Genomic DNA, 144179 nt, shown 5'->3' on the forward strand with positions numbered 1-144179 from the left:
GCCTCTAACCAGGTGCAACATTTAGAATAAATATTGTAAAATCCTTTAGCAAGATAGATCTAATAGATCTTGTTACTCCTAACAAGGTAAGCTATCAAAAATAGCTAATATGTAGCTCTAACCGAGCATTCTTTATTATTGTAGTAGTGAAGTTGTGGGTGACATCCCCACTTTAGTTTTTCTCTCTAAGCAAGAGTTTCTGCGTAACCAAAATATATGTGTTATGGAGTGAACCATGTATGATTGTTATCTATTTGTTTTAACTTTATTTTATGTTACTGCACTATTCTATTTATGCATAATAGTAAAGTTATTATTCAAGAAAAGTTTTGGAGTACTGATTCACCCCTCCCCTCTTAGTACATTAGCTTTCCATATTGGGCCTAACAATTGGTATCAGAACTCAAATCTTGGAAAAGGGTTTAACTACCTAAAGAGAAAGATCTTATCAATGGAAGGCTACAAACAATCTCGAAGGATTGTGTATCTGCAAGAAGAGCTGGATCATGCTAATCAAGTGATTATAGACATGTAAAGGCAAATGCAAAAATCTCTGAAAGTAAGAAGAAGATTATCTGATGACTTGCGGGATTCTCAAGAGCTAGTGGAACAAATTGAGACATCATCTAAGAATAGTATATTTGAAGAGACTGAAGAAATGATTGGGTTATTGAAAGAAAAGAACAAAGCATTGGTTGATCAGCTAAAAGCAATGAAAAGAGAACATGAACATTTCAGCACACAAATGACTGAAAATCTAGATGCATTAAGGACAGCTGAGGATAAAATAAGAGATCTAGAAAGAGAGAAACAACAACTTGAAGTCTTAGTATCTTATAAGAATGATGAAATCATAAGGTTGACTGGGATTCAACAAAATATGACAGATCAACTAGGTTATGCACATCATGGAGCAATTCTGAAGAATGATGAAAATCAAGCATTGAAATTTGAAGTATCAAGGTTGACCAATGAACTTGAAATAGAGAAGAAATCCAAAGAAACATTGAAGAAGAGTTATGAAGCATCAAAGATGTTGGATGAGCAACTAAATACAAGAAGACCCAATGGAGATGCAGGACTTGGTTACATAGGAAAAGACTCTACCGAGAAAGGAATTCATACTACCGAGAGAGGGGAATCATCAAAGCAAGCTGGAAATAGGAATAACATCAAAAGAAAGAAGCCTATCTGCTACTACTGTGGAAATCAAGGTCACACTGCCAACATGTGCCAAATCAGAAAAGGTAAGCAACTGAATATCACTAAGTCCAATGGTTATTGTTACAATTGCAATAAATATGGTCACACATTTAACCAATGTAGGACAAAGTCTGTTAACAACTATAAGAAGGCAAAATACAAAGGGTCTTGTAGAAACTGCAATAGATATGGACATAGTACTGAGAAGTGTTGGCTTAAGCAAAAGAACTACATGTGGTCTGCACACCGAGCAAACACTAGAGGTTACTGAACTTACATAGATCCTTACCAACAATATGCAGCAGTACAATGGGATTACAATATAAGGATATGGTGTGAATGTTGTGGAAGATATGGACATATTAGTGCCAACTGTTTTATAAGGTTTGGAATGAACAACCGAAGATCATGGAGAAATCCTGGTATGGCATGTTTTCATTGTCACAAAGTTGGACATTTAGCTGGAGATTGCAGAGATCAACCTAGAGGAGACACTGAAGAAATAAAAGAGAAATTAAAGATGATTTGGAAAAAGAAGGAAATCATGTCAAATGAAGAAAGCACCTTACCTACCGAGTTAGGTGCACCTATTCCAAATTAATCAAAAAAGGTATCAAGGGACTGCATTCTCTGAAGGTTAAAATCATAACAGTTCATATTCTATTATGTACTAAATTCAAAATCTGCATAGTTAAGATGCATTAGTAAGTTTGAAATTCTATCAAAAGTACTTTACAAGAAACCTATCAAGTCGGTAAATGAAGGAAATTTGGTTACTTGATTAAAACGAAAAAAGAGAGTAAATCAGTTAAAGGTTAACCGAGCGCATTTAATGTTTTTAACCTAACCCGCACAAAGCTTGATAAGGTATTTTGTGTACTTAAAAGTATTTTCGCGGTCATTTTCATTCACCAAGTTTTCAAAAGAGCAGAGTAGAGCAAATCAAGGTGATCAAACCTCATTCAAAGCGAATTCAAGGTATTTACATCAAATCTCATCGCATTGTTAAGCTAGCTTACCGATCTTATCAAATTGTTATTATCTGCTGAGTGTGAAGCATCTGCCATTTGTAAACCGTCAAACCCTAAGGATAGTTTGCTAAGTTTCTACCTAAAATCTTCAATGGCGCCCAAGATCCAAGATCCCATAGTTGTCAAGAATGTAGAGAAGCCCTCACTGAAATATTCTTTGACTCCTAAAGTTGCCTCCGAACCGGACGACAAAACCACCTTTTCACTCATCCCGAATCGAGTCTTGTTAGTCGAAGATGTGAGATTCTTCACCAAATGTCATGTTGAAGAACTCGGTCATGTTGAAATAAGAGACACCTATGATGAACTATGTACCGATAGTGTATTAAACAGCAAGTATGAACACATCAAAATCAAAGGATTGACTGAAGCCCTAACCTATCCTCGTGTGTTCAAACCCCAGTGGGTCAAGTTTGTTTTGAGAAAAGTTCATGATGATTTCATGTGGCTAGAAGAGCAACCATTTAAAATCACCAAGGAAATCATTCATGTGATCACCGGTTATCCTATCTATGATCATGCATGAGCTCAAAAGATGATATCACAGAAGGAATTAATCAGTTTAACCGAAGTAGAATCTAATTATAGAGGATTGAAACTGAACAATGTCACTGATGCAGAACTTAAGTTTGCCATTAGAGTAATCAGTCACTGTTTCTTCCAATCAGCAAGGGAAAACAGTGTACCCTGTGCAGCAATTGACTTAGCTTATAAAATTGTGAAAAAGGGAATGAAAGTTGACTTATGTGAAGTGTTACTGAAGAACCTATTTGAGAATCTGAACATAATAAGGAAGCCAAAGAAGAACAACTCGACAAATACACTAAAGTTTGGTTCACTTCTTGTATGCATGTTTTTCTACTTTGAAAAATTCTTTCCATCAGTCGGTAAAGTAGTTTGGGAGCTACACCGACCAATCACCCATCAGATTAATGACTTTATCAAGAAACTTGGTGATAATTTCAATGATATAATGGATGATTATTTCAGTAAATTTCAGGAGAAAATGTACAACAGGTACCAGATTCCACCCCAACTATTGGAGAAATATAAAGATGACATATGCTTTGAGGTAGACACTGATTACTGTTATGTGAATGTTGTGGAACCAAGAACTCAATATTTGCCACCTATGGGTTACGAGATTGACTTTGATATCACACAACAACAAATTGATGCATATCTTACATTACCAAGGCATGCTACCAAGATGAGGTATGGAACCTATGAAGAGGTGAAGGGAAAAGTAAAAATGAGCATTGTAGTACCCAAAGCTACAAGAAAAGCAACAAAAATGATAAAGGTTTTAACAGAGAAATTCAGAAAATATTCTTCCTCACACTCGTCAAAGGCACTCTTGCCATCACCGAAGAGGAATCTGAAGCTCAAGAGGCAGCTATAACACTAAGCACCGAATTGCCTAAGGGTAAAGTGTTGAAAAGAAATTAACTGGACACTTCAAAGGCCCTACCGACTCCTCCAACAAAGAGACCTAATACAAGAGCATCAGCAACATCACCGAGTAAGAAACAAAAGAGTGTTACTATTCCCAAGGTAACCAAGACATACAAGAAATCTACTCGAAGACTCATTTTGGCAAAAGAGTCTAGTGATACAGAATCTGAGGATGCAAACAAATTCTAGATTGTCAAGAGCAAGAAGGTAAATATACATAGTGTTGATAACTTCTATGCCAATCTGAAAGAATATGGTGGATTTGGTTCATTTAGATATGTCAAGTATGAAACTAGAAATAATGATGAGAAGAGATAGATTGAAGAAGTTGTCAACTGCACACTTCTAAAGTTCCGGTTAGCTCCATTGGAACTAGTAAAGTCACTTTCAAATGAACTTTACTTACATATTGATAATAGGTGGAAGTATACAATGGACTCAGAGAAACAAATCAGAGAAAGAAGTCTAGTCCATCTATTTCCTGATATGTCTATAGCAGAAATAAAGGACCATTTGACAACCTACAATTCAAAATTTCTTGTCAAACAGAGAGCCTTAAAACTGATGAATGGGCTATATATTGACGTAGAAAATGAGACAAAAGCAAAATGGCAGGAAATCTTCAAAACTAAAGCTACCGGTGAACAATCTATAGTTGAAATCATTAATGTCACCAAGCAAGGTCCTGATGTTACCGAACAAGATCCGGCTGACACTATTCAAATAGATGAAGATGTCATGGATACAAAGGAACCAGAGCAGGAAATGATAGAAGGCACTACATATGCAAAAATTGTATCTAGTGAATCCATTTTAGAACAAGTTCAGCCTTATCCACCGATCAATCCACCTGTCTCTACCGAAGCTCCTCGGGATACAGCACAAGGCACCGAAGGTCACAAGTCTACAACAGGAGAAGATACTACTCTAGAACAAACCTCTCAAGCACCTTCAACCACCAAAAATGTAGCGGCTGAGACACCCAGTACCGAGGCACCAAAAGACACCACGGCAGCTACAGGAACTGACCAAAGTGTTGCCTCTACCGAGCAACCTACTGAGGGTCAGCAAGCCTCTCAAGCTATTGTCTTGGTCCAACCGGCCAAAGGTAAAGAGAAGAAAGTGAAAAAGAATAGTTTCAAAGTTGATTTATCTAAACCAATAGTGTTGCCCAATGTGGATATATCAAAATTAAAGGGGCAAGCACTCATTGATTTTGGTGAACTATGCAAAGCAAAGCTAAATAAGAAAAGCAGATGGCCATACAAAAGAAGAATAAAGTACTTCAGAAGGTGAAGACATTGCTATCAAATATGCTACCTACAGCTACTGTGTCAATCGGTGCAGCCATCCACATTCAACTGGATGAACTCCTTAATCAAATCGAAACATTCGGAGTTGATGCATATGAGTATTTAAGCAAGCTAAAAGACAAGGAGCTTACTACAAAAATGATAGAAGAGGTACAGAAAGCTCTCGCTATTGGCAAAGTCAAACTTGTCAAATTCATTGCTGAGTTGTTTCCTCAACTCAAGCATATTCTTTATTTATTTCAGAAACTTTGTACATTTTCTATATTCATTAACAATATCAAGAATAAAACTGATGCAATTGAGAAAGAGATCACCAATCTCTCAAATAAGTTGACCCCAGAGCCCAATTAAGTTTAGAATTTTTATACCAAGCTTCAACAGCTCATGGCTCAACAGTTGGAACTAAGAAATGAAGAACATAAGATCAGGATGGATATAATGACACTCCAGACATTATTCCTTCCTCATCTTTCATCAGTTCAAGAATAGATTAACCGAGCCACATGCCTAGCTACTACATAAGAGGGAAGCACCCTTGATGGCCTAATATCACTATTGGCTGATATTCAAGCACAAAATTCTTTAATGGAAAGTGTAAAAGATGTCCTCTCTGTCGCACTCACTGATGCCAAGACAAAGTAGAAATCTATTTTTGACCAGTTACCGCCCTCGGATGGAAATTAAGTTTTTGATGTTTGTCAAAAAGGGGGAGTAATATGATAATCTTGAGAGTGATACAATATATTTGGGGAGTGATACAGTTTTGGTGATACAGTTTTGATATAGTATTCGGAGTATTGTATACAGGGGGAGTATATTGAGCAGAGTATGCAGAGTAAGCAGAGCACACAAGCACAAAATAGAGCATGCAAAATCAGAGTTATGTAGAGTATAATGATAAGGGGAGTATATCTGAATATACTATTTCATTAACTATTGTATATACTGTCAAGTATAGTCATTTTGCAAAGTATATAGATTTTTGAGTTGACTTTGAAAGTAGTTTTTGTCAAACATCTCAACTAATGTCAAAAGGGGAGATTGTTACTACTTATCAAGTTGCCATTAGTTTTTATATTCAAAGTCATACTATATACTCTAGTCGGTTAACACTACCGAATCATGCAGTCGGTATACACAGAGAAGTCAGTATGCACAGTCTAGTCAGCTACAGAAGAAAACAGTCACAGAATGTAGTACACACCGAGCTGTCTACTAAGTACATTTTTATAGCGACCGAGCAACAAAGATGACACACTGAGTTGATATACACCGAGTGAAACATGTTACCAGATACATTGAACCTGGACATGCATATGAAAACATGTTACAAGATCGAGGCACATCTAACCGTTATCACATTGGAAATTGTACTAGAAGATTGTGTATGATTTTGAGATCAATCTAACCAATGAAATATTTTTGTATAGTTATTCATTTGAGGAATCTTGTTTGTAAGATCGAAGCAATGAAGTAGATCACCGTCTTAAGAGATCTATTTATACAGCATGAGTTAAGGGTGTATGTATGAAAGTAAGAAGACTGTTACAGAGACACAGAGGTCACCAAGAAGGTTTTCAGAGAACAGAGTAAACAGAAGGGTTTACTGAGTTACTATATGGGTTACCAAGGTATGCTATAAGCAAGGTAATCTATTCTGGGCACATAGAATCTGCTATAACATTTCTAATGTAAAGTTGCAGATATTTGTAATGATTGTAATATTGTGAAGTTGTAAGAGAAACCTTTAACAGGGTAAAAGACTCTAATCAAGTCTATAAATTGTAAAGCCTCTAACTAGGTGCAACATTTAGAATAAATGTTGTAAAATCCTTTAGCAAGGTAGATCTAACAGATCTTGTTACTCCTAACAGGGTAAGCTATCAGAAATAGCTAATATGTAGCTCTAACCGAGCATTCTTTATTATTGCAGTAGTGAAGTTGTTGGTGCCATCCCCACCGCAGTTTTTCTCTCTAACCAAAAGTTTCTGCATAACCAAAATATATGTGTTATGGAGTCAATCATGTATGATTGTTATCTATTTGTTTTAACTTTATTTTATGTTACTGCACTATTCTATTTATGTATAATAGTAAAGTTATTATTCAAGAAAAGTTTTGGAGTATTGATTCACCCATCCCCTCTCAGTAAATTAGCTTTCCATATTGCGCCTAACACAAAACAATGTGTCACATCCATATATGATTCTTCTACTTGTATCTAAAATATTATAAAAAATATTATGATTGGATTGTGGTTACCTAGGGTGGTCAGATAGACACTTGCTTCTTATCTTTTTCCTGAAATTTTAGTACTACTACATTGAAAATTCAATTTTTTGTCATAGATTTTTTTTTTTCCAAAAAACAACTAGTAGCTTAGAAACTATATTCAATTTTCTAAATATTCTATTCTTACATATTTATGAAATAATATTGGCCACTCCAGTGGATGTGTCCTGATGTCAAAGGCCCAACATCCACCTCTCCAACATCTAATATGAATTTTACAATTATTATTCATATCAAGTATAAATATTTGAATTTACTACACCTATAATTTATTTACTAATTAAATAGTTGTGAACTTGACACATGGTCATGTAACTAGGAGTTGAACAGTTGTCAGGTGTAGGGTGATCACACTACCACTAAAATTGTATTGTCAATTTAATAAATTTTAGTTATTTTTATATTTAAAAATAATATATAGAAAATTGAAATTAAATTTATTCAAATTTACCTCTCTAGCAATGTCAAATGTCTAATTTAGCATGTCGTTAAGGAACATCAATTCATCCAATATGGACATACTCTATTGTTGACCACATGTGTCCCAATCATCCTCAAACCCATAATCACAAATAGACCCACTATTTCATTAAAAGTGAGGTAAATGTTGAGACCCGTAATCCTTTCCCTCATCGCCACGCATTAAAGGCCTATTGCGTTGTAAAAGCATCTAAGTGAGTGAGTTGATGGATTGTAGGGTTTCAACCTCAACACTCCCCTTCACAATAGAAGGGATGGAACAATGCTTGATGTTTGGCATAAAAAGGGGTCTCCATTCTTAGTCTTGGACATGATCTGCCCCCTCTTTATCTTATACAAATTGCCCACCTATATCGTAAAACTCTTGCATGTCAAATTGGTTTGAGCTATAGTTAAGGATAAACTTGCAATAGAGTTTCCTCAAAAAAATTGTGTGACCTCATTTTTTTTTTGCATGGAGGATGGCCAAAAACCCATCCACCACATGTTCTAAAAAATATTCTCTATCCCTTGGTGTTTGCACCAATGGATAGGGAACCTCCTACAACTATCATGTAAGGATGCATTAGTTCATGGTTCAATGAACAATGCACACAAATTAGATTTTAATATATTTTTACTTGTTTGTAGCATAATTTTTTGGAATAAATTTTCTCACTTCTTTTGTCATACTTGATCGCATGTTAATTTGTCCACTTGTAGAATTTATGAGCTCAATAGATGATAGATTCTAAAGAAGTCATGATGATAGACTGATGTAAGGTTGTTCCAATAAGATTTCTCAACTTTTCCATTATTGTTTAATGTTATTTCTTACTATTTTCTATTTTTCCTAGAATATTTTCTTCCAGATCTTGAGAAGATCTTGAGAGGATGTTGAAGGAGTTTTCTATGGTTGATCTTCAATAGAGTTTTAATGAGCTAATGAATTAGGGTTTTCATGAGTTTGTGGAGGATTGTGTGTTAGGGGCCTAGCTCAATTAGCAAGAGCTTCCTATAATAGGCATGATGCCTAATCTCCAATATCCCATGTGGTATCAAAGGGTGTATTGCCCAACATCCCTAGTTAGGTCAAAAATTTAACTTGATGCATTGTAGTCTATAGGGGACTACCCAATTCTTGCAATCTAAAAAACTTGGTGTGAGGTTTTTAAATCTTGAAAATTTTAAAAAGTTAAAATAAAAATAATCTATTACTATTTTTAATTTTTTTTACTAAAAAGGCCAATGCATGTACCTCCTTGGCCTCGTGGATATCATGGAAATGGTGTGGTAGATTTTTTATCAAGTAGAAAACTTGTGAATGATTTCCTTGGATTGTTGTTTAGTGGCGGCTACTGAGAGTCTTTTTTCAAATGACATCAACCTCTCCATATTCTTATTTTTATGTTTGGAAAAATGCAAGCATGTTATAAGTTATAACAAGCTCCAATTAGAGGAGTTTGTTGTGATTATTATTCACTAGATTTTTTGTGAATTAGTAAATGAATATTTTCAATAATTGGTGGGGGATTTTCATTGCCTAAAAAATTAAACAAAATAGAATGAAATTATTTTTTCTTTTTAGTTAATTGTTTTTTTTGTAAATTAAGATTTTCAATAATTCATCGGGGTTTTCATTTCCTAAAAACCTAAAAAAATTGAATGAAATTATTTTTTCTTATTATTTAATTAAAGTTTTTACAAAAAACTAATGCACTACCTACCTTCTTTACCTTGTGGACATTGTGATAGCGATTTTATCAAATAGAGAACTCATTCATGCTTTCCTTGGCATGTATTTTATTTCGAGTTGTTGAGAGACCAAGTTAAAATGAGATCAACCTCGATAAATCCTACTTTTTATGTTAGACAAAAGATAAGCACATTATAACACACTCACATGTTATGTCTTCGATGGGACAAAAATTTGTTGTGGCCACTATTTAGTCCTCAATATTTTTTTACTTGACCCTAAATTTGGTTTCTTCTTCCAAAAGAGTGAGAAGAGAATCACCAAAAAATATCCAATGACAAACTAAAGACTACAATTGGGAGTGGGCATGCCATTAGACCCTTTCTAGGTGATCACAAGAGAAATAAGTTTTCTAGAACATTTTTTAGCCAATACAGAAAGAGTGGGGGCAAGAGGATAGCCCTGGCTAATAGATCTAAATAGCCTAAATAAAGAATAATGTTAACCATTGATTGTAAGGGAAGTAGATATATTTGTAAACATCATCTAAACTAAGAAACGAAATTTGGAACCAAACCTAAGCTAGATTATAACATTTCTAAGATGAGGCACCATTTAATATGGTCATAGACCTTCACAAAATAAATTTTAATCAAAATAAATTTTTTGTGAGTGGCAATACCATGCCATACCCTCCCAATCAACAATGATGTCTAAATTTTTTTGGACTTGATAAAACCAATCTAATCATAGGTGAAGGGTGATAGGGATCATATGGCAAGGACATAATCTAAGAGATTTTTCTATGATCATACAGGAGTCATTTAGCAACGTGAACTACTGCTAGTTACAAATTTTTTTATTATCACTAGTTGTAGGTGTGAATTTGATATTGTCTTTGATGTTTTTTATCGATAAAGAAAAAAAATTATGTGAGCTTTCAAGTGGACTTGAAGAAGGTTAGGTCTAACAATGTCCCACATGAGTTTGAACCTTAACTTATCTATGCTAAGAGTTTTGTCAATTTGTGTATATTTTATGGATACTTAACATGTGTATATTAGTCCCAATAATGTTGCTTGTAATGCTCACTATTATCTACTTGACTTGGTGTAGATAAATACAATCCTTTATACCATATGTTTCTTATGTCAATTTACATTTACTTAATTAACAAATTTAATTTCTAATGATTTGGATTTCGATAAAATATCGTGCAATTGAAAAATATATTTACACTAATTTGATTTGGTGTGATAGAATAGAAATGCAAACTAGTTTTGTAGAAGATGTGGTGGAGGTGCACAAATAACTATACATGGGTAATGTAGCTTGGTCCTAAATTGGGCTACACAATGCACCTTGTTCTTGGTAGGGTTTCACCATGTGATCTATTCCTTGAGTGATGCAAATTGGTCCTAAATAGAAGCACAAATGGACTTGCCTCAAGACTAAGGGAAAGAATTTTGTATATTTTGATAGCAAAAGTGCTCTTAGAGAAGAATAGGATATTTTAAATAGACTATGTAGGATATGCAAACACAAATCCAATTGTTATTGAATTGAGATATAACTTAGGTGCCAAAATGTAGCCTTGGATGCTTTTGAATCAAATATGTAACCTTTTTTCTGAATCTATACTTTTGAAGTGATCCATTCTAATGATCTAAGACATTTCTTTGAATATAATTCTATAGTTACATAATTCAAACATTTTTGACACGTGGATAGATAAGATAGTGACTATTTTATGAAAGGTTTTTATCACACAACTTATTTCAAGTTGAAATATGGTTGTGGCAAGTGAATTGGTGGGAGTCAATGTGATCAATAATGACTAGATCCACTAAGTAGTTATGGGTAAGAGTTGATTTGTGTGTCAAATAGATCAAATCTATTTTTATGACTATGTACATAAATTGTCCAAAATAACATAAAATGAAGATATAAAAATAAATATTTATAATAATTTTAAAAGAATATAACAAATTATATAATATAAATATATTTTTTATGTTTTATATTTAAAAAATATTTATAATAATTCTAAATGAATATAAAAAATTATATAATATAAATATATATATTTAAATATAAATTATAACAATTTAATATTTTATATATAGAGAGAGAGGGGGGTGCTAATCAAAGGTTATTATATATTCCATAGCTTGATGTACTTAACAACATTGCAATTGTTATAGGCATGATGATAATCTTTTGTTTGTCATGGAATTGTTTTTATTAATTAATATTGAACTAAGTAGTATCAATTTTGATAAGAATTTTACAGTATCAAGACAACTACATCTAAAATATAAATTTGTTAAGGATTTTAGAGTTTTAAGACGTTTACATTATAATATTAAATTTAGATAAAGAAAAATAAGTAAAGTGATGTTTATTGTATGTAATCTTGTTTTTAAAATTGTTATTATTTTTCTATTTTTTAATTGTTTTTTTTAATGAAAAAATAAATATTTAATTTATTGTAGAAACTTTTGATATTAAGATACATTTATTGTTAAAATATTTTTTTAATTGAATGGGTTATCATTTTAAATATTTGAATAACTTGAGAGAACTTAGTGTTGATTATCAAAAGTATAAAGCTTTTATGATTTGTTGACTATTTTTAATTAGAATTTTAAATTTTATCAAATAGTTTACTTGTTATATGTATGACTTGACTAGCATATTTATATTTTTAAATAAAAATTTATTGAAACTAAAATAAAATATTACAAATATAATTTTATTAAATCACAAAACAAACTATTAAATATACTATTAAAAGGGCTTCGGCACTAGCTCACCCGGTCGTGGATCACAACTTAAGGCGTGGGTATGCTTGATCCAAATTATGGATTCGGATGACAACACCTAAGTGAGAACCTGCAGTATTGTAAATTATGTTACAAGAACAAGAAATCATAGAATTGAAGCAAGCCAAAAAGTAATCTATTTCATTTGAAAACCCAACATATAGAAGTTCATGAGATTCCAAGAGTCAGAAAAACCCTCTTGAGAATCAAAGTCCAACAGTCACATTTATTAATTACATAATAAAATCTGAAAACTATGAAATTTTCAAAAAACTATATGAAATTTTATCCTAACTTCAACTAGACATAACTTTCTGCTCAGGACTCAAAATTAGGAGCCGTTGATCTCGTTGGAAAGGTCTCCAAGATTTGTAGACACAAATTTGCAAGGGCTAAAAATGCCCTTAAGACCTTCAAAAATGCAAATTACTAACATATAGACAAACTAAAGTAAAAAATAATAATATAATTCAAATTTTCTTCTGATCATTACTTCCCCCTTGGAAAGAAATGGGCCCCATTGCATCAACACTTTGAATGAGATGAGGACAACGTTCTTGAAGCTGCTTTTTGGTAAACCACTTTCCTTGTTGAGCAATCTTCCCTACTCGAACCACTTTGCACAAGTAAATTTGTTGTTGTTTGAGTGTTTTCACCATGGTGTCCACAATCTGATCGCATTGGAATGGGGTAGCTACATTTGGATTCAATTATGTAGTGGAGATTGTTTCTGCCACATCTACAACATCTAATAGTGGAGTAAAATATGGCTTCAAGAGTTCCACATTGAAGACTGGATGAAGACCCAGAAATGAAGGTAAATTAAGCTCGAAAGCATTATCACCAACTTGCTTGATGATGGTGTATGGCCCATAATGCAAAGGACGAAGCTACCTATTGGCACCCTACAATCGTTCCTTCTGGATATGCAACCACACCTTGTCTCCGACTTGAAAATTATGAGGAGTACGATGCTCATCATGTCTCTCCTTATACTTCTTATTGGTGTGTTCCAAAATTTCATGAACTTGTTGTTGTAGATGATGAATTCTATCGATGAACTGGGTTGCCTTATCTTCCTCCTTACCAACATGTGGAACCAGATCAGGTTGAATAAGGGGTATGGCAACATCCATGGGTGCAAGTGGTTGATAACCAAGGCAAACCTCAAATGGGTTGTGGCCAGTTGAACTATGAATTGCCCTGTTGTAGCTATGCTAAACATATGGAAGACTTTCATCCCATGTGTGGGGATGTTTTGAGTGGTACATTCGTAGGATGTGTATGATCATCTGATTCACTACCTTTGTTTGGCCATTTGTTTGAGGGTGGAAAGTAGTAGACTAGGAAACCTGTTGTCTCTATCCAAGATAATGGTATTCGGCAGACCAAAATGAACCCAAATGTATTCAAAAAATAGCTTTGTAGTGTCCTCTGCATAAATGGTTTTTTTACATGCCACTATTATTGCCATTTTCGAGAACCTATCTACCACAACATACACACAATCATGGCCTCTTTTGGTGGTAGGAAGAGTAGACATAAAGTCCATAGAAACTAAGTGCCAAGGTTTTTCAGGAACAGGAAGTGGTGAGTACAGCCCAAGTTTACGATTGGCAAGCTTAGCAATAGCACATGCGGTATAGGCTTGAATATATGAAATAACATCATTCCGTAATTTTGGCCAATAGAAATACTTCTGGAGTATAGCAGTAGTCTTACCTATACCAAAGTGATCGGCAACTTTACTATAGTGAGCTTCCCATATCAACTTTTTGTGTTCTGTATTGGGCACACAGATTTGGCCAAGGTGACAAAGCATTCCATCCTACAAATAGAAATCATTCACTTGATGTCCCTTCACTAATTGATTATAAACATCTGCAAATTCAACATCGTTCTCATACAAGCAAGCCCAGGCTTCAGTTTGATGACCACATGAGTTCAAAACCATACTTATTGTTGCAATTGGAGGCCTGCTCAAACAGTCTGCTACTTTGTTAGTACTTCCCTTCTTGTGGCAAATATTGAGGTGAAATTGTTGAAGATATGCTGACCATCGTTGATGTTGATCATTCTGCAACTTCCCTTATGTTTGCAAAAATTGAAGGGGTTTGTGATCTGTGTGGATGACAGTCTCCTTACCCAAAATGTAATTTTTCCACTGCTTACAAGCTTGAACAATAGCATACAGTTCCTTGTCATAAGTAGCATATCGATGCACTGTATCAGAAAAGGTATGACTGTGATATGCAACTGGATGACCATGCTGCATGAGGACTGCCCCTAGAGCATATTCTGATGCATCTGTTTGTATTTCAAATGACTATTGTAGGTCAAGAAGAGATAAAACTGGTGTAGAATATAACCTTCATTTTATCCCCTCGAATGCTTCTTGTTGAGCACTTGTCCATTTAAACTTTTCTTGTGTCCCCCCCCTCAATGACTGATTTAGAGGCCAAGACAGATGGGAAAATCCCAACACAAATCTACGATAAAAGTTTGCCAACTTGAGGAAACTTCGTAACTTTGTGAGATTTCTAGGAGACGACCAGTCCTTAATCACCTGTATCTTCTGTGGATCAACATGGACACCCTCACTGTAAATAACATATCCTAAGTATCTGATACTCTGCATACCAAAGGAGCACTTTTCTTTGTTTGCATAAAGCCCATGTTCTTGTAAGGTTGAGAGAATTTTTTCCACATGTTGCAAATGTTCCTCCCAAGTTTTTTTGAAGATGAGTATGTCATCCAGATATACCACCATGAAGGAATCAGTGAATGGTCTAAGTATATCATTCATCATTCTCATGAATGTCATTGGGGCATTAGTTAGACCAAAAGGCGTCACTAGCCATTCAAACAATCCTTCTTTAGATTTGAACGTTGTCTTCCACACATCTGTTGATTCAATTGGTACTTGATGGTACCCTGATTTCAAATCAATTTTGGTAAAGAATTGGGCCCCTCTAAGCTGGTCCAAGAGGTCATCTATTTGGGGAAGTGGATACCTATTTTTGACTGAAATTTTATTCAAGGTCCTATAGTCAATACAAAGTCTCTAGGTTCCATCCTTTTTCTTTGCTAGAACAATGGGGCTGCCACAGGGTGATGCACTCAGACGAATATGTCCCTTCTCAATCAATTCTTGTATTTGTCTCTTAATCTCATTATTCTCTAATACTGACCTACGGTAGACTGGTTCATTAGGTAATGGAGTTCCTGGTATCAAATCAATAGTATGTCTCACTTGGCTGTGTGTAGGTATCCCAGTTGGTAGCTTAAACAGATTGTCATATTTCATCAAAATTTGATGCATTGATTTTTTCTGCAGTGTTGTGGTGTTTGTGATGGTGTGGGAATTATAAACAGATTTCCTTTCTTCTTCAGAATGAATCATCAATAAAATGAATGTTCTCGTTTTGGCAACTAACCTCTTACATTGCTTGGCACTAATCAAAGAGGTAGTGTATGCAGGGCTTACCTCTGGTATTCGGTATTTCTGCTCACGTAATCTGATGGTCACACTGCGAGGCCTGGACTCATAAACACCATGTCGCTAGTACATATATGGTTGTCCCAACAGAACATCACAAGCATCTAAGGGAGCCACATCCCAAATTACCTCATCTTTGAAAGGCTTTATGGAGTATGAAAGGTGACACTACTGGTGCACCTGGATATCTCTTCCTTGACTAACCCATCCCATTGAATAGGGTTGCGGGTGGGTTGTTATTTTCAGATTCAGTCTCTTCACAATCTCGGCTGATATTAGGTTCTTTTGACTTCCACTATCAACAATAAATTGCAGGGCTTTTCCTCTGACCCACATTTGTGAATGGAACAATCTCTCCTCATCCTCCCGGGGCAATATCCTTGTAGTAGCTACCGTGACATATGGATCAGCCTCAATGACCTGTTCATGATTTCCTTTTGTGCATGTTTCTACCACCTTAGATTTTGCCTTGTCTTTATGCATCTCCATCATTAAGCTTTTGATGGTTCTGCAATCTTTTGTATTATGTGAGGGACTCTTATGGAATTCACACCACATACCGTTTTCTTGTGCCTTCTTCATACTCCATGTCTTTTTTGTGGGTGAATTGGGAGAGGGTTCCTTAGAGGTTTGTTTCCATGTAGTTTTGCCACCTTCACTCTTCCATCTCTTGTTTGTGAAATTATCTCTCCTTCCTTTCTGTTTGAATTTCTCCTCAATTTTGGTAGCAAATTTATATGCACTAGGTAAAGTCTCTATGTTCAAGAATTCCATTTCGGTTTGGATGTACTTGTGGAGTCCACTCTGATATTTCAAAACTCGATGCTTCTCAGAATCTTTGATGCCAAGCTTTGTTGTTAAGGCATGAAACATATTAGTATATTCTTGAACAGTTTGGTCCTTCTTCTGTCGAAGCAATTGCCACCTCATATATTTTTGTTCATATGTATCAATAAGAAAATATTCTTCCTTTATATGCTCCATGAATTCTCCCCATGTGGGTTTTTGATCAAAAATAAAAGTGTTGTCATTTTCTGCTGCCCTGGATGCTAACTTTGCTTCCCACGAATCTTTCACATGGTTTTCAGCTTTGAGGAGAGCGAAAGTTATCTTCTCTTCATCTGAGAACTGAATGATAGAGAAATATCTTTCCAGTTTTGAAACCCAAACATCAACAGCATCTGCATCGATCTTTCCTTGGAATGTGGGTATATCAAAATTCACTTGCACCTTGAATGGTGTATGCCCTCTGAATGGGTTTGCTTGTGACCCACGACTTTCCAGCATTTTCTTGAACTGCTCCATCATTTCTTCACGTTGTTTTGCTAGTGCATCTTCAACTAATGTTTTAATGTGATCGTCTGTCTGCAACTTAGCCATCTGTGATCGTGTGCATCTCAAAGGAAGGTAGTCTGAAGGATTCCTTGTTTCCAAGCCCAATCTTTGATATGTTGATCGCGTGTGATATGACATACAGGAGCGAACTTGCTATGATACCACTAATCTGAATTATGGATTCGGATGACAACACCTGAGTGAGAACCTGTGGTATTGTAAATTATGTTCCAAGAACTAGAAATCATAGAATTGAAGCAAGCCAAAAAGTAATCTATCTCATTCGAAAACCCAACATATAGAAGTTCATGAGATTCCAAGAGTCACAAAAAACCTCTTGAGAATCAAAGTCCAACAGTCACATTTATTCATTACACAATAAAATCTAAAAACTACGAAATTTTCAAAAAAAAAAAAAATGAAATTTTATCCTAACTTAACTAGACATAACTTTTTTCTCGGGACTCAAAATTACGAGTCATTGATCTCGTTGGAAAGGTCTCCAAGAGTTGTAGACACAAACTTGAAATAGCATACGCTAGTTGCACTCTTTCGCCAGTTGCAGGGGCTAAAAATGCCCTTAAGACCTTCAAAAATGCAAATTACTAACATATAGACAAACTAAAGTAAAAAAAAATAATATAATTCAAATTTTCGTCTGATCAATGCTCCCCATGGTCTTGAGTTGGGCGAGGACACCTTCAGATTCCACGATAGTGAATATAAAAAAATATACTATTAAATAATAAAAATAAAAAAATAATCTTTATCTAATGTTTGTTCCTTTTCTATAAAAAAATCAAGATAAAGATTCTTAGCAAATCCCATTAAAAAAATATTAAAATTGCCTTCCAAATTATTAGCAAAATAATAAAATTGAAAAACAAAAAAATTAATCATTCCGTCTATTTTTTTAAGAAATAGAAAGTTGCAATCATGAAGTCATAGTTTTTTTGGTTTTCCTTTTATGTCTGACATCATAATAAAAACTATCAAAATTTATTATAAATAAACATAGAACAATATTTTAATTTATAATAAAAAATATATGATAATATCATTAATAATATTTATTAAAAAAGACATTAATTTAATTTATTTTAAAAATAATATATTATAATTATTTTTAATAAAATTATCATGAATATTTTATAATATGAATTTAAAACCTTGATGATTCTTTTCATTTATTACTAATTACTCATTTTCAGTCGTGTAATAAGGTTGAAAGAGCTTGTACAATAAATCAAAAACCAGATAACGAATATCCTTATCGATTGTGAAGATCAGAAGGCACAGAAATGGCAGCTTTCAAATTTATAGGAAGAAAGCTTTTTTTCTAACTTTAAAGCTATCCTATCCAATTTTTTATTGAAAGCGTATACATGCACAGTTACTTGTATGTAGACATGAATAATCTGCTCATGCATCTCACCATTTGACATCTCAGAAAAGGCCTTCCGCATCTCAGCAGCTTTGCATCAAGTATGTATTTCATTTCGCAATTGCAAATTAATTTATGTGATGCTCGACATTCTCTGCTAATTTTAATGATATAAATTCTCTGGATTGATGGTAATGTCTGTGAATATATATTAGTTAATGCAATTTTTTCATCCATGATGTAATGTTTGTGAATAGATATTAGTTAATAAAAGTTTTTAGGATTGTCTGTGTCAGCCATCACGCTATGCCCACTATACCAATTGAAACCTTCTTTCACAAAGGTTACAGAATTTGGTTTTACACCTGCCAAATGCATTTGATCGAGCCTTTCACAAACTCATTTCAGTTTTCGAAGCCTCCATTTTGGCACAGGTTAGGAAAATGATCACAAAGATTGTTGCGATTGGTCTTGACACCATAGTTAATTTAGCGGCATTAAACAATTTCCTTTCATGGATTTAGTCGGGCCATATCTTTCTTAAAAATAGAGCTAAAGTCCCCTCATGAAACCCTTTCGTAAGTCATATTGTTATGATCTTTTTATGGCTTCATTTTTCCATTTCAACTTAGAATAAGACTTCTTTCACCAACTATATTTAAAATGCTACAGACTAATTTATATCATTGAAAGATTGAGAGTTTGTTCTAATTTTATTCATGATTTTATTAAAAAAAATTATGTCAATTCAATAGTTGGTTCCTTTCATTCTTTTTCTAAGTTGATGGGAAATCTTACTCTTTAACAGATCAGTTCAGAGGTATCATCATGGAACTCTCACCATTATCCTCAACCATTAGTTGAGTTCATCAAGACTTAAGAGCTCTTGTTCAACCAGAAACATTTGATCCTAAGAGAGTTAGATTTGGGATTTATCATCATGAGATGATTCCCCACTCGTCTGAAATCAAGAAAAAAAAATGGAGGCATTATGAACCACATCCAAAGATATGACTGTCGACAATTTGGTGGCAGAGATTCAAAAGGTGAGCCAAGAAATCAAAAATTGATATACAGACAACAGGGATAATCTTCTGAAGAAATCCTAGCAAGGAATTTTACTATGGATTCTTGTTTATGGTAATTGATTGGACAGATTTTGTGTCTGCAGCTATGGACAGAAATGTTGATATTGTACAAGAGTATATAATCATATTTAAACCCACTGAAGATAAACAAGTTCAATTTAAAAAGAGATGGTTCGGATGTACTTTACCTTCCTCAACTTTATCTTTTTGAAGAGACAGAACCAATCTTTTGGAACCTGCTGGCTTTTGCAATGAGGTCAGAAAGCAACATAATTGCTCATTTTATGTTTTTTATGAAATGCATAATCAACTTAAACAGTAAAAATATTGCTCTCCTTAGGAAAAGGAAAGTTATTAGGAGCAAAAGGAGCGATGAAGAACTAGATACAATGTTCAATAATCTTTGTAGTGTAATATGTGAACAATGTGGTCCATTTGAGAAAGTGAAGAATCAGATGAAAGAACATTGTAACAGCCCATTCAACAAGTACGTGGAAGCTTAGGTTAGCGCTCTATTCTTTCATATTGCTTTCATTGGATTCATTATTGGATTTGCTATGCTAGGCTTTTGCAATGAGGTCAGAAAGCAACTTAATTGCTCATTTTATGTTAGGAGCAAAAGGAGCGATGAAGAACTAGATTTGTAGTGTAATATGTGAACAATGTGGATTCATTATTGGATTCGCTATGCTATATTTCTATATATTGAGTCAGAAGATAGGGTTTTTTTAGGTTTTTTTAAAGTTGACCCTTTACTAATAAAGTAAGTGTTGTTTTGTTGGAATCTAATAAAAATTACAGTCTCAATAAAAAAAAAAAAATGGTGAAGATTAATTTTATTTGTGATATAGTTTTTAATTTATTTTAATTTTAAGCATTTTTTATTATTTTTGTAATATATATAGTTATTAATTAGATAAGAAAATACATAATTGAATAGATATATGAAGAGAATAGCAAAAAAAGGAACAATTTGAAGGCACTTTTTTTTGGCTGAATCAATACTTTTGAGTTGTAACAAAATTGTATTAGGATAAGTATGTGATATTATGTAAAATGTATGTCAAAGAATTTCATTAATAAACGAGTTTGAATTTTATTTTATGAGAACTATTGATTGAGATATATCTAATGGTGATTACAATTGAAAAAAAAAAAACCTTGATTAGAGAAGATGACTCAAACAACAAAGAAAAAAATTCTTAAAAATGATTTCCACTAAATAGAGATAAGAGGAAAATAAGTATAAACAATATAAATATTCTTTAAAAGAAGTCAACGAAAAATTTTTTAAAAGATATAAGAGTAAAAATAATGAAGAAAATACATTATAACAAAATAATGCTATCAAATAATAAGTTTTCTAAAATAGGTGAGTTTATCCAATCTGAAAAAATATTGAATAGAAAATAAGTAGTTTAAAAAAAACGACGACAAGGAAAATTAAGAAGAAATACATTTCTATTGCTTATGATTAAGGGCATCACTAAATAAGTAGTACACTAGCATATTATAAATAGAAAAATTAAAATATAATAAATTATTAGATGATGATGGATTTTGATTCGATTATTGTATTTTAATAGCAATTAGATGTAAGAGAAGGAAGCAATTCAAAGTTTAGACTAAAATATGGAAATTTGGTAAATGTATTTCTACCTTTCTTGAACCATGAATCTATGGAAAGGAATTAATATGATATGTAATTATTGATTACAACTATATTGTTTAATCTTTCATGGGCATAATAATGGGAGTTTTTTTACATCTATAATGATGCAACACCATTCTACATTGTGATTGAAATAGTCAACTTACAAGTGACACAATTATCCATGATAAAGTCCAATTACATTCTATATCCAGATTCTTTCTATTAGATAAACGTCATATATAAATTCATTATCCTTGAGATAAACTATATGCCACCTTAGTTGAGATCCATAGGTGCAAACTTGATTTACATCACTTCTATACTTGTAGACCTTAACCTTTTTCCTTGTGAAACTTAAAATTTAATTTTATCCAATGCTAATGACTACTAGTGATTGTGAGCCAGCTTAGTAGATGTTATGTCAATTAGCACATTTAATTGTTGTATTTAAAAACATTCACTCACTTGAAAATATCCTAGGAATTCACTAAGAACATCTAGATCTCAATTTAGAAATGGACTGAAATATGTTCAATGCATAATCTAAGCATATCATTATAGATCTACTACATGTTCTCTTGATATCTTGGATCATTTTTTTTAGATTTATGAAAGCCAATTTATCAAGAAATCTAATTGAAAAAAACTTGATCATTACAAATACAATAAATACACTAAAATATTCCTATTACATCGTTGATCCTTTTATATAAACATACATTAGATATTAGAGTAAACATTTTTTAGACTATAACAGAAGATTTTTATTGATTATTTTCATTCATCAAATTAGCTCCACACTTATGGATTAGTTTCACACATGTAAATCTAATGCAGAGTAGAACATTTCCATATTTTAGATAAAGCCCTAAATTCTAACTATATGAAACAAAAGTTTTAGCATATGTAGACATTTACGGCTTAACTCAATAATGGGTTGTTCATTCCTTCGCAATTCCATTAGTTTCTCTAGTAACTTTAGGATTGTGTTTCATATAACAAAAGAAATCCTTTCTACTAATACGATTATTGGTTCATCTCAACAATTGCCTTTTTCAACTAACTTGGAACAGTTGTACATCACTAGGCATTCCTCCAAATGCAAATGGGAGAATGCATTGCACAGATAAATGTTTATGCTGCAATCCCACAAGAGGAATTCTGCACTCTTGACTGGTAGCACTCAACGGACTTACTCTTACCCAATGTTTGGCTGTTGAGTTTAAAAAAACAGTTAGAAACAATGATTTCCAGTAGAAAGATTATGCACCTAAACAATAGATTAATAATCTGACCACTGTACTTCGCAAATCAATATGCACGAATTGAATGTACCACTGTAGTTCACAAATCAATACGCACGAATTGAATGTACCACTGTAGTTCACAAATCAATATGCACGAATTGAATGTACCACTGTACTTCGCATATCAATATGCACAAATTGAAAATACATTGCCTATAGAATCGCATTGTACCAAGGCATATTTTACATCTAGAGATTTTATTAGGGGAGAAGACCCAGTAGTTGTGCATGCTTTTTTCCGAGGTGTCCAAAACAGCCCAAAAAAAAAGTGGGACCAATAGGCGTGCAAAAGGTGCCGCAATACTTGTGCAGCTGATGTGGCATCACATGATTCGTTGTTTTTTATAACAGGGTATATTTCATTCAATTATTGGTACTCATCCTCAGCAATAACAACTTTGAAGTCAAACCTGTTGGTGCAATGTTGTATAAAAATTGGACATTAAAGAAGCAAGCAAGGGGGCATTAAATCGACAACTTCTATCAGAAGAATTGGAACGTGCTCAACTACTTTCCCCTACTGAATGTAAGATGACAACCTAGAAAATGTTTTCAAACTTTGCTTTCGTACATGGAATAGTTACTGTGCAACTATTTAGAAATCTGTGCCAATTGTATAGAAAAAATATGGAAAACAAATAACACCATATATGCTCCATAAACAACAAATTTACTTCTATTCAATCGCATGTACAAAAATAGAGTTTCCTCTGTAATCAATTGTGGTTTCTTGTGCACCCAGAGCCCAAATATGTCCCTCTAATTTCAGATTTTTTGTACCTATTATTTCAGATATAAACCTGATTAATCCTAAAGCCTTGTCTAAATGCTTAACAGCTATCCATAGCATTTTTCTGTCAGCTGAAGTTATTATTTCACCAATGCTTACATAAGGGATTTCTTCTGTTGCACCATATAGTCCCCCAGCCATATCTACCGTAATGCTTCTGATACTCTGAAATAGGTAAAAGACCAAAAGGGTGAACAGACACTTGGATGTATATCCCAAATTATAAACAAGTTTATGCTCCACATATGATTTTCGATGATGTATCTTTTTAAAATCAAGGTTATTGTCTAGCTGGACGTTCTTAATATGACCAAGACCCTCCTTCATGCCCTCTATTGTTATAACATAAAATTTTAGACTATCAACATCCTTCAAGGCATCTAATATAACCTCGAATGATTCTAAAACATCACCCCATTTAGATTTTGGAGAATGAAAGTTTTTATACGAAGAAAGTTTAGCCCATGAAGCAGATCCTGTTGTGGATAAATTCTGACTTAACAATTGGACGCTTCTTGCACTTGCCTCCTTTGCAGCTAACACTTTATTTGATGGCTTATCAATTGCTCCCAGATCTACATCTAAATTTCTTACTAGCTCTTCCAGGGCTCCCCGCAACATATCATATTGGATGACTTGAGGAGAAATGATTTTTCTAGCTGATCTTCTCTGTGGGACTGAAAGCCCCAAATATTGACAAACGACCTTCAATGAATCAAATGTTTCAGAATCTCTTTCACTTGGTGTAGAGAAGGGCAAGTGCAGACTTCCAGAACTTTTTAATTTCCATGGGTCATATACTTGCAACCTACAACCAATAAATTTTTTTGCGAGGAGCTTAAATTCTTGCATTTCTTTCTTTGCTGAAATATTAAAAACAAATGAATTGTCATCTAATTTGGCCAGCCTGCCATCCGTCAGGTAAAAATATTTTAGCCTTTCTCCCATGCTGCCTAGAGTTGAGCGAATGCACTTGATTTGTTCAGAAAGTTGCAGATCCTCTTCCCTCCCTTTCTGGTGATAGCCATTACCACAATCTAACATAGAAGAAATGTGCAATGCTTGCCCTTGCATTTCATGGTAAGTTCTACAGCACCTATGGCAAGACCAGAAAGCATGTGCACAAGGACTAATGGCTGTCGCATATATAATCCACAACCGGGAGTATGGCCAACCACGTGCAAGAGGAGACATCTAAATTATCTGCAACCATAAACAAATAGCATTTGAGAAGCCAAAAAGATTATCATCTATACAAGAAATGAATCGAGTGCAACTGCAGGATGTGTCAACCATAACTAATAAAAATGAGGAATTCAAGTGAAAACAGAACTTGGACAAAAATGTAAAATGCAGAGTAAGTTTGTACACACAGTCTCTATTTTGAATTTTAACTAAATGTAAAATGTGAATAAACAGCCAATAGATACTGCTATTATGTATATTTTTCCTTTAGTGAATATCCAAAAAAGCGGGATGTCATCCAAAAAAGCGGGATGTCAAAATCCATTTCACAAATTTAAAAACAATTGTCATATTCTTAGTAGTTGTCATACTCCCAAGTTAGACATGGTTTTCTGGTGAAACTAGTATTGTCAACTCTTTGTTATGTTAATGCCAATTTTCAAACTACTATTGAAATCAATTAACCTATTTTAAAAGATACCATTACCCAACATACATCAAGAGATGCTAAAGTTGTGAACAAATACTTGACCTTCCCACTTGTACCCACAAAATTAGTACAATTTCGACATCAAACTGTCCCAAATTCAAACATAAATAAACCAATCACTGGTCCTCATTCAATAATGCTTTAATTCAACTTGATTTCAAATAGTGAATCCAACAACCATTCATTCTTATAACCATACAAATTCTTTAAATAAATTGTTCCCATAGAAGAGAAACTTACTAAGCAAAACGTTGAGCCAAAATAGCTACTATATGAGCACTTGCTTGAGAATGCTCTGAGCGTGTGGAAAAACTGAAATGAAAACAAAAGACAAAAGTTACTCGAAAGCAGATGGAAGCTTAGCTCTCAGGTTATATACTAGAGATAAGCTACAAAATTAGTAACCCATCAGAACCATCTGCCAGTCCCATCTTAATGAAACTATTAAGCAAGATAGAGTTATCCACTCAATCATATATGAACTACAACAAGAATAGGTATACACAAAAGCATTTGAGAGCCACTCTAAGAAAACTTGGAAATGGCTAAAGAAATGTGGTGGGTTGTGACTACTCAGGATAATTGTGAGTCTTCAGAGTGTCATGCTTCTATACTATACCATTCTTTGAGATGATATATTATTTAGAAAAGATCCTTCTAAGAAACTCCTAGGCCAAATGTAGGACTCGAAAAATATTGTAGCCTCTAATAATGGTGACAATCAGAGAATAAACAACAAACATTACTTTTAACTAGCACTACAGAAAAAGAAATAGCAGTAAATAAACCAGCCATAACTTTAAAATAGGAAATAAGACTACAGTCATTACTAGGTGACATTTCCCAACAGCAATCTGTTGCCCCAATACTGTTTTCAACTTATGAATTCTTATATTTAGAAAAATAGGAAATTGCACAAAGAGCACAGAATGATTATTAAGGTGCAGGCTCTATCTTGGCTCATTTATAAATCCATTCCCTCTATGTAGAAACCAAACAGTACTTGACAGTTGTAAATGATCAAAAGATTATTTAAAAAAATTGGAATCCTCGATTGAAATCTTTAATAGAATGATAACAATTATTGTTTGCCAATGAGAGTTCTGCCAATGAGAGTTCTAAAAGCTACTATATTGCATATAGTAGATAGTATTTTTTGCCTATCATTCTTTAACCAAAAAATGGGTTATCAACTTTTAAGTTTTAAACCTTGGTCCCCGAAACCCATCCCTGCGTCCCCCCGTTAGGAAACTCCATGGAACTATGGAAATATATTAGAATAATTATCTGCTGCAATAACAATATATAATTTCATATATGATACTGTTGTGACCATTTCACACATCGCCCCATCGCAAATGGGGACCCCCTCTTTTTGTTTGTTTTTTTGCTCGTTTTCGCTTTCGTTTTTAGGGTTTTGTTAGTTAGTTAGTTGTCTGGATTTAGGGCTAAGCCTTAGGGTTTTAAATATTGCCTTTTCAAGCCAAAATCCAGTCACTTTTGAGAGCTTTTTGAGCTTCTTTTCTAGAATGCAAATTTTAAATGCAATGAATTCGCCAAAATGGTCTAATTTTCAATTGGAATGTTCATGCAGAGCTTAAACTTGTCTAAATGATGACCGTCAATGTGAATTTTTGTCTGATTGAATATTTTGACCAAATTTTGACTTTTTTGAATTTTGATCCTAGGCATTGGAATTGATTTGTTTTCGCCTCGTGAAGTGTTAAAATGTGAAAAATCTTGTTATTTTGGCCTGTAGGAGCAAAATCGCTCCTGTCCCTCAGTGAAGGACGGGAGCTCATTTCCAAATATCTCATTGTCCTTGCAGAGTCCAGACGAAGTTTACGTTTGAAGTGATGGAGAACGACAAGATCTTTCCATTGAATATAAATTGAAGATTTTCATGAGGACAGAAATGCCTCCAGGAGGAAAATCGCTCCTGTCCCTCAGTGAAGGACCGGAGCTACAATTCAAATTTCACCTTGTCCGTGCAAGATTTTGATGACTTAGCAATTGGAGGACGTCCGAAGGAAGATACTTTGCCAAATGAATATAATTTGAGATGCAAAAAATGAAGGAAAATGACCTATATTGACTAAATCGCTCCTGTCCCTCTCCAAGGGACCAGGGCGAGGTACCTTGTAGCTCTCGTCCCTCTCCCAGGGACCAGAGCGATTTCCTCCATTTTGCAAAATCCAGACAAGGGTCAAGGCAAGTTTACGTTCAAAAACGAAGGATAACATGAGATGAATGCATTGAATATAAATTGAAGATTTTTGGGACGTCCATACCAATGCTAAATGCCTAGTTCGCTCCTGTCCCTCAGGAAGGGACCAGAGCGATTTTTGATATAATTGCCTTTTTTTGCAAAATTCCAAACAATGTCAAGGCATGGACGGATCGAGTAAAGAAGGACGAATCCGTTGAATATAAACTTAGCGCATGGCAAAGTGAGATGAAAGCCACAAGGGAAGGATCGCTCCTGTCCCTCTCCAAGGGACCAGGGCGATACAATGGTGAAGATACGTCCCTCCAAAGTTCAAGGTCGTCCCTCCAAGGTTCAAGGCCGATCCAAGCCAGGACGAAAGGTGGCGAGGACATTTCAAGGCATTTCCATCAAGCGCAACGTTGCAAAGGTCATCACATGGAAGGATTTGCACTCTAAAGACCTAGATCGCTCCTGTCCCTCTCCAAGGGACCAAAGCGATATTTACATAATGGCGTAAATTTCAAAAGGCAAACAAGTTTCAAGTTACCAAGAGGGTCGAAAGGACATCATTCCACGCAATGAAGATAATTGCGAGTTGGTACAAACAAGGACAAGCATGTTATGATGAACTTCGCTCCTGTCCCTCAGGAAGGGACTAGAGCGATATTGATATATTAGATTAATCCATGCGAGATTTACGTAAAGACAAAGATACCCAAGGTTACATATGCTCCAGGACATCGTTTGAAGACAATTTGCAAGAGTTTTTAACGTCCAAACATTGCTAATCAAGGTAAAAGTTTCCCATCGCTCCTGTCCTTTGGACAAGGACCAAGGCGATACTATCAAAACACTCACGTTCCTTCAAAGATCAAGGCGAAATGAGGATAGGAAATGCGAAGGACGACATTTGGAGGACATTGCAAAGAGGATCGAAGTTTAAAAGTCGCCAAGATCAAGGAGAAATAATGGATCGCTCCTGTCCCTCTCCAAGGGACAAGGGCGATGGTCCCTTTAATGCATCCAAACACATAATGAAAGCCAATGGAAATAAGCGCAAAGGACACGAGCAATGATATTTCGAAGGTCAAAGATGCAAGGTGAATGTGAAAACATGGAGATCGCTCCTGTCCCTCTCCAAGGGACCAGGGCGATAATGGTCATAGGATGCACTTGCTTGCACGAGGAAGAAATTCAAGTTCGAAGGACCACCAGGTGATCGATTTGGGACGTAGAAATGAAGGGGTTGAATGTTGAAAACGCAAGAATCATGCCAAAGATGGTGAATCGCTCCTGTCCCTCTCCAAGGGACCAGAGCGATGAGGTACGTCCCTCTATTTACATATATTTTTGGCGCCAAATTAAAACAATTCGAATTTGCTTTAAATGCTAAATCAATTTAAAAATTAAGAAATCCACTTTTATTGGCATTTAATATGGCGTTAGACATTTATTAATTATTTTTGCCTTATTTAAAAATCGAAATTTACAATTTAAAAAACGCAAGGCATTAATAGTTAATTATTTAATTAAAAAAAAAAAAAATCGATTTGAGCGCTCATTTAAGGGGGGTCGGCCTTGTCATTTCATTGCAAATCATTTAAAAAAATGATTTTATTTTTTATTAAGTCGGCCTAAGGGGTAAAAGGATGCAAGCGCTATATAAGGGGGGTGGAATTATCATTTTCTACATCATTATTTTACCTTCCTTCATGCGAGTTGACAAGAGGCGAATGTAGTGCGAGTTTCATTCATCCAAGGTGGCGAAGACACTCCAAAGGTGGTGCGAATTGCATTGAAGACCAAGGGTGGCGCGCTTAGACATTCCAAAGGTGGTGCGACTTCAAACCAAAGGTGGCGTAGACATTCCCAAGGTGATGTGAGAGGTGCGAATTGCGTTGAAGATCAAAGGTGGTGCGAATTCGAAGACCACACCAAGAGCGAACTTGAAGATCCATTTGAGACCACGTCCAAGGTGATAATTGAAGATCACATTCTCTCCAGAGGTGGCGAAGTCAAATTTGAGGGGATCATATTGAAGATTATCTTTATACCTCAATTTTGCCTAGACAAATTTTGTTTTTGCATTCTAGAGTTAGCTCTCTATCGAGGTATGGCGATTTAATTATTATTGTTTTACTCATTCATCGTCATATTTCAAATTTTGATTTTTAAATCTCTTAGCTCAATCGTTGTATTTTAGGAAATGATAACTCTAGGGACTTATCATGAGGTTTCCTAAAATCTATCTCTCTTATCTGCGTTATTTATTGCAAAATCTATTTCTTATAATGAAATGTTGTGTAGGTATGGCGACCCCAAAGGCGGGAGCATCCACCAGTCGCTCGGCTCTCATGAAAGAAGATCAGAAGACCGAAGAAGTGGAGACCAAGATCGTGTCCAAGTGGAGCAACATTGGAGATACAAACTTGGGGAACTTTAGCACGAAGAAGTTCCGAGAGGTCCCTTACATCGGCAAGCCATCACCTGTCGCCCGGAGAATAATAGAAAGTGGCATCATTAAGGCAGCCGGTTTTCCTCCAGCCATTCAGTGTCACGAGTTGATGATCGAGTGTGCCCGTCATTACAATCCACAGTCCAAGACAATTGTGTCCAATGAGGGAAACATTTTGGCGTACCTTTCAGAGGAAGCCATAAGTGAAGCCTTCCATCTTCCAGAGCACAGGGACATGATATACAAGAGCATTGAAGGAGCCAGATCAGTGTACGATGATGATCCAGATGCTTGTCTAAGCATAATCAACAAGAACTGGCTACTCAAGAGTCGTCCCCGTCTGAGCAAAGTACCGAACACACCACACAGGATCGATTTCCAAGAGGAGTACAGAGATTTGATCACCATGCTCAACAGAGTTACAGGAGCACCTCATGCCTTCTATTTTGAGAAATGGATGTTTTACTTCATCCAGGTGATTGTTCAAGGAAAGGGTACAATACATTGGGCTAGGATAATTAGCCATTGCTTAGACGTACAGTTGAGAAGACTCAGGGCTACTAAGTCCTTCCACATGAGTTCATATGTCATCTATGCCTTAATCAGGAGCGTTGAGTACGCAGGACTACCTCACAGAGGAGTGATTGGAAGAGGACCCGACGAGGTCAGAGTTTGTGAATCCTATACCTACTTGCATCATCCACCAGGGAAGAATTACAAGTTAATCAATGATACTTTCACGATGAACATCACAAGGACGTTGCAAGGAGGGATTCACAACAGATTATCTCAGGATGCCCAGGAGTTAATCAAGAGGTACGGTGCTTGGTTCATTCAGTTTCCCAAGTTCACTTACATTAGAGTGTATGGATGTCCTTTACCTCCATACATGTTGCCGAGATACCCGACAGACAGGATTGTATTACTTGAAGTAACAAGGCAGTTGGCAGCATATGTGAAGGCATTCAGACACAGACATCAGAATGGAGTTCAGGTACCTATTATTTTGGGTAATTCAGTTGAGGTATGTCCCAATGTCTCAGCCATGGATGATGTAGAGAGGGAGTTAGCCTTGTATCCTTTTTCATCTTTTGCTTGGAGGAATAGTTTTGATCCTCATGGACATTTAGAGGAGACAGTCGGTAGAAGATTTAGACATGAGTACCAGATTGAAGATTTTATGATGAATCTCCTAGATGATCTCGAAGTGAAACGTAAGATACATTCTAGATTGCCTTTGGATTTCATCAGGAAATGTAAGATTTACAGAGTAGCCGACCAAGCTCAGGACAACGGCAGGCACATCCAATCTTCATATGATAGAGAGAGCAAAACAATTAGTTTGAATTGGAATGAGCCCGAGGCCGTGGATTTAGATGAATTGATGGCACCAGTCTTGTCTTGTACTCGCAGATGGGTAGACATTCAACATCAGAAGTTGAGAAAACAAGGCATAGCCATGTCTTTTACTTTGGAAGAAAAGCCAGCCGAAGGTGGAGCCAGTGTTAGTGAAGGCAATCCTAATCCTAGGAATTCAGGTGAAGGTAACCTTCGATGTGCCAGTGAGGGCAATCTCCATTCGAGAGGTTCAAAGAGAAAGGAAAGATCAGAAAAGAAAGAGCCTTCCAAGAAAAAGCAAGGTGCTAACAAAGATCAAACACCAGGTACTTCTTCCAGGCCAGAAGATAGAACAGTTCGAGTGGAAGAATCCATGGAATCGATGGTACAGAATGACAGACAAGAGGAAGAACAGGCGCAGCATGTTTCATCCGATGGATCTCTTCAAGACTATGATTTAGATAATGATAATGAAGTAACATCTCCTCCCAGACAAGAAGAAGTAGTACACAAAGAAATTCAAGTTCAAGAGACAAGATCAAATATCCCAGATTGGTTGAAGGAAAGATTGACTAAGGTGATCGTAATTGAGGACGAGGACAGTGCAATCGATCTAGAGAGCCTTGTTGGACGTTCACATATGACAACAGAGAAGAAGGAGGCTACAAAGATGTCCAAGATGATTCGAGATGAGACTGGATCTAGAAAACTGCAGATAGCTACACCGGCAGCAGACAAATATGAGGGTGAGATCCTAGCAGAGGACTATCATATACAGACTATTGAGTTAGGACCATCTACAGCAGAGCAGACTTTAGATGATGCCACTGACACATTTGAGGCATTGAAGGATAAATTTAGAGAAGAAGTAGAAAGGAATAGAAAGCTTGAGAAAGAGGTCGGTGCATGGAGAACATATTTCAGTCACATCAATGAACCTTTGGGACGTCAGGATCCAGTTAGATCACCATTGCAGGCATTGCCCCTTCAACCAATCAATGAAGCAGAAAGATTCAGGAATATGGTCCAGCGTACATGTAATTGGATGGATAGATCTCACACGGTGGCCATTGAGTTTATTACAAGGATGTCGAAGATCACCCACCAGGCTATCCAAGTTCTTGAGATAATCCACAGATTGATGGCAACAGTAGCTGCATTTGCCCATACCAAGGACGTTGTCATTCCTGTCTTGAAAGTTATAAGACATACATCCAGAAGAATTTTAGCACAAGAGAAGATCTTGGAAGGCGATTCTCACAGTTTGTTTCAGTGGTCAACCTTACTCCATATAAAGAGTGTTCTCTTTGAGGACATCAGTATTAGATGTGGTCAAGTTGAGGAGGTGATCAATCCGATCCAGGACAGAGTATTTGAGGTACTTCGTACCATTCTTGGCAGAAGGATCGAGGTCGAGACAGATGTGGATCTACAAGAATTTGAAGATAGAATCAAGATCATCTTTCGCAAGGACGCAGATGTTACAGATGAGCAGTATGATCAGATGTATGCCACCATGCTCCTAATTGATAGAACTAAGGAACTTGAACCCACTTGGGACACAGCTCTTCTAGATGCATTTGATCAGGTTATCCACTTAGAAGAGAGTATCAAGAATCTTCCCGAGATTCCAAGCACAGAAATCGAAGGAATTGTGACAAAATTCATTGCATATGCTAAGAAAGAGAATTGGAAAGGGAATAAGATTCTAGATGAAAGGTTGTTACAGATGACATGACATCTTATTTCTCATTGGCTGATACCTCCTAGATTTTTGTGCCAAATTTAATATTTGGCTATGTATTTAATGTTGTTCAGTAAAAAGGAGGTCATTTGTAACAAACCCTAATTAGGGTTTAGGTGTCATGATCTTGTCCGTTGATTTACTTTCAATCTGGACCTTTCATTGTAATTGGGGATGCTATTTATACCCCCATTTTTCATTTCATTTGTAATAGAAGAGTCAATAGAAAAAAATAGAGAATAGAGTTGAGAGATTTAGAGTTGTAAGCAATTTTTATTTTGTAGCAAGATTGAGTCTTGAAGAGAGAAGTTCAAGCAATTGTTGTATATGATGACTTGGAAATCAATAAAATATTGAAGTTATGGTGTTTTGTTGCAAGTTTCTTGAGTTATCTTCATGGTTGTTGGATGTACTTGAATCACGCTCAATCAAAGTAGTTTGTTAATTTGAAAGACTAAGTGTGAGATTTGATATTTGGTAGGATTCGCAATCCAAACCACTAGCTTCTTGCTGATTGTAGGAACGCCTTGCGTGGTCGACTGGAAAACGTTTTGAGTCCTTAACCTTCAAGCATTTTCGCATCTAGGATATGTACCTTCGTAGTAGTGTCCTTGGTCTTTGATGCATTGAACACCATTATTACCTTAGAAGATCGCACTAATTTCAGTTGAGTTGTTATCTTATGGCAAAATTGAAATTGGTTGAGTCTTGCCGAATCTCATTCATGCTAAGTCGTTCATAGGATTAGACTAGATTAGATTTACTCAAACCCTGTCCTTTTTCCTTTTTTTTTGAAAGTTCCTTTTAGATTAGTAAAACCTTCGAACTGTTGAATCCGTAAGAAGCCTTGAAGGAAACAGCAAATCACATCATACCACTAAAAAGCTTGTCCACACGTGGAGACCCCACTAAAAGAACCTTGGAGTCCACCTAACTGATCCTTTTTGCAGATCTTCAGCAGTTAGAGACTATTTTCTCAAGAGAGGATAAGATGCCTAATGGTATTTTATTCTGTGTATGATTGTGTACAAAATACACGTCAACAGATACCTACTGGTAATTTGGGATAAAGTGTCAATTATGCCTATAACTAGTCATAGCTGAAATACGGGGGTGTGAAACCTAGTCCAAAGAATCCAAAATAAATGCACCTGAAGTAGTTTAAAGATATATTACATTGCTATATTAAAACAACTGCTCCACATTCTCCTATGGACACATACCTGTTGTGACCATTTCACACATCGCCCCATTTAAAATGGGGACCCCCTCTTTTTGTTCGTTTTTCGCTCGCCTTTCGCTTTGCTTTTTAGGGTTTTGGTAGTTTGTCAGTTGTTTGGATTTAGGGTCAAGCCTTAGGGTTTTCGTTACTGTCTTTTCAGGCCAGAGTCCAGTCAGTCTTGAGAGCTTTTGAGCTTCCTCTTGTAGGATGCAAATTTTGAAATGAAATGAATTCGCCAGAATGGTTTATTTTCAATTGGAATTTTGAGTGCAGAGTCTAAATTTGTCTAAGTGTTGGTGATGAAATTGTGAATTTTGTCCAATTGAGTATTTTTGAGCAAATTTTGAGTTTTTTGATATTTGATCCCGGGCATTGGAAATGATTTGTTTTTGCCTTGTGAAGTGATTAAACCTTTGAAATCATGATATTTTGGCCTGTAGGAGCAAAATCGCTCCTGTCCCTCAGTGAAGGACCGGAGCTCGTTTTCAAAAATCTTACTCTCTGCAGGATCAAGATGATTTTTCGAGTGGACGTGGTAAAGAAAGGCGTGATCTTTCCGTTGAATATAAATTGAAGAATTTCACGAACATGGAAATGCCCCAGGAGTCAAAATCGCTCCTGTCCCTCAGTGAAGGACTGGAGCTTAAAATCAAACATCACCTCGTCCTTGCAGGATTTTAACAACTTGACGATTTGAAGAGGTCTAAAGAAGTGCATTTTACCAGTTGAATATAATTTGAAGGCACAAACATGAAGAAAAGTGGACCAAAATGCAAAATCGTTCCTGTCCCTCAGTCAGGGACCAAGGCGAAGTTCAGTGTAGCTCCCGTCCCTCTCCCAGGGACCAGAGCGAAATTCTTCATAAGGCAAAATTCAGGTAAAAGATCAAGCAAGTTTTAGGTTTGAGGCAAGCAAAGACGGTGTGACGGATTCATTGAAGACAAAATTGAAGATTGCAAGACACCAAATGAACTCCAAATTGGCCTGAGCGCTCCTGTCCCTCAGTCAGGGACCAGAGCGATTTTTGTCTTAGATGAATTTCTTGCCAAGTTTGAATGATTTCCAAGCCAAAGATGAATAAAATGGGGCACAACAAGACTGTTGAAGATAGATTTTGACGTTGGCAAAGTGTGATGGAGCCTACAAGTACAAATTCGCTCTTGTCCCTCAGCCAGGGACCAGGGCGATATGATGGTTATGTTGCCTTTCCTCCAAGTTTAAACCTCTCTAAGTCAAGATGAAAGGTGGCAAGGGCGTTTTGAAGCGTCTCAATGAAGAACGAAGTATCCAAGGTCGCCAGTGTTGAAAGAATTACACCAAAACATCCAGTTCGCTCCTGTCCCTCAAGCAGGGACCAGAGCAAAAGAGTTCAAATGAGGCTAAATTGGGGTTGCTATTCACATTTTGAATGTTTGAAAGGGAGTAAAGGACATCGTTTTGCACTTTGAAGATAATTACAAGTTAGTATGATGAAGATTTTTGCACTAAATACCCTAGTTCGCTCCTGTCCCTCAGGCAGGGACCAGAGCGAAATCTTCACAAAGGCTTAGATTTTGAAGGTTTAACACGTTTCAAGTGTCCAAAGGGGATCAAAAGACTTCATTTTACACGATGAAAGCAATGGCAAGTTGATGAAAGCAAGCATGAGCCCAAGACATTGAAGTTCGCTCCTGTCCCTCAGTTAGGGACCAGAGCGATATTTACTATAGTTGCCAAATCCTTCAAAAATCACGTTAAGTCAAGGTTGTGCGAGGTGGTAAAAGGTCTAAGGTGTCTTAAGAAGGTGATATACGAAGGTTTCAAACGTCAAAAGACTATCAATTGAGCTAAGGGGACAATATCGCTCCTGTCCCTCAGGCAAGGACCAGGGCGATTTTATTAAAACACTCATGTTCCTTCAAAAATCATGGCAATGCAAGGGTACACAAGATCGAGGATGCCATTTGGAAGGCGATGAACAAGAAGCAAAGGTTAAAAGTTAGCAAATTTGAGCTAGAACAAAAGGATCGCTCCTGTCCCTCACCAAGGGACCAGGGCGATAATCCTCCAAACATCGAATATGCCTTGTAGAAGTCAAGTGAAACAAGCGTGGAGTAAAGAAACAATGTTATTACTTGCTATATAATGAAGATTGGAGATCGAACAAGCAAGATCAAGGAGAAAACATCTAGATCGCTCCTGTCCCTCTCCAAGGGACCAGGGCGATAATGGTCATAAGAGGCACTCGTTCACACAAACAAGTTAGTCAAGTTCGAAATTCCTAGCGAAAATGCCGATTTAAACGTAAGGATGGAGATTTCAAACGTCAAAGGCACGATATTCCAGGCTAAAATGGTAGATCGCTCCTGTCCCTCAGTCAGGGACTAGAGCGATAAGGTTTGAATCTTCCCACTTCTCCAATTTCGGGGCTCAAATAATTTTTTTGAATTTATTTAAATGCTAAAAGTCGATAAGTTTAAAATTTCAATTAAAATAGCATTTAAAATTTGCGCTAAAACATTAATTAATTATTTTTGCCTTGTAAAAAATCGAATTTATTAATTAATAAACGATGGCAAATAATTAATTAATTATTAATTTAATTAAAATCAAATAAAGCGCTTGGGTTTATGAAGGTCGGCCTTTTATTTTATTTAAATTTTGCTTTTAATTACCAAGTCGGCCTTAAGGTGAATATGAGGTGAGCGCTTATAAAGGGAGGGTGAAAGTTTCATTTTTACATCGTCATTTATCATCTCTTATATGCGATTTGGAGTATACAAAGAGGAAGCGAATCTCACATGTGATCTTGAAGGAGAAGTGCGAATTGTATTTAGAAGGTGCGAATTTATATCCAAAGGTGGTGCGAAGTATCATCAAAGGAGTGCGAGTTTGATTTAAGGCGAACTTGCCAAAGACATTGAAGAACACATTAAAGACTTGAAGGGTGGCGAATTGATAAAGAGGACATTCCTTATCCTTGAAGATCACGTTGAAGGCTTCTAACGTTAATTTTGCCTAGGCAAATTCCTCATTTTGCATTCTAGTGTTAGCTCTCAAGAGAGGTATGGCGATATGGTTTTATTGTTTAAATTTTGAACGTTGATCGTCATAGCTTAAATTTTGAATTTTGAAATTTTGAATTCCAGTTGCTCAATCGTTTTTTAGGAAATGATAACTCTAGGACTTATCATCAAGTTTCCTAAATTTACTCTCTAATCTATGTTATTCATTGCAAAATCTAGTTCTTATTATGAAATGTTGTGTAGGTATGGCGACCCCGAAGGCGGGAGCATCCACCAGTCGTCCAGCTCTCATGAAGGAAGATCAAAAGACCGAAGAAGTGGAGACCAAGATCGTGTCGAAATGGAGCAACATTGGAGATACCAACTTGGGTAACTTTAGCACGAAGAAGTTTCGAGAGGTCCCTTACATTGGCAAGCCATCACCTGTCGCCCGGAGAATAATCGAGAGTGGCATCATTAAGGCGGCCGGCTTCCCTCCAGCAGTTCAATGCCATGAGTTGATGATCGAGTGTGCTCGTCATTATGATCCTCAGTCCAGAACGATCGTGTCCAATGAAGGAAACACTTTGGCGTACCTTTCAGAGGAAGCTATAAGTGAAGCTTTCCATCTTCCAGAGCACAGGGATATGATATACAAGAGCATAGAAGGAGCCAGGTCAATGTATGAAGATGATCCAGATGCTTGTCTAAGCATAATTAACAAGAACTGGTTACTCAAGAGTCGTCCTCGCCTGAGCAAGATCCCGAACACACCGCATAGGATTGATTTCCAAGAGGAGTACAGAGATTTGATTACAATGCTCAACCGAGTCACAGGAGCCCCTCACGCCTTCTATTTTGAGAAGTGGATGTTCTACTTCATCCAGGTGATAGTTCAGGGAAAGGGAACGATACATTGGGCTAGAATGATTAGCCATTTCTTGGACATACAGTTGAGGAGACTCAAGGCTACCAAGTCCTTCCACATGAGTTCATACGTCATCTATGCCTTGATCAGGAGCTTTGAGTATGTAGGACTACCTCACAGAGGAGTGATTGGAAGAGGACCCGGCGAGGTCAGAGTTTGTGATTCCTATGTCCACTTGCATCATCCGCCTGGGAGCAACTACAAGTTAGTCAATGATACCTTCACGATGAACATCACAAGGACGTTGCAAGGTGGGATTCACAGCAGATTATCTCAGGATGCACAGGAACTAGTGAAGAGGTACGGTGCTTGGTTTATCCAATTTCCGAAGTTTACTTATATTAGAGTGCATGGATGTCCTTCACCTCCATACATGTTGCTGAGGTATCCGACAGACAGAATTGTGTTACTTGAAGTAACAAGACAGTTGGCAGCATATGCGAAGGCATTCAGACACAGACATGGAAATGGAGTTCTGGTACCTATCATTTTGGGCAATTCAGTTGAGGTATGTCCTAATGCTTTAGCCATGGATGACACAGAGAAGGAGTTAGCCTTGTATTCTTTTTCATCCTTTGCTTTGAGAGAAAGCTTTGATCCACATGGATATCTAGAGGAGACAGTCGGTAGGAAGTTTAAGCATGAGTACCAAATAGAAGATTTTATGATGAATCTCTTAGACAATCTTGAAGTGAAAAGAAAGATGCATTCTAGATTGCCTTTGGATTTCATCAAGAAATGCAGGATTTACAGAGTGGCCAACCAAGCACAGGACAGTGGCAGACATATCCAGTCATCCTATGATCGGGAGAGCAAATCAATAAGGTTAGATTGGAATGAGCCCGAGGTCGTGGATCTAGATGCTTTGATGGCTCCAGTCTTGTCTTGTACTCGCAGATGGGTTGACGTACAACATCAAAAGTTGAGAGAGCAAGGCATAGCTATGACTTTCACTTTGGAAGAGAAACCAGCCGAAGGTGGAGCTAGTGTAAGCGAAGGAAATCCTAATCCTAGAAATTCAGGTGAAGGTAACCTTCGATGTGCAAGTGAAGGCAATCTCCATCCAAGAGGTTCGAAGAGGAAAGAAAGACCAGAAAAGAGGGAATCTTCCAAGAAGAAGCAAGGGGCCAATCGAGATCGTTCATCCGGTACATCTTCTAGACCAAAGAAGAGGACACTTCAAGTGGAAGAATCTATGGAGTCTATGGTACAGAATGATAGGCAGGAAGAAGGACAGGCACCGCAAGGGTCACCAGATGGATCTCTCCAAGATTATGAGCTAGATGAAGATAGAGAAGACAACGAAATAACATCTCCTCCCAGAGAAGAAGAAGTAGTGCATAAGGAAATACAGGTTCAGGAGACAAGATCAGCCATCCCAGATTGGTTGAAAGAAAGATTAACCAAGGTGATCGTGATAGAGGACGAGGATAATGTAATTGATTTAGAGAGCCTTGTTGGACGTTCACACGAAGTAACAGAGAAGAGGAAGGCTACCAAAATGTCCAAGATGATTAGAGATGAGACTGGATCCAGAAAACTACAGATAGCTACACCGGCAGTAGACAAATATGAAGGTGAGATCCTAGCAGAGGAATATGATATACAAACATTTGAGCTAGGACCATCCACAGCTGAGCAGACATTAGATGATGCCACTGATTCATTTGAGGCATTGAAAGACAAGCTTAGAGAAGAAATGGAGAAGAATAGAAAGCTTGAGAGAGAGGTCGGTGCATGGAGGACATATTTCAGTCATCTCAATGAACCTTTGGGACGTCAGGATCCAGCTAGATCACCAGTGCAGGCACTTCCCCTTCAATCAATTAATGAGGCAGAAAGATTCAAGAATATGGTCCAGCGTACGAGTACTTGGATGGACAAATCTCATACAGTTGCCGTAGAATTTGTAACAAGGATGATGAAGACTATTCATAGAGCTATCCAGGTTCTTGAGATAATCCACAACTTGATGATAACAGTAGCTGCTTTTGCTCATACCAGAGATGTTATCATTCCTGTCTTGAAAGTAATCAGGCAAACATCAAGGAAGGTCTTAGCACAGGAAAAGATCATGGATGGAGGACCTCACAGTTTGCTTCAGTGGTCAACCTTACTCCACATGAAGAGTGTTCTTTTTGAGGACATCAATACTAGATGTAGCCAAGTTGAGGAGGTGATCAATCCGATCCAGGACAGAGTATTTGAGGTACTACGTACCATTCTTGGCAGGAGGATCGAGGTCGAGACAAATGTGGATATGCAGGAATTGGAGGATAGAATCAAGGTCATCTTTTGCAAGGACACTAATATCACAGACGAGCAATATGATCAGATGTTTGCCACCATGCTCCTGATTGAAAGAACAAAGGAACTTGAACTTACATGGGACGCAGCTCTTCTAGATGCATTTGATCAAGTCATCCACTTGGAAGAAAGTATGAAGAATCTTCCCGAGATTCCAATTGCTGAGATCGAAGGAATCGTATCAAGATTCATTGCATATGCTAAAAAGGAACATTGGAAAGGGAATAAGATTCTCGATGAGAGGTTGTTATAGATGACATGGCACCTTAATTGTCATTGGTTTATGTCTCCTAGGTTTTTGTGCCAAATTTAATATTTGGCTATGCATTTAATATTGTTCAGTAAAAAGGAGGCCATTGGTAACAAACCCTAATTACGGTTTAGGTGTCATGATCTTGACCGTTGATCTACTTTCAATCTGGACCATTCATTGTAATTGGGGATGCTATTTATACCCTCATTTTCATTTCATTTGTAATAGAGAATAGTTAAGAGTTAGATATCAGAGAGTTTGATGTATTAGAGAGATTAGAGTTTAGAAGCAATTTACTTTTGTAGCAAGATTGAGTTTTGAGGAAAGGAATTCAAACAATTGTTGTACATGATGACTTTGAAATCAATGAAATATTGAAGTTATGGTGTTTTGTTGCAACTTTCTTGGTTATCTTCATGGTTGTTCAATTTACTTGAGTCATTCTCAATCAAAGTAGTGTGTTAATTCGAAGGGCAAAGTGTGAGACTTGATCTTTGGTAGGATTCGTAATCCAAACCACTAGCTTCTTGCTGATTGTAAGAACGCCTTGCGTGGTCGACTGGAAAATACCTGAATCACTTAACCTTCAATCATTATTGTATCTTGGATATGTACCTTCGTGGTAGTGTCTTTGATCTTTGATGCGTTGAAAATCATTTCGTTACCTTAGAAGATCGCATCAATTTCAATTGAGTTGTTATTTTATGGCGAAATTGAAGTTGCCAAGTCTTGTCCACATGAAGTCATTCTTAGGGTTAATTTAGATTAGACCTCTTGCAAAACCCTATCCTTTTGTTATTTTTTTTTTCGAAAAGCTTCTTTAGTTTAGTAAGACTTCGGAGTGTAAGGCCCCTTGAGGACACAGCAAATCACATCATACCACTGGAGCTTATCCACACGTAGAGACCCTACTAACTAGAACATTGGAGTCATCCTAACTGATCCTTCTTGCGAAATCTTCAGCAGTTAGAGACTTTATTCAAGAGAGGATAAGATGCCTTTAGGTATTTTATTCTGTGTATGATGGTGTACAAAATACACGTCAACAATACCTCCAACCCAATGATCGCAAGCTCAAGATCAAAGAACTACTTAAAGAAATTGCAATTAGCAAATTTCTACAAGAATTTTAAATAACATAAGTTTAAAACCATTGTTCCATGGGGGCGCATCCCCCCAAAAAAAAACCCGCATCCTGTGTAGGGGGACATTTCTGAGACTCGGGGAATTGGGGGAAATGTCCGCCAACAACACCACCACTTCCACCACCTTCACCACCTCTGCTGGGGGCATTGCCGGGTCACTTGCTATATGGCACATGCCATTACATACTGATTGAAACCTTTCACTTTGTGAAAACTAGTTGGCCTTTCATGGGGCACTCGTAGAGATGTTATATTGCAGATTTTGCTTCAAAGATTTCAATTCACCTCTACTTTTATATCAGCTTATATCAGCACCGCCGTCTCTCCCCTCCCACACCCACTCTGCCACCATTCCCCCGCCGTCTTCTAATTTACCCTTCTCTATGAGGGTGTGGGATCATCTGCTGTTTTTTTTTCCAGTGCGACCCAAATTCTAGTTTTTCAAAATGTTTTATTTTCTAAACATTACCAAAATCTTTTCAGGCAATGTTAAAATAGCTTATTTCTCTTTAAATCATTGTACATATAATTCATTGCAGGTGTAAGTGATGTCTTGTTCTTGTTACTTGTGGATAAAAATTTGTGACACCCTGTTCCTACTAGCTCTTGTTTCGGGATATTTGCTGTAATGCTTTCACAAAATAACATGTAAGACAAAGATATAATTTCCATGGATAAAGACTTCTGTGATGTTCCCAATTTAATGCAAGGTCGGCTACCATTTTTTTAATAAAATAAATTAATAAATAAAATATTACTAAATGAAATTATTAAATATTTTACAATAAATCTTCTGGGCCAACCTATTCCAAAACCGCCCAAGTCGGTTTGTATCTTGGGCCGACATGTACCATAATTATTTAAAAAATTGTTTAATCTTGGAGGCTGACTTAGATGAAATATTGTAGGAGAAGAAGGTCATGAAAAGATTGTTTTGAAGAAAAGCATTAAACGAATGCAATTGTTATTGGGATGTGTTGTGACCATTTCACACATCGCCCCATTGCAAATGGGGACCCCTGCCTTTTGCTTTTTAGGGTTTGTTTTCTAGGTCTTTTAGGGTTTTGTTAGTTAGCCTTTGCATTTTGAGTGTCGCCAAGGGGATCACCTGGATAGCAAGTCCTGCTTGAGTGATGTCCTGATCCTAAAATTTGGCTAAGTCTGGAAAGTCCTAATCCTGAAATTTGGTTAAGTCTAAAAGTCTTGATCCTGAAATTTGACTAAGTCTCGAAACTGAAAAACCTCCAAAAACTAGATTTTGCAATATAGCTCCTGGAGGCCTGAAACCACTCTCAAACATCCTGAAAGTATATATGGAATATAACTTAAAGTATAAGTGACATTTCCTTCTTATACTTAAATGTTATATTCCATAAAAATTATCCTGACAAAGAGTTCAAAAAGTCAAATTTCGCTCCTAACCCTTCCTGAGGGTCCAAAGCGAAAATCGCTCCTGACCCTCAAAGAGGGCCCAGAGCGAAAAATCTTATAGGGGTCATTGCTAGCCTTATTTGGTCAATTTGAGATGTCAAAGGTATGTTCAAGGATAGAATGAGCATAATGAAGTATCCAGACTTGATTGAAGATGATAAATTGAAGGAGTTTTGCCCAGGAAAGGTAAAATCGCTCCTGACCCTCAGAGAGGGTCCAGAGCGATTTTCTTTGTGTGCACATTTTTGGACCTTTCTTGGACATGAATTTTTATTCATAGCAAGGAACAAGATGACATCTTCCTTGGCAAAGTGATTTTGAGATGAAAAGTGAAGCATTTTGGTCCAGGTAGCAAAAATCGCTCCTGACCCTCAGAGAGGGTCCAGAGCGAGATTTTCAAATATGCATTATTCTTACAAGATCAAAGTATGTTTTATGATTGGAAGGATGAAGGAAAGCATGTTCTATCCGTTGAATATAATTTGGAGGATCAACACAACATGAAATCAACCCAAAATCAAAAAATCGTTCCTGACCCTTAGAGAGGGCCCACAGCGAAAAATCGCTCCTGACCCTCAGAGAGGGTCCACAGCGAGAAACCTAATATGGGAACTTTTCATCCAAGTTTGAGGAAAGCTAAGGTTAGGCATGGGTTTGAAATGATGTTTGAAAAGTCTTGAAGTGAAAAGAAATCGTTGAGAATCAAAATTTTGAAGGCAATTATAAAAATCGCTCCGGACCCTCAGAGAGCCCATAGCAATTTTCCAAGTTTCTCTCCTTTGTTTGAAGAATTGAGATAAACTCTTACTTGGACGGGAGGAGAACGTGATATGTTATGCCTTGGAGGTGATTTGAAGATTAAAAGATAAAGGAATTTGCCTAAAACCAAAAAGTCGCTCCTGACCCTCAGTGAGGGTCCACAGCGAGATTTTCAAAAAATGTATGTTTTCTTCAAAATGGTGCTAAGGTAAGGTTAGGATAAGGAGAAGAAACCTCCAAAAACATGATGAATATTATTTTGCCTTTGAAACTTGATGATTTTGGTCAGAAAATGAAAAATTGCTCCTGACCCTCAGAGAGGGCCCATAGCGAAAAATCGCTCCTGACCCTCAGAGAGGGCCCATAGCGATATTGTTGAAAATCCTCATTTTACCTTGCAACAACAAAGCGAATTTGGTTGGAGTGGATTAAGGAAGGACATTGCCAAATGATGAATATAGTTTTAATGAAAAATGATGAGGAATCAGGCCTAATTTGCAAAAATCGCTCCTGACCCTCAGAGAGGGCCCAGAGCGAAAAACCTCAAAAACACTTCTTTTCCCCAAAATTTGACAAGGTTAAGTTTGCAAGTGAATGAGGGGGCCTAGTTAAAATGTCTTGAAGAGATTTTTGAACGTTGAAAACGCTAATCTTGAGCAAAAAATAAAAAGTTGCTCCTGACCCTTGCTGAGGGTCCAAGGTGAGATTGCCTTGAGGACATTTTTTCCTCCAAAATTGTTGATGAATTAACTCTACAATGCAAGGAAATGGATTTTGGGAGTAACATTAAAGGGTCAACAATCAAGTTGAGGTGGATTCAAGGCTAAAATTGAAAAATCGCTCCTGACCCTCAGAGAGGGTCTAGGGTGAAATCATCATGGAGTTTCATCAAGCCTTGTTTTAAAAATTCATACTCTCCAAATTGCATTAGATCACCAAAACTGCTAATTTTGAGGCATTTGGGAAATTCGCATTAAATTAAAGGCATTTTAATTTAATAAATTAATTTTGTACCTTGAAATAATCAAAATAAGCATCTTAGAGGTATTAAAATTAGTTTAAAAAATAAAAGATTACAAATAAAGCGCTCAAGGCACTATTTTGCGTTCATTTTGCCAAATCGGCCCCCTTTTTGGAATTTTATTTATCTTTTACGTCCTTTTATTAGCCAAGTCGGCCTAGAGGAAGCAAGGGGTGAGCGCTCTACATATTGGGGGAGTTTGTTTCACATTTCAAATCATTCATTCATCCTTTTTCAAGTGCAAAGTTGAAGTGCGAATTGGAGGAGCGAAATATAGCATGTTGGAGGCGAAATTCTACTAATTAAGGAGCAATTTGAGGAGCGAAATCTAGCTTGCTTGGAGCGAATTTCTTTCAAGTGTTGAAGACTAGAAGGAAGAGGAGTTTATTCTTTTCCAAGCTAAAGGAGGCGCAATTCGTTCAAGAGAGGGCTTTGATCTACACTTTGCCTAGCCAAATTCATCTATTTTTACATCATTTCTTAGAGTTTAATACTCAAGAGGAGGTATGGCGAAACTACCCTAGCATTTTTGTCCAAGGTTTGATTCTTAGACATTTTTTCTAGAAAAGTCTAAGCATTGCATGGTTAATTAGGAAATGATAACTCTAGATTTATCATGAAGTTTCCTAATTAAAATCTTAAATCTTCCTTTTAAGTTTAATTTCTACACTTCAAGATATAATACTAATTTTGAAATGTTGTGTAGGTATCAAGATGGCGACTCCTAGGGCAGGAGCATCTACAAGTCGGCAGGTTCTCATCAAAGAAGATCCTGTCCATGACAAAGATGATCTCCTCTAGCTCAGTATCATCAAAGAAGATCAAGCAAGGATAAGGGCGACCTCCTCCAGTCTTGCATCGACAAGGACGGCCTTCCTCAAACAAACATCATCAAGAATAACCTTCTCCAATCCCGCATTCCAAGGCGAGGTACATCAATCATCCTGCACATCAAAGACAGAATAAGTCAGAGCAAGGGTTCGTTGAAGAAGCAGATAGTTCCAGATGAATTAATTAAAGCTAGCTTCTCAACATCACCAAATTGGATATCTACCAAGTTCCAAGTGTTAGATAAGGTGGCATCCCAGTCATCACTTCTCCAATCGGATTGGTCCACCTCAACATGTCCAGATTCAATGTACCTAACTCATGGAAGGTGGCACAAACTTCGATGTACCTACCCCAGCTATCCATTGGTCGAATTTTCCAAAGAAGACATGTGTCCTAAAGATATAATTTTATCATTGGTCAAGCATTAAATGTTATGTAATGGTTGTAACAAACCCTAATTAGGGTTTTCATTGTAGAATCTCGGCCATTGATCTCAAATTGATCTTAGCCATCGAATTGTATTAAGGGCACTATATAAGCCCCAGCTCTTCATTTGTAAAGGCCGATAGAATAAGAATAATAGAAAGGAGTTAGTGAATAGAGAGTAGTTAGAAGGTGATTAGTCAGTTAATAGTATAGCAATTAGAGTAGAGTAGAGAGAGAAGGCAAAGATTGTTGCCAAGATGTTGTTGTAAAAGACTTGTAAAACTTCATTGAAGAAATGGTGAAATTTATGGGTCGATTCGACAATTTGCATGGTCTCTATACTTCTCATATTTGATTTCATGTTATTAGATGAGTGGAAGAAATGTGCTTGATTGATGGTGAAATTCGTAATCCATACTACTAGCAGTTTGTTGATTGCAGACTTGCCTTGTGTAGTCAACTGGAATCATTCAGCTTAAGCTTAACTTCAATTGTCGCTTCTTCATTGATATGCATCAGTCTGATGGTGTCTATGCCTACAACGATGATTTGAACATCATAAAGCTTTCCTTCGAAGATCGCACTAACCTTGTGGAGATGGTCCTGGGATGTCAAAACAAGACTTAGTTAGAATTTCATCAAAGATCATTCATTGCTCTTACATTCTTAGTGTTAGGATTAGATCCTTTCCTTGCCCTCATCCTTTTTCCTTTTTTTTCAAATCTAAGCTAGTAAAATCCTGTGTTCCAACAATATTCAAAGCAAATCGGACGTTTAGGTCGACAAGTGTAAGTCCCCTTGTGATTCCAGCAAATCACATCATACCACAGAGAGCTTATCCACACGTAGAGATCCTACAACAAAGAACCTTGAAGTCATCCCGATTGATCCTTTCCACGACATCTTCAGCATTCGGAGACTTTATTCAAGAGAGGATAAGGTACCCTTTAGGTATTTTATTCTGTGTTTGATAGTGTACAAAATACACGTCAACAGGATGGAAACCTCAGTAGCCCATCAGGAATCAGGATCAGGCATGGTGCTAACCTTGCATGATCATTTTTTGCCACAGCAATCACCAATACACAGCTTGTTCACTTAGACACAAACTTGAGTTATCAGTGATAAGGAGGTGATTGATCAGCCTGGAGTCAAGGGACATTGCTGTAGGAAGATGCAATAAAGTTGTTTCCCTTTGCTTTTGATTTCGATAGAGCAAAGTCCAGTTTAGGCATCCAAGGAAGAGCTAGGAGAGCCTGTGGAATTCCAGATGCAAAAGACTTCACATTGCAGATCAGAACAATGCCAGACTGAATTGGAGTGCAGTCTGTCTACCTGGTATAGTCTCCCCACCACAGGTTTGGACTGTGAACAAACATTTATATATTGTAATAGGTGTGGATTGTATACACTGGAAATACTTGTTTCATTTGAATAATCCAGTCTGAAATTATGATTGCAGAAAACTGTTTGTACCTGTTAAGTATTATAATCTATTCATGAAGTTGAATTTTTTGAAGGATTGCAACTTTTTCTGTTCTGGTTATTTTTCTGTCTAAATTCTGTGAGAAATGCCAGGAACACTAGGCAAATAGAAACAACAAATGAGATACACAATGCAAAGAAACATAGATGATTGATGCAATAGTGAGGATAATGAATGTGTAGGAGAGAGGTACATATATAGGCGAGATGTCCTACTTGTTGATGTGTTGATTAGGCACATGCAACTCAGAATAAAATACCAAAGTATTTATCCTCTTGAACAAAATCGTTTGGATGCTGAAGATTTGCTTAAGGTTCACCCAAAAAAGACTCCAAGGTTCTGTATGTAGGGTCACTATGTGTGGATAAGCCTAGTTGGTGGTTGTGATTGCTGTTTCATCTAGGGGCATTTATGGTTCGAAAAGATTCAACAATTGATTGGCGAATGATATGCAATGAGGTTGTTTCCTAAGGCTACTAAATAATTATCAAAAAAAGGCAAAAGATGAGGGTTTAGAGGGATTTCTAAGCTACTCTAGCATGAATGGATGAGGAGATGACACAAGTGAAACTCAACTAGTCATAGCATCACCATACATGAACAACTCAACTAGAACTAGTGCAATCTTCTAAGAATGTTTGAAGATTTTCAAATCACTGCTAACCATAAACACCATCAGTTGAATGCATATCAATGATCGAGCAATAATTGAACTTAAAAAACTTGTAGCGTCCTAAAATTGCGACACTTGCAATTTCGACTGCATTTGGGTCTTCACGATGGCGACGCAACACGGAACCTGAATGGAGACCCCGAAACTTGTCCATGACACCAAAAACTGCATTTTCTTGCACCCTGGCCTGAACCTCCTTTGCACCCTGCTGTCCCGGGAGGTGGGACCAGAGCGCCCAGCGCCCTGGTCCCTGGCCCTATTTTGGGCCCGGTCTCCTATGGGACTTCGGGTCTTTTTGCTTGCAAATTGGAAAATATCATTTCCTGGTCGGCCTAAGGTTGGGAAAATCAGTCTATCAGCCCTAATTGACAAGTATATAAACTACATCTTCCTCTCTCATTTGGGAGGATGGGAAAAAAGGTAGAAACGATACTCAAACATTCAAGCATTCAAGCATTCCTTCAAGTAATTGATCATTCCAAGTCTCCATTCAAGGCTAAGTGTTGCATTCAAGACAAGGATTCAACCATTGAAGAGGAGATCACTTACTACATACTACTACAACATACAACATACAACAACATCTATACCTTCGCACATAAGGATACAAACATCCTCTCAACAAGGTATTAGTACTTGTTTTACATTACAGACATTTACATTTACAGCATTTCTCATTTCTTGGTTAATTCCAAAACCGGGGTTTGACCTAAGGGCAAACCCCTAATCCCTAACCCCCCAATTGTCTTCGCTTTTCTGTGTGTAGGTTGCAGGTACGCGGCTGAAATTGAAGATCTGGAATCCTTGTGTAGAGACGAACAGATCCCCCTTCGTTTCGCGGATTTTTCGGAGGACCGTGTGCACGCCGGGCGCCATCGTCCCGTCAACTTTTGCTCAAATTTGCAGGACAGCGCCGTATCGACATTTTACTGCTAATTCCAAGTCCGCAGCTTCATCCTATATCCCTATCTCAGTTTATAAGTGAATCTTTCTCACTTTCTATGCATTCCTAGCTTAATTCTTCTATCAACATTCTTTACAAAAGAGGGTAGCCTTGCTGTCTTGACCCTTGAAACTCATTTAGAATCCAATCTTGCATTGTGTGGGATTGGATCTTGTGGGTTTCAACCCCTCTTTTGAATGTAAAGTCTTCCCCAAGTGAAAACCGTCAACCCTAGCGACCTCCCTTCTCTCTCCTTGGAGTTGGAAGAGGGGAGAGCAACTAGGGTTCGATCATTTTCCGCTTTACAAAACTTTATATTTCAGTTGACCACACAAGGCTTGCTTACAATCAACAAGAAAGCTAGTGGTAGAGATCAGAGTCCCAGACTCGCTGTGAGTTCGTCGAGTTGGCGAGTCAAGCCAAGCTCAGCGAGTTTTGCTAACACAGGACTCGGACTCTACAAGTTTTGACCGTAACTCGGCTGACTCGCAAGTCAGGTGAGTTATGGCAAAACTCACCGAGTCCGAGCTCCAAGACTCGGCCACGACAGGTCAATGTTTTGACTTGCAAAAAACAAAAAAACATGAAGTTGTTTGACAAGTTGGTCTCTCCGTCAAGATTCATATATGGAATATAACATTTAAGTATAAGAAGGATACTTTAAGTTATATTCCATATATATTGTCAGGATGTTTGAGAGTGGTTTCGGACCTCCATGAGTTATAATGCAAAATCTAGTTTTTGGAGGATCCTTCAAATTTCCAGACTTAGTCAAATTTCAGGCCATTTCAGGATGAGGATGACATTCCAGACTTTTAAGGCGAGTTCACTCCGACCTTGATGTAAGGGACGGGACCTAGGAGGACACTATGCATTCAACCAAGGTTTGATTTAGCAACTTGAAGCGTGACCGGATAGTACACAAAAACCCTAGGAATGATCTAAATAACCCCTAATCACTCAACTAACCTAACCTCCTTCACTCCACCTTGAGGAGATCCACCTGACTTGATGACCTTTGAGAAACTCAATCCCTTTAATGCAAAGGCTAAGACACTAAAACGACCAACAACAAATCTAAAAGAGCTAACCCTAGAATGCAAAAAGTGGGGGTCTTCATTTGCAATGGGACAATGTGTGAGTACCTCACAATAGGGATGTTTCTTAAAATTTTGAAAAAAGGGGGGTGAGTTGGGGATATTTCCTACTTGTCCCCACATCCCAAAAAATCCCCCAATTGGGAACAAGGTTATTTTTAGCAAGGGACATGTCTCTGAGGAGCATATTTTCAAACCCTTCTGGCCTCACAATTCCCCCTTCCATCCAACATATATATAGCCTAAAAACTAAGAGGTCCAAGAAAGACCAAGGTCAACTATAGTCCCAAGGTAAAACCTAAGTTCAACAAGCACACTATTTAATGCTACCATACACAAGCACTCCTTATAGTTTCCAAGTGAAGATGTTCATGATGTCTCATGTTGGTACTCCTAGAATTTCAATTTGGCCAAAGAAAATACTAAACAGAAGCCCCAAACAAGTAGATACTCTACCAGCATGCCTTTCATGGCATAATAAGCTAGCACACATTATAATTGGGCTTTATTCAATAATGGGTGCATGAAACAAGTTTTAAATCGTTAAAAATCTCTTAATTTCAAGGGTTTTTTTATTTTGTCGAGTCATAGCCGAGTCACGAGTCGAGTCGGCCTTGCCGAGTCCGAGTCTGGGAGCTTTGGTATGGATATCTAGTTTCACAATATATCAAAGGCAACATTCCATAATGAAATCTAATACTAAAACTATCATCCAAATATTTAGCTTTGGGAAGATAGAAGAACCATGCAATGAGCTTCAAGGATTAAGGAAAACACCATAACTTGAATGTTTCATTGACCCAATGGCCAAATAACAACAATTCTTCAAATCATTCTCTTGCCACTATTACTCTCTCTTCTATTTTATCAAAATCACTATCAATTCACTATTAGCTATTACTATCAACTATTAACCTTTACAAATGAAATGAGTGGAGCTTATATAGAATTTCCCAAATACAATGAAGGGCCAAGATCAAATATAGATCAAGGGCCAAGATCTTGCCACCTAAACCATAACTAGGGTTTGACATAAATAAAAACCCTATATGGATAATTATCACCATGAATCAACCAATGAGAAAATAACATATGCTGACACAGAAACCGATGAAGCATCCTCCAACAAGAACGTGACATGCCAAATGAGATCATAACAAACTTTCTTCTAAAATTTTGTTTCCTTTCTCTTTCTCCTTTCTAGCATATTCAATGAATCTAGACGTTGTGCTTTCAATTTCAGAAATCAGAATCTCAGGTAGATTCTTCATACTTTTCTCTAGGTGGATTACCTCATTAAAGGCTGCAAGAAGTGCGACCTCCCATCCATGATCAAGTTCTTTTGTCTTAGCAATATGAAACATAATGGTATGCATAAGATCTAATTGTTGTTCTATGATCAGTCCATTTTCTCCTTGAAAGAGAACCTTTATCCTGCCTTCTAGTTCCTGAATGTCCACATCTGTTTCAGTTTCCGCCCTCTTGTCAAGAATAACACATATCACTTCAATTATCTTGTTGTGAATAGGATAGACGGTATCTTCAACTTGATTACATCTATTACTCACATCTTCGAAGAGGAGTTTCTTTATTTGAAGGTTGACCACTATAACAGATTAGGAGTTGATTTCTTTCTAATTATTACTTCTTGTGTCAGCATTTGTCTAGGTGCTTTCCTTATGGCTTGCAAAACTTGCATGGTGACATCCTTAGTATGGGCGAAAGCATCAACTGTCACCATAAGGTTATGAACTATCTCAAGAACTCGAAAGGCTCTACCAAGTATTTTCATCATATTCCTTACAAACTCATTAGCCATTGTGAAGGATTTGCTAATCCATGCCTTCAGAAGTTGTGCTAAATTTCTCATTTTCTCCATTTGATCAACTAATTCTACAAGAAGCAAGGGAGGTGGTGTGGCTGCTGGACTTTGATGTCTCAAAGGCTGCTGAAATTGTTGAACATAGCTCCTCCATGCTCATACTTCCTTTTCTAATCTTTTGTTCTTCTCTATTTCGTCCTTTAGCTTTTCATTTATTGCCTTCATTAATTCAATTGCTTCTTCCATGGCTTGCTCGGAAGTGAGTGGTCCCAAGTCGAATGTCTCCAAATCATACTCTTCTGCCACGATCTCATCCTCATATTTATCTAAGGCGGGAGTGGTAATCTCTATCTTCCTGGAGCCTCCATCATCTCTTATTATTCTAAACATCTTTCGAGCTTTCTTTCTCTCGATGACTTCCTGAGATCCATTTAGAAGACTTTCTAAATCAAATGCTTGTTCTTCTTCTTCCTCTATCACTTCTTTGGTGAGTCTTTCTTTGAGCCATTCAGGAACAGAGGATCTTCCTTCTTTTACTTGTACTTTTTCAGGTAGAGGTTCATTCCTAGGAAGGGAAGTTACTTCATTATCTCCTTCTTGTTCTTCATCATCACAAATCTAGATATGAAAGGATGGATGTGATGATTCCTGAGGCACTCTTTCTTGATCTTGCCTATCATTCATGTCATTCTGAATTGTAGACTCCATTGATTCATTAACTTCGTGGACCATGCCTTCATTCATTCTTTGATCTCCGCCTTGATTTTCTTTCTCATGTATAGAGGAAGCGCTAGGAGGTTGATCAGAAGTCATCTTATGTTTCTTCCTGGAAGTCTCCTTTCCTTAATCATTCTTTCTCTTTGATCTTTTTGAGTGTTAAGTGTCCTCACTTACACTTGCTCTTTCTTCTTCTTCTGTTCTTGTCTCCAAATTGAATGTCATCGTTACATCTTGCTCCTTCAATTTCTGATGTTGAATATCTACCCATCTTCGTGTGCAATTCAAAACTGGATTCATCAATTCTCTTAAATTTGTGACTTCCTTTTCATCCCAATTTATCTTAATTCCTTTATCTTCTTTCTCATAGGTAGATTGGATGTATCTTCCGCTATCTTGTGCTTTATCAGCCACTCTATAGATCTTGCATTTCTTGATGAGATCAAGGGGCATCCGAGAGTGCATTTTCTTCTTTATCTCAAAATCATCTTGTGCATTCATCCAAAAATCTTCTACTTGAAACACATGCCTATGCTTTCTTCCAGCCATTTCTTCTACATTACCATGAGGATCAAAGTTATCTCTAAAAGCAAATGGTGTAGACAAATAGAGAGATAACTCTAGCTCAACACTTTCAGCTATTTGAAGTGAAGGGCAAACTTCTACTGAATTCCCAGATGTGATTGAATTAGTGATGATAGCTCCATGTTTGTACCTCAAGGATTTGGTACATGCTAACAATTGTCTTGCCACCTCAAGAAGTACTATCCTGTCCATAGGAAAATGTGGCAACATATAAGGAGGAGAAGGACAGCCTTGGATCCTTATATACGTGAATTTGGGAAATTGAATAAACCACACCCCATATTGTTTGACTAGGTCTTGTGCATCTTGAGACAACCTTTGATGAATCCCGCCTTGTAGAGTCTTGGCGATGTGCATCATGAAAGTATCATTGACCAACCTATAATGTTGCTTAGGTGGATGGTGCAATATCTCATAAGAATCACAAACCCTTATTTCTTTGGGCCCTCTTCCAACTCGACATCTGTGGTAGCCCCGCATATTCATAACTCCTTGCTAGAGAATATATGATATATGAGCTCAATTGAAATGACTTGGTCGGAATCAACCTTCTCAATTGTACATCTAGGCAATTACTAATGATCCTTGCCCAATTGATCATTCATTTCCCTTGAATGATTATTTAAATGAAATAGAACATCCACTTGTCAAAGCAAAAGGTTTGAGGAGCTCCTACAACTCGACCAAGCAAGGTGATCAAATCTCTAAACTCTTCTTGAAAATCAATTCGGTGTGGCCCATTAGGAATCTTGTTAAGACAGGGTCTACTCTTTTGCAACCAATCCCTATTGATAATCAATGGGCATGCATCAAGGTCATCTTCATAAATCGATTTCGCTCCTTCAAGGCTTCTATAGATCCCGCTCTCTATTATCCTCTTTGTTATAGGTGATGGTTTGCCAATGTATGGTGCCTCATGAAACTTCTTCACATTGAAGTTGCCAAGGTTCATATCTCCAATGTTGCTCCATCGGGATGTGATCTTGTTCTCCAAGTGATCGCTCCTTTGACCTTCCTTGATGAGAGCTTGCCTTAAAGACGATCCACTTGCCTTACGTGCTGTCATGATTTACCTATCAGAGGCGATCAAGTTAGTGTTTTGATTAATGCATTGAGGCCAATCTACTTGAATATGAATTGAAACTTGCGTCTCAAATATAAATTCAATTGCTGATATGCACCCTATCTGGAATGAATTCCAAGTTCTTGCTCTTAATCAGACCTGAATTTTGATTTTAAATGCAGTCCTCACCTGTGACTTGATGATTTTGAACCAAGGACTAACACTAGCTAATGAATGCAATCCTGAAAGCTAAAGATAAATCTGGACTGATTAAGGATGAATTCGTTATATGACAGTCTCCCTTGCTGAACAAATGATGAACCTCACCCTTCAATCTGCCAGACTACGACTTTGTTGCTGTCTCTTCCTTGACAAGTTCGCCTTGCTAATGGCTTACTTTGCTGTCTTGAATTCAAAGTTTGCTGATTGCTAAAGAAATTCGCTCAAATTGCTGATCAAATTCGCTGATGATAGAAGACAAATGTTTTGATTTGATTTTGAAATGGTCTTGTGAATGCCTTTATATATGCAATTTAGAATTAGAGACATGTCTTTCAAGTAATCGGCCGACTTTGTAAAAATAAAATGATAAATAACAAATAGCTTCCTTTATGATGGTCGACTTCCTACCTTGAACTTCTCTTTATTGGAATTTGAAATTTTGAATAGATTTTTTTGCAGCCAAACTTTTGTTTCATGTGATTTCGCTTGGGAATTTGGTCAAGGTTCAATATGAGGTTTTCGCTCCTATACCATCCTAAGGACAGGACTCATAATCTAATTTTCACTCCTTGTCTGTCCTAGGGACAAGACCTATATGAAGTTCGCTGGCCGGCCTCTTTAAAGGTGCATTCTTATCAACTTCATTTATTTGGTGATCAAAATCAAGACAAAGGGTTCGCTCTACGTCCTTTCTAAGGACAAGCCCTATAACAAATGAATTCACTCCATAACCGGGCCTTGGACAAAACACATCACACATTTCGCTCTGTGTCCTTTCGAAGGACAAGACCTATTTGAACAATCGCTCATCATCCTTGCTAAGGACAGGACTCATAATGTAATTTTCGCTCCCTAACCTTGATGAGGACAAGACCTATAATCAAATTCGCTTAGTGACAGTCCTAAGGACAGGTTCAAGATATAAATTCGCTCTAAGTCGTTTCTAAGGGCAAGGTCAAGACTATAAACATTCTCGCCCAATGTCCTTTGGAAGGACAGCCTTCAAAAGATGATTCGCTCTATGTCCCTTCTAAGGACAAGCCTTATAATTTGAAAATTTGATCCTTGACTTTAAGAAGGACAGGTCCTAAAACTTAGTTCGATCCAAGATCTCTCTAAGGAAAAAACTTATAGATGAATCTAGTTCATGCTAATGCAATATTTAATGAAGAAGCTTGCTCATCATTCCCAAGGAGAATTTCGCTCTATGACCATCCCAGGGATAGGACCTAAAACAAGCTTCGCTCTAAGACCCTTCCAAGAACAAGTTCAAAAGTTCTAAAAGTAAGACTAGGCATGACAAATTCGCTCCACAACACCTTCTAGGTTTGATCAACCATCATCAATGAGAATAATTTCGCTCAATGTCCCTTCCAAGGACAAGACCTATATACCATTTTCAGTCAAGGACCAAGGTAAGGACATGAATCAAGTTCGCTCAAGGACCAAGGCAAGGACATGAAACAAGTTCGCTCGAGGACCAAGGTAAGGACGAGGCACAAATAAGGTTTTCTCTCTCTGTCCTTTCTAAGGACAAGACACTTAAAATGAAATCCACTCTTAGTCTAAGGTAAGGACATAGCTTGTTCTGAGACACCCACTTGAGCTCGCTCTATGATCAGTAATGAGAAAACATCAAACATATCACAACTCGTTCCATGATTTTGATGAGGATTTCGCTCTAAGACCGACCTAAGGATAAGGTTCAAAGTGCAGCTCACTCACCATCCCTTCCAAGGACAAGGTCATGATAGACAAAATTTGCTCACTAACCTTTCTAAGGACAGGACTCTTATGACCATGAAACTCACCATCATCTAAAGTTTTCAAACTTCTCCATGTAAAGGCATCAATCAATTCGTCCTCCCAAGAATGCCTATGTAGGAAATTCACTCTATGACCTTCGGAGGGACGAGACCTAAAAGACAAATTTCAGTGCAATGACGACTTTCCTCATCTTACTTATCTTGACTCGATCTATGTTAAACCCTTCATTTTGACTTACTTCACCCACTGGAAAAGATAAAGAGAGAGAGAGAGAGAGAGAGAAATTACCCCTAAAACCTAAAAAAAGAGGGGTCCCCATTTTGATGGGGCGATGTGTGATATGGTCACAACACTACCTACCACCCTACCTAACAAGCCACCTATGTAGCCATCTACGCAAGATTTACACATACCAATACCCTACCTTAAGACTAGCTTAGGTGAGGTAAAAAGTGGGTCCCGGCATCAAAGCCTAATAAGGTAAAGTACCCATGTACAATGCTTAAGTACAATGCACCTCATAAAGAAGAGGAGAAAACCATGTGGGAAAAAACTCCTCCCCTAAACAAGAGAAAATAAGATCTCTGATGTATGATAAGTTCAAAACCCCATATGAGGAAAAAATTCTTCCCATAAAAGAGGAGAGAATACTGCTCAAGGATCTCTAAGCCAATGCTAAAATGTGACAAATACTAATATGATGAATCAGGTACCATAGTGGATTCAAGTACAGTAACCATGGATGTATGGTGTTGTCCATCAAAGAGACAACTCGGCCAATAAGAATCAAGTACATTTGTAGAAGATGTCAACATGAATGATGACTGAGTCAAATCTACAAAAATTGTCACTATAGAAGCAAATGTAGGCAAAGACAAATCAGGAGGATCTGGAGGTGCCCTCAAATCATCTGAAGAAGATAAATCAACTCCATAAGAGCTATCAGAAAAAGAGGATATGAATGTCCTCAATGGCATCCTGCGAGTCGGCAATGTGGGACTCTACAAACAAGGATGCAATGTCTGATAGAAATATGTCCCAATGAGCTATCTCAGGAAAATGATGAAAATCTTGCTACATAGAATCACTGGAAGTTGTCAAAGAAGCATCACTGAACTTGGAAGTAGCAACAATAGATGAAGTGTCCTCAACTAGAGGAGATGAAATGTCCTCAACTGGAAGAGATGAAGTGTCCTCAACTATGGAAACAATAGTGTGCAAAGGAACATTGTCTGACAACTGATCACTATCTGAGGTGTTAATGTTTTGTAGCTTCAGTCAAATTATTCTAACTAATGAAATCAAATACTTAATTGGCCTATCGGCCTTAAGCATTTGACATTTGTCCTCCACAAGACATAATCAGATTATTTGTTTTATGTGCCTATTAAGATTACTTGCATTAATTGTTAATCTATGAAACATGATTTTGAATTAATCATATGTATTTAATAATGTATATTTATATATTATTAAATACATACATATAATTAAATTGATTATATTAATTATAATTTAATCATGTGTAAATCGATATTGAGTATCGATCAGATTATATATTTAAAGTAAATCATAATTGATAAAGTGTATCAATGATAAAGCAAATCAAAATCGATAATAATTATCGATTAACCAATATATATCGCTATTGTGAATCGGCATATTTGATGACAGCCGAAACTATGAGACATGCTCAAATGTCTCTACGTAGACATGCTCCATGCCTCTACGTAAGCATGCCTCCTCTTTCTATATAGAGAGGTGGTCGATCGGTACTTGTGGATATACATAAAACATTAAGTGTTGATACAAGCATCTACAGCCACTTTCACTACAACGATATACATACTGGTAATTCGATAAGCATTATATCGATTACTTCGTTGTTCTAAACAGCACATACAAAGAGATCGAATTTGATATAAATCGATCATTGTGAACAGCAATTCATATTGAAAGTAAATCGATATTCTTAGAGATTGATAATACAATAAATAAGAATTGGAGATTATATTCTAAAATTAAAATTTCAAATACCCTATTCAAATCTGATAAATCTTCAACATGAGGATGTGTGTTGCACAAGCCGGGGTAGTAGGTGCCTCAATGAAGGGAACATTAGGATCTCCAAACAACTGTTGGATGATGGACCTGTTGATGTGTGTTTTATGCACATAACATTACAGAATAAAATACCAAGGTAATTTACCCTCTCTTGAACAAAATCACCTCAGATGCTAAGGATAAGATCAACTAAAATGATTCCAAGGTTTCTACATGTCAGGTCTTGACGAGTGGGTAACTCAATGGTCGATGTGAATTGTTGTGTTCACTTGGGGACTTACGCAAATGTTAGGATTATCTTCTTCAATCATGAAGATGTGGAATGTGTACTGACAACTTAGGATTTATCAATGAAGCTTTGGATTTGATTCTTACGAAAAAAAAGGCAAAAGGAATAGGGTTCAGGAAATCTATTCTAAGCCTAGGAATGTAGGATATGATGAACAAATCTAGTGGAATCAAACTAGGCAAGGTCTCACAAACTTAGTGCAATCGTCTAAGGTATACTTAAAAAATTTTAGACTATCACCATCAAACATTGACACCATCCAAGTTGATGCTTGTCAAGGGACGCGTACTAGTTGAAGTTAAGCTTACTCAAATTTCCAGTTGACCACACAAGGTGCACTTACCAACGGCAAGAGGCTAGTGGTGTGGATTAAGGATTCCACACAAATATATTCAACAAATCTTTCACTCAATCTAACATACATGAAAATAAATTCTAATCTAACTTGGAGGAATTGAGAACCATGAATTCAAAGACAACACTTGAAGAGCAAAATCACCAACAATTGAACAATGATTATGATTCAAATAACTACAGCATATACCAACAATTCTACAAAAACTCTCCCTTACAAATGAGAGACAAGGAGGTATATATAGAGTCTCTTACAAAATGGATGGCTAAGATTGATCCAAGATCAACGGCCAAGATCATGCCAACAAAACCCTAGAATTGCCCTAATTAGGGTTTACATAAAAAATGGCACCACCAACATATGGCCCAATAAAAAGATACCTAGTCATCAATAGGGAATCTTCTAGAAGATTCCAACCTACATCTCTCTCTCTCTCCTAGCATACTCCAAGATTCTAGCCAATACTGAATCTAACTCCTCCATGGAAATGCTAAGCAAGGTATCCTATTGTAAATCAATCACGTCCAGTGAATCCAAGCAAGCATCCAAAGTGTTCTCCCAATTTGGCATGAGCTTCTGCGAACTATGAACATGAATCAACAAAGAGACCAATTTGTCTGTCTGACTCTTCTTCAAAGAGTCCAACTGGCAAAAATACATAAATTTCATCTTGTCTCTTAATTCGGTTAAGTGTAAACCACTAGCATCACTAACATCAACACTTAATAACTCCTCAATTGAGGCAAGGATCTTCATCTAAATGTCTTGAATCAATCCTTCCATCTCCATAAAGCTCAACTGGACGTTCTCATAAGTTGATCTCTTCACAACCAATGAACAATACCAACCATGAAAATCATATCTGTCTCCACTGTGCACAATGTTCACGCTGACCAAGGTTGAATTAGGAATCTTCTTCAAAGCTTGGAGGCATGTAATAGTCTTCTCTTGAATAGGCCGGAATTTTTCCCAAACTCCCTCCAAATACTGGATTCTAAACACGAGCCCTGTTGTCCTATCATATGCCTGGACAAACTGAGTAAGGAAATCATCCGCCTATTTTCTTGCACTCTCAATCCACTTTTCCACCTCTGAGAGTATATCTCTGGCTGCCTCATAGTGTGAATGCATTCCATGGTCAACTACAATAGGGGAAATAAGGGTGGGATTCCCACGCCTTATCCCTACAATATACTTTCTAAGTCTGATATTCTCCTCTCTGTACTTTTCTTTCTTTGCAATTTCTCTGTCTAACCTTGCGTCGATCGCCTTGAGGTTATCACCAACCTCCTGAAACTCTTGCTCTCTTGATGTACGGCCAAGGGCAACTGAAGTGATTTGGAAATCCATAGGAGTAGCAATGTCTGTTGTCATGCCTGCAACGAGAACAACAACCTATGCAATCTGCATTCCTATCTCATCTCTAACTATGTGCGACAAAATCTCAACTCTCTTGGGTTCCTTCTCCTTAGCACTCCTAGCTAGGTAATCATCAATGTTATCAATAGGTTGTACCTCTATCATTTTCATACTTTTCTCCATACTTTTCATCAGCCAATCAGGAATAGCGGCCATCTCCATACCATCATCGAGACAGATTTCTTGATCAAGTCCTCTCAATGTTGAGATAACATCATCATCATCAGGACTATTCCTGGTCAGATCATATATCTCATTTCCCAAACTAACTTCCAAAAGGACAGTAGGGGATCCCGGCTGATCATCATTCTCATTTGGAGGTGCAAATGTCGATGTGGCATGTAACTCCTGAATATTCTTTGGTAGTATCACTGTGTTGGAACATTGTTGGGCTTCCTTATTCTGCTATGTTATTTCAATCACCTTAATCGATGAGACACTGAGAGGTGGTGAAGGAATGACAAGTGGAGGAATGATAGTCTTTTGTTTCTTCTTCTTCACCTCCTCAATCTTCTTCCCTCTGGCCTTCACTCCTCGCATGTTCTTCGTTCTATTGGGAGCTTGACTCTCTTCGTCTACATGAATCCTGACATCACTGATAGTCCTCTGATCATCTTCGGAAGCAGATTCTTCTAGCTTCATCTTTTCATAAGTGAAGGGAAGACCCATATCAACTAACTTATTCATCTGAATATCTACCCATGCACGAGAGACACTCAAGACCTCTCTCATCAATACATTCAGGTCAATCTCTTTTGATTCTGACCAATTAGGCAATAAGATTGCCTTCTTCATTCATTCTCATATTGTGGATGCGTATGATCCCTGATCAAGAATGAGGAAAAGTCCACACTTCCTCATTAAATCCACTGACATTCTGGACCACATTCATCTCTTCACTGCTTGCTCATCCATCAAGTCGGCCCAATAATCTTCTATGTCTACCTTGTGGATGAACTTCTCTCCCATGATCCTTCCAACTTTCTTATCTGGATCAAATATTTCTCTTTTCTTGAAGGTTGCAAATCGATAGAATGCAAGTTCCTCCCTCACAATGCTGGCGGCTAAGGCAAACTGGCAAACCTTTGATGTCTTCCCAACTGAAACAGGGAATGTCATGCCTGTCCTATGCTTCTCTCTTTGAATGGCATCAAACTCTAGAAGTTGTCTCACGACTTCCAACAAGATCGTTCTGTCGGAAGGATACCTAGGAAACCTGTAGGGTTCGGATTCCAACCCATGAATCCTGAGGTACATGAAAGTGGGAAACTGAATATACCACAATCAATATTTCTCTATTAGCTCTATTGCCTCCTTGGACAATCTTCTATGGATTCCGCCTTGCAACATTTGCGTGATGTACATGGTGAATATGTCATTCACTCTCTTATAGTCTTCAATTCTATACATGTTCAGTTGGGGGTAGCACTCATGACTCCTGAAATGTCCTTGCCCATTCTCGACTTCACCTCTGCATATCAATCATTTGTATGAAACGAACCGTGCAAGCAGGTATACCAAGTAGGAAGTCATGGCAAATGACTTGGACCACTCTACATTCCTCAACTGAACGTCCAGATTATCACTTATAATCTTAGACCAATTTATCAATGTCCCTCTAAGACAATCCTAGATGAAATAGAACATCCATCCATCGAATATTGCACCCTATGGCATCCCCATCACTCTATTGAGCAGGAATACTAAGTCATTATACTCCTCTTTGAAGTTTGTGCACATGAGTGTCTTGGAAGCCTTGGAATGATGAAGCCTAGGCTCAATCATCCACTCCTTGTTTATCATATTCTTACATGCATCCACCTTCTTCATGTATCGTTCTTTATATTCATCCTTGGTCGCATCCTTCATATCTGCTACGCGCGGAATCCTGAACACCTCAGCAATAGCATCCTCAACGAGGTAGGCAATAACAACGCCCTTAGGAGTTTTGATAATTCGCGAGCGAGGATCATAACATCGTGCACACTCCAGGATAAGTTCACTGCATTGTATGGACTGTAGAAATCCAGCGGCATGAAAAATACCACTCTTCATAATGTTTACATATGCTGGGGAAGGAAATTGGTTTCTGACTTTGAACATCCGTTGTCGCATCAAGTTCCGGTTCAGGAAATGCATGTTTGTATCCGTAATCTCCTTCCATCTGGATGATATCTTGGGCTCTGGATAGAATCCAGTCTCCAATATCTTCTGTAGTTCTTTCCTTTCCTTAAATCCGGACTTCAACATCACACCTATATGAAGCTTGAAGTTAGAACTTAGGAAAATAAATAAAGTTCTTGACTTTCTAAAGATTTTAAGCTAATTAGAGCATGAAGTAAGGAAAATAGTCCACGCTCTCGGTAGATCTTAACAATTAGATTAAAAATGTGACAATGTTAGGGTATGAAAACCCTCTATGAAATTCATTAATACCTCCTTATACTTAGAAATTGTGTAAACTAAAGTGCAAAGGAGTATACCGGATCAACGATGACTAAGGAAAGGTGTGAAAGGTTGTGTTTTCACACAAAATATGTCTGAGGAAACCTTCCGCAATCAACAATGGAGGTCAACAAAATCTGAAGATAACCTGAAAAATTAAACTTTTAAAACATGTTGCAATCACCTAAATATGCATAAATTGATGAGAATCAATCTTCCAAGGCAAACATAAGAAAATATGAGCATGTATGTAGGGCTGGCAATGAAAACTTAGTCTAGAGACAAATCTGGAAATGAAGTTTTCAGACTTACCAGCACCCTTAGGAATGATAAAATACTCAGAAATAAACTCCGGAATGAAGCAAAAATGCTTCCCAAGTGAAATCGTAAGGTAGGTAGTGGCTGTAAAAATTTATTTTCTGAGGACAGCCCCCTACAATGGAGTTTCAGACCTGCAACAATGGAAGATAACTCTAAAAATTGATTGAAAATGCCTCCAATCAGCCCCTTGGATAAAATCGCTTAAGGCACAAAATAGCTGGGAACAAGGCATAAGTCTGAAAATTGATTTTCCAGCCAGCTATGGAGGTCAAACTCAGATCTGCAACATATCAGCAAGTAGGGAGTGATGGCAGCCACCAAGTGTGAAGGGAATTCACCAAAATAATGGCACAAACACTTGCCAAATCAAAATCGTAATTTCCAGCTATGGCGCCATCCTTGGAAATCTGAAAAATGTCTTCAATGCACCTCCAATCTGCCAACAATCTGCAACTCAAATCTGGAACAGCAAGCAATAATGGTGGAAAATTGCCAAAGCTCATCAGACACCAAAAATCACCACCTTCCACAAAATCATTATTTTCATCAAAAATGGCGAACTTCACCAAAATAGAAAATCTGAAAATATGGAGGTAATAAAACCTCAATGGCAGCAATGGAGAGGATTGCCAAACTGGGAAAAATGGAGGCCTTCACTTCAACACTTCGCCAAAATTCGCCAATAAGAGAGAAAAATCGCCAAACATGGAGACACCTGGCAAACTTAATAATAAAATATTGTTGGAGACTCCTCTCTTATACTTGTTTTTGCCTTTCATTTTTACCACACAAGCAATGTGGGATAAAACACTTGCTTATATACTTGTTTGGTAAAACTAACTTTCTTCTAGGAGGGTAAAAACATTAAATTCTCATTGCAAGTTATTTAATTTATTTTTTAAAATTTTAAATAATCGTCAGTCATCATTTAAAAACAATTAAAATGGGGCTCATTTATTAAATATTTCAATTTAAGTCAAAATTGAGCCTCTGGGGAAAATCGATATAGGTAGGGATTAAAAAATCCCATTAAAATCATTTAAAATGCAAAAAAATTCCCCACAAGGGAAAATCGGTATTAGTATGGATAAAAATCCATGCTAAAGTCCATCAAAATTTGCATAAAATGGGCCAGGGGAAAATTGATATGGGCATGGAAAAAGAATCCACACTCCAATTTCACTTCATTTGCAAAAACACTCCTTGGTGGAAAAACGACCTCAATCTGGATGAAAATCCACACTCAAAATTCATCATATTGCTCTCAGTGGAAAATCGACTTGGGTATGGACTGAGAGTCTACACAAAATCCGCGTTAACCTGTCACAAATACTTGGTGGAAAATCGACCCAGGCATGGAATCCTCTTCAACTTCATCTCCATTCTTGTCCGCACTACAATCTGCACTCTCAGTGGATAAATGAAGGCAGTGAGGACAAAATCCTGACACTTAGTCAAATTTGATGCTTCCAGGGGAAAACAACCCAAGCATGGATAAACAGTGGTGGAAAATCATAGCCAAAATGGATTTCAGGGGAAACCCATCTGTAGTCTGGATTTTGAGTGGGGGAAAAGCATGGGTAGTCAAGAATATGAGGGGAAAAGCACCTCTAGCATGGAATTTTGACCTTTTAACCCTTAGAACATGGATTTCCCTTAGGAATTTGACATTTTAACCCCTCAAAATCACTAGAAAACTTTAAAAATTGATAAAACTCAACTAGACTTGGGCGAATTTTCCAAAAATTTGAGCGAAACACAAGGAAATTTGTCGAGATAAAGTGCGAAATCAACTTGAATAATATCTTAGGAGCGAGAAAACAACTCCAAAAGGTTTGAAAATACCTTGGCACTTTAAAATCACTGATGTGCGTGTTTAAAACACATTAACGCTCAAGAAGGTCAACACTTGGACAAAAATTAGGATCATTAAAATGCCAATGTTTGCAACTTGATCCTATAACCTCAAAAACCCTAAACGGCACTAGGCATGATCAAAACTCCGAGACTCGGGCACAAGAAACACAAAATTGCCCACTAAGCAGCCAAAACCCTAACCTAACAAATGCAGGAAGCAAGAAAAGAGGGGATCCTTGTTAGCGATGGGGCGATGTGTAAAAAGGTCACAACAAGACCAAGCAATGACAGGGCACGGCATTCTGTGTGCTCTATATGAAGAATATATCCCTTGTAAACTGTGATGCCTATGAGTCCATACACTTTACCATTTTTGTTAAACCACTTGTTATTCTGATATCTGTCATGAGGTTCAAGAACAAGTCCAGGGAGATAAGGTAGTAGACTACGCTCACAGCAATGATTCAAGATTCCTTGTTTCCAAGACCAATAGTTCTCTGAATTAAGCCTGACAACAGAAAGATAAAATTGTTGTTTTGACATGAGTGATTCAAGATTCCTTGTTTCCAAGACCAATAGTTCTTTGAATTAAGCCTGACAACAGAAGGATGAAATTGTTGTTTTGACATGATTAACACACGCCCGGCCCCTGCCACCCCCACTCCCCCCAAAGGGAAATTTTATTTACATTCATGATTGCACGCATGATCCCCATGATATCTCAATTAGTCTAAAACTGAAGAAATGTAAGAAGTGTGGAAGCATACAGGATACAAAACACAATACAACCCAGTGGCAAGGGCTATCATTACAACTGAAGGTACCAGACATAATCACTCACCATTAGAGGGCTGTTTCCAGCACTTCCACTACACAAGGCCCTTTATTGAAGGGCAACAAAGTGATATCAGCAACTATTTACCCAAGAGTTCTACAAGCACAAGTTTGAATTAGGGTCACAAATCCTTGCACAGCAGCATCAAGTCAGATCACATTGAATGCTCATTTTGGTGCAGGCAGTTATGCGATCAGGTTTGAGGGTTAACATGACTCAAACCCTAGCTTGGGTGTTAAGCATATTCTTCTAGGCAGAGCTAAACAACCTACAGTTAGTCGGGACTCGGGGGTACAGAGACCTGCTGACATTCCACTCCAATCATCTGTGTGCATAAAGGCAGCAATATAGAAAGACAATCTGGGAATTGTTCAGGCATTGTAACTGCTGCAAGAATTGAACAGCAGCAAATAATTGATCTGTCAGAGGGCTAGCGCCCAGTTTGTCTTCCCTAAAACTCAGTCATTAAATGCAACAGTGCTTGAGTGTCTTGTTGATTTATATTGTTCCAAATTAGTAATCTCTTACAGATCTGTGATTAATTGGATTTCAAGCTCAACAGTAGATTGACAACTGTATCTTGATTGAATCTGGACAAACCCAAGGGTTATTCCAGTGTCAACATTGTATCATTTTTACAGCAGACTGTGTGATCAGAATTCTCTGTATTTGCTCATAATTTTTAGCTAACCTGCAAACCTCAGAGGAACATTTAGCGGTATCACAGCCTTTGTTTCTGCAAACCTGTGGGTGTCTAATGCAGAATTATGTAGAAAAGTGACCATAAAATCAGGTACCAACGAAGGGAAAGGAGGAAAGAAAAAGGCATGGGTGAGAGAATTGAAGGAATCAACCTCCAGTAGGTCATTAGAAATGAAAACAAAGAGCTGGCCAGAGAATTACAATCCTCCATAATCGTCTATGGCAGAGATGGTGATGACATTGAGGGAAATGAATCAACGAACAAGTGCTAGGAGGTCTAATTCCAATGGTGTTGAAGGAAGTCACTCTACCAATAATGTAGTTTTAGTCATTCCTCCAGTCAAGACATTCAGATCCAAATTCTTACAAAAAGGAGACAACCCACTTGAAGGAAGCAGCAAGTACCACCTAAATTGGATGATAAGATGGCAAGATATCATGCTGATATAGTGCTCTAAATCCAGCCATCGATCATGATATGATATTCATGGAGTACTATGACATGAAGAAAGAACTGGAAATAGGATAAGTTAAGAAGAGCTGCCTTGTAGAACATCCAACCGGGAAAAATTACAATACCTACTTTTTGATAGATCAGGAAGTTGTTCAGACAGAGCATGGTTGCAAAAATTATATATCTACTTCTCTTTGAACCCCATGTTTGAAAAAGAAGCCATCAAGTTTGCCACCTTGCATCTCAGAGGTGTAGTCCATGAGTGGTGGTACCATGGCACAGTGACCCAAGTACATGAATCAATCATTACCTAAGAAGAGTTCAACCAAAGATTGAGGGAGCCTTACAAGGACAAAGAGTGAGTTTTGATCGATACTGGGGCCACCCAATTTCATTGATGAAGGATCGGTGGCCAAGATAAGTTTGAGGACAGAAGATTTTGAAGGTTTTAATGTTACAATGGCAGACAAGTATGCTACTTCATGCAACAGAAGAATTCAGCAATTGGAGTTGACTAGGAGGACAAAAGATGTGAGTTGACTTCTACGTGACTGGCATTGGTGAGACAAAGTTGGTTTTGATAGTTGCAATGGTTGCACTCTCTTGGTGAATACAAATAGAATTATCAAACCTTGGAGTTGAAGTTTGAAATCTAATGGGAAGGAGGCAGTTCTTTGTGGCCTTTCTAATGGGGGTCTTATGGTGGTTTCAGCCAAAAAGATGGAGAGAGTTTTTTTGGAGAGACCTAGAGGCTTGTGCAGCAAAATACTTGATAACAGATACAAGTCCATCCAAGGATGGAAGGTCCTGCCATGTCAATATTTAGTCCATCTTGGATAAACTTAGCGAGGTGTTCAATGAAATTCCTCTCGGTTTACCACTGGATAGGGGCTTTCAATATGTGATTGAGCTTGAGGAAGGAGTAAAACCCATCATTACTACTTGTTGACACCCTACAAGATACAATAAGGGTATTGAGAAGGCAATTAATGAGGTATTGGTATTGGATATTGAGAAGGCTCTTCTTTTGCTGGCCGACCTAAGCAAGAAGAGATTAATACCAAATGTGAGCATGCCCTATGAAGGCCGACTTGCCTTATTACCCAAGGGCTGTGTGAGACTTGAAATAAATTCAATCAAAAATAAATTAAACGAGGAAGGCGGACCTCCTCCTCCTTGAGTTGATGACAATTCATACAAATAGGAAAGAAAAGGACATTCATCAAACCATTCATGCAAATTCAAATTATTATTGATTTTAACAGCAGCACAGAAGAGCAGATCAACTTTAGGAGGGTGTTCTCAACTACCATCAGCAACAAGGAATTCACAGCCTACCAAGCGTGAAAATTCAGAACTGAAAGAGGCCAAATTTAATTGAATTTCAAACAGATCTGGGTGTTATTTTCACTATTTTCATTAATTTACAGACCTGAAGGCTTCATTTTCCATACTCTTTATGCACTTTCCAGATTTCAAGTAATGTCATATTCAGATCTGAAACAGGAATTCTACGTTCAAAATACCATTTCCAGATTTAGGAGGGTGTGAAGAAATTTGGTGAAGTTTGTTATCAATGATTTTATTAAGTAATGATCCTCATGAATATTGCTAAGCTATGAGTTAACAACTTCTTTATCACAATTTTTCTTGCATTTCATTCATAGGCATGATTTAAACCTTTCTTCTTTTATGTGATGCAAGGCAGGTATGGATGAGGAATAATGAGCAAAGAAGGACACGTATCCAAATTGTTATAATAATCTCATCGGTCAAGAGGGAATTAATTGTAACTAACCCTAATTAAGGGTTTTATTGTTAAATCTTGACCATTGATTTGAGAATCAATCAAAGGCATTCATTTGTAATGGAAGAGCTACATAAGCCATAGCCTTCTTCTTTGTAAAGGTTAATAGTTGATTAATAGACAATAGACAGTTGATAGTTAGAAATAGAGTAGGAGGAGGAAAGAAGAAATTGTTGCCAAGACTATGTTGAAATCAATACTTAAGTTTCATTGAAGTTCTGGTGGTTCTTTGTGTTGTGTTCTACATTTTGCATGGTTTCTTGTTACTTCACAAGGTTAATTGAAGTTCATTGATCTTGATTGAGAAATGTGATGATATGCGATGAACTCCTTAGTTCATACTTTTAGTGGTTTGTTGATTGTAAGCTGCAATGTAAAGTTAGCCTGAACCTTGTTATTGTGGCTAAGTTTGATTGTGGATATTTGTTCAAGTTGTGTCAGCATTGGGTATTTGTATGAATATTTGCAATAATGAAAATCATTCACTACCTTAAGAGATAGGAGATCGCATCAATTTTGTGTAGTTGTTGTTATCATAATGAAACAAAGCTTGGTTTGAAGGACTTTGTCTATCAAAGCATTATCCATTGTTATCATTGTCCTTAGGATTAGAATAGATTTCTCTAAACCCTTTATCCCTTTTGAACTTTCATTGTTTGAGAGAAGTTAGTTTGCAAATTCCAGTTGCAATTCATAAACGTAAGTCCCCCTGGATTACCATCATATCACATCATTCCATTGAGACTATCCGAATCACAAAGTCAAGACCTGACTAAAGAAACATTGGAGTCAACTTGTTTGATTACACACTCTAGCATTTGAGAAGTCTTTATTAAAGAGAGGATAGAATACTTAGTATTTTATTCTGTGTTCGAAGTGCATAAAAAACAGATCAACAGGACTCTAGGCTAGGCATCTTTGTTGTGCATTGTGGATCCTTGTTGACTGATATGTTGCCATCTCCTCTAGTTTAGGAGGCTTTCCTGCTAAAGTGTTAACGTTACACATTATCAAGCATTTTATTCATTCTAATTTCTGATGATTGAGTATTTAATCTCCACAAATGCCCCTAGGTAATTCGCATTCTCCTTTTCCTTTGTTCCTCTCCTCTTATTATTGATACCTATTTAGTTCTGTTAAAGCCCACTTCCTTGTCTAATAAGCAGTTTCTAATTACATCCTCCTCATTCATGACCTTTTGGAGGAACCCTGATCTCTTTGTGCTTAATCTGATTTGATTTATGAACCCTTCTAGATCAAAGGTCCTCATAACTTCTAGCACCATCCTATAAGATTGCAAAATGAGGTATATCTGTTCTGGGCCCTCCTTGTTTGTGATAGTAAAGTCAAAAAAATTAATAGAAAAAAGAAAGAATGATTACCTCCTGATTTCTCATTTCTCAAATGAATTTTGTCTGACTCATTTAGTTGCCACATGACTTCTAAATATGCTAACCTTTTAGGTACATGTGTTGGCAAAATATGAGGACTTATTGGACAGCCTGTAATGTCCCTTTTTATTAAATGCCCTTATTTAGCCATAAATCACAACTTCCAAATGAACAATAGCAGGGTTAGAGATATCTTTCATCTAATTGAGACCCTGCAAGACAGGTTAGAAACCATTTACAACAATAATTCATAAAACAGAACTTATTAATTAGGAATCATTACAGCATATAACAAAAATATCAATTTAAACATAAGATATCTTATGTTTGGGGAAGCTCAACCATAGGAGCTAGGATAAGACGACTCGATAAGGTGCCTTAGAGATCCTCTACAGTAGGCCCAAGACCGGATATACCATCCCTCTTGGCCTCATGTGGCCCGTCCCATCCATATGAGGTGGTTTACCTAGTGATGTGTCCTATAACCATTCCCCTTCATCTTGCCATCCATTTCCCATTTCCTATGATTGGACTTCTTGGTATACTAATTCACCATGATAGAGGGATGAGGAGTATTCACAATAGGGTGGCCTGGAAGTCCATCCCTTCTAAGCCCAAAGGCAGTACCCCTTGTACCCCCTTGGCCTCATTGGAACATTCGGTCACCACCATGAGGTGGCATACCGAGAAGAGTACCCCATCATCGTTCCCCTCCTTGTAATCCCTCGTTATCCCTACCATGATTGAAAACCAGAATATATATAGAACATCCTATATTATGTCACCTATTCTATATATCTATATATTATACAGTCATAAGCAACAGCACAATATGAATCAGCAATTAATGGATAGAAGTAATATTCATTATGCCATATTAGACAGTCATTAACAGCAATGCATCATTAACCAGCAGCAGGCAGATATAAATAGTAATCATTTTGCTATGTATAGGGAACTTATACAATTAACCACAGTATATGTTTGAACTGCTGTATACTCAACTTATTATTAATGCCTAGTCTGATCTGGTTGATCATGCCTTGAATGCATGGGTGTTGTCTTCTTATACTCCTCCATTGGGGTTTGCGAGTTATAACCTTCCTTCAAAGTGGTGGCCATTGGAATGGGATGTGTTCCTTTGCTACCAACCGTATGTCTCTTCATGATTTAATCACTCTTCTTAATGCATTATTGTTTATTCCAACTAATCCCCCATTTCATCCTAGAGGACATTGCTTCTAGAAGGGAAGAGGATCGATTCCTTCAAATAAATATTATTTACTATATATCAAATCTTATCATATCTGCCCTGCAATATTTCCAACTGCTGAGGATAGGAGATTGTAGCATGTTCTACGATTAGTGAAATTGAAATGTCTTACTTGTGTAAGATAATTTCATATTACGGTTAGGATTTCTTTAAATTTTTGGTCTAGTATCATCGTGGGGACATGACACAAGCATATACTTTGATTGTAGTATCATTAGCGTGGAGATACCAATCACCCCAATTATGCTAGATGCCCAAATCAGGTATTCTATCCTTTGGCCTCAGGAGATCCATTATCTCATTGTGCAACCTAATTTTGTAATATCCCCATTTTAACACCATCTTATTCTGCAAGTGTTGGCCAATTTTTAGGATTTCCCGTAGGTTCTAAGGTGTGCAGGAAGTGTTCCAATGTTTTTAATGAGCTCTATTCTCAATTTCAGTTGGTTTCAACAAAATTGCTAATTAGTAACTTCTTGTATGCACAGATTCTTTTGAATTTTTCTAGATTTGTTCTCTTTGGTCCTTAGAGAAAACTTCTATTTATAGTAAGTGCTTGCATGGCACCGATCTTTCAAGGTTTTTCTGGGTTTGCTCTCTTTGGTTCTCGAAGAGCACTACTATTTATAGTAAGTGCTTGCATGGCACCAATCTTTCTAGGTTTTTTTGGGTTTGTTCTCTTTGGTCCTAGAAGAACACTCTTATTTATTGTAAATGCTTGCATGACATCGATTTTTTAGGTTTTTCCTGGGTTTGTTCTTTTTGGTTCTCAAAGAACATTGCTATTTATAATATGTTCTTGTGTTGCATCAGTTATCATCTTCCCGCTTCAGTTGGTTTTGGCATGTTCGACTCTCTATTTCTAGTGTCTTGGCAAAATCTCGTAAGGTGATTGGAACTATTTTAAAATATTACACTTTTAAGTATTAAAGTAGCATTTTATTATTAATTTAAGTGTTAAATATTTTGTAAAGTAAATGTCCCCAAGTTGAACGCCTAGTCTGTGGGGACTAGATTTGTTTTAAAAAAGATGTTATGGGGGACCTTTCAAGGGAAATTAAATATTTCAAATTTTAATGTGCTAATTTTCCTTCCAAAATCTATAAATTGGAGTTTGAACTCTCATTTCTTCATACAGAGTTAGGACACAATAGAATGTTGTTGGAATGAATAGAGGAATTTCTTCTGGGTGTTGTTGAGGACAAAATCCCTCTTCAATCTGCTGGTTTCGGTGGTGAAAGATCCACCCTGCTGGATTTCGTATTTTCATTCAGGAAATACATTGAGTTTCACACAGTTTGCTGATTTGGGTCTTCAGAAAGATGAAATATTTTTATGGGTTTTTTATGTTTGTTTGGACCCATATGTATGATAAATCTTCTGCAGTGCTTATGGCATTGTTCTTTGGTGTGCTTGCTTTTCATTTACAGGGTTATTTTGCTGGTCAAACCCTTGTTTTCAAGCTGGTCCATACACCTAAAATTTTAATGCCCTAGTTGGTGGGTTGATCCCATGTTTATGGAGATCGCTTCAAATGATTCTACCATGTCAGGTGACCACTTCCCATTAGAATTTGTGAGGGTTTCAGTTAAGTTCAGATCTACTTTCCGTTGTGGATATTTTGGGCTCCATTGGTGAGGGTTTCATGCATAGCCGTCTTGTTGGGGTGTTAAAATCAGAATTGATAGTGTGGCTGTTGTAATTTCAGACCTGCACAAACTTATTTTTGACTTTTCTAGGAGTGACAAATCAGTTGGAGACTTGACTCCCATGTTGGTGATTGTATGGTTATTGCTTTTGGAGTGTTTGGAAGTTTATTGCTGGAGATTTCAAGCTGTAGTTAAGGGTATCCATGCGAGTTTCAAACCCGTTTCTTCCTACTCAGTGGTTCAGACCTTAACGAGCTGTTTATGTAGCTTATATGAGGTATTTCATGTGCTTGTGTATGTCTATTTCAATAATATGTAACGATTATATGACTGCAAATGACATTTCAATTGGAAAGCAGATGTAATCAGCACTTGCAATATTCAAATGACATAATATTGATTACAGCAGTGACATGTTACATAAATGTTGTTTACATACTTGGGAAAATTTCGAAAAAAAAGACCTGGGGCAAATATTACAAATTTCATCCTCTCCCATAAAACCCAAAACTCTCCTGATTAAATACTCCTCAAAGACCTCATAATTTGAAGTGTTACAGTGCATATCCCATATCCAGGTCCATTATTGGAGAGGGAGAGGAGAACTTGCATTATCAACAGTCTTAACTTGCAGAGCTTTATCCCTAATTGGCTTTCCTCTGTATAAAAACAAGTGGCAGAGTAAAGAATACCGTCTGGAATTAATCATGTTGTCATTTGCTTTTATCTCCACCAACTGCTTCTGAATACTATTAGCAATAAATGTGGCAAAAGCAAATTCATTGTTTACCAATGATTCTGAATATCTGCCATCATATACATCAAAGGAATTTGCATTTGTGCTCTTGCATCCATTCCCAATACTTGGCACAAGGTGTGATAAGTCTTGATGAAACCATCTTCAAATTGGTCAATATTGAAAGGTTCTTTTTCTTGTTGAGAAATTCTCACAGCTTTATTATCAAACCCCCTCAACCTATGCTTAGGGAGCCATCCAACTCTATAATTGTATCTGTCTCTCACATATTGTTCATTGAAGAAATCAAAATCAATGGCTCCATTAGCAGCCAAATTTAGACACAAGACCTCAGAAATGAAAGCTTTGTCAATACTTATCAGTTCCCCACCATTTCCAGCCCTAACAATTATGCCCTGCTCATCATAACTTTATGCCACAGCTCTGACAAAGTCTACATCTATAAACACATTTGGTATCATAACCTTCGCTAAATCCAAATCCCAAGCATTTGAAATCGGGCTGCATGATCCTATTTTCTTGTATCAATACTCAAAAAGTTTCCACCCAGTGACAAGAATGTTTGCATCTCTCCATTCTCTACAATTATCTAGCAGTTTGTCAGACATGATTCCTGACCCTTGAGCTGTCATGCCCCCACCATAAAACATCCTCACACCCATCCTTAAAAGAAAATAAAAAATAATAAATGAATTCAAATATACGCTAATGCTCAGAAAATTGTCTTATTAATAAGACTTCACAATTTTCTCTAATATTGAAGCCTGGTAGCTAGAAAGAGGAATTAATAATACTATTCCCCTTGATCGGCGATCTATTAATCTTTAACAAATCCTTCAACTACAGCGATCAAATGAAAGGGCATCAGTCTCAAATAAAGAGCAGCGATTAATGAAGAGGCATATCTTTTCTAAGGGATGGGATTCTTAGGAATAAAGGTGACTCTCCATCCACTCTTGAGGATAGATAAGGAAGACCCCCAATTGAAGGAAAAGCATCAAATCAGATCATGTTTCAGATATATGCATAAACATCATACAGGGAAAGCAGCCTTTGATTTAAGCAAGTATTTGATATGAAAGTATAGTCATATCTATTGTCTATTATATGTCTTAAGAGTATTGGATTTATTTATTAATTTGAATTATCAAATCCATCTAAATTCTTAGAGTTAATAAACTAACCAATGTATCTTCCTACAAGCAATCATACATGAGGTTGTGTTGTGACCTATTTCACACATCGCGCCATCCCAAATGGGGACCCCCTGTTTTTTCTTTTTAGGGCTTGCTTTGGCGTCGCAACTACAGTAAGGAGTTAAGAGTTTTTAAGAAATCATCCCAAGCCAAATGGAGAATTCATGGTCAGATCAATGTTTGAGTATTGTCATAGTGCTTAGAAGGTTTGAAGGACGAAGATCGCAATTGCTTTGGGTTATTTCTAACAACTTTCTATTTTTAAAAACATTTCTACTTTTTTGCTTTTTTTTTGGTTTTTTGAAAGTGGCATTTGGGTTTTGTTCCTTGAGTCATTTTATTATTACCCATGTTGTCGGAATTTGAAAATTACCCCCTGTTTTTGCTTTTTAGGGTCTTGCTTTGGCATCACAACTACAGTGAGGAGTTAGAGTTTTTGAAAAATCATCCCGAGCCAAATGAAGAATTCATGGTCAGATCAGTGTTTGAGCATTGTCAAAGTGCTTAGAAGGTTTGAAGGATGAGGATCGCAATTGCTTTGGGTTATTTCTAACAACTTTCTATTTTTTTTTTTTATTCTGCTTTTTCGCTTTTTTTTGCTTTTTTGAAAGTGGCATTTGTGTTTTGTTCCTCGAGTCAATTTATTATTACCCATGTTGTAGGAATTTGAAAATCTCATCTCTAGATATAAAAAGTGGGGCTTCAAAAAAATTTCTTTCTATTGAGATTAGGATTTTGTTCTTTAGGTCATTTCAGTCCTGCCCATGTCTTCAGATTCGAAAAATTTTGCCTCTTAAGTATAAAAAGCAAGGGTTTGTTTTCTTTGCTCTTCTTCCAAGATTAGGGTTTTGATCAACATGCCAAATTATTACTACCCATGTTCTCAAAATTGAAAAATTGTCTCTAAGGGTAAAAAGAAAAATACAAACCCTAATTAGGGTTTCGTTCCAGATAAACTGCTAATCAAGTATAAAGGTAACATTGGGAGATGGCACATTAAAAATTTCGTCTAAGCTGAAGAAGTGAAAATGGCAGATGAACAGTCAAGTCTACCCAACAATGTCAAGCCCGGAAGATATCCAAGCATGATCAAGGTTAACCAAGGCATAAGGAAGTTGTCCAAGCAAAAATGTTTGACACTTGGTAAACTCCTACCAATGGTTAATTAACTCTTGGCAAGAGTTAGTTAAACTCCTACTAGAGGTCAAGCAAAATCAAGCTGAAAATAAACCAAGGCATGGAAGTGTAAAGAAAGTTGGAAAATAAATTTGTCACATAAAAAATTTTAACTATTTTCAAGAGAAAATTCCACAATTAGAAATTTTTCAAAAGTAAAAAGTTTCAAGAAATTCAAGAATTTTGGAAAGTTCTAGAAGACTCCTTGATAAGGATGAAATTTCGAGAGGAAAATAAACTTTCCATTTTGGAAAGACTTAAAACAAAAAAATAATTAAATAATTAAAAAAAAAAAAAAAACTTCTAGTTAAAAAATCCTAAATTCTATATATTTTCAACCATTCACTTTCACAATTCATTATTCAGGTTGAGAATTTGGAGAGCAATTGAGAAGAAGTTTTTTGAATTTTTGAACAGAAATTTTCAAGAATAAAATTCTTCAAGTGTTGAAATCAAGAAATTAGGTGCTTTTTTCTATTTTAAGGCAGAATTTCAGAGTTGAAAGTAAATTTCAGTCATTCAAAGATTCAATCCGACTAAATTTTCTTACCTTTCTGTCTTATTTCTCTCAATTTTGTCAATTTCTTAACCAAATCCTTCACTTTCAATCCGCTTTTTGGCAGAAACTTAACCTTTTGACAGGCTGAAAGTGAAATTTTCAAAAAAGAGGTTTAAAAATCAGAATTAAAATCTGAAAATAATATGGAATTTTCATGTGTTTTTGCAGGTTAAGGCAGACAAAGGTTGAAGTTCGCCTTGTTTAGAAGCATGGAAGGTCAAAATTCATGGTATAAAGGACATTTGCCGAGAGGCATGGCAAACAAAGCATGAAGTCCGCGCCCAAGCATACATGGCACATTCAAGAATGGTAGGACATCCATGAAGTCCACCAGGGACAAATGGCTGCTAAACATGGCATGACTTCTTCCAAGTCCGCCCAAAGCATGAGAAAATGAAGCTGTCCAAGCTTCTTCCGAGTCTGCCTAGGCAAGTATGGTATGACTACTTCCAAGTCCGCCTTGGCTAGACACACATCAAGTATGCCCTTGGACTGTCTCAACCTTCATGGACTCTGCCATGTCCAAGAAGACTCAAACTCCGCCATGTCCAGGAAGACTCAAACTCCGCCCAACCAAGATAAGAAGATGGCAGATGAAGCACAAAGTCCGCAAAGGTTAAGATGTCAAAAGTGGAAGCATGTCCAAGATTCCTTGAACTCTGCCTAGGCACATAAGGAAACATGTCCAAGCTACTCCAAACTCTGCCCTATCCAAGCATGTGCCAAGTCTGCCTTGGCAAGGAAACCATCAAGTCACCAAGCATAAGAAGAATGTCCAAGATATGAGAAAGTTCGCCCTAACACAAGGAAGATACACGCATGAAGTCCGCCTTGGACTAATGGCTAATGAATATCAAAGTCCACATTGGTCAATTGAAAGGTGGCAAGAACTCCTCAAAGTCCGTCTAGGACTAGACATGGTTGGAATAAAGCAAATCACATCTTCAAGTTCGCCTGGACATGGAAGATTAAAACAAGTTGGAGATGGCAAAGACTATCCAAAGTTCGCCTAAGCATGAAAAATGTGCCAAACACATGCCAAGTCCGCCTTGGCAAAGCATACTCCAATTCACCCAAGAAGATGATAGAAAATTAAAACAAAGAGAAAAGTTGACAAGATAAGAAGTTCGCCCTCTCCCTAGCATGTCGAGGAAAGCTTCAAGTCAAACCATGGCATGTGTGGATAGCCAAATATGATGACAAGTCCACCTAGAAAGCAAGAAATTTTAAAATGAATAAGGCATTAACCTTCAAAAAAATTCTAGGCATAAATGGAATATGTGAAGATACCTAAGCGAGACATGAGGATTCACCCAAGACCTAGCCATGAAGAAGATCAACTTGCCATGGCAAAAGAAAATTAGCTAGACAAAAACAAATTTGAGAAAAATTGCACATGAAATCAAGAGTCAATAAACGAGTGTGTTCGAAAATAAAAGTTTGACACATAAAAAATGGCTGTATGGAATTTTCCACAACCAAAAGAATTAAATTTTGATTAAGTGTTGGAAGAGAGACAGGAAGAAAGAAGAAGAACAGAGAAGAAAATCAAAAAAGGAGATGAATAAAATTCTTGTACAAAGGTGGAATTTGTTCTATTTAGCACAAGCCAGATCCAGAATTGAAGGCAGAACCATAGACAAAGTTCATTCAGGCATAGAAATGACGAAAATCTTGGCTAGGTGTTGAAGGATCCACATGAAGATGTCACAAAATGAAATTGACTAGCCAAAATTTGGCCAAGTATGGGAGGCACTTCACAGAGAAGTTCCCATTTCCTTCATTGTAGCGAGGGCACAAGGGAATTCTTCTCCAAATTCAAGGCACTTGAAAGAGTTTCCAAGAATCAAGAAAGAAAGTCTTCAGACTTGGCAAAATATAAAAAGAAATTCCAGACTTCTTGAAGGATTTCATCTCTTGAAGAGTCAAAGACAAACTCCCAATCAAGATCAAATGGTGGCAAGAAGAGTATTCCAGACAAATTTCCAGACTTAGGCAATATTTCGGCACAAATTGGAGAAGGCACACTTCACAATGCAACAACCTTTTATTTTACTATTGGTTTATATTTAGCAAGAAGGACAAGTGTCCTCAAGTGTAATTTTCTCATCAATCAAAGGGTAGTTAGTTGTAACAAACCCTAATTAGGGTTTTATTTTGTAATCTCGACCATTGATTCAAATTCCAATCCTGGCCATTGAATTGTAATTGGGGAGCCTATAAATTGAGCTCAACCCCTCATTTGTTAATTATGGGAGTATGTTGCAAAACATGTTGAGATAAGCAATTGTTGCTTAGGATTATTTCCCTTATTTTGGAGTCTGCATGCTTCTTATCCCTCATCCTAGTTTAGATTTTATTTCATGTATGTTAGATGAATGAAGGATTTGATAGTTTAGATTGGTGAAACCTTTTGCTCATACTTTTGTTGGATGGATGATTTTCATTGAATGTATAAAGTTAGCCTAAGATTTTGATGTGGATGCTTAACTTCTACTTTGAGTAATATTGTTCAATTGTTTGTATTATTCACAAGTGTGAAAATCTTGAGCACAACCTTAGAAGATTGCACATGCTTTGTGCAGTTGTCCTAAGTGTGGCGAAACAAAGTGTTGTTATTAGTTTCACCCAGTCTTTACAGTCTCCTGAATTCTTAGGAATAGATTAGAATTTTTAAACCTTATCTCCTTTTCAGTTTTCTTTAAGTCCACGATCCAAGTCCTAGATGATAGAGCTTCATTGTCTAAACCTCCATTGTGAATTGAACACGCCAAGCGTAAGTCCCTTTGTGTATTACCAGCATATCACAACCCCCATTGAGCTTATCTGCATGTCAAGGCCTGACAAAAGAAACCCTAGAATTGCCAAATGATATTAGCATAAGCGGTGATTTTTCAAGAGAGGATAGAGTGTCTTTGTATATTTTATTCTAATGTTTGGTAGATGATAAAACAGACCCCAACAAGTTGGTAAGGAAACATGTTAGGGAGAGGCAACAAACTAGTCCCGGCAATGTAAGCAAACCACCCCAAGTTGGATAGACTGGAGCTCTTGCCAATTGTGGACCAAGGAGTCGAATTGTCTTGGTTGGATGTTTTGCACCCTTGGGCTTAGTTGTGGCAAACAGTTTCAAGGTGCCCTATCATGCCTTACCCTACAATCCCTAGTAGGCTTGATTGTTGGCAGTGAAACTATAGAATAGATGTAATGTCCCCAAATTGGGGTATACCTGACTTTGCTTAAAGTAACAATTCCACAACATAATTTGCTTAACAAATAGTATTCTATACTTAAATCATATAATATCTATTAAACTTTCTAAAGTAATTAAGCAATTCATATCACATACTTAAATATATAGTTTCATTTCTAATAATCAACAATAGGAGGGATTAGTGAGGAATGTTGAAATATCCCTAGTTATTCCAAAAAATTGAACAAACAACTTGCAAAGTTTTTGATTAAGGGAAAAGTAGGTTTTGAGGGGACCCGAAACCCCGAACAACAGGTTTTAAGGGGAACTGAAACTCCTTTGATGAACCAGCATCTAGAATCCAACAAGAATGAGCTGATCCGAAGATATACAATGAATCCATACAGCCAACCAACAGCGAAACGCCAACCACAGGACAGCAAAGAACATAACATATCAAGCTGGTCCACAACAAAGAAACAAGACTCTGAGGGTTTTTGACTAGCACCCACAACCACATAAGAGGGTTTTAAATAGGCTCCCTCAACTTGAAAGACACTGAAGGTTTTGACTGGCACCCACAACCATACAGGAGGGTTTTAACCAGAATCTCACAACCTAATAAAAGGGTTTTAACCAAAACCAGATAAAAGGGTTTTAACAAGCTAACTAACAGAGGAGGGTTTTTACTGGCTCCCTTAACCAGGATGAAACTCAAAGCCATCAAAATGAAGCTAAGAGTGATAACCATAAACTGAAAGAACAGAGCTTCATACCCCAAACCAAAAACCAGCATCTCCAAGCAGTTGGCCACAACCCACATCTCCACCTCTATACGAGAAAAGGACCAAAGGCAAGAAAGCTTCAGGAGACCATCAAACAACCTTTCATACTCCAACAAGTTCCATCTGTTAGCATTCATCCAGCAACTCTTCACCTCTATAGAAGAATGACCCACCTCAATAGGGCAAGCTGAGAGGAACCAACAGACACAACCCAAGCAAACAGTGAGCCACATGAAGAACATGAGTGCAATATAGCACCACCTCCCCTCAAGGGGATCACCAACCCATCTAGAGGCCACAAACAAAATAGCCCCCCTAAAAGAGAGCCTCACCCAGAACAGAACTGTCAACAAGAGCTTAAGATAGGCAACTGCAACTTTGCTGACAAGGAAATATCCTTCACCACAAATCCAAAGCTTCAGAAGAAAAAAGGATCCTCCCAAATCCCACACAGTCTCCCCATTCCAAGGAAAAAACAAGGTTCAAAGCTCCTGCAGAAAAGAGGCAACCCACGGAAGGCCCACACCACACCAGCAACAGAGACTGACCACGGAGGGAATCCAGAAGAGGAAAACGTGGGGAACCCAGAACAGAAGAGGCGACCAAAATCTGTCCAAGCACAAAACCCAGACACCACCATAGCAACATAGGGCAAAAAGACTCCAAGCCTTGGGAACCCAACCGCATTAGCCACCAAGGCCCGATCCGCCCCCAAAACACCGTCATCAATGTGGGGCAGAGAACCGCTCACCAAGGCTAGAGACCCATGAAGGGTATCCGCAATGAAGCCCAACGGACCTTGCAAGGAGAGGGGCCACCGAGCGTCCAAACGTGCAGCAGGACCATACAGTGGGCGGCCATGGGAATCTCCTTTCTCACCATCATCATCGTCATCGTCTGCCTCTCTAGCATCGCAATCACCAGTGGAAACCCTACCTCCTCTGCTGCTCCTGCCCAGCATCGCTTAAATTTGAAATGTTGCGGATTAAAAAACTACCCACAAAGTTGCAGCATACAATTTGCATGTAATTGATTTCAATTAAACCAACAAATTACAGTGAAAATCATTAAATTTCAGGCTAACACAAAATTTACTAAAATTTAGATATGAATATAATCTCAAATCTTTATGGGAGCAACATCAACAAAATCCAATTGTAGCCACAGAACTTGCGGTCCAATTGGAACCCAGTAAATGAAACCTAAAGCACAAAGTAAGCCACCTGAATGATAACTCCAACTGACAATGGATTTTCGTCCACTGCCTCCAAGCTCGAGGGTTTGCATCCTCAAACCTACTGAAAACTAGAGCTTCCCAGAAACTCTCCAAGAGAAACAATTTTCAAAACATAAACCAAGCATGCCAAAATGAGCCTCTCCAAGTTAGTAAATAGCTCAACCCAGTGACTCTTCGTTTGCCCACTGCCTGTCTCTTGGAATTCCCTTCTATTAACTAAGTGACTTTACTTTATAATTTGATGTTGACATAAAAAGTCACTTTAATCTGCATTAATAAATAGTTAAATAAGTTGTCTTTTGAATTATTATGTTTTGACAACTTAAACTTAATTATTTAAATGGATTTCCTAATGTCCCAAAAAAAGGGACATTACAATCCTCCCTCCTGAAAGATTGCTTGTCCTCAAGCAATCATGAATCTGCATACCAATACTAGGATCCCAAACCATCCTCAAGAACACTGGTCTACGAATCCACTACACCACAATGATTAAAACATCTACATACTGTTGTGACGTATTCACACATCGCCCCATTGCAAATGGGGACCCCTGCTTTTCGCTTTCTTGGGTTTGTTTTCTAGGTCTTTTAGGGTTTTGTCCATTAGCCTTTGCAAGATGAGTGTTGTCGAGGTGATCGTTGGATTACAGGCTTTGCTTGAGCCAGGGTGAGTCCACAGGGCCCCAGAATTAGGGTTTCTTTGAGAGTCTTCCTTAAGGCCTGGTTTTGCTCTCGTTGCTAATTGTGTCTTGCTTTGTGAGTGGGTATCATTCTTGAAGGTCCGAGCTAGGTCGAGTTGGTGAGTGATGAAGTCTGAAATGTCATCCTGATCTTCAAATGCCCTGAAATTTGGCTAAGTCTGGAATGTCCTGATCCTGAAATTTGCCTAAGTCTGGAATGTCCTGATCCTGAAATTTGACTAAGTTTGGAAAACTGAAGAATCCTCCAAAAACTAGATTTTGCAATATAACTCCTGGAGGTCCAAAACCACTCTCAAACATCCTAAAAGTATATATGGAATCTTCTTTCTTATACTTAAATGTTATATTCCATAAAATGATCCTGACGGAGAGTCCAAAATGTCAAATTTCGCTCCTGACCCTTCCAAAGGGTCCAAAGCGAATTTCACTCCTAACCCTTCCAAAGGGTCCAAAGCGAAATTCTCCACAAGACATTCTACTTTGACCAAAACCTAGAACTAACGCATTCCCAGGCTTGAATGAAGGCAAAAGCACTTGTTGAATGAAGAAATGCAAAAAAAATGAAGTCAAGATCATGGCCTAGGGTGAATTTCGCTCCTGACCCTTCCAAAGGGTCCAGAGCGAAATTCTTATTTCCTCTATTTTTCTCCTTAGCTTGACCAAGTTTGTAGACTTTTGAGGCATAATTGAGAAGGTTTGATGCAACTTTGCCTTGGAGAGGAGATTTTAGACCTTGGGATGATGGATTCTAGCCTGGGAGAGGAATTTCGCTCCTGACCCTTCCAAAGGGTCCAGACTGAAAATCCTTACAACTCTCATTTTCCTTCCTTGTTTTGGATGGGCATTGGTTTATTAGGCTTTGTGTGTGAGTCTTGATGTGTTCTTGCCTTGAGAAGTGTTTTGAAAAGTGAGGATCTTGTCCAAAAATAGGAATTTCGCTCCTGACCCTTCCAAAGGGTCCAGAGCGAAATTCTTCATAAGCCTCATTTGCTCCCTTGTTTTGGATACCAACCTTGTTCCATGGGCGAATTTGGGAAGGAAATAACATGTCTCTACCTTTTGAGGTGATGGAATGTAGAAATGTGAAGGATTTTGGCCAAGATTAGAAATTTTGCTCCTGACCCTTCCAAAGGGTCCAGAGCGAAATTCACTATAATCCTCATTTGCTACCTTGAATGGGCTTAAAACCTAGTTCCTCAAGTGGAAAACAATCTATATTTGCCTCCAGGAGAAGATTGAAGTTTGAAAAATGAGCAATTAAAGCCTAAATCAAGATTTTCGCTCTTGACCCTTCCAAAGGGTCTAGAGAGAAAATCAACCTAAGACTCATTTCTGGCTTTATTTGACCAAATTTTGATTTGCAAGGCATTTTGAAGGGAAGAGTAGACATGTTTGGACGTTGGAAATGTTTGAAAGCTTTGAAAAAATGAAGGATTCTAGCCAAGAAGGTGAATTTCGCTCCTAACCCTTCCAAAGAGTCCAGAGCGAAATTCCTTGCAAGCCTATTCTTTTGACCTTGTTTTGGCTTAAGACCTTATCCCTTGGGTGAAGGATGATGTTTAGTTACCTCTTAAGGTGATTTTGAGTTGGAAAAAGGAAGAATCAAGCCCAAATCATGATTTTCGCTCCTGACCCTTCCAAAGGGTCCAGAGCGAAAATCCTCCTAGACCTCATTTCCTTCCCTATTTGACCAAATTGTGATGTCTAAAGCATGTTGAAAGGGGAAATGGACATGATCTTGCCTTTGAGAGTGTTTGGAAGTTGTGAAAATGAAGGATTTTAGCCAGGATAGGAAATTTCGCTCCTAACCCTTCCAAAGGGTCCAACGCGAAATTCCTTATAAGCCTACTTTTTAACCTTTCTTGGACATGAAACCTTGTTCCTAGGGCAATGAAGGATGAGATTGTACCTTGCAAAGAAGTTTCAAGTTGAAAGAGAATGAGATTTTCGCTCCTGACCCTTCCAAAGGGTCCAGAGCGAATTTTCTCAAAACCTCTCTTTGCTATCAATTTTTTGCTAGATCAAGTGTGGGCTAAGGTAAATTCAAGGAGATGTTGCCCCAAAGAGTGACTTTAAGTTGCTAGAAACCATGAAAGATGAAGGAATTGAGCCTAAAAATGATTTTCGCTCCTGACCCTTCCAAAGGGTCCAGAGCGAAAATCCTAAAAACCATCTTTTCTTCCAAAATTTGAGCAAAGTCAAACCTGGACAAGGGTGAGAGAAGTCATTTGGATTGCCTTAGAGTGAATTTTGGTCGCCAAGAATGATTGCCTTAGAGTGAATTTTGGTCACCAAGAATGCAAATTTTGAAGCCAAATGAGAATTTCGCTCCTGACCCTTCCAAAGGGTCCAGAGCGAAATTCTTAAGATCACCCTTTTTCCTTGCAAATCAAGTCAAGATTTTGGTTTTTATGACCTGGAGAGGAGTGAGGCAAGGTGTTCTAAGTCTTGGAGGTGATTTGAAGTTGAAAGGATGGCGAAATAGCCCTAAAACAAGATTTTCGTTCTAGACCCTTCCAAAGGGTCCAGAGCTAAAATCCTAAAATCTACCTATTCCTTTCAAATTTATGCTAAGCTATGCCTAGACCAAGGTAAAAGATGCCCTTAAGTCGATGGTTGTCTCCACGAGTAATGATTTTAGGCCAGAAGAGGAAATTCGCTCCTGACCCTTCCAAAGGGTCTAGGGCGAAAATCCTTCAATCACCTATTTTGCCTTGCAAAATCAAGATAAACTTGGCTTAGATAGGAGTGAGGCGATGTGTCCTTGGTCTTGAAGGTGGATTGGAGTTGAAAAGATGAGGAAATAAGCCTAAAATAAGATTTTCGCTCCTGACCCTTCCAAAGGGTCCAGAGCGAAAATCCTAAAAACCATCTTATCCTCCAAATTTTGTGCTAAGTCAAGCCTAGACTAGGGTGAGAAAAGCTATTTGGAATGCCGTGGAAAGATGTTTGACCTTCAAAATGTGAATTTTGAACTAAAGTTGGAATTTCGCTCCTGACCCTTCCAAAGGGTCCAGGGCGAAATTCTTATAGGGTCTGTTCCTGGAGAAAATTTTGGGCAAAGTTCATGTTAATATCTTTTTGTTGATGATTTAAGTTGAAAATGCTATGCTGAAATGAATTTATCATGTGTCCTTAATCATCTTTTGGTTTGTTTTGGCAGATGAAAGAAGACCAGGCAGGATAAGGACGACCTTCTCCAGCCCAGCATCAACAAGAACGACCTTCTCCAGCCCAGCCTCATCAAGGACGACCTCTTCCAGTCCAACATTTGAAGGAAAGACAAGGTGGCATCCCAGTCATCACTCCTCCAGACGGATTGGTCCACTTCAGCATGTCCAGATTCAATGTACCTGACTCATCAAAGATGGCACTAACTTCGATGTACCTACTCGGCTATCCATTGGTCGAATATTCCAAAGAAGACGTGTCCAAATAATGCAATTATTTCATTGGCCAGAATTGAGTTTGTTGTAACAAACCCTAATTAGGGTTTTCATTGTAAAATCTCGGCCATTGATCTCAAGTTGATCTGAGCGATCGAATTGTATTGAGAGCACTATATAAGCCATGGCTCCTCATTTGTAAACGCTAATAGTTAGTCAGGAGTTAGAAGGTGAATAGTTAGAAATAGTGAATAGGTCAGTTAATAGTATAGCAATTAGAGTAGAATAGAAAGATAAGGCAAAGATTGTTGCCGAGATGTTGTAAAAGGCTTGTAAAACTTCATTGAAGAAATGGTGAAATCTATGGGTCGATTCAACAATTTGCATGGTCTCTATACTTCTCAGATTTGATTTCATGTTATTAGATGAGTGGAAGAAATGTGTTTGATTGATGGTGAAATTTGTATATCCATACTACTAGCAGTTTGTTGATTGCAGACTTGCCTTGTGTAGTCAACTGGAATCATTCAGCTTAAGCTTAACTTCAATTGTCGCTTCTTTACTGATATGCATCAACCTGATGGTGTTTATGCTTATAGCGATGATCTGAACATCATAAAGCTTTCCTCCGAAGATCGCACTAACCTTGTGGAGATGGTCCTGGGATGTCAAAACAAGACTTAGTTAGAATTTCACCAAAGGTTATTCATTGCTCCTACATTCTTAGTGTCAAAATTAGATCCTTTCCTCGCCCTCATCCTTTTCCTTTTTTTTTCAAAGTCTAGGCTAGTGAAATCTTGTGATTCCAGCAAATCAGACGTTCAGGTCATCAAGTGTAAGTCCCCTTGTGATTCTAGCAAAATCACATCATACCACAAAGAGCTTATCCACGAGTAGAGATCCTACATAACAGGAACCTTGAAGCTTCTCCGATTGATCCTTCTGTGATATCTTCAGCATTCGGGAGCTTTATTCAAGAGAGGATAAGGTACCTTTAGGTATTTTATTCTGTGTTTGGTCGTGTACAAAATACACATCAACACATACCCATGGTGAAGTAGCATATCTTGGTCCACAAGAGTCAATGCACCGAACATGTCACTATCTGGATCCCATATCAATCTATAGAACCTGCAAATCTCGCTACCATAACTCTGATCAGCAACATAAATGATTTCAAACATGTCTCTGAACCAATGCCAATCAAAGGAAAACATCCCACACTCCATCTCTATCCAAAGGAAGCACCCCTCAACACTCCCAAACCACTGAATCAATGATGTATTCAATGTAAAATCAGAAAATGCTACATGAACCCAACTAGAACAGCCACCCGTCCATAAGAAATCATAGAGTATGAAGTCGCCTAGCAACAAATAATCTGCTGCCCTATTAAGAGAAATAGATGACAGTCTCAAGAATGAGGTGTCTATGCCTACACCGCCTAACACCGGTAACTCTTCAAAGTCTGGTTCACTACAAGTGTCATCAATTAAATCAACTTCTTCACCCATGGATCGATCATCAACAAAAGAATTTTCAGAACTAGAAAAATTCTGCTTACCATCATCATCATGTGAAAAATTTGTCACCTCATGATGGTGTAAAGAAGTATTATTGCTGTGACAAAATTCAGAATTACTACCATACCTTTGTGTCATATCTTCATCCCTTTCAAACACCCCTTCACTGAAAATTTTGTGGCCAATACCTGCATTATGGGTACCAACACTTGTAAACCCCTGTTCATTATTGTTCCCATGAGTAAAAGCTGCAAACTCGTGTGATTGCAAAGGTAAACCTTTGCTGTCCCAAATCAGAAATCTAGGCTCCTCTATACTTTCATTGAGATCATCACAATTTCCCCAATCTTGACTTGTTGCATGTCCATCCCAAGTGAACAAAGGTGGTGGTGAATTAAATGCATCTTCTTCAAATGAAGTTAGAAGGCTGAAAGGTATTTCGTTGTGGAATTCTACAATTCTTTCATCAACATTTTGGATGTCTCTAGTATGTGAATTGCTAGGATCGTTGTCTCTCATTTCTTCGTTTAAGAGTTCATCAATCCCAACTACAATTTGTTTGATCTCCATTTCCCTAGTATCAACTTCTTGTTCTTTGGTTGTAGTTATAATAGACTTCTGATTTGTGTAGAGAGAAATGGATCATGCTTAGCTGGTAACAAAGACATCAATCTCACTTTCCTTGTCTTCCACAAATTTGATAGCAAGATCTCTATCCATTAAGAGCTGCAAGTAGTGTGATTTCATCTTTTCAAGTGCCTTTTTTATTATGTGTAATTGCGTACTAGTGACTCGACATGAAATTTCTTTTTGCCTCTCATCAATTTGAGTTTTCCACATAAGATCTTCAATATATTTGTGAGAATCATCTGCCCTTGTTAATACTTGCATAACTTTTTCCTTTGTAACTAAAAATCTGTCCTTCAAATCTTGCAATGATAAAGGCTTAAGTTCAAATTCATCTAAGGGACATGGGTTGTCACACAATAAATTGTCTTATTTGTTCACAATTGTGGAAGCATTATCACTATCGCACTTAATAGATTCTCTTAATGATATTGTTGGTGTCTATTTTATCATCTACCAAACATTAGAATAGGATACCCGAAGTTATTCTATCCTCTCCTGAAAAATCACTACTGATTCCAAGGTCTATATGTGCGAACAAGTGATTTTAGTGGAATAGCTTCTTCGGTAGTTGTTGACGTGTATTTTATACACAATCATACACAGAATAAAATACCAATAGGCATCTTATCCTCTCTTGAGAAAATAGTCTCTAACTGCTGAAGATCTGCAAAAAGGATCAGTTAGGTGGACTCCAAGGTTCTTTTAGTGGGGTCTCCACGTGTGGACAAGCTTTTTAGTGGTATGATGTGATTTGCTGTTTCCTCCAAGGCGTCTTACGGATTCCAAAGGCTCGAAGATTCTACTAAACTAAAAAGGAACTTTCAAAAATAGCAAAAGGACAGGGTTTAAGGAAGTCTAATCTAGCCTAACCCTATGAACGACTTAGCATGAATGAGATTTGGCAAGACTCAACCAACTTCAATTTTGCCATAAGATAACAACTCAATTGAAATTAGTGCGATCTTCTAAGGTAATAATGATGTTCAATGCATCAAAGACCAAGGACACTACTACAAAGGTACATATCCTAGATACGAAAATGCTTGAAGGTTAAGGACTCAAAATGTTCTCCAGTCGACCACGCAAGGCGTTCCTACAATCAGCAAGAAGCTAGTGGTTTGGATTGCGAATCCCACCAAATATCAAATCTCACACTTAGTCTTTCAAATTAACAAACTACTTTGATTGAGCGTGATTCAGGTACATCCAACAACCATGAAGATAACTTAAGAAATTTGCAACAAAACACCATAACTTCAATATTTTATTGATTTCCAAGTCATCATATACAACAATTGCTTGAATTTCTCTCTTCAAGACTCAATCTTGCTACAAAATAAAAATTGCTTCTAACTCTAATCTCTCTATTTCACTCTTATCTGACTATTCGACTACTAACTATTATCAAATGAAATGAAAAATGGGGGTATAAATAGCATCCCCAGTTACAATGAAAGGTCCAGATTGAAAGTAAATCAACGGACAAGATCATGACACCTAAACCCTAATTAGGGTTTGTTCCAAATGACCTCCTTTTTACTGAACAATATTAAATACATAGCCAAATATTAAATTTGGCACAAAAATCTAGGAGGTATCAACCAATGAGAAATAAGATGTCATGTCATCTGTAACAACCTTTCATCTAGAATCTTATTCCCTTTCCAATTTTCTTTCTTAGCATATGCAATGAATTTTGTCACGATTCCTTCGATTTCTGTGATTGGAATCTCGGGAAGATTCTTGATACTCTCTTCTAAGTGGATGACCTGATCGAATGCATCTAGAAGAGCTGCGTCCCAAGTAGGTTCAAGTTCCTTTGTTCTATCAATCAGGAGCATGGTGGCATACATCTGATCATACTGCTCATCTGTAACATCTGCGTCCTTGCGAAAGATGATCTTGATTCTATCCTCAAATTCCTAGATATCCACATCTGTCTCGACCTCGATCCTTCTGCCAAGAATGGTACGAAGTACCTCAAATACTCTGTCCTGGATCGGATTGATCACCTCCTCAACTTGACCACATCTAACACTAATGTCCTCGAAGAGAACACTCTTTATATGGAGTAAGGTTGACCACTGAAACAAACTGTGAGAATCACCTTCCAAGATCCTCTCCTGCGCTAAAATTCTTCTGGATGTGTGTCTTATTACTTTCAAGACAAGGATGACAACGTCCTTGGTATGGGCAAATGCAGCTACTGTTGCCATCAATCTGTGGATTATCTCAAGAACTTGGATAGCCTGATGAATGATCTTCGACATCTTTGTAACAAACTCTATGGCCATTGTATGAGATCTATCCATCCACCTACATGTACGCTGGACCAGGTTCCTGAATCTTTCTGCTTCATTGATCGATTGAAGGGGCAATGCCTGCACTGGTGACCTAACTGGATCCTGACGTCCCAAAGGTTCATTGATGTGACTGAAATATGTCCTCCATGCACCGACCTCTCTCTCAAGCTTTCTATTCTTTTCCACTTCTTCTCTAAGCTTGTCCTTCAATGCCTCAAATGTGTCGGTAGCATCATCCATTGTCTGCTCTGCAGTGGATGGTCCTAACTCAATAGTTTGTATATGATAGTCTTCTGCTAGGATCTCACCCTCATATTTATCTGCTGCCGGTGTAGCTATCTGCAGTTTTCTGGATCCAGTCTCATCTCGAATCATCTTGGACATCTTTGTAGCCTTCTTCTTCTCTGTTATCACATGTGAACGTCCAACAAGGCTCTCTAAATCAATTGCACTGTCCTCGTCCTCTACGACGATCACCTTGGTCAATCTTTCCTTCAACCAATCTGGAATATTTGATCTTGTCTCTTGAACTTGAATTTCTTTATGTACTATTTCTTCTTGTCTGAGAGGAGATGTCATTTCATTATCATTATCTAAATCATAGTCTTGAAGAGATCCATCTGATGAAACATGTTGTGCCTGTCCTTCCTCCTGTCTGTCATTCTGTACCATCGACTCCATGGACTCTTCCACTCGAACTGTTCTATTCTCTGGTCTAGAAGAAGTACTTGGTGCTTGATCTTTGTCGGCACCTTGCTTTTTCTTGGAAGGTTCTTTCTTATCTGATCTTTCCTTTCTCTTCGAACCTCTCGAATGGAGATTGCCCTCACTGGCACATCGAAGGTTACCTTCACCTGAATTCCTAGGATTAGGATTGCCTTCACTAACACTGGCTCCACCTTCGGCTGGTTTCTCTTCCAAAGTAAAAGACATAGCTATGCCTTGTTCTCTCAACTTCTGATGCTGAACGTCTACCCATCTGCGAGTACAAGACAAGACTGGTGCCATCAAATCATCTAAATCCACGACCTCGGGCTCATTCCAATTCAAACTTATTGTTTTGCTTTCTCTATCATATGAAGATTGGATGTGCCTGCCGTTGTCCTGAGCTTGGTCGGCCACTCTGTAAATCCTACATTTCCTGATGAAATCCAAAGGCAATCTAGAATGTATCTTTCGTTTCACTTCAAGATCATCTAGGAGGTTCATCATAAAATCTTCAATTTGGTGCTCATGTCTAAATCTTCTACCGACCGTCTCCTCTAAATGTCCATATGGATCAAAGCTCTCTCTCCAAGCAAAAGATGAAAAAGAGTACAAGGCTAACTCCTTCTCTGCGTCATCCATGGCTAAGACATTAGGACATACCTCAATTGAATTACCCAAAATAATAGGTACCTGAACTCCATTCTGATGTCTGTGTCTGAATGCCTTCACATAAGCTGCCAACTGCCTTGTTACTTCAAGTAACACAATTCTGTCTGTCGGATACCTCGGCAACATGTATGGGGGTACAGGACATCCATGCACTCTAATGTAAGTGAACTTGGGAAACTGAATGAACCAAGCACCATACCTCTTGATGAACTCCTGGGCATCCTGAGATAATCTGTTGTGAATCCCTCCTTGCAACGTCCTTGTGATGTTCATCGTGAAAGTATCGTTGACTAACTTGTAGTTCTTCCCTGGCGGATGATGCAAGTAGGTATAGGATTCACAAGCTCTGACTTCGCCGGGTCCTCTTCCAATCACTCCTCTGTGAGGTAGTCCTGCGTACTCAACGCTCCTGATTAAGGCATAGATGACATATGAACTCATGTGGAAGGACTTAGTAGCCCTGAGTCTCCTCAACTGTACGTCTAAGCAATGGCTAATTATTCTAGCCCAATGTATTGTACCCTTTCCTTGAACAATCACCTGGATGAAGTAAAACATCCATTTCTCAAAATAGAAGGCATGAGGTGCTCCTGTAACTCTGTTGAGCATGGTAATCAAATTTCTGTACTCCTCCTGGAAATCAATCCTATGCGGTGTGTTCGGTACTTTGCTCAGACGGGGACGACTCTTAAGTAGCCAGTTCTTGTTGATTATGCTTAGGCAAGCATCTGGATCATCATCGTACACTGACCTGGCTCCTTTAATGCTCTTGTATATTATGTCCCTGTGCTCTGGAAGATGGAAAGCTTCACTTATGGCTTCCTCTGAAAGGTACGCCAAAGTGTTTCCCTCATTGGACACAATTGTCCTGGACTGTGGATTGTAGTGACGGGCACACTCGATCATCAACTCGTGGCACTGAATAGCTGGAGGAAAACCGGCCGCCTTAATGATGCCACTCTCTATTATTCTCCGGGCGACAGGTGATGGCTTGCCGATGTAAGGGACCTCTCGGAACTTCTTCATGCTAAAGTTCCCCAAGTTGGTATCTCCAATGTTGCTCCACTTCGACACGATCTTGGTCTCCACCTCTTCGGTCTTCTGATCTTCTTTCATGAGAGCTGAGCGGCTGGTGGATGCTCCCGCCTTTGGGGTCGCCATACCTACACAACATTTCATTATAAGAACTTGATTTTGCAATAAATAGCGTAAATAAGAGAGAGAAGTTTTTAGGAAACGTCATGATAAGTCTCTAGAGTTATCATTTCCTAAAAAACAACGATTGAGCTAAGAGATTCAAAATTCAAAATTTCAAAATTTGAAATACGACGATGAATGAATAAAGCAATAATAATTAAAATCGCCATACCTCGATAGAGAGCTAACTCTAAAATGCAAAAAGGAAAAGATCGCCTAGGGAAAATTGGAGGAGTAAAATAGTCTTCAATGTGGTCTCCTCAAAATCGACTTCGCCACCTTTGGATTTCAATGTGATCTTCAAGTATCGCCTTTGGCCTTGTCTTAAATGGATCTTCAAATTCGCCCTTGACAAGAGTCCTCAAGTTCGCACCACCCTTGATGTATAAAGCGCCACCCTTGGATGAATGAAATTCGCACCACCTTTGGTCCTTAACGCAATTCACACTCCACACTTGATGATATACTTCGCATCACCTTCGCTTCTCCTCAAGATCGTATGAAGAAAGGTAAAAATGATTATGTGAAAATGAAAATTTCCACTCCCCTTATATAGCGCTCACACCTTTTCATCCCCTAGGCCGACTTGATAAATAAAACCATTTTTAAAAATGATTTTAAATGATTTGCAATAAAATAACAAGGCCGACTTGCTTAATTGAGCGCTCTAAATTCGATTTTATATTAATTAATTAATTAATTATTAATGCCTTGCGTTTGCAAATTTCGATTTTTTAATAAAGGCAAAAATAATTAATAAAAGATAACGCCATATTAAATGCTAAATAAAAATGAATTTTCAATTTTTTAATCGATTTAGCATTTAAGGAAATTTAAATTTGTTTATTTGGCGCCAAAATTGGAAGACAAAGGGACGTACCTCATCGCTCTGGTCCCTTGGAGAGGGACAGGAGCGATCCATGACTTTGGTCTCGATTTTTGCATTTCTTACGTCCAACTCCTTCATCTCCACGTTGAAAATCGATCATCTCGATGGTCTTTCAAATTTGATTGCCTTGTGTGCGCATATGGGTGTCTTTTAAGTGCATATCGCCCTGGTCCTTGTCCAAAGGACAGGAGCGATCTTCTTGTTTCCACGTCCATCTTGCATCTTTTAACTTCGATCTTTTATTGTTGGCGAATAACATCCTTTGTTCGTGTCTTTTGCGCTTATTCTATCTGCTCGCATGAAGTTTTGGGTGTATTAAAGGGATCATCGCCCTTGTCCCTTGGAGAGGGACAGGAGCGATCCATGTTTTCTCCTTGACCTTGTCAACTTTGCACTTTGATCTTCGTTGTGATGTCCTTCAAACGTCGTCCTTCACCTTACCTAACCTCGCTTTGCTTTGATCTTGAAGGAACGTAAGTGTTTTGATAAGATCGCCCTGGTCCTTGTCCAAAGGACAGGAGCGATGGGAGCTTTTCACCTTGATTGGCAATGTTTGGACGTTGAAAAACTCTTGCATTTATCTTCAAACGATGCCTTGGACCATGCATTACCTTATGAAATCTTGTTCTTACGTAAATCTTGCACAAAATGACCAATGCATCTAACATCGCCCTGGTCCCTTGGAGAGGGACAGGAGCGATCTATGTCCTAGGATGTGAATTTCATCATTGTGACGACCTTTTAATGTTTGTGCTTGCTAAAGACGCCTTGAAATGTCCCTCGCCACCTTGTCTTGACTTGTATCGACCTTGAACTTGCATAGGAAGTAACATCACCATTGTATCGCCCTGGTCCCTTGGAGAGGGACAGGAGCGATCCTCCTTTTGTAGCCTTTATCTCACTTTGTCAGGTTCCAAGTCTATATTCAACGGATTCGTCTTTCTTCACTCCATTCGTTCATGCCTTGACATCATCTGTAACTTTGCAAGAAAATCATTTATATCAAAAATCGCTCTGGTCCCTTCCTGAGGGACAGGAGCGAACTAGACATTTAGGACCTTTGTGGACGTCCAAAAAATCTTCAATTTGTATTCAATGCGTCCATCTCATGTTTTCCCTTGTTTTTGAACGTAAACTTGCCTTGACATTTGCCTGGATTCTGTCTAATGAAGGAAATCGCTCTGGTCCCTGGGAGAGGGACGGGAGCTACAAGGTACCTCGCCCTGGTCCCTTGGAGAGGGACAGGAGCGATTTGGTCAATATAGGTCATTCTCCTTCGTTTTTGCATCTCAAATTATATTCATTTGGCAAAGCATCTTCCTTTGGACGTCCTCAAATCATCAAGTCTTCGAAATCTTGCAAGCACAAGGCGAAATTTGAATTTGTAGCTCCGGTCCTTCACTGAGGGACAGGAGCGATTTTCCTCCTGGAGGCATTTCTGTGCTCATGAAAATCTTCAATTTATATTCAATGGAAAGATATCGCCGTTCTCCATCACTTCCAACTTTAAATTTGTCTGGACTTTGCAGGGATGATGAAATATTTGAAAATGAGCTCCCGTCCTTCACTGAGGGACAGGAGCGATTTTGCTCCTACAGGCCAAAATAACATGATTTTTCACATTTTAACACTTCACAAGGCGAAAACAAATCATTAGAGATGCCTAGGATCAAAAATTAAAAATGTCAAAATTTGGTCAAAAATATTCAATTGGACAAAAATTCACATTTCATCTTCAACACTTAGACAAATTTAAGCTCTGCATTCAAAATTCCAATTGAAAATAGACCATTCTGGCGAATTCATTGCATTCAAAATTTGCATCCTAGAAAAGGAAGCTCGAAAACTCTCAAAAACGACTGGATTTTGGCTTGAAAAGACAAAATTTAAAACCCTAAGGCTTGACCCTAAATCCAGACGACTAACTAACTAACAAAATCCTAAAAACGAAAGCGAAAACGAGCGAAAAACAAGCAAAAAGAGGGGGTCCCCATTTGCGATGGGGCAATGTGTGAAATGGTCACAACAGTAGTGTATGCTGAAAATCTCAAGGGGGACTTACATTAACAAATGTCTATGAACTGTTGGGCTTAAATGGATTTAGCAATTTTGGGCTCTTTCTTTTTTGGGGATTTTCTAGGGATTTAGACTTTCAAAAGAAAAGGAAAAAGGGATAGGGTTTGAGAAGGCTAATCTAATCCTACGAACTCTGGAGACGGTATCGATTGGGTGCTCTCGAGAAACCAAACCTTACTTCGCCACACTAGGGGCAACTACACAAAGCCGATGCAATCTTCGATGGATTGTGCTTATGATTAAGATGTTGGGATGCACAGAGGATGGGCTCAGACTAACTTTGCACGATGAAATGGAAATCATCCATTCACCAAAAGTATGAGCGGAGATACACCATCAATTGACACTTATCAAATCCTTCATTCAAATTAACAACAATGAAAGCAAATCTAAATTAACTTTAACTAAGTGTTGAGGAAATTGAAACCATCCAAATCATTCTAACAATAGGGATTACAAAGCAAGCGCACATGCAATATATTATTTGGAAATGACCTTACGCAACAATACATCAAAAACCTCACACCCTCCAAATGAGAGGAGGTAGCCTTATATAGTTTTTCAGAAATAAACGAACAACCGAGATCAAACAGTGATCAAGAGCCCAGATTGAAAGCTACAAACCCTAATTAGGGTTTCCCAAAACTGACTACCCTCGACCAATGAAAAAATTACATTTGGGACACTTGTCCTTCTTGCTAAATATGAACCATCAATGAAAATAGAAGGTTGTTGCATTGTGAAGTGTGCCCTTCTAGAAGCTTCTGGATAAGTCAGGTTCATTGAACCTGGACATGCTAACTTGGAGCAATCTGATTGGTCAAAAGATGACGAGGCGCCACCTCAACATGTTGGATGTCTTCCTTGAATTCTCCAATTTGTGTCAAGAAATTGTCTTAGTATGGAAATTTGATTCCTTATTGTCGCCATTTGATTTTGCTTGGGAGCTTGTCTTTTTCAATTCCTTCCGGAGATGAAATCCTTCAAGAAGTTGGAAGTTTATTTAACTTTTCCATATTTTCACCAAGTCTAAGAACTTTTCTTTCTTAATACCTTGAGATTCTTTCAAGTGCCTCGAATTTGGAGAAGAAATCTCTTCACGAAGTATTTCTCATACTTAGCCAAATTTTGGCCCTCTCTATGCTCGGACGAACCTTGCTCGTGGTCCCGTCTTCAATTCTGAATTTGGCTTGAAACTCCATTTGTGTTTTATGTGACGATCCTGCCTTCAGCTGCCAATTTATGTTGTGTGGGAGGAGGGTAAAAGCTCTAGATAACCTCTTGCAAATATAAAATGATGGGATCAAGTTGTTCAGACATTCCCTGTGATCATGCCATCCTTGATACCCTGAAATTTGGAGAAGGATTTCTCCATGCCTTTATCATAATTGGGGAAATTGGAATTTTCTCTATGAAACATTTGCATTACTTAGCCAAATTTTTGGCCATCTTCACGCCCAAATGAACCTTTGCCCGTGAACTTGTCCTCAATCTTTCGTTTGGCTTGAAACTCCAGCTGTGATCTCTATGATGACCCCGCTTCTATTTCCTCCTACGACCTGTAAAACCAAAGGAAAATAAGTTAGAAATCTATCTTGTATTAAAGAAAATCGAGGCTGCGAACGGCTAAGTGTTTGGAGATTTTATTTCATTTTCATACTTAGCCATAAAAAATGGATTTTCACATGTAAACTCTCCGATCCTAAGGATAATCGCAATCCAACACCAAGTGCTATAACTTCAAAACTCTCTTACTTAGTCAACAAAATGATTATTCCCACTAAAAACTTGAACAAGTCCACAAAAATCATCTCCAACGGATTTTGAAAACTCAGAGAATGTAATAAATCTGTACTTAACCAACTTCACCTTCGATGGGGAGAGAAGAAAAAGACAAGAAGACAGAAAGATCTTTAGAAAAACTCAGAAAATCCAAATGATCTGCCTCCTATTAGCTGGTTATACTTCAAAATCTGCAGATCCTTTGACAAGAAGCTCACCCAACTGCAAGCAATATCAAGATTTTCTCCAAATGAACTCCAATCTGCAAACACTTCACTATGCTCTCCTTAAGAATTTCGAAGAATTTCGAACTTCTTGGTGTAAAAATGAAGTTACAAATGAAGTATTTGTAAATGAAGTTGAATTCCCAATTAGAAAGATGCAAACTCCTCCAACTCATGTTTCTAAATCTAACTCAAACCTTTGGGAAAGTGTTGTCATCTTCTCTAGTTCGAAAATCCTTTACTTATGCAAGTTTCTAAATTGCTTTTAGTTTATTAATTCGAACTAGGCTCATAAAATAGTATCTTCCTAAAAGTTTCTAATCTAGAACTCAGTATGAAAATCCTTTTGATATCTTCTTTCCGATTTTAATTTTGAGTTTCCATTTTGACTTTTCAACTCAATGATCTTTGAAAATCTCTTTTTCCAACTTTCTAATTTGATTAGGAGTTCAATTTTTGGGAAGATTTGATGACATCACTCACATTCTTTTTGACTTTATTTGACTTCCAAGAGTAGGGCGGAGTTTTGAAGCACCTCCATCATCTTGCTTGGGTGGAGTTTAGGAAGGACATGGCTATCTTCATCAAACATGGCGAACTTTTGATGACCTTCAACATGGGCGGCCTTTGATGCTACCTCAACACATGGCGGAGTTTTGAACATTCTCCTAGGGCGGACTTTGGAAGGTCTTCCTTTACCTTGATCATGGTTGGGCGGACTTTTGACTACCTCTACATGGCGGACTTTGGACATTCCCCATGATAGGGCAGACTTTTGGGCTTACTCTTCAAGGCGGAGTTTAGGAAGTCTTCAACCAGCATGGCGGACTTTTGGTCTACCTCTATGGCGGACTTTGGAGGATGGCATGACTATCTTCATCATCAAGTTTTGGGCGGAGTTTGGGAGGCCTTAAGAGATGTACACACCATCATGAGCGGACTTTAAACATCCCTCCAATATGGCGGAGTTTGGAGAGGCCTCTCCTTGGGTGGACTTTGATTCCCCTTCCATCTTGGGCAGAGTTTTATCACCTCTCCACCAAGCATGGTGTACATTGGAAGGCCTTCATCCCATCCTCTTCATGGCGGAGTTTTGAATGACCTCCATCATGGCAGACTTTCATGAGACATCAAGGAGGGCGGACTTTTGAAAGCATGACTACCAAGGCAGAGTTTTAGACTAGCTCCTCAAGGCAGACTTTAGGCATCTCTCAACATAGGGCGGAGTTTAGAGCTCTCTCTTCAAGGCAGACTTTAGGAGGCTCTCAAGAGGGCGGACTATATATGAAATATAACATTTAAGTATAAGTGGTATTATATTTCATATATATTGTCAGGATGTTTGAGAGTGGTTTCAAACCTCCAAGAGTTATAATGCAAAATCTAGTTTTTGGAGGATTCTTCAATTTTCCAGACTTAGTCAAATTTCAAGATCAGGATGATATTCCAGACAGCCAAATTTCAAGACATTTGAGGATGACATTCCAGACTTAGATGATTTTTCGAGCTGATTACCCTTTGAATGTGCCATGACCCCTTAAAATATAGGAACTCAGCTTTTTGGGTCAAAACTTGAAAATTTTGGATCGCAGTCGAAGCAAGTCAGTGGTATCAGTGCAAACCCCAGGTCCCCATTCTAAAAAAGCAAAAAGCAGACATCCCTAAAAAACAGGTAAACCTTTCTAAAAATAGCCATATCGAGGATTGGGCCCAAAATGCCAAAAACGAAACTTCCTAAAAAATAGGAAAAAGCAAAAAAAGCAAACTTTCTAAAAATAGAAAGTCGTTAAATTCATCCAAATCAATTGTGATCTTTGTCCTTTGGCCTTTCTAAGCACTCTGACGGTATCCTGACTCTGGAATCACTTGGTTTGCAAAAACTAACTTTCAATCCTTAGGACTTGAACTATTCAAAACCGAGCAAGGCTTGACAAAACTAAAGCGGAAGGCCACGGGACACTAACAAAAACCCTAGAAAGCACGAAAAGAGAGGGTCCCCATTTGCAAAGGGGCGATGTGTGAAAAAGGTCACAATAGATACCATGCACTCTTCATGTAGTAATGGAACAGCATTGTGATTATATATATATTCACCAAAGTAGTTTTTCTCTTCACTAGTTTTATCAATAGGGGTCTTCAAATCATCAATAAAGAGTTCAAAATACTCCTCACCTATAGCAATTGATTCTTCCTCCATATCATGAACCTTAGCTGATTGGAAACCATTTTCCTTTTTACTATCACCATCCACAATAACTGGTGCATTCAAGGCTGTAGTTTCAGCTCGCTCCTCATGAGTCATGCCATCTCTTTCCTCTACATCCTTTCCCTCATCACCATTTGGCTGCTAAAAAAAAAATTCCTTCATTAGTTTCACAAATATGATCAGGTGGCCAAGCCTTCTGACATCTGAAACAAATCTTCTCTCTTCTCATTTGGTTCCTGCTCTTTTTTGGAGATCCTGAAACCTGTAAACCCAAGGAGATTAGTTCCTTTTCAGTCATCTCTCCCCTAAACCTTTCAATTTTCTGCTCAATCAACCCTTTGGCTAACTTATAAGCACAAGGAGATACTACTAATTCCTCTCTCCAAATAGCTAACAAATCTAATTGCAACTGCCTGCAGATTTTGTCGTCCTCATCTAGAATCATGGACAATATGTCAAGCATATTTGTCTTCACCTTATCTAAATGGATTTTCCTGATCTCAGCAATGAAACAATTGAACATTTGAAGAATCAACTCTTCACATTGGAGATCCAACATAAGGTTGAATGATCTTGTCCTTGCCATAATTTCTAAAATTTTAGCCCTCTTCCTGAAAGTAGGGGCTTTGACATTATATAACCCATGCAGACTCTCCACAATCAGCTGTAGAACCTCTTTCATTGTAACATCATCGTAAGGTTCTAGAGGATAATCCTCATGATCTCAAATAAGCAAGAAGCAACCCCCAACTTAATCTCATCATCTGGATGCCTTAACCACCTGTGTTGTTTCAAGGTAGTTATTATAGGAGACAGCTAACTGTATCAAATCATTGGATGACTGCTCCACAATAATCAAACATTCTTCTACCCTTTTAGGAGTATTCAAGACCTCATTCCTTGATGGAAAATGCTCACTGAGCTTGTTGCCTGCTAAGAAGAGCAATCTTGCTAGTTGTTTAGTGTCTTCAGTTGCCATGGTTCGAACTGAAAATCAAAACTTTGAATCTTTTTCCAATACTTTAACAAGACTTTGTCCCAAATGAGCACTGAAATAAACAACACACTAATGTCCAACTCTTTTTGCTCCTCAATTCTGTGTGCTAATAAAATTCCATCTCTGCCTGACTGCTAGTTTTTTTTACAACACAAATTGATGGATTTCACAAAGGAACTGAAACTGAGTTTTCAGTAATTTTGCTGATACCTGGTGCATTTGGTTTTACACAATGCACATTCATACATTCCAGTATATGAACACATAAATTTATTTAACAGCTAGAACACAGATTGGAGTACAGAACCACCACAAATTCTTTAATTTCACTATTACCAAACTACCTTCTTTCCAAAACATACGTCATTAGATCTCAAATCATCATCATTTTCAATACAATAATGATTCCAAAGACGACAGAATTGATAGTTTAGAACCTGGCTAGTAATGCGGGTAATTTTGCCAGTCTCTCTGCTGGAAACCACGACCCTGCTATCAATATGTTACTCCACAATCAAGCTCAGCAAATCGAGCTCCACTTCAAATGATATTAACACTCCGTGGATAGGCAGACTTCTTGATGTAGTTTAATTGGTACGCCCAGTCATAGGTAATTCCATGCATTCAACCTGAACTGACCACACCCAGCTATTTATGTATCCCACACACAAGCTGAATGGTGTTTTTGTCTCCCAACCAAATATGAGATTTACACCCAGCAGAGTTTCGCATCCAGTCACAAATGAATGCTACTGATGGATATAGTTTCCATGCCCAGTAGCAAGTATTCCACGAAAAGAACACAACACATGACCCAATCAACAGTGTGGACTCCAGCTTGGGGTCTCTATGCTCAGATAATTTGCAGAAGACTAAATTACGTCCAGCACCACAATTGAGTCGTTTCAGTCAAGAGGAATCTTCAGTGTTATACATCAAATGTTGTGCCTTATAACTTTCAAATTCCTTCTGTGTGTTTGGCTGTAGAAGCCGTCACGGTTGGTAATGAGTTTCTCTGCCCAGTCAACTCAGTCGAACCCTCACAGTAGATAAATTTGTCTTTAAGACCCTGTGAACTAACTCTGTTGGAAGAATATCGATTGCTATAGGAAATTTATGATGTTCAATGGCAAGTGAAGTTGTTCTTATCAGTTACCCTGTACTGCGTTTTTTCCATGAACTTGACCTGCACATTTCCAGAAATCCCTATCTTCCCAATCTCTGCAATTTTGTTTATAGATTTCCCGACCCAGTCTGAGTATATATGAACAGCTGTGATTAATCTGTCCGCTGTAGACGTCACCAGTCCAGTCAACTGGTAACCTAGCAGTGTAAAATATTCCAGATATTCTCCTCTTCCCACGACCCACTCCCAGATTGAAACAGCAGCTTACCAAAATACTGATGGCACTTGTAAATGACTGAATACTTCAAACTCGAGCCAATAACCAACTGTCATACCTGAGCTCAGAGAGATGCGTATTAGATGGTGGTCGTGTAGTACAGATGGTCGATGTTTAACCCTGAAAGTAGTCGTTCTAAAGTTCTCTGTTGTATCTATATGCTACGACCCCTGCTAGGCGTCTTCCTACTGCCTTCTAACTTCAGACTTATGTCGCCCAACACTAGGAACCCCTGTGATTCCTACAGTTGAGCCTTCACTATTCCCATTCAATAGCCAATAGAAACAGATGAATTCATATTCTCCATCGATATAAAATCTTATTCAAACAAACATTTGCCACGATTTCAAACATTAAAATCCTAGATTGTTGCTATGCTCATCAAGATACAACTGTGGCAATGCATCAAGGGATTGAGAAATGCCACACAAGGAATTCATGCCATATCAAACCCGACATCCTTGTATACTCAACACAACAATGAAAGATACAGTCAGCAATGCTCAGCTAGCCGTCTCCACTGATGGTCTACCCCAATATCTTTCCAGGATTAAAAAATCACAATCACGGCTTAAAACTTTTTTCACAGTAATATTACATGCACCACTATAGAAAAATTGCTCCGATTCTCCAACAATGATTTACCTGCAAACAAATGAGAGTCCTCATTTGAAACTAATGAACTTTCAAATACCACGTCTGAGCGGCTCTTGCTAACAAAAAAACTACCATACGTAGCACTATGATTGACTTAGAGTCCAAACCGCCCACCATTTATTCCCACTTCACGGAGAAATTGAATCGATTTCCACCAAATGCTAGAAATCTTCAGCCTTGTCACCTCTTACCGGCTACCAAATATTGTCCTTCTGTTGGAAAATGGTGAGTCACCATAGCAACCCAACTAAAAAAAAGATTTCACAAACTGATAATACTAATGAAGCCAAGTCTGAAAGGATGAAGTGGCTAAATAGACATTCTCCGCCAGAGATTGAAGTCCATTTTCAGCTATAAAATTCCCGTCTCCTCCTCCCGTCAACAGAAATCTTGATCACCACAAAATCCTGAAGCATTTCATGCCAAATTCGATTTTGGTATATCTGCCGCTGGAGCTACATCAGTCTTATTTCTTCAAGCCAAAAAACAATGAGCAGAAATATTTTTTAAAGAGCTCCACATGTCGAAACTCACTACTATGGCTAGCAAGTGAAAATATTTTCCAACAATGATTCCCCGAACTTCATTATTCTTTCACAACCTGGATGATGGTCGACTTTCAGACATATGCTATCGAGAAGATCATATACAAAGATTTCTTCTGCCCAACTAAAGAAAAGAATAAACCCGACGGAAATCTTTTATTTCTACTATTTGTTGTGGATCCCCTTAATTGATCTCCAAACAATAAATTTACCCCACAATGCACATTGAATAAAATATTAATTTTCCAATCAGATATAAATTACCTCTGTTATGCCAACATTCTCCAAACTCTAAAATATGTCTTCAAAAGCATAGAACACTTATCAAATCCAAAGCATGCACTTTTCTATTTCTCAAAAATCTAACAGGCTGGTAGGAAAAACCGGCTCTGATACCACTAAAATATCCCCATAGGGATATTTATTCCAGAAAATTGATAAGACTACCAGCAAAGGTACAGCATACAATTTGCATGTAATTGATTTCAATTAAACCAACAAATTAAAGTGAAAATCATTAAATTCTGAGGTAACACAAAATTTACTAAAATTTAGATATGAATATAATCTCAAATCTTTATTGGTGCAACATCAGCAAAATCCAATTGTAGCCACAGAACTTACAGTCCAATTGGAACCCACTAAAAGAAACCTAAAGCACAAAGTGAGCCACCTGAATGATAACTCCAACTAACAATGGGTTTTCGTCCACTGCCTCCAAGCTCAAGGGTTTGTGTCCTCAAACCTGCTCAAAACTAGAGCTTCCCAGAAACTCTCCAAGAAAAACAATTTTCAAAACATAAACCAAGCATGCCAAAATGAGCCTCTCCAAGTTAATAAATAGCTCAACCCAGGGACTCTTCGTTTGCCCACTGCTTGTCTCTTGGAATTACCGTCTATTAATTTAGTGACTTTACTTTATAATTTGATGTTGACATAAAAAGTCACTTTAATCTGCATTAATAAATAATTAAATAAGTTGTCTTTTAAATTATTATGTTTTCACAACTTAAACTTAATTATTTAAATGGATTTCCTAATGTCCCAAAAAAGGGACATTACAAATGCACAATAGGGTGCCCGGAACATATAATGCCCCTTGGCCCACAAGTGGCAAGAGCTCTCATCCATCCAACATAGGGTGGCCTAGTTAAAAGGGAAACCCGCCTTTGTGCTCCCTACTCACATCTCCTTACTAACCCATACATGATTGCCTCTATTCTTTAGTTCACTTCTAACAACCAACAATTGTAGAGATTGGAGGGGAAAGCACAATAGAGTGCCCAGAAAATTCACCGCAACTAAGCCCGAGGACGCGATATAACACCACTTGGCTCACAAGTGGCAAGAATACTTGTCCATCCAACATTGGGTGGCCTACAGAGAAGGCAAGCCCGTCTCTACCCTCCCTACTTGTGTTTCCTCACTAACCTCTACATGATTGTTTGTAGGAGAATAAGTAGATTCAATAAATAAATAAAGAATCTAGATTGATTAGCACTTCTCATCATTAACCATACCAAAATACATAAGAAATTATATGTTAAACAACATCATCATAATGCATACCACAATACTAGCTAGAACACAATATTCTGAAATGCAGATTTGCTTATCCAAAAACTGATCCTCTTCAATTATAATCTTTCCTATACTTCTGCTCTATATCTGTTCTAGATTTGCTCTAGAGTGTTCACATTCATATGATTCTCATCATCTTTCTTTTAAAATATTTCTGCTCAGATCTTCTTGTAAGACTGCCCTGAATCAACTTGTAAATCTGCCCATATTTTGAATGATTCCCTTTTCTTTTCTCATTTCCTTCCATGCCCCTCTTCAAATGAGGCTTTGAATCCTTTTATATCCCTGACATTGGAAGGGTCACATCTCTTTTGAAGATACACCCCTCTTCTCGCTGCCCCTTGTTACTAATGATAAATCCACAATTAAAGAAAGTACCAACTTATTTATTATTCTGCCATGGTCGACCCCCTACATCCCAGTCACTTAATATTAATTATTAATCCAGGGTCAGCCTCCCCCATCCAAGAATCTTAATATGAATTATTAATTCTTGGTCAACCCTTTGCCTGGATCAGCCTTTTGCAAGGAAAATACTATTACGTGCATAAGTTTTATTTATATGTGGCTGGACAGGGCATCGCTTCCCTCGCTGGGACTACTAGTTTAAAATGCTGCAACCTAGATCTATGACTGGGGCATGACAATAGATCCAAATAGGTGATGTTAATCATAATTTCATTATGTTAACTGTTTTAGAATGCTATTTGTAAATAAATCCTATTGTTGGAATTGTTACTTTTGGGCAAAAATCAGGCATACCCCAATGGGGGACATTACAAGAGCTTTCTCTTTTGGAGGAGCCTGGGAGTTGAGCTATGAGAGAGCTAGATTGCCTCGTTGTTTAAGTTCCAAGAGTTAGGGTCTCTAAATATAGGTAGGTTTAACAATTACAGGTTTTTTCACACCTTTCCCTACTTAAAATTACAGTTATACAAACCCTAAGGAAGCAAGAACACAAATTCAAAAACAATTTTACCGATTATGGCTTGAAAAACAAACTCAATTGTTTATCGGACAAAAACCCTAGTTTGCTATTGAGATCACAAAACAACTTGAACTTGCTCAAATTCTTCACATGATGCAAAATGATATTTTACTTATTAAATGAACATCCTTAGTCAAGGTGAAATATCATTTTTATTTGCTTCTATAAAAAGTAGGGTTCTTTAGTCAAAAAATGTGACTGCTGTAATATATGACAGTCATATGAAATGACAATGCCTAACATTCATAAATTACTTGGTCATGGAAATTTAAACATGTTAAGAATTCTAAATAAATAAATTAATGTCATGTAGACTTGGTTTTGGAGTCACAATCAGTGACCAATTCAGCATATGGCACTTGAACATGTAAAAGAAAGCTATCAAATATCAAACTTTTCCAACTTGTTCCAATGCCATAAGCATAACTCAAATTCTAAGCCAACTTCCAGCTAACGAGTGTTCATCTTATTGGTATGATTGAGACCAGAACTATAATATCAAATCATAAGTGATTGTTCACAATAATTTGTATTTCATGGATGTTTTTACAAAGTGGTCTGTTTCTGTTAATGATTCTAGACTTCTAAGAGATTCACCCTTTTATAGAATGTGCAAAGGTGGAGAGAGATCAAATGGCCATCTTATCTGTCTTGGTTCATTAAACATAACAGAGCACATTATTGATGTGGTGGAAATTCAGTGTCATCATGTTTAATCATGCTTTGCAATGGAGCTCTAAGAAGTAGTTGAATGAAATTCAGCTTTGAGTTGTCATCAATGCACTTTTTTTGTGTGTGAATTTGGAAGGCTAAAGAAGATATAGGAATTCTGGAATCTAGAGTGTGGCACCCAAATTTAGAAAAGCTACCAAAATACATTCTTGTTTGTTGCATATTGCATAATCTGATGATCAACATCCCTAGAAGAAAACACTGATATAAGGGAGATGATGTTATTGAGAATGAAATAATATGTCAAACAATGAGGTGGTTGATCCAGCTGAGACATTTGCTTGACCAGCATATCTCAATATTATGGTCATGTAAGAAAGAAAACATATACTTCATTCTGGAATTATTTGAAGACAAACATTTGATCAAAATTTATTATCTTTGAATTTAATGACAGACCATATCTCTAATGTTGCTGCTCTAACTACATAGCAACACGAGCAGTTATTTTTCTGCTCTAAATTGTGACTTTAATGCCTGTAGCTCAACCAGTTATACTACAGTCTGACAGGAAAGAAAAGAAAAATTTATCTAGTATACAACAAGAAACAATTTTGATATGATACAAGTATTGAAAACTAGTAGTGAAGCCTTGAGTTATACTACTAGATTAATTCAGTTATATCATAGTACAATATTATACAGGTTGGTTTCCAGAAACAGGGCATGGCAAGTAATATTTATATCATGTGGCATGTATATGGGTGTTACAAATGACAAAAGACACCACAGACTCTTTGCATAGAATAAACCTTTAAAATCTGGAACCGTTATATACAAATCCATATTTTCTAGACCACTCTTCATATGGTGGCAAGTTGCCCAGATTTGAAAGGGCACCATCCCTGCCTTGAACGAACTTGTCATATAAAATCTGCAACACACAGATGATCATACATCTTGAAGTGTACCGTCTACTTTTCATTGTTTGTTTTTCCTATGCTTTTTTAAATTTTGAAATGCTTAATTTCCCTTTCTCACATTCACTGAAATCTACTACAATCATGCTTAACATAAGCCTAGTATTTGGCGTAAATTGTTTGGTTGCGCTCTGCAATTCAACTTCAGAACTTGATAGCATATTCTCAAAAACTTGTTTGGGGACAAGAACTAGTTGCCATCAAGTGTCAAAACAGACAGGTTTAATCGGCATGCACCTTCCAGTGTCTCTCACAAATCACCTGTTCAATATATACTTGGTCTTATTCACATGCAACCACTGTTTCATTGATTCTCAATTTATAGGACTGAGCATCATCCATATACTATTATTACACATCAAAGATGGGAAAGGTAGAAGAATGCCAGAGGTCAAGCTTAAAAACGCAATAGTTTTGTGTAATAATTGGGCAAAATCTTTTATTTTGTATGGTAGAAAAATAAAACAAAATACATCCTGCTAAGCCCCCTTGAAGTAGTCCTGCAGATTTGCATTTTTAGCATGTATCGTGGTTACCCTATTCTGTGATTTCTATTTGCAACTGAAATTCATGGTTGTTATGTCATCATTATAAGAAACACCCTTACAAGATGCATATTTCAATAATTATTATTAATGCACAAAATTTAGCAAATCTTTTACCTTGAATCTGAAAATTGTCTTCAGATTGCCATAATCTAGTCTTAATAAACGTTAACAGCTAAAATAGTGTTAACAAATTACTGGTGTACTTTGCGTTGAAAATGAATAGTTAATGTAATGAGAGAAACTTTCCAACAAGACTAATTTGAATATTGCATATCTATTCCTATTCATTGTTCTAATAGTGAGAGATGTTCTTGCTGATTTATAATATAGTATTTTATCCAGTGGTTTACTGTTTTGCACTATTACTCTTGCTACCTCTCTGTAGAACATGAGACTTCTGAAAAAAGTTTGATTGTGTTTTAATGTTGAACACATTCATCAAACAGGGATGTATGGCATTGCAGATTTTAAAGTATTCAGTTTCCCGTATCTTTCTCAACTATAACTTCTCAGCACATGCTGCTCAAAGTAACAATAGAAACTATGGAACAACCTGATTGGAAAAGGCTCCTAAATTTTTCCAGAGGAAACCCTAAGAAATTCATAGAAACCCCCTCTATCGGATCAAAGCCACACACGGAATTTAGGTAATGCACAGGGAAGATAGATTGTAAGTAGTATATTAATATCGAGAATAGAAATGGGGATGAAAACTGCAAGTCACACCAAAGAAATTAAAAAAGCAACAGAGAGATGACAGAAAGGGGTGATAGTATGCAGAAATCGTGTGCAACAATATTTAGAATCGATCACAGAATGAAAAATACTGCACAAATTTCTCCAAAAATATTTACAAATTCACTGCGACTATGCAAATCTACGGTTATTAATAAATATTGTAGTACAAAAGAAAGTTCCGTCACACAAATTGGGTACGATAATAAATATTGTTGATCAGGAAATGTGAGTCAAGCTTTGTGTCGAGGCTACCGTACAGTTTTCTTCAAAAACTTCACAAATTCATCATGACTGTGAACATCTAATATTAATAAAATAATGGTAAACAATAAAGTTATAAGAATGCGATACCTGTAGAATAAAACACGGCTCAAAAGACAATGCACAAGAACAAGATAAGCCGCCACAGAATGTGAACAGACGCATTACTTATCTGTATGCATATTATCCTGCACAAACCAAAATTGCATTTGTGGTATATTACCTGTATAGAAGAAAAATCAAAAGGACGGATGTTGTTATTCCTAGTAACATATTGCAGCAAATATGTTTTGTCCTAAACATTACAGAGCCCTACAGATAATTGAACGTTAACAGTAATTTTGTTTTCCAAAAAAGACAGGGGAAAGCTATGTACCAAAGCCAAACTTATCCCTGTGACCAGCGTAGAGAAATCAGCATTTGGGGTTCCTCAGTCAGCCCTGAAAACTGCGTTCGCGCAACTCGTACCACAGGAATATCACAGTTGTAGCCTTATTAGCCGCTCCTGCAAAAGGGCAACTCGCTCAGAAAGAAGCATATTTTTCAGAATAACCGCGAATGATCAGCTTAATTTGAAGGGTTATGTTGTCTTGAACTCTTACATTTTATTCTGTTTTAAATTTGTTTGAGATATCTATATCAACCTTAGGGGAGGAGTCAATAGTTTGGCACCATTTTATTGGTAATATAGTTGAAGGTTATATGCATAAAGGTCTAAAAGTGAATATTAGTTTCGTCAAGATATTATCAATGTAAAGAATTAAAATTTCTTAATAATTTTTTATAGTTTTTAATTAATTTTTATTTTAAATGATTATTAAAATATCATCTTTTTTTAGGTATCAATTCATATTTATTCATATGTACTTCAATAATCATGTGTTTACATCCACCAAAAATATTGCACAATTTTTTTAATACATATTTTTCTTAACGTCAATTTTTTTAAAAAAAATTCTTCAAATTAATCTTCAATGGTTAACTACATATGCACAAGTAGACAACTATTGGTACATGTGAAATATTTTACTAGATTTTTAATTCTCATGTATTGGTTATTTGTAAAAATACTATCAGGGATTTAGGCGTGCAAACATGGGCAACTATTAAGCTCTCTCCCCTATCCACTATAAATATATCATTTATAAAAAAATAAGGTTCTCATTTTAAACAAGTGTAATATCCCTTGGTAATCAGACCCTGTTTTGTTGATTTGAGCTCCAAGGAATATTGTCAAACACTTGGCTTGCAATGTCTTTACTTGCAGTTGTAGTTCCTTCTTTCAATGTTTTGGTTTGTTTTGATGAATGTTTGTAATATATTGACAATGTTTGTTACTACAATTTAATGCAACAAAATAGGAGATATTGCAATATTACATAGGGAATACAAAGTTGAAAATTCCATATTTTTATATCTGCTTGGGTACCTAGTATTTTCACAAAATATCGACAACCTAGTTCATACAATATCTCCTATTATCTAAATCAACAATACCCAGAAAATTTAGGAGTTGCAATTCATGAACTTACATGTAAGATATGCCTTGAAACCCTCTACCATACATGGTTCCAGAATGAAGTATAAAGTTTGTTGCAGTCATACAGTAGAAAGAATATCATCAAACCCTATCCAATATATGGTAGCAATTAAATCATCAAACCCTTGAATTTTTATGTAGATTATCACTTTGAATCTTCACACTAATGATTCCCACATGCCAACGAAGAAGGCACAACCAGCAATGAAGAAATTTAATAATGCTTATCTTCAATAACTTCATATTTGCTCTACATACCCTTGAAATACTTTGAGATAATTAACTCAAATTTGCATAAACTCCATTGATGCTCAGATGTGCCCTCCGTATGAAGCCACCAACATAATCGAAGAGAGGCTACATTCTCCAAGATTGAAATTACAGTGAAACCCTACGTTTCTTCTTCAAAGCCAAAGCTTGTTCAGAATAGACAGATGTTGAAATGATTTGAGAATGAATGAAATGAAATTCAAATCCCCTTTTATAATGTTTAATTTGCATTTGTCTCCATCTTCTTTAATTTACTTTAATTTCATTTCTTTTTTCCCTTATTTTGATGCACAACTTAAAATAAAAAGTATACTTTATTAAACACTTATATCTCCCCTTTAAATAATACTTTAGCACTTGTTATAAAGTATACTTTTAAAACATTTAAATCTCCCTTTTAAATAAAGTCCACTTAATTTATTAATGATATGCACTTAATAATTAATTATTATTAAAGTATAACTTTAATAATAATTATAACATTAGAACTTCATCATTAATCATTATTTCTCAATTTCGGATGAACCTAGGAGTTAACCAATATATCCACTATGCATCCAATCGCCTTACTAAATATAGTAAGGGTCCCTCTCCAACAACCATTGACTTAATATAAATGGTAAGTCCCTCAAAATGGAACTAGAAACCTCTGAATAACCTACCCTTAGAATATGCCAACAATCTAGAGAGGAAAACACCGCCATCTACCACCTGAAGAGCTCCATAACACCCAAATTAGACCCTCCAATACACCATACTAGCCTTCGAGGGTCAAATGATAGGCTAATCCTTTGAACTCTAATGCTCACAAAAATGGGTACATCACAACAAGTATTGTTGATATATGAATAAATACTTTTTTTATGTGTATAACTACTAGAGTGATAATATATGTGCATTGGAGTGTTTAATATTAATAGTTTGTCCTATCATAAATATAAAAGGTGAGCATAATGCATTTTATCATGAAATTTAAAGAAATGTATAAAAGTTTTATGGTCATTTAAAGTTGAATATTAGTTGTATTTGAAATAATTATGTTTTATTTCTATAACAACAAATAACTATTAGAGATAACAAGACTTATGGTTACCAAAAAGGTCTTCAAATCGTTTAGATTGCATATATGCTACATTTTAAATAAAACTACAATACTATTCTAACCAAAACTAAATTAAGTCTTTGTTTATTTTTTAGGGATACCACGATTAAGTATTGATTGAATCTTTAAAAAGTTTATTTTAAAATACTTCTTGCTATATATATTAATGTGGCAAGTTGTGTGATAAGTCACATTTCCAAACCTTAATTGTAGATAGAATAGAGGTCATTTCACATTTCTAAATTAAAACAAACGTCTTATGATATTTCATGTAAACATTGCATGCTCGTGAAATTAGTCTCCACAACTATGACCCCTCTCCCTTAGATCAATTTTGCAGCTAATCGACATTATGCGTAGAAATTAGAATTTAATTATTATTTTTAATTTGTATTATAATGGTAAAAAAAATTATATTAGTTGTTTTTTATCGATGTTTGTGCTCAAATTTAATTTGATCATATTTCTATGTATTCATATCCAAACCAACCCCAATCTTGGTATCTAATCCACGAAATGACCCCATAACTTTTAAAATAAAATTTTGATTTGGGCTCAAGTTGAGTCATTCCCAACTAGTTACAATGAACCAACTCAAGTGTGAAATATGTTAACTTGTGTTTTATGGTGATGAATTTGTAGAGCTTCACCCTATGTTTTTCTTTCATTTGAATCAAGTAATAATTTGTTATTTCAAGTTGATTCAAAAGACCTAGCCTATCAATTTCGAGAAGCAAATGTGTCATGTTTCGGCCTTTTGCGATATTGGGAGGCCACATGGTGATATTTCACAATATTTAAACCTTGTGAATCCTAATAGATATAAAACATTGTGTCATTAGGTAGGGCACCCAAATTAGTAGTCGGTGAGGCTTGTGGTCTTTTCAAAAGCTACTATCAAAGCATGGTAAATGGATCCACATGTTGTCATGGCACAACCAAATGAAATGAAAAAAAACAACACATTCCAAATTTTGTGCTAGGGGAAGCATGCCCATAGTCATTATAGCTAGCTTCGTACACCCATAGATCCTAAGGGTACATATGATTTCGATGATTTTCTTGGTTGTCTTTGTATGTGACTTAACTACTTATAGCTATTGCTCTGGATTCCAAAGAGTAATGATGCACATTGTGGGATCTGGTATGCACGTGAGGGTCAAAAAGTACACATTTCAAAGTGTGACCAGATACCTACATAAAGATGCCCCAATAATTGTGCACTTAAAATTACCAATACTTATGCACAAATGCCGAATAGTTGTGCACAAATGGATCAATTATGGTCCAAAACTACTAAAAAGTTGGTGATTGTTAGTACATGTAAAATTTATTAATGGTCTTTTAGTTCTCATTTTTAAGGTTTATTTAATGTTAGTAATTGGGGGGTTGGGTGCACAAGAAGTGAACAATTTTTGGATCTATAATGACTATTGGTGCTCTTCCCCTATTGATAAAAAGCTAGTTCATCATAGGTGGGTTCAACTAAAATATAAAGATGAAAATATAAGAATCCCCCGTGAGATAAGTGTCATTACAGTGCACCTTCATAAAAATGGAAACATTCAAAGATAAAACTATTGCACAAATGGTCATCAACAATAATTCAACAAGCAGGTGGGTCTAGTCTCTTACTGGAAGGAATGTAAATGAAAGGGCTACATGGCATCACCACACACCATTTAAGATAAAGGAATTTGACACTTTTCTTTGATGTACTATTGATTATTGATGATGATTCATTAAATAATGGATTATATTCTCAGGAAAGATGTATCAAAGAAACCTGGCCATCAATTCGCACAAGAAGATATCTAATGACTCAAACATTAGGGATATTGTCAAAATAAGGAAAACATTACATCAGCAGTTAAGGATTGTTGAGTCAACAAGCAAGTGTCATCCTTGCATTCCTCAAAGATGCAACAATAAAATTGTAATCTTCAATACACAACCAACAAAAAATTAATAAATCATCTCATACAAAATAAAAATCCCATGCATCTAAAAGATCGAGCATTTCACTTTTTATATGATGTTAACTAAAGACTTTATGAGAGAACAACAACTCATGCAACTTTTCTAGTGTCAAGTAGAGATGACTAACTTATTATATAAAAGAATATGTGAAATCTTTTAAATAGAGTAGATTTACCTATATCATGATTGGGAGATACATTTAACAAAAGATTAACCACATTACCTATGCATGTCTACATACAACACATGATATCATGCTTCCATTCTTTTACACCACCTTACTCATCTTATTATGTCGACAAGGGTTCTTCAGCCACCACATAAGGGTTCAAAGAACCCACGTACATTTTTATCTTCCAATTTAAATTTTGCAGTTGTTTACCTGTTTAAATGCCCATCCAAACAAAATGTAACGGTTCTGCAAACCGCACGGTGCAAACCACTCTCGACCATTATATTTTGCATGGCAACATAATGGCTGAGTGGTGAACGAGGAGACTCTAAACATATTTAATCCAACTATATAAAGGATGGAGAGGTCTACTCTAAGCAAGTTGGAATGAGTCAAAGAAGCTATGGTAGCTGGTTGGCCTTGTTATTTTCACTTCCATTCATTGACACTCACTTGAATTAATCACACAGGCCCTTGCTGGTCTTATCAATGATCTTAAATTAGCTAATGTTTCTCTCATCCTCTAAACCCATGCTTCAAAAGCCATCACTTAACAGATCTTTTGCTCAACCCATGCCTTGAACACGTAACCTTACCATTCACACTTGTAACACTATTTTTCTCAAGAAGAAAATGTTGGTGCTGATAGCAGTGATATCTTCCTCATTGTGTAGGTGTTGATGCATGTTTCTTTCATATTTTATTTCAGAGCCTCTTTCATGTTTTTACTTTCTTTTATTTCTTAACATTCTTTCATATTTTACTTTATTTGAAATCCTGGTTTGTTCCATCAATATCGATGCTTGAGGTTTTGATCTTTATTTTTGTTTCTTTCTGTGCATAGATGATGGAAATTCTTTGTTTTGGATTTTGGGTCTTTAACAAATTGATAATGTTCTTTTCACTACAATTTAGATCATCGATTCTTAATGTTGTTGGTGGCTGGTTTGATATATAAGTGCTAAGAGTCGGATCAAACATGGTAGATAGATCAGAAAATTATGTAACTACTTGTAGAATGCATGCGAGTAGATTTATTCCCACAATCAAGCTTACAATCATAGTAGGAGGAACCACCATTGAAAGGATGGCTCATTGGGGAAACTTGAAGTATTTTAAGGTTTTATAAGAAATGATTTATTTCCTCTAAATATATTAGTTATAGCTTTCTCTATTAGCTTACCAGGTTAGACGAGATTATCTGAGATCAAGATTACGAGATTATCAGAGATAAGATTCCTTATTATTCTGGTTGTATATTTTGTTGAAAGCAAGCAACAAAATTATAGATTTATATATCTCTTAGTAAATCAAAGCAATTACTTGTTTATAATATTGGGTCCAAGATCAATATGGAAACTTATTTTTAACAATTGTTTCAATTGCCGAAAAGAGGCAATGTATATCAATCTTTCAAGAAGATTGCTTTCCTTTGCATAAGGTGTTCTGGTAAGACAATATTAGCTGAACATGTTATTTCTATTTTAATTTCAGAGTTAATTTTTTCTTTATTCTGAGCCTATAGAAGCACAAACAAAGATGCTTACTTTGAAGATTCCCTAATGATACGATCTCTCATTTTGCCATATTTTTATGTAAATAATATTTTCTCTTGGAAAATATTTTTAGCTTCATGTTCTATTTATTTTAATGTAATGAAAGAATAATGTCATTTTTTTTCCTGCATGTGCACTAGCAAGATGATTATGTTTGTAGTGATAGGATCTCAATCACCATATTTAGATATCATGAAGTAATAGTAGGTTTCGAGATAAAAGACATTTCAATTAAGGTAGCATGGACAAACATTAGGTATCTCTCATCATCATATTTTGATATTATGAAGTAATAATAGGATTTCAAGACAAAAATACATTTTAAGAAAGGTATTATGTACAAACATTAAACTCTAATAAACATTTTGAAAATGATATCTTTCAACATCTTTTACATAAATTTCTTTGTATATAAATATGCTAGGAATTATTTACTTCCTTTTTTCATTTACTTAAATCATTTTTTTAAATTTTCTTGACAATATTTTAATTTACTAATAGTTATTTTATTTTATCTTTAAATTATTTTATTTTACCTTTAATTATTTTATTTAAATGGTTAGCTTTTATTTGACGTCTCTAGACATAATTAATAATTTATTGTACTTCAAATGTTATTCAAGATAATTTGTGTATATTCTCCATACAAAACAATATATGATCAAAAACACAAAATCTGTAAAGCATAATGGATTTTTATGCCATTTTTATTGGTTTGATCCTCTTAATCCGCCTTCTCAATACCGCGAAAATGCAAAAAAATCACTGAAAAACAATTGCGTTATGCAAATTTGTGTTTTTTGTTGGGTGCTATCATGGGGGCTTCACTGGCTAGGCAATATTATATCATGTGCATTCATACTTGGGGATTTAATATCCAAAAAATGAGGATACAATATATTGCCTATCAGTGAAAATAGGGGGGGTTTTAATTCGGGCTATGAAAAAATGCAATATCTAGTGAAAATAGGAAGACTTTTAATTTGGGCTATGTATTGGGAGGGGGTGAGAAAAAAGGAGTTTAGGGCAATATTTTTTGAAAATAGGGGGAATTCTTTAGTATGTCATGAATGCATATGATATAACCCAGGTTCACTAAGTGAAGCCCCTATGGGTACTATTTTGTATGGAGACGATACCATAAAACCTCATGTATTGCAATTATACCTAAATAATAGTAAAAACAATTTAATAATTTGCAAGAATAACACATTCTATCTAATTACTATATTGCAAATGTTTAATGAGAAATATGGAAGGAACAAAATGGGTGAATTTTTTAGGACAAATAAATGTCTCTTTTTCTTTCCAAAACAAGGTCGAAGTAGCTATTGTAAAAGGAACTATATGGGAAATCTGGAAGGAATGAAATAGGCAAAGTTTTGAGGATGAAGAAATGTATCTTTTTTCTCTCCAAAACAAGATCGAAGAAGCTATTGTAGAGATCATAAACTATATTCCATGATTTCAAACTTAGTATCTCATGGGAAGTTTACAGAATGGGATGATATTGTGACCTTTTCACACATCGCCCCATTGCAAATGGGGACCCCCTCTTTCATGCTTTCTACTTTTGTTAGTTTAGGGTTTTGGTAGTCAGGTGGCAAATTTTGAGCTTCCGTGCTTGAGTCTCCTTTGATATGGTCATGTCCAGAGGCATTCAATGTGCAAGCAATGTTTACATTTTGTGTTTTGAAGAAAATAGGATCAAAGTGTTTAAAATGTTTCAAAATTTCAAAGTGATCCTAAAATTTCTAAGTTTTGAGATTGCAACTAGCCTTTAAAATGTGAGTGAAATGTGTTTTAAATGTTGCAAATTGGTGTGAATTTTGTGCTAGAGCATCAAAAGTCCCTATTGGAGTTATTTTTCCATTCCTAGGAGGTATAATAAGTCAAGAATGCACAAAGTCCCGATGGACTCCTGTTTTCCATCCCTCAAATCTAGTTAAAATGTTAAAAGTCCCGATGGAAATAAAATTTCTAGTACACAAAATGATGAAATTTGATAAGTTTGGGCCTTTACAATGTGAAAATCATCACACTCCTGATGGAAGACGTTTTTCCCCCATGAAATTAAGGCATAAAAGTGAAAAGTGTTGATGGGAGGCATTTTTCCATTGAACAATAAAGGTGAAAATGGACTTTGTCTTGATAGAGAATGATTTTCCAATCCATTTTTCAGCAAAAGAAGTTGATTTAATGATGAAAATGGTCCCAGTCTCAATGAGGTGCATTTTCCCTCTCATGGATTGAATTTACAAGTGATTTTTGGGAAAGTCCTGATGCATCAGGAATGTCCACTAAAGGAAAATGAGTTGTCTCGATGGAGGTCATTTTTCCATCAGGCCTACAAGAATGAAAATGCGAAAGGAAGTGAGTCTCGATGACCCACATTTTTCCACCAGGAGGTAAAATGAATAAGTTTGAGTACAAATTGAGTGTCCTAATGGGGTTTGATTTTCCACTGGAGGGGAAATGAGTGAAATGTAGTGAAATTTGGATAGATTTGTGTGTCCTGATGGAGGTCAATTTTCCACTAAGGACAAAATGAAGGAAAATGACTAAGTTTACATGTCCAGATAGGGTTTGAATTTCCCCTAGAGAGTGTTGTGATGAATTTTAACAAGATTTTGATGGGGATTTGAGTTTCGATAAAGGGAAAGATTTAAACACAGGGGTATTTGATATGAAAATGATCAAATTATGTGTCTAGATGATGGCAAATTTTCCCCTAGAGTGGATTTGTAAAGGGGTAAATTTAATGAAAATAATGTGTCCCAATTTGGTTCAATTTTCCCTAAGAGGCTGGAGATTACATTCAAGTAATTTTTTTTAAGGTGAATGTGTCCCCATTGACATTGATTTTCCCCTACATGTGCATTTACTAATCAAACAAGGTAAAAATGATGCTAAGTGTTGAAATCCCAAAGTATATGGCCTTTCCACTTGGCTGATGAAGGAATATTTTTATCCCACATTGGGTGTGTGGTGACTTTACAAGATAAAAACATGAATAAAAGGCATAGTCCATGTTAGGACAATTAGTGAACAACTGAGGGGGGGTGAATAAGTTGTTAGCATATTATGTCAATCAAACCACTTTTTAACCTTTAACCGGAGCACATAAACATTGAAAACCGGAATAGCAGAAATAGATATCGGTAAGCAATAAAACTTAAGAATGAAACAAAGAATTAACACAATGCAACCATACCACATAACACCATGATTTGTGTGTGGAAAACTCGGTAAAGGGAAAAAACATGGTGGGAAGCCTACCATGTAGTCAAATGATACTTCTGCAGAAAGAATGTGATATAAAAAGGGGCCTACACATGCAGGAAGGCACATTGCCTAGAGCGTACTACTCATTACAAAAGAGTCTCACTGACTACAAAGAGGTTATAACCACCTCAAGATAATTGGACAACAATCCAGAAGAATGAACTGTCAGAGATAACATCTACCATGCCTGATTACAGTCTCGATTAAGCTCAATATCAGAGGCCTTTGACCTCTTATTTAAACCTAATTTGATCACCTATGATTGACCATATCTCCTTCACATATGATATTGCATTCCACGACCATGACACACGATCTACAATGAGATCTTACATCAATTTATACAAACCCTAAGGCCTAAACCAGTTAGGTCGGCCACCTAAAAGATATTACAACAAGATCATTACATACATCCATATCACAATGATATGCCATGTCGGCTTGAGACCAAAAAAACAATAACCAATCCATAAAAGATCCCGGTAATGTGTAGAGAACATGTTAACATGATACCGATTCATAACCTAGATAGGTACCAAACTTAATTTGGGTCCACCGCCCCAAAGTGATGTCTCCAATCAGTTGAGGCACGATCAGGGATCACCTTCTACATCTTGAATTCCATCCAGAAGCTGCACCAACACCACTTAGCATTTTGTCAAGGTTTCTTAGTGAAAGCTTTGTCGGTTAAACCTTAAACCCTTACCGGTAACACAAGATCTTCTATCGGTAACCAAAATTTGTCTATCGGTAACCAACCATAACAGCTAGTGTTGACATCAATGAAAAAACATTAATGCAACATATAATCAATTCATCCATATTGCCAACAATCTCCCCCTTTGGCATTGATGGCAATACTAGATGTGAAAAACATCTAAGTACTGAGAAATGCCAAACAAGTCTCCCCCTGTGGAAGACAACCAACAATCTCCTGAATATCAATAACTCCCCCCCTATGATTAATATCTCTGTAAAGTTTTAAATTTATTTTTCACATCACTATCTCTCCCCCTTTGATATCAATGCGAGAAATCTGACAAAAATATCAAAGAAAGAATATAAGCCTCTAAATCTCAAAGCTGACTACTCCCCCTAAGAAGTAGCACCACTACATCAACCCGGAGAAAAGGATAAAGCTTATGATGCATACCGAACTGAAGGTATGCTCAAACAATTAAGTTTCTATCGAAGGGGCGGATACCCCTAACCTATCTCTCAAACACTCAAACGATTCCTTAGATAGCGGTTTAGTAAATATGTCTGCAATCTATTCTTTAGTGATCACATAAACCAGTTTGACTTCCTTTTCTTCCACCTTGTCCTTCATAAAGTTATATTTTATTGATATGTGCTTAATCTTAGAGTGAAATATTGGATTCTTAGACATGTCAATAGCTACAGAGTTATCACAATAGATAACTACCAATTCACTACAATTTACCTTGATATCCTTCAACATTTGCTTCATCCACAAGACTTGAGTGCAATTAGTTTCTGCTGCAACATATTCAACTTCTGTAGTAGATAAAGAAACGCATGACTGTTTTTTGTTGATCCATGAAACCAATTTCTTTTCGAGAAAGAAAGCTCCACCAGAAGTGCTCTTCCTGTCATCAGTATCTCCTGCCCAATCTGAATCTGTATATGCACATAAATTGAAATTAGCATCTCTAGAATACCATAAGCCATATTCTGTTGTTCCTTACAAATACTGGAATATCCTCTTTACTGCACATTCATGATTTTCTTTACAATTATTTTGATATCTTGAAACAATACTTACTGCATTCATAATATACACATACACATACATATGTATGCATGCATGCATGTATGTATGTATGTCTATATGTATGTATGTATAAACATACATTCAACAATGAGAGAGAGAGAGAGGGAGAGAGATTATTAAAAAATACATAGAATTTAATGAGTAGAAAGAGAATCATATTTTTTTATATTTGATGTATATATGTCAGATTTTTTATGTTTGGATGTATGTTTCTTAAATAAAAATAATATATTATATAAATGGTATTTTTATATGTGTTTATATGTTTACATATGAAAAAGTATGACTGTGTATAAACTCATAAGAAATAGATAAACAAAAAAAAGATATGATGTTACTATGAATTTTAAATACAAATATACATAGAAATAAACAAACCAACAAACATACCAAAAAAAACACCAACATACATACATATAGCCAGCACACACATAATGACAACCACACAAATGAAAAAGAAGAAAGATATAAAATAAGAATGAAAGATATACAAACATAAAGTTATAAAATTGAAGAAGGATAGATGAGTAAAATAAATGAAAGGAAAAAGAGAGGGGACAAATAAGAGATAAATTGTTAGAGAAATGTTCGAATTGATAGTAAACCTCATAGCACCCAAGAATAACCTGCAACCAAAACATCTATCACATATAGAGACAGAAAGTACTATTATTATATTAGTATGTGGAAACCCCACCAGATTTGTGTGATGTCTCACGGTGCCAATTTATTTGGTTCGTTGTATAATAGTTTTCCCATTCTACATTTGGAGACCATCTTGCATACCCAATCAGAAGACAACAGATATTGCTTCCGTAATTTTGGCTTTCAAAATACATTAAGAGAAAAGTATCTAAATAAAGGCAATTCATGGTGAACAACGTTGACAGCTTTCCTAGACATTTATCGAGGCGAATTTCCAGCTCATAGAAATGGACGCCCATTGTAATCTACAGACATGTAAATGATTTTTGCTGTTGTACAATGTTGTCAATAATAGTTTTAAATTATATTGATAATTTTTTTTTTTCATAAAGTATTTTGGTATAGTAATTGGTCATTATTACAATTTATTATCAATTGTTTTAGAAAATATGACAACGTAATAAGACGCGGAATTTTTAGTCAATAGTTTTCTCAAATAAACATAATAATTAATTAAATATTTTTTTATTACAATAATCTTGTCAAAGATATATATTTATTAATTTGTAGGTATTGATAATTGATAATATTAAATGTGAGATATCTGTATAGAAATAAAATATTTTCATTAATTGAAGATGAAATAAAAAATAAGAAGATTTTAATTTAATATATTTTTAGAAGAGGAATATTAATGTTAAATAGGAATTGGGAGGATGAGTTGTGTAGAAATATTTTATAATTTAAATTTAAAATTGGGATTTATTGTTTTATTTAAAAAAATAAAAATTAAGTTATCATTAATTCTAATTTCTTTTTTTAAATATTATTATAGTTTGTGTTTGACATTAGATCTTAAATTTGAATGAATAAATCGAAATAAAACTGAACCTCCTTACATATTATAAACAATTTGAACAACTCTATTTAGTCTTATGTACCCCTTTACATATTAAAAGGAATTTGAACAAACTTTATTTAGCCTACCAACAAATTATTAGACAGTTGACTTAAATACAAAATGACAATTTGCAAGTAACCCATAAAAGGTCCCACACAAAATCCACAATCCATGTGCAATATTGTTAGTTGATTCTTTATTATAAGTTTAAAAATTTATTCCCAACAATTTAGAAATACATAGAGAATTAAACTTAATTTTCAATAGGTCCAAATATATTCAATTATCTAAATGATTTTGAAATCTTACTACATCCAAATTGTCAAACACTATCTTTGATTTGGTTTAAAAAGCATCAAATGCATTTAAGTTAAATCAAAATTAATAAGCCTCCCTTAGTTTTACCTGATTCATGAATATAGAAAATCCTTTGTCCTACAATAATTTAATGTTAATATATTTCGTTTGAAAATTCACTTTGTTCCAAATTTACAATATAGGGAAAAAGGTTACTGATTGCAATTAAAGATATTATAACATTGAATTATTTTAATTAATTATAAAATCCAATTTAATGAGATTTTTAAAATTTTTTGTTGATTTATGAAATTAGAAAATGTTATGAAAATAGAAAGAGGATGATCGATAGAGAGGGAGAGAGGTGAGAAACCTGGAGCGAGGGAGGAGGAGGAGCCAAAGAGAGAGGTCTAGGGTGAGAGGGATGGAGAGAGACTAGAGAGAAATAGAGACCTAATAGAGAAGGGGGAGAGAGAGATACCCAGGGGAGAGAAATTTAGAGATAGAAAAAAATATTATATCAAGCATATATACATGGTATTTAATATATATTATATATTAATATCATTTATTATATATCATATTATATCATATTGTACATTATAGACTAACAAAATAATATCAAAATATTTCATTAACATGAAAATTAGTTATAAAAAAGAAAGTTAAATAACCAATGTCCTAAATGGATATCTTTTTTCTTTGACAAAAAAAATTGCAGCCTTGGGATTGCTTTTGGATTTGGCTTGGCCATGCCAAACTTGGCAAGTGAACACAAATTACCCTTTCCTTTTCTAAAAGACAATTGTGATTATATTTTATAATTTAAATAGTTGTTGTGAGTGTTGTACGTAATCACCCATAGATTTAGGGAAAAAAAGTCCAACAATGTAGAATATATATAAAATATTCTTAATATGTTTCAATGCATTACTAATTTTTACTTAAGTGTATTCAATTGTAGTGCTTATTACAAAAGGCATGAAATTACACTAAGTCCTTCATGAACATTGTAGTCTTAGGTTTCAACATTTCCTTTAAGATTTGTATCATCCAATATATTAATTATAATAATCAACATAACTATTGTGCCTTGTCAATGCAAATGCTTGTTTATTATGCTATGAAACCTTGAGAAGAGAGGTGGTCCAAAAAAAATCATGATTAAGATTCTATATTATGGTTGATCTATATTTACACAATAAATGATGAATGCTTATAAAATAAAAAATAAAAAATCAACCCTATGTAAGGATCACATTAGATTTCACAAATGTCCTCATCCTATGTTATGAGACAACAAGACCTACAAATAAAAAAAGCATTCTCAAGTTTAAATCAAATATAGTAATTTAAAAAGGATCTAATAATTACTTAATGATTGTGAGGTGCTTACCTATTTACTCTAACACTGTCCCCTAAAAAATACAACTTAGGGTGAAGCTAAAAACTTAATGATCAACGATGGGTTCTGATTACAACATTTGATGAGGTACCCAAGTACAAACAATCAAATATCTCATAATTAAAATAGAAAAGAAAGAAAAAACTTTATAGAAAAAACACTCTTTAAAGGAAAGAAAATGAATAAATGTGTATAAGTGACAAGGTGTAGGATCAAAAAATTTATCACATGGAAACATTGTGATTTTGAATATCATTCTCTATTTGAAGCAAGTGTCACGAACCCTATTTTTCCATAATTATTTAATTAGGAAAATAATGTGAAATGAAAATAGAACTAATAATGAAATAAGAAAGGATATCGAATGTACTGATATGATTTATGTACAATTGAATGATCAGTAATAATTTTTATTGTAAATTGGGATCATCATTGCTAATGAGCGATTGAGTGCAAAGTGAATGCAGGAATAGGTGAACAATGATGAAGGCGAGAACATGGTTCAGGTAGAGTTGCCTTAGCTCTTGTATTTTGTTAGGATAGATGGAATGTTTCACACACCACATTAGGATTTATAATTTGCATCTTGAAAGTGTGGATGATTTAAATGATCTTATTGAGTGTTTGTTCAAACTGAAATGATGAAATTTTGAATGAATAGTAGATTGATTGAAATGTTTATATAGGTTAATAAACATAAGTTGTCTAAGTAATTGTGAAATAGTATGTTTTATGGTTAAAAGAGATAAATGTGTAGATGATTCGAAAAAGAATATCGACCCTAGGTTTTTAGGTCTTTCTTGTTCAGATAAGTATAAATGTATGAAAATTGTACTTACAAGTTTAATCTTGTAAAAATGAATAATAGTCCAATATATACATATGAGAAATTTATTCAATTATGTACATATATCAATAACCTATTATCGTGAAGTTTGACTTCGTCAAATTTCTTTTGTCGATTCATTCGAAATTTGTCTAAATAATAATAATCTCATCTATTTGTAAAAATTGAATAATGTATCATATTTATGGAATTAAAAATCCGATATATATATATTTCCTTATCAAAGAAAGGGTTAATTAAAAACAATGTCTAATGTTTTATATTAATAAACAAAAAAGAGTCATTATAAATAAATTATAAAATAAACCATATTATATATTCCTTTATTAAACATGTTAATAAAACATACCGTATTGTAATATATATTAAACATATTAATGAAAGGTGGCGGTTTATAAAGGAGGTCGACCATTTAAAACAAATGCAAGAGCCACCTTGGTTGGTGTTTTAACAAACTCCCTCCACCCACGGTGGCCGACTTGGTCAGTGTAGACTCCTCCACCATGATAGCCATATTGGACGTAGAACCCCCTCCACCCTCGATGATTGCTAGCAAAGTTTTAAATGCAAGGTAGTCTTCCTCCACACATGGTAGTCTCCTCCATCCTCGATGGCTACTAACAGAGCTTTAAACATAGGTTAACGTGGAGGCAAGGTTGTTTAGAAGACATAGTTTAAGGAGAGACCACCGCTTACCACCACTTCCACTATGAAACATAAAGCAACGTGTAAACCAATCTCCATGTTGCATAAAACCCTCCTCGCAAATGCTAAAACAAACTCCATGTTGCAGGTCAAATGTGGTGGGAGGTAAATTAAGTAAGAGGTAAATTAAGTAAGTTGTTTTAAAAAGGATACACGTCGATTACCATTTCTCCTCCCTTTTTATTATGCTACAAACCATGACCTGGTCCTATTAAAGGATACTCCACGTACAGATAGAAAACAGTTTATAACCTAGAGGATAGCAGAAAACTTAGTAGCAAATTTGAATAAATAGACGTAGGCACACTCTCACATTTAGAATATTTTCTCACATGAGATTAGAAGAGCAAATTTCTTGAAGGGAGAGTAAGAATAGCTCGATACAGAGTAAGAATAGCTCGATACAGAGTTAGAATAGATTGATAGAGAGTAAGAATAGTTTGATAGAAGGGAGATGGAAGGGGAAAAAGAAGAAGATGCAATCGAGGATTAGAGAATGGGATGAAGAAGAGAAAAGTAGTGAGATTTAGAATAGTTTTCAATCGAATCGTAAAAGATCAATCATGATCATCTCAGATTTAGAGTCGAATTTCAGAGTAAAGTTTAGAAATAAAAGATAGAAAGGAAGGATAGAGTTAATGGAGGAATCAATAGATGGAGAGCATCAAAGAGGTTGTGCACCATCTTGAAAGAAAGAAGGCAAATGTGAAGAAGGAAGCAAATCCATCACCTCAAGCTGGTAACAAGAGCATAAGGAGGTAGGATCTACCTTAATTCTTTGGTCATTATGCAAGGATAGTAAGTGAGTCGTGAAGTTATATAATGTTTATTAGAATGAAGTTTGATTGAGTCAAGCCATGATTAGAACAAAATCGTTTGAACTCGCTTTTGAATAGTCTTATGGAGAAATGTATGATGAGGTATATATGATAAAATAGCTAAGAACACGTATGGAAGATGTTAAAAAGTAGTAGGAATTGCATATAGGTTGCTTTACATACTCTCTAAAGGATGATCTAGTTTTAGACCTATGCAATATACTAATGGAAGAGTTAGAATCGAAAAAGGAATCGTTGTTGATTGTTCAAAAATTACGTTCATGTAAATAGAGATACAATGGTGAAATAATTTCTCAAAGGTTGTAGATAAACTTAGTAAAACTCTCATAAATGAGATTATCCAATCCTCTAAGAATAAGTAAGAGGTTAGAGAGAGAAACTATGAGATTGAACCACAAAGAAGATAAAATAATAAGATAACGACTTATTAAATAATGAAGTTATTTTGATATCAAAGGAAAGACTTACACTTTGGAATTTTGCATGAAAAGTAAAGATGGTTATCAAGTGCCTCATTTGAAAAGCCTTATAGATAGGCATTTTATGAACTTGTATCATATTAGATTGTCGTTATGGAAAATTAGTGAAGTCTGTGTGTTAAGTTTACAATCATGAAAGGTCATGTATTAGTATTAAACTAAATATGAGGTTTTGAGAAAAGCGGTAAATGAACCATGACACTTGGAAAGATAGAGAGAGTTTAGATGAGATAAACTTAGAATTCTAAACGGTAAGAAATGGAATGCATGTTAATGAGTATGCTATGTTTTGATAATTGAATAAAAGAATGTGTACTCATTTTATTCAATTTTATATGTAAGATACATACATGTGTTACACCTTCTTAATAATTTTAATCTTGTCTTTAAATTGCTTGAAAGATAGAAGGGAAAGATTGTCTTCTTTTAGATGTATATTTGATTATCCATAAAAGATTGTTTCCTGTCAGATAGGATTGGATTTAAATTAAAGATTTATTTCTATTAAAACAAAAGATTGTCTTCTTAGCATAGTATTTTTATCCTGCAAGAAATAGGAAGCTAGAAATAAAAGGCGAAATATTGTCTTCTGTATGAATTTATGTGAACAAAGCTAGATAGACTTGTGCTTCTGGAAAGTTACCTTCTAAGATGGGTGCCGAATGTGGATTATAGAGAGTATAGTTGCTTTTCCAACTATCTATTTTTGCTATGCATGGCATTATACTCGGTCGAGTAATCAAATTGAATTAGCCATTGAAATAATGGAATTCTTTTATTTTATCCTCTCTACCATATCCTAGATTGATAATGAATGCTTGTTTCTTAAAAGAATTCAAAAAATGAAAATGCTTGAATCATCTAGGCACGCACCAGATTCCATCTTGCCTTTCGAATTACTTTTGCTAAGCAATTCGTGCAGCGTCAGGTATTCTTGATTGACCAAGAATTCCGGGGAAGCGTAAGCTTCAAGGTTGGGCGGAAAAAGTGCCTGAATCTTGTTCTCGTCTCCATGCTAAAGATTGCATTGGCGACAGCTTGGGTTGCAGATCAACGGACGCATCTCACCCTTTACTTTGTATTATTTTTTTATTGAACTTACAGCAACTTGAAATGCATAAGTATTGTATGATTGAAATACAACTTTTATCGATTTATTGAATAAAGAATATTATCTTTTATAGAAATTTCGTGTATTACGATCTAAATGGAATGATCAAATGAAGCTATGGATGGAAAAATGGAATGAAATAGATTTATTAACTGATTTATAAGTTTATTTAAGAATAAAGAGTATTTCGGCTATTATTTGAAGTTAGCTCGATTTACGTCTTTACAGCAAGAAAGATTTGACTATATATTTTGAAAACATCACATGGATTTAGTCTTGATTTTGAATCTCAATTTTTTTTTCTCGGCATTTATTTTGTGTTAAATGAAAATAGTGATGAATTTATAAATAGTTTAGACATGAATTCATAAGTTTTTTTGTTTAAGACAAAATAAATGTCAAAACAAAAAAAGATTCAAATCAAGACTACATCCATGTAATGTTTTCAAAATATGTAAGCATATCTTTTTTGTTTCCAATAAGACAAGAAATTATCAAGTCTATTATCAAAAAATTGATATTGAAAGTCACAGTGGTTCCATGTGATTTTCTTTCTTGTAAATAGTGTTTTTTTTTATGTTTTTTTTTTCTGTCTCCTATTAGAACAAAGTATCATTATATTGTATCCTTCGAGTTATTTGTCATATTTAAGCAAAGTAACAGGGTCTGGTCAATTTGTTTAATTCAAAACAAGGAAAGCCTACATTGAACGAAAAATGAATGACATTTTCATCAAACCATGTTCCAGCAAACTAAATATCATTTATATCAAAAAGAAGACATATCTCCCTGCATATAGTAGTGTGCCCACAATGATTACAAAATAAAACACAATAAGCTTCATTTACTTATTGCTCATGTTCTCTTCAAATTTATGGTCCCAAATGGATTTCTAGCTATCTTGTTGAAGTTCGTTTCGTTCATTATTTAAATAATTGTTAATTATTTTTTATTTTTGCTTTTTCCTAGTGAGTTCATGAGCTAATTTTGTGCTGAATATATATATAGTAAGTTGTTTTTCCTTTTTTTTTTGTGATTTCATAAGCTAATTTTAAGGGTTATAGTGTTAAATATATACAAGATTATTTGAGTTTCAACAAGAAGATGAAAATGTGTAGATTTTTCAGCTGGATATGTTTTAAGGCATTGATAAAGTTTAGATAACATGGTGTTTAAGAATGCATTAAAAGAAACATAATTATGTTAATGAAAGAGGACAAAAAAAGCCAAAAAATTCCAGCAACTAATAGATATCAAGATGTCAAACCAAGAATGTATCTAATTCTCATTTTTACAAAATGCAGCACCTCAGCATATTAAAAAAAATATTAAAAATCAATTACATATTTAAAATAAATAAATCTAAAATAAAATTTGTCATATATATAATTTTGAATTTGAATTTATATTTACGATTTCAATTGTACAAATTATAATAAAATTTTACTCTATAAAAAAATTGCAAATGGCTAACACCTTTTTTTAAAGATTTTTTAAAAAATAAAAAACTTAATACTGTAAAATCTATTCAAACAAGAACAAATGTACTGAAATTTCTTAACAGCTCGTTTTCAAAACAAAATTGTAGAAAATGAAAAAAAACTCAAAAAAAACACTAAAATATTCAAACTAATCATTTTTGTATTAAGTATCATAGAATCACAAAGCTCATTTTTTGCTCATTCAAGCATCCACGTTACAAACTTATTTTTCAAAACACAATTGTAGAAAATGAAAAAAAACACTAAAATATTCAAACTAATCATTTTTGTATTAAGTATCATAGAATCACAAAGCTCATTTTTTGCTCATTCAAGCATCCACGTTACAAACTTATTTTTCAAAACAAAATTGTAGAAAATGAAAAAAAACACAAAAATATTCAAACTAATCATTTTTGTATAAGTATCATAGAGTCCCAACTTAAAATTCTACACAAAGGTGTCCCTCATGAGAGTTGAACTTGGATCTCCATATCAAGAAGTCAATGCTTTAACCAACTAAGCTCAACCCCTTAGACAAACTCGTCATTTTTTAAAACATCCCATTTAAAAAATTTTAAAAAAGAATCTAAAGTTTGGATAAGTCCTTAGGCAGAGTGAAATAAAAGATGGTTTTTCACTCTACACTAAATAAAATATTTCATTCAAATAAAAATGCAGTAAAGCATGGCATCTGAAATGTGAATTAAGCCAACCTAGAATCAAAGCCAAACACAGATGACAAGCTGATCACTTATTATAGTATTTATACAAAAGATGTTCATTTTTTTTAAGATTACCGCTTTAACAATCACCGCGATCAGCATGCCTAACGCGACGATCAGCGTGCCGAACGCCGTCTTACCACTGTGATTTGTGAAATATGTATGAACATTGTGGAACCATTGGTTCAAGGGGTAATTGCAGTGTTCATCTAGCTGGTTAATCACATCCCTACATTGCCCACCGCTACTAGTGTCACCCGGACATAGTCTGGAAATTGTTTCGGAAATTGGTGTGTCACACCCCAGAATGATTCCATTGTCTATGAAAAGATGTTCGTTATTCACATTTACTATGTACTTTATTAGAAACGTTAAATCATACATTAATTTGTCTTGACCTCTTAACCGTGCAAAATTTATCAAATTCTTGTGGAGTGGTTCTGTGGTGACATTTCGCAAGAATTTTGGAAGAAAAAGAGTAGATTGTATCCATCCCTTTTCAAACCGAACCGGTTTGTTCCTCGCTCGAAACTTTATGTTATAAGTCTGTAAACTCTTCAAATGATTTTGGCACATTATAGGACTCGTCATTCCAGCTTGTGTGTAGCGAGTGGGACTTGGGGATAGAAAATGTTCAATGCATTTGTTTAACAAATGCAAAAGACGATAACATTGTTCTTCTTCCTCCACCGCTTGAAGTTTGCTTCTCAAGAAATTAATAATTATCTGCGTTGGCGAAACTCCAAACGGAAGAAGAGTTTGAAATGGAGAGCAACTTGCCAGGCGTTCAGCAATGTAATTGACTGCTTCTTCCTTGGTTCCATACTTCAACTCCAGTATTTTTAATAAAAGAAAAAGTGGAATCTGGTTCTCAAACATGAAAATCTCAGCATTCATGATCTTCAACCATAGACAATCATCGGGTCGGTAACCATCACCTGGTTTCCAACTATCTCTGAAGATCTGTATGAAAAAGCACGCATCCATAGCGAAACATTTAGCCTGATCACGTTCATCGACATCTTTAAACTATTCACTGCTGTCCTCGTAGCAATCTTTGATTCTTCTCAGCAAATCCCTAACGTCTTGAATTAAACTTTCCATATCCCCATTAGCTATCCATGTCACAGTATCGGTTAATGCATGTTGCTTCATTTTCTGCACTCTTACGGAAGAATGAGTGTGATGAAAAAGGCCTAAACCAACATGCTGAGGAACATAATCATTCTGAATTTTAAAAATGCAAATACGTGAGGATGCGTTTTGATGGAAACGTTGAAATAGGCTTTGGGGTATATCAATATGTCCCGGAACTGCGACTTCAAAAGCCATCAGTGCTTAGAATACTGATTCTGCACATAAAAAAGGGCAACATGAGAATATAAATAATGAATCGCTCGAGCATTAGGTGTGAGAAAAACATTAAAAAAATAGTATAACAGAACAAAAAAATCAAGTTAAATAATGAGAAAGCGATCAATACAGAACCAAAAAACATATGATTGCGCAGATAAAGGTAAACAGATGATGTGACATAATAGCCAGCCTTCAGGCTAGCAATAAAATCGCCGGCAAACTCATCATGTGACGTAAATTTTGAGCTACAGTAAGAAACGAAGGACAAAAATGATTTATTTGACATAGGTGGTTCGACGGCACGGCAAAGTAACTTCTATGTTAGTGCATTTTAAGGGGTGGATAGTCAATTTCATTAATTTGGTGGTGTGATGTCAAATAATCTATATTTATAATTTATAATAATATATTATTAGTCCCTGTCTTAAGCAGGGAACTAATGTTTTCATTTCCAACATTAGTATGCTTTGATAACTGTGCAAATTGAAAATTTTAATCTTATATCAAAGTTTCATTTTTATTCTTATTAAACTATTTTAAAAATTATTAAGTTTTTGATTTGTCATTGGCTGTTTCATTTTTTGCTGGGGTTTATTTTATTTATTTATTTTTAATATTTGCTATAAAACTATTGATCATGACATATAATGGGTATTGGCAAATTTATTATATGCACTCATTCTCCACGGAATTCATTAATTACTGTACGAGTGCATTTATTTCACCAGCTCTTAGTGTCTGTGAAGTCCACCGCCTCATCTCCAAGACCTTCTACACTGTTCGAGGAGCTTTGAAACAGATACAAAGCATCAAAAATCTGTTCAGGTGAATTAAATGCCATAACATGTTGAAGCTTGCAGGTGGAATTTGGAGTGCCACAACATATCTCGTCTTGGAAACCTCCCAGTAGCTAATATTATTTTAAATTAAAGAAATTTTAAATTGGTTGAAAAAAAATTTAAAAATATTAAACATTTTAAATTTCTTTCCCTCTTAGTTTGATGCACGTCTGTCACAAAGTTAATTTCCTCATGTTCTATAAAAGTTTATTTTTAAATTTTTTATTATCTTGAAATCTTATATGAGATAATATATATGTAAATGTAATATTTACAAATTATTTTATTAAATTAATATTATTTTATATAAAAAAGAAATTAAAAAAAATTTAAGTTAGTTAAAGAAAATTTAAAGGAAGAGAAAGGACACTTCCAAGATATGCAATACACTTTGGGTTTTTAATAATTATATAAGAAAATAATAATAATGTCATATTTATTAAAAAAATAATATCATAATGATAATATAATCAACAATATTAAAATAAATAAAAAATTATAAATCAATTTTTTTAATTTAATTTATAATATTATATTTAATAAATAAATATAAAAAATTGATTTTATTCTATTATTCAAGTTATAATCTAATTTTTTTTTTTATAATTTATTTGGTATGTTAGTAAATTTTATGTAAAATGTCATTCTCATATATAATCTTGATAAATTTATTACAAGATTTTGACTTATTATTTATCAAAAGTATACATTGTGTTTGTGTCTTGTTTAAACATCCAAAGGACTTCAATTATGTTTATTGTCTTGTTTAAATGTTTTTAGTTTAATTTTAACTTAAATGATAGAATTATATTCAAAAATTAATTTGAAGTATATTTTACTACCGACTTAACCATTGTACCTCATTTTGGTACAACTGCTAGTTTTTAATCTTTCTTTAAAATGTCGACCCTACTCATATGGTCTTTTGATATTATCTTTACATGTTTAAATAAATAAATTTCGTTTGTTGTTTAGGAGTCAAAATTATGCCATGATCTAGATAATAGTTTTAGTTTGCTTCTATCTCTTCCTCCTTATATACATTTGTGACCCAATGACAACTGAAACTGCATTGCTAGCATGTTTTTAGCTAAAGGCAGGGACTCATGCTGTCTCACAGCTCTTGTTTTATAAAAAATTAAATTTAAAATATCTTTAAGTATAATATTTTTAATAAAATTATGTAAAGATTTGAATATTTTTTAAAGACACAATATAAACTGATTTTCTAAATTATTTTTATTTTAAAAAGTTATTTATATTTTTATTTAAATATATTAACATAGATATCTTAAATACATATATTAAAAAGTCATTTCCAACGTTTTTTAGATATATGTATTTAAGATATTTGTGCTAGTATATAGTATTATATATATATTAGATGTTTAATTTAGAAAAATATTTGAAATACAAATAAAAAAATTAAAAGATTTTTAATTTATTAATGAAATTGAATGGCTCATGAAATAAATCGTCCAACGAAATATAAAAAATGTTTATCCAAAAAATAAAATACTATATAATTAAATAAAAAAAATAAATTATTAAAATAATATGAATGCTATATAAGGAGTATCAATAATATTCTTCCTATGCAAATTATATTGCCACAATTTAACATGGCAAGTTTGGGAGAGGCCAACATGGACACTAAAGAAAAGGGATATGAAAAGACCTTTATATCACATATCTTCAAGGGATTAGTGAAACATGAAGTTTGCATTGGGAGCATTTAATGGGAAAGTTTATTAAAGAGTTGGAATCCAACAAAGAAATATAACCTCAAGGTAATGAAGAAGGAGATCCTAGAATTGTCATGGTTGTATGGATGAAAGATAATTTGATGACAATCCCATTTTCTTTCAAAGGTGTGGTGTTTGATCTCTTTATGTTCAACATTACATTCTCAAGGTGGACACCCAAGGGAATATGTGTTTAATTGAACCTATTACTTAAAAATGCCAATTATGAGTGTAGACACTAAAAAATGGTCAACACATGTGTCATCTATTTTTAATATATCATGTGCATAGTCTTTAATTAAACCCCTTTTTACTAACAATTCTTCTAAGTCCTAAATAAATAAATTTAATAATTTATTTATTTATTCCCTTTGTCCATTAAGTAAATAAATTCATTTTATTTAATTAACTAATTCATAAATACATGAGCAATAAATTAATAAATCATTTTTATTAATTTATCATATTTATCTTCCGCCAAAATAAAGATAATTAATAAATTTTATTTATTAATTCATCTTTATTTCCCGCTTTTCTTAATCTTTTATTCTTCCATTTTATTCTCTTATGTGGAGATATTTAATAATTTGTAATTATTAAATCTTTTCATAAATCCTCCTAATTTTCAAATTTAGAAACTAATATCTTTCCTTGATTTTCAAAAATCAATATTTTTGACAATATCTCATTAATCTTAATTTTTAAATTAAAAAATGAGGTATGCATCTTCAAAAATTTGATTTTTTTTTGTGATATGATATTTTATTTATTTTTAATTCTTCTATTTATCTTTTCGAATGAAGATATTTAATAATTTTTAATTATTAAAATCTTCTTGATATTTTCAACTTGCTAATTTGATATTTATGAGAAGATAATTAAAGATTTTATTATTTATTTTCATAATATCTTCTCATTTGCTTTCTTCTATTTTCATCATTTCCTGAATGGAAGCTCTGTTGTGCACTCAATCTTGTCCGTTGATTATTTTTAATCTCAATTCAATCTTGGTCATCCAATCAATCCTAATTTTTGTATAAATTGGACTCCTTTATTCATCATTTTCAACCACATTTCGAGTATCCTTATGCTATCAAAATCACTTTTCTATCATTATCTTGCTTTCAATACATTTGTGTTTGTACATGAGAGTCACATCCATTTGAAGGAGAAAGAAAGCCAATGGAGAATTATGGAGGAGATATCCGCGTTTGTAATGGTTTGCATTTGGTTTTATTATCTTGTCTTCATAGCTCTATTGAGTGTATTAGGATATTTTTCATTGCAACTTAGCTTTGTGGTTAGCTAATGTTTATTGCTTTGATGTTTTCTTGATTTCCTAGTTACATTTTTTGGTGAACCCGACATGAACATGTAAATCTGACAATTTTGTGAGTCTAATATTTGCATGCAAGTTTTATGTGTGGATTTCTTTTTGTATGCAGGTTTTTGGTGTTAATCTATTGTTGCATGTAGGCTTTTTGGACTAATCCATTGTTGTATGTAGGTTTTTTGTCCTAATATATTGTTGCATGAAGGTTTTATGTGAGGATTTGTTGTTGCATGTGTGTTTTTTGGACTAATCCATTGTTGCATGCAAGTTTTTTGCACTAATATGTTGTTGTATGTAGGTTTTATGAGAGGATCTATTATTGCATGTGGGTTTTATGGAGTCTAAACAATTATTTATGAAGGATTTCTTAACATGCAATGAACAAAAAATCTTCACATAGTTTAATTAGAGGGATTTAATGAACAACAAATTTTCACATAGCCTAATTAGGAGGGTTTAATGAACAACAACTCTTCACATAGCCTAATTAGGAGGTTTGAATGAATCCTACAATTCTCACATAGTTTTAATTAGGATTTGGATCAAAGAACAATAACAAATTCCACATTTCATGCATGCAAAGGGTTTAAAATAAATAATGAATTGCATTTAATCATGGCTTAAATTGATCAAATCTTTTTCAAATTAATGTGGAATTAATCTCATCTAGTCTTAATTAGGATGCAAATGAATCAATAAACTCCTTTCATTTTCTAAAGGTCATTTTTTAATTTTGCTTGTGTGTTTTTAGCCTTTAGATAGTGGGCATGCCTCCTGATTTGCCTGGTACCTCATACAGGCATTGGTTAGAGGGAATGACCCTAAGTGGTGATGGGGTTGAAGATAAACCTCTTCCAAACCACTCTAAATAAATGTGGATGCAACGAAATTTGTAGACAACGGGTGCTGGAATGGCATTGCGATGATTTATTCGTCGGACAATACCCACTCGAATGGATGCCTTAACTAGAACCCTTTGTTTATAGAGACCAAAAACCTTCTATTTGTTGGCTCAGGCATTGTGATACACGCATGCCGAAGACACCTCTCATGTACTCCTTAGTTAGAGATAGCAAGTTCTTGGGAAGTGATTCCCCTTGAACTTGAAGATTGGTATGCCCGAGAAGTGAGTGCATTGTAAGGGGGAGCTAGTGCTACCAAGTGTCTAGCTATCTGGCTGAGTGTTGTATTTTATAGTTAGAGGATTCAACAGATATTGCCCTAGCCAGCCATAGGATATGTTGTGAATGAGCATAATTGTCTTGGGTCTAATTCCAAACATCTCGTCTTTTGTGATTGTCAAAAGTTGAATCATATACAATTGTCACAAACATCATTTGTCAAACAAGTCCAAAAATTGTCAAAACAAGGTTAAAAAAACAAGAGCATTCATCCAACAAAGTTCAAAAAAATTTCAAAACATGGCTTTCAAACACATTGAAAAACTTTGTCTCAACATTTATGTCACTTAGGTTTAGGTCCTCATAGTCCATACTTAGGTTTTAGGACATAGTCATTGCACTCCATTCAGTCCATTTCGTTGTTAGGTGTCCTCATTTTGAATGTAGGTTTAAAACCATTTTCCTACTTTTTGCATGTCATTATTAGGTCCTTTCTTAGGTGCCATTTTCATACCCTAGGTCTCTCTTTATAAGTTAGGTCATTATCATATAATATTGTAGGCTTGCACCTTAGATCATTGTCCTTTTGCATATAGTGTCAAAATTAGGTGTTTGTCATACTTGAGGATTCAATTCTTTAGATTAAACCCTAAGTTGTTGTTAGGGAGTCTTGACCTTGTCCAACATTTGTCCTTTTGTCATCAACATCATTTTGTCAAACCTATCTTAGTATCCAAACGTATAGGTGAGACATTGTCATTGTCCTATCATCATTTTGTCCTTTGTCCTTTTGTCAATTAAGGTCTTGGCTTCATTTCAATTTCCCAAGGTTGTGTCTTTATCTTTGCATTTCAAAAGTTTGTCTCCAAAAATTCAAAAGGTACAAAAACCATTTAGTTGCATTGTCAATCACCTGGGTTGCATTAGTTGCATACATCATTCCTAAAAATAAAAAATCCCAAAAACATTGCATAGTGACATGTCTATTGAAACAAGGTTCCAACCTCCAATGATGCAACAAAGTTTGACATATCAACCGATGATTGATCCCATGAATAACACAATGAAATCAAGGTTTTATCCAAGGAAATCACAATTCTATCCAACCCACCAACAAAGCAACATTGATCAAACTTATCATGATGATTTAAATGTCCAAATACAAAAACTAGAGGAGAAACTAGCTCAAGAAAAGGAGATATTGGAACAAAAAGTGAAAAACATTGAGAAGAATAGATCACAAATGTCCAAAATGTTTAGAAAATTTCCAGGTAGAAATCCAAACTTTGAGCCAATTGATGTAAAATCTTTTATCGAACGATCAGACATACCAACTCTCATCTCTCAAATAGAGATGATGAAACAATTTCAAGCAACAAACACAAATTTTAATCAAGTCTCAAATCAAACTTCATTCGATCAAACTTTGTTCAATCAAATTTTGAATCAACAACATATCCAACAACAACAATCAATGGCTCAACATATCCCACAACAACAACCAATAGTTCAACATTTCCAACCAACACAACCAATGGTCCAACATATCCAACCAACACAATCAAGGGTGCAATTTCAACAATATGCTCAACCAAACACACCATGTCAACAATTTGTCCAACCAACTATCAAGTATCAACAAAAAACTCAATATCAACAACTACAACCAAATGTTCAAAAACAAAAGTTGCAACTCACATCAAGCCAAATTTCAAATATGTCAAACCAATTCAGCCCAATCCAATATCAAAATGTAATACCAAACCAAAACCAATTCCCTTTCAAACAAGTCCAAAATCCAAACCCAATCATGTCAAAACCTAGAAAGAAAGGTGGCCTTATTGCAAGGATCTTAAGGAAATTACCAAGTGAGTTCTTTGAGGAAGATCAAAATAATATACTTATGTCTAGCAATGCCTCATCCCCACACAAACAAATTGACTCTCCAGTGGCATCTATCCCTACACCTTTAGAAGTTTCACAAGAACCTCCCATATTGTCCTCATCAAACAATACACCTAAGCATGAAATTATTGAAGGGCTATCCATAATTGATTTCCAAGATAATCTAATTCATGATGCACATCCTTGTCATGTTTTAGAAATAATAGACCCAATGCCACCATGCACTTTATTGTCATTACCTATTTTAGACGACCCCATTCGAAGTCACTCTTCCTCATGTTCAAGCATTGATTCCTTGCCAGAATCCATAAAAAATGTTCAAAGTGCATTTCCTTCATGCCAAAACATTGATTCCTTGTCAGAATTCTCCATGCACATCCAAAGTCTAACCCCACATCAAGAGGATAATTTAGAGCATGAAGAAATGAGTCCTAAAGAAAATCAAGATCAAGATCTTGAAACCTTATCATCCTATCCAATTATTGACCAAGATCCCATTTCTCCAAACACTTGCAATGATTCCCTTATTCCTATCTATTCTATCCAAGAACACAACACCCTTTTAAATCCCATTGACATTCCACATCCTGAGCAAGATCAAGATATCCCAATCCATCCCATCCCTAACGATCCTCTTCTATTGCATGACAAAAATGTCATTTTAAGTCCCATTGGCAATCCACTGCCTGAGCAAGGTCAAGATATCCCCTCCATCATTTCTAATGATCCCATTGAAAGTCAAGAGCAGAGCCCTTTTAAAGAGGAATCCAATGATCTTCCTCCTTGTCAAGATCAGAGTATCCTTTCAAATTCATGTCCATCTCAAGATCCTTTCATCCCTTTAAATCCTCCACAAGATTCCTTTGTTCCTCCATCTCCATGTCCTAATCCTAAATATCCACTCCAAGATCTCATTTGTTTTGATGATCCCATTATTCCCCCCCTTCTATCTCATGATGAGTTTGTCATTGATCCTGATCCCCCTCATGAAGCTAACATTTTGGAGCAAGATGTTCATGAATTGTCCACTTTGGTCCAGTCTGATCCACTTCATGATCTCATTATTTATCTCATGTCATTTCCACGTCATAATGGACTCACATCTTCTTCCCAAAGCAAAGAGTATCCTAGAAGTCAAGATATTCATAAAGGCAAAGGATTAGACCTCCATAAGAAAGAACCCCTTCATGTTAAATAAAATATTAAGGGTCATGGCCTCAGTGAAATTCCTGAAGACATGGGTACCCCTACTAAATCCAACATCCCTTCAAAATCAAAACATACACCTTCCCCATCATACCTTCCATCCATCTTAGGTCCTTATATCCCTTCATCATCTATGCAAGGTCAGTAAAGGCACACATCCTTGAGTAAATTTCATCAATCCAAAAGAACTCCATTTCATTCATATCCATCCATGCATTCCTTTCCCCCTCCAAGCAATTTGGATGCCAAGTATAAAAGTCATAAGTCTAGCAATCCACATGTATTCAAGGATCAACATGTCCAATATAATCGACATGTCAAAACAAAGAACAATATGATCTATAAAGAAAAAGAAATATCCAAAAGGCCACAAAGGCCCACTGAGAAAAATAAAGGAAAGTGAAAATCTATATGGGTTCCTAAATCCCTTATGCAAGCAATGCACTCCAAGGAACTACAAAAAATTGAAACATCAAAAACCATGTGGATTCCCAAGAGGCTCCTTGAAGCACAAAAATAAAAACCTAGATTGATATCTGAAATTGCTATTCCTCCATCTAAACTTTCCAAGTCTATTCCTCCATCACCTTCTTCATTCGTTTTGGGCCCTTATGTACCAAAATCCATATCCTTTCCTCCATCAAAATCTCAATATCCAAAATACATTTTTCCTCCATCAGTCCATCACCCCTCAAGGTGTGTGCCAATGTCAATCTTTCCAACATTTCTATCCACTCAAGCACAATTCTTCCAATACCCTATCCATTATCCAATGCATGCATATTTTCCATCCTTCCATCCCTCTGGTCCAATCCTTTGCATACATCCTTGCCTTAGTTTCATCTCATTTTCCATGTCCTTATCCTACCAACGTCTTTGAGCATACTTTTAAAGGTCATGGTCCATTTTTTTCAAGGCTACTATAAAAAAAAAGATGCTTGAGTCCTTCTTCCATCCCCTATCATGAGTCCATCTTCTATTGAAAAAGTCAAAATACAAAAAAAAAATTGAAAAAAAAGAAAAAAGAAAAAAAATGTAAAGCAAAAATAATTCGTCGACTGGTGACAACCTGGCAAACAGGCTCCTTGGGAAAGTACCATGATGAAAACTTGGCAAACAGGCATCATGCATAATCTATGAACTTCTTGCATACCATACTTGGGGATAGGTTTTATCCTATCATATCCTTTTTTCCTTCATTGTTCGATTATCCTATCACACCCCTATCATTACCCTTCATATCCTATTGTCCCTCATGTACATATCCTGTTTTCCACCTTTGATCTTGACAAGGCTGAGGATCTTCATGAGCATCATGTATCTTGTTTGCAGCTTTTAGTCTATCATAGCTTTTGGTCTTTATCTATTTGCTTATTACAACCTTTCATCCATATTCCCTGGCTTATTGCAACTTTCTGCCACTATCCCTCAGCCTACCCCGACCTTCAATCCATGTCCCTTTTCCATTCTTGGTCTTTCTTATCCTATCTATATCTTATCACTATCCATACACTCTTTTTCATTCCTTGATCTTGATTTGACATAAGGACACAACATTTAAACATGGTTTCAAAAACCTCTTGACATGTCCCTCATGCCATGTCACTTCTTTACATTGTCATATCCAGTCTCTTGTCCCATTGTCTCCATAATAAAAGACCTTTGTCTTCCCTCTATCCACCAACATTTTAGAAAGCCTATTTATTCACCTGTCATATTCCTTGCCTTGCTAGACATTGGGGGAAAAATCATAAAAATCCAAAAAAATCAAATAAAGTCCTAAAAAAAAATTCCTAAAAAAACTGAAAAATGTCCTAAAATAATCCAATTTTTTTTTAAAATGTCCTGAAATAATCCAAAAAATTGAAAAATGTCCCGAAATAATTCAAAAACATTCATAAAATGTCCTAAAAAAAAAAGCCCTAAAAATCAAAATGTTCAAAAACCCTAAAAAATTCAAAACATTAAAAATTCAAAAACAATCACTTTTGTTTCATTTCAGAAATAAACTATCCCTTTTGTACATAGACAAACATTTGTGTAGACAACAAACAGATAACATGTTACAACACTGTGCTTAACAAATCATGCATTAACAGATGAACTTTTCAATCAAACCAGACATTCAAATTGATCAAAATTGTCATGTCAATCAATCAACATCAATATCATTTGTCCTTGTCAATATTATCATGGGTCTTATACAGGGTGTGGTATACTTGAAACCAGACTGTGTCCTGTCTTAGATGGTGTACTACATTCCCTGAAACTAGATAGCATGATCGTCCTGTTATCACGGCACTATCACTTTGGCAACGAAGATCAGAATGTTTGTTTGACTTGTTTGAATTTGTGAATCTTATCTTTTTATTGATTTATTTTTGGCTTCGACCATGTTCCTATGTTGCTCGATGATTTCACTAAGTGATTTAGAGTGGTTGGGATGGTTCATGGTCCTTTATTGTTTTGTCTTCTATATGTGGAGTGTTTCATAACATTCTGGGGCAAGTATGTCTTAGGATTTTTGAACCATTCCTTGTCTGTGAACATGTCTGTCTTATACAAAGGGATTGCATTATTGCCCTGGTCTTCATTGCCATGGTGCACCGCATCCATTTTACCATATCAAATAAAGGATCTCACCTACTAATTGCATTTGTGAAAGCAAGATTTCATGACATTTATCATTCTTCACTTCTCATTTGAATTTCTTTTGGCTAACATTTTTCTATTTCATGAATCCTTCTATCTATTCATCAAGTCAATTATTATTCTCTTTGACCAATTGAGAACTTCTTCATTTGATATCAATCATCCCTTGTCTACAATCAATTAACATTCTTCACTTCTGTCTAACCATTCTTCTCTTCTTTCGAGAGATCATATATTTCTTTCATACATAAACAATCTCTTGAGGGAGCATCCTACCTCCATTCCTTAGTTTGCTGGGGCATGATCATTTTTTCAGTTTTCTTTGAAACAATGCTAAAAAATCGCATTGTCTCAAAGAGGGACAAAATGTAGACACTAAAAAATGGTCAACACATGTGTCTCCTATTTTTAATATATCATGTGCATAGCCTTTAATTAAACCCCTTTTTACTAACAATTCTTCTAAGTCCTAAATAAATAAATTTAATAATTTATTTATATATCCCCTTTGTCCATTAATTAAATAAATTCATTTTATTTAATTAACTAATTCATAAATATGAGCAATAAATTAATAAATCATTTTTATTAATTTATCATGTTTATCTTCCTCTAAAATAAAGATAATTAATAAATTTTATTTATTAATTCATCTTTATTTCCCACTTTTCTTAATCTTTTATTCTTCCATTTTATTCTCTTATGTGGAGATATTTAATAATTTTTAATTATTGAATCTTCTCATAAATCCTCCTAATTTTCAAATTTGGAAACTAATATCTTTCTTTGATTTTCAAAAATCAATATTTTTGGCAATATCTCATTAATCTTAATTTTTAAATTAAAAAATGAGGTATGTATCTTCAAAAATTTACTTTTTGTGATATGATATTTTATTTATTTTTAATTCTTCTATTTATCTTTTCGAATGAAGATATTTAATAATTTTTAATTATTAAAATCTTCTTGATATTTTCAACTTGCTAATTTGATATTTATGAGAAGATAATTAAATATTTTATT

The 144179-nt window shown here is 36.1% G+C and overlaps 1 protein-coding gene across 3 annotated transcripts; it reads right to left on the reverse strand.

The window, feature by feature from the left end:
- Positions 1–23192: 23192 nt before the first annotated feature.
- LOC131057632 (uncharacterized) lies at positions 23193–110471 on the reverse strand. Of its 3 annotated transcripts, XM_057991779.2 has the most exons (4): positions 110241–110471; positions 109955–110052; positions 25247–25318; positions 23193–24534 (listed from the first exon to the last, which is right to left on the reverse strand). In XM_057991779.2, the coding sequence occupies exon 4, from the start codon at positions 24523–24525 to the stop codon at positions 23218–23220; it is 1308 nt and encodes a 435-aa protein (XP_057847762.2). In that variant the 5' UTR covers positions 24526–24534; positions 25247–25318; positions 109955–110052; positions 110241–110471; the 3' UTR covers positions 23193–23217. The 3 variants fall into 3 exon arrangements, with proteins under 3 accessions (XP_057847762.2, XP_057847761.2, XP_057847763.2); XM_057991778.2 differs by lacking the exon at positions 25247–25318; XM_057991780.2 differs by lacking the exon at positions 25247–25318 and having other exon boundaries at positions 109955–110087; positions 110241–110462.
- Between the last annotated feature and the right edge of the window lie 33708 nt (positions 110472–144179).

The sequence above is a fragment of the Cryptomeria japonica genome, chromosome 7, assembly GCF_030272615.1.
Source record: "Cryptomeria japonica chromosome 7, Sugi_1.0, whole genome shotgun sequence".
Lineage (NCBI taxonomy): Eukaryota > Viridiplantae > Streptophyta > Pinopsida > Cupressales > Cupressaceae > Cryptomeria > Cryptomeria japonica.

Excerpts from the sequence above, each read along its gene's own strand:
- LOC131057632 (XM_057991778.2), bottom strand. The coding sequence starts at position 24,525 with ATGTCTCCTCTTGCACGTGGTTGGCCATACTCCCGGTTGTGGATTATA.